The sequence below is a fragment of the Pristiophorus japonicus genome, chromosome 3 (genome assembly GCF_044704955.1).
Source record: "Pristiophorus japonicus isolate sPriJap1 chromosome 3, sPriJap1.hap1, whole genome shotgun sequence".
In the NCBI taxonomy this organism is placed as follows: domain Eukaryota; kingdom Metazoa; phylum Chordata; class Chondrichthyes; family Pristiophoridae; genus Pristiophorus; species Pristiophorus japonicus.
The window spans coordinates 193,307,140-193,420,327 of record NC_091979.1 but is presented as its reverse complement, the minus strand read 5'-3'; the positions used below and the strand labels follow the sequence as shown (position 1 = coordinate 193,420,327).

The 113,188-nt window shown below is 47.3% G+C and overlaps 1 protein-coding gene across 2 annotated transcripts; it reads right to left on the bottom strand.

Annotated features, from left to right (window-relative positions):
• Positions 1 to 29,067: 29,067 nt before the first annotated feature.
• On the bottom strand, positions 29,068 to 91,329 carry parp12a (poly (ADP-ribose) polymerase family, member 12a). Of its 2 annotated transcripts, XM_070876165.1 has the most exons (12): positions 90,920 to 91,329; positions 74,667 to 74,802; positions 67,998 to 68,256; positions 66,553 to 66,654; positions 56,574 to 56,694; positions 53,185 to 53,347; positions 50,600 to 50,720; positions 50,358 to 50,454; positions 47,317 to 47,413; positions 40,161 to 40,291; positions 39,276 to 39,427; positions 29,068 to 30,417 (listed from the first exon to the last, which is right to left on the bottom strand). In XM_070876165.1, the coding sequence occupies exons 1-12, from the start codon at positions 91,255 to 91,257 to the stop codon at positions 30,158 to 30,160; spliced, it is 1,977 nt and encodes a 658-aa protein (XP_070732266.1). In that variant the 5' UTR covers positions 91,258 to 91,329; the 3' UTR covers positions 29,068 to 30,157. The 2 variants fall into 2 exon arrangements, with proteins under 2 accessions (XP_070732266.1, XP_070732267.1); XM_070876166.1 differs by lacking the exon at positions 29,068 to 30,417 and having other exon boundaries at positions 39,310 to 39,427; positions 40,157 to 40,291.
• Positions 91,330 to 113,188: the final 21,859 nt, after the last annotated feature.

Sequence of the window (113,188 nt, the reverse complement as noted above, 5' to 3'; positions counted from 1 at the left end):
GGGAGAGAGAGAGAGAGAGAGAGAGGAGAGGAGGGGGGGTGAGAGAGAGGAGAGGAGAGGGGGAGAGAGAGAGAGAGAGAGAGGCGACGGGGCGGGGGGAGAGAGGGGACGGGGGGGGAGAGAGAGGCGATGGGGCGGGGGGAGAGAGAGGCGACGGGGGTGGGAGTGAGGGCAGGGGAGGGGGCGAGAGAGAGGGCAGGGGAGGGGGGTGCCGTGAGAGGGCAGTGGAGGGGGGGGGAGAGAGAAGGCAGGGGAGTAGGGGGGATAGAGAGGGCAGGGCAGGGGAGGGTGGGGGAGAGAGTGAGAGGGGAGGGGGGGTGGAGAGAGAGGGCAGGGGAGGGGGGGGTGGAGAGAGAGCAGGGGAGGGGGGTGGGGAGAGAGAGCAGGGGAGGGGGGTGGAGAGAGAGGGCAGGGGAGGGAGGGTGGAGAGAGAGGGCAGGTGAGGGGGGGGGGAAGAGAGAGGGCAGGGGGTGGAGGGGGGGGGGGGAGAAAGAGGGCAGGGGGTGGGGGGGGGAGAGATAGAGGGCAGGGGAGGTGAGAGAGGGGAGTGGAGGGAGGGAGGGGAACGAGCAGATGAGCCAGGGGAGGGAGGGAGCATATGAGCCGGTGAGGGGAGGGAGTAGCTGAGCTGGGGGAGGAGAGGGAAGGGAGGGAGCCGGTGAGCCGAGGGAGCAGGTGAGCCAAGCCGGGGGAGGGAGGGAGCAGGTGAGCCAGGTCGGGGGGCGGAAGGGAATCGGTGAGGCGGATCGGCGGGGGAGGGGCACAAGTGAGCGGGGACGGGGGAGAAGGGACGCAGGTGAGCCAGGTCAGGAGAGGAGGGGTACAGGTGAGCCTGGTCTGGGTGGTTTGGGGGCAGATGAGCCGGTTCCGGTGGGAGACGCAGTTGAGCCTGATCCGGGGGTGCGCAGTTGAGCCAGTTCAGGGGGGAGAGGTGCAGGTGAGCCAGGTCTCGGGATGGGGGGGGTGTGCAGCTGAGGCGGGGGACATGGGCACAGGTGAGCCTGGTCGGGGGGGGGCAGGTGAGCCTAGTCGGGGGGGGGGGGAGGGGAGGGTGGGAGGTAGACGAGCCAGGTCGAATGCGGGTGCAGGTGACCCTGGTCGGCGGGGTGCAGGTGAGCCGGATTCGGGGTGGGGGCTTTGGGGAGTCAGGAGATGAGCCACTCACCGCAAAATACACAGCCTCTGACCTGCTCTTGTAGCCACAGTATTTAAGTTTCTGGACAATGATGACTCCCAGGACATGGGGGATTCAACGCTAGTAATGCCGTTGAATGTCAAGGGGTGTTGAGTAGACTTTCTTTTGTTGGAGATAGTCATTACCTGGCACTTGGGGCGTGAATGTAACTTGCCACTTATCAATCCAAGCTGAATGTTGTCCAGGGGTAGCATGTGGGCACGAACTGCTTCATTATCTAAGTAGTTGTGAATGGAAATGAACACTGTGCAATCATCAGCGAACATTTCCATGTCTGACTTTATGATGAAGTAACTAAAGATGGTTGAGCTAGGACACTGCCCTGAGGAACTCCTGCAGCGATGGCCTTGGGCTGACATGATTGACCTCCAACAACCACAACCATCTTTCTTTGTGCTAGATATGATTTGAGTCACTGGAGAGTTTGCCCTCTGATTCCCATTGACTTCAGTTTTACTAGGGCTCCTTGATGCCACACTCGGTCAAATGATGACTTGATATCAAGGGCAGTCACTCTCGCCTCACCTCTGGAATTCAGCTCTTTTGTCCATATTTGGCCCGAGGCTGTAATGAGGTCTGGAGCCGAGTGGTCCTGGCGTAACCCAAACTGAGCATCGGTGAACAAGTTATTGGTGAGTAAGTGTCACTTGATAGCACTGTCAACTACACCTTCCATCATATTGCTGATAATGGAGAGTAGATTGATGGGACGGTAATTGGCCAGATTGGATTTGTCCAGTTTTTTTTGAACAGGATATACCTGCGCAATTTTCCATTTTGTCGGAGTGTTGTAGCTGTACTGGAATAGCTTGGCTAGAAGCACGTCCAGTTCGGGAGCACAAGACTTCAGCACTGTAGCCGGGATGTTGCCGGGCCCATAGCATTTGATGTGTCCAGTGCACTCAGCCATTTCTTGCTATCACGTGGAGTGAATCGAATTGACTGAAGACTGGTTTCTGTGAAGGTGTGGACCTCAAGAGGAAGTCGAGATGGATCATCCACCCGGCTGTTCTGGCTGAAGATGGTTGCAAATACTCCAGCCTTGACTTTTGCACTCACATGCTGGGCTCCACCATCATTGAAGATGAGGATGTTCATGGAGCCTCCTCCCGTTAGTTGTTTAATAGTGCACCACCTATCTTACTAGTCACATTCACCTGCTCTTTCCCATAGCCCTGGAAATTTCTACCCTTCAAGTATATATCCAATTGCCTTTTGAAAGTTACTGTTGAATCTGCTTCCACCATTCTTTCAGGCAGTGTTTTCCAAGCCTTAACATCCTTCCTAAAGTGTGGTGCTCAGAATATGGGCACAATACTCCAGCTGAGGTCTAACCAGTGATTTACAAAGGTTTGCCATCACTTCCTTGCCTTTGTACTATTTATAAAGCCAAGAATCACATAAGCTTTCAACATTATTTGTTTGCAGACAATTTCACAAGGCATTGCAGTTGTGTGGGACAGGCTGGCTGGACCAGTGGGTTGTTTCCTGCCCAGCCAAACATCTTAAAATGAGTTTCGTGGGTGAGTGAAGGGCCAGTGCTACCCTTCGTCGAACGGTCATCGACCTGAAACATTAACTCTGTTTCTCTTTCCACAGATGCTGCCTGACCACCTGAGTATTTCCAGCATTTTCTCTCTTATTTCAGATTCCAGCATCCGCAGTATTTTGCTGTTATATCACTATCACATGGAGTGGTTGTGGCATAGATACATTTAAGGGGAAGCTAGATAAGTACAGAAGGGAGAAAGGAATAGAAGGATATGCTGATATGGTGAGATGAAAAGGGGTGGGAGGAGGCTCGTGTGGAGCATAAACACCGACATCGACCAGTTGGGCCAAATGGCCTGTTTCTGTGCTGTAAACTCTATGTAATCATATACGAGAGAGAAGCTGCCAGTTTGAAACTTTAGGGCAGCTCCCCTACCATGTGCCACGCTTGGTGGTTGGTAGCAATTGGGTTCCCCGTGGTCCGTACCCACAGGACTTTCGACGAGGAGTGTAAAGACAGCAGACTTTAAGCGCATCTGGCAAAGAACAGAATTGTCAGAGGTTACAATTAGCGATTTATTTGTTATTTTTCTACAGCAGTTAAATAGAATAAAGACTAATGGACAAAAGTGCATTATAACATTTTTTCCCCTCACTGATGGTTGAATACATAAAAATCCAGAAAAATAATTGATTTTCATTGAAGCTTTTTACAGTAATCATGTTGATTTTGTTTCTAAAAGATATTTTCTCTCCTGTTTACTCTATAATGATCTCTACGTTCCTCCAATTCTGGCCACTTGTCTAACCCCAAATTCCTTCGCCCCACCATGAGCAGCCGTGCCTTCAGCTGTCTAGGCCCTAAGCTCGGGAATTTCCTCCCTAAACCTTGCCGCCTCTCCTCCTTTAAGACGCTCCTTAAAACCTACCTCTCATCTGTCCTAATATCTCCTTATGTGGCTACTGGATGGGATTGCTCTGTGTACCCTCTCAGATGATGTAAAAGATCCCATTGCACAATTTCAAATAAGAGCAGGGCTGTCCTAGCCATTATTTATCCCTCAACTAACAGCTAAAACACATTATCTGGCCATTATCACATTGCTGTTTGTGAGATCTTGCTATGCAGAAATTGGCTGCCATGTATCCAGCACAGCAGTGACAACTTGTCAAAAAGTACTTCATTGGCTGTAAAACACTTTGGAATGTCCTGAGGTTGTGAAAGGTGCTACAGAAATGGAAGTCTTATCCTGTTACCCATCCCCTGTCTCAGTATGACAACTAGTCTTCTGTATCCATGCTTTTATTACCTCCTGACTCGACTATTACAATGCTCTCCTGACCAGACTTCCACCTTGCACCCCCCTCATAAACTTCACTCATCCAAATTCTTCTGCCCATATCCTAACTCCCATTTACCCTGCCCTCTCTGACCTACATTGTCTCCCAGTCTACCAATGCCTCAAATTTAAAATTTTCATCTTTGTGTTCAAGTCCCTCCATGGTCTTTCTCCTCCCTATCTCTATAACCTCCTCTAGCTCTACAACCCTCTGAGATCTCTGCACTCCTCCAATTCCACCATTCAGTTAGATCATAGCTGATCTGTATCTCAACTCCATTAACCCGCCTTAGTTCTGTATCCCTTCATTACCCTTACCCAACAAAAATCTGTCAATCTCAGTTTTGAAACAACACCCATTTGGGGGAAGAGTTCCAGATTCCCACTACCCTTTGTGTGAAGAAGTGCTTCCTGAATGTCCTAGTTCTAATTTTAAGGTTTTTCCACAGGTCATTGACCTGAAACGTTAACTCTGTTTTTCTCTCTCCACAGATGCTACATGACTTGCTGAGTATTTCCAGCATTTTCTGTTTTTATTTCACATTTCCAGCATCCACAGTATTTTGCCTTTGTATCAAGGTTATGCCCCTTGTTATGGACTCCTACACCAGAGGAAATAGTTTCTCTCCATCTACCCTATCAACTCCTTTAATCATCTTAAACACCTCAATTAGGTCACTCCTTAATTTTCTATACTCCAGGGAATACAAAGTCTGTCCTTATAATAACAAGCAGTGTCTATGCAACCGGTACTCATTGGGCAGTCGGAATTGCTGCTTGTAAGGAGGTAGCGACAGGTACTTCGATGGGCCCTTTGAAGAATGCTGAGAGAGGCACGGAGGAACCTGTGGTCTCATTCAAGGGGAAATTCAAGTCTGGAATGGTGGCAGGAGAGTAGGAAGCCAGAAGAGTAGAGAAGGGGTAGGGATTGTGAGGCAAAGTACTCGAGGCAGGCGAGAAATGAAAGGTGGACGACAGAAAGAGGAGTTGGAGAGACGGCCTCAAGAGGGGTCAAGAGAAGCAAAATAAACAGGTAGAAGTAATGAGCTCAGCTCCAGAGTGGCAGTCGAAATGCACTCATTTCACTTTTTCTTTTTTGATGCCGGACTGTTTGCTATTTTTATTGTCAAAACTTTTCCAACGCGCACACAACTAAATGTATCCAAGAAATGCAGCAACATTGCAATTGTAGTTCCATGTTTCTATTCTGCGTATCAAATTATAGAGAGGTATCATCTATAAGTTTGCTTCAATAACTGATTGTGCCTCTTAACTGCACAGTGATAAATGGGCAGAAATGGACACGGAAGGGTTTCAAAATAGTTTACTATGGCTCCCTCTACTGGCGCTTCATCATATAACGGCTAAGCCTTCTTGGGTGGAATTTCCCTTGTATTGTACCGCGTCGCGTATTCGAGTGTAAGATATCGGGCTCATAATTACGCTATGCCTGAATCTCCTTGCTCTTGTTCGCTCGTCTATCGATCCTTACGCCGGACCCATCTCGGCTCATTATACTGGTCCAGCCCTAGTCTAAAGAGCTGTTCACACGAATTTCCTGCAAATACGTCACTTCAAAACGAGTGCGAAATTACATCCTTAAGTTTAGGTGCAGTCATTTTTCTGCTGTTTGATTGTGAATTTAAAACAATTAAAAAAATGTATTTGTCCTCACTGAGAACTGCCAATTTTTTGAAGAGTAGTCACTGTTATAAGAAACGCGGCAGTCAATTTATGCACAGCAAGATTGATATGTCCTTACTATACAGTATAAATGCACATGAGGCCCATACTTGAGAGAATGTCACTCTGTGATCAGTTACCTTTATTACCAAGACCTCAAGTGATGAAGGTGGGTGGAGCTTCTCCATTTATACCTGAAAGTCCAGGTTAGGAGTGTCTCCCACAAGTTCAACCCTTGTGGTCAATGTTCTCAAGGTGTACAACTTAGGTCAGCTTATACATGGGTTACAATGATAGTTGGATACATGACATCACCTCCCCCCCCGCCAAAGTCTTATTGGGATCACAGGTTAAGTCTCTGGTGGTTTACGCTCCCTTGTAGAACGCCTGAGTTGGGGCTTCGGTTGTTGGGCGCTGGCCTGAGTGTCTGCTGTTTGGGGTGCCTCAGGCCTGTCCGGACTGCCCACAGTGACTGGGCTCTCCTCCACTTGGTTCTGGTTTTCGGTCACCTGTGGTGGAGTAAACTCTATGTCGTGTTCTTCCTCTGCTTCTTCTATGGGGTTGCTGAACCTCCTTTTAGTTTGATCCACGTGTTTGCGGTAGATTTGTCTATTGGTAAGTTTAACTACCAAAATCCTATTCCCCTCTTTGGCAATCACAGTACCTGCAAGCCATTTGGGCCCTGCAGCGTAATTAAGGACAAAAACAGGATCATTGACATCAATACATCACGCCCTCGCATTCCTGTCATGGTAGTCACATTGTGACTGACGCCTGCTCTCAACAATTTCTTTCATAGTAGGGTGTATAAGGGATAACCTGGTTTTGAGCGTCCTTTTCATTAGCAGCTCTGCGAGTGGAACCCCTGTGAGCGAGTGTGGTCGGGATCTATTGGCCAACAGGAGGCGTGATAAGCGGCTTTGTAGGGAACCCTGAGCATTCTGAGCATCCCCTGTTTGATTATCTGCACTGCTCGTTCCGCCTGGCCGTTTGAGGTCGGCTTGATCCGTGCCGTTCTGACATGGTTGATTCCATTGCCTGCCATGAAGTCCTGGAATTCAGTGCTTGTGAAGCACGGGCCATTGTCGCTGACCAAGACATCCGGTCGACCATGGGCGGCGAACATTGCCCGTAGACTTTCTATCGTGGCAGAGGATGTGCTTGAATTTAAAATGGCACACTCAATCCATTTGGAGTAGGCGTCTACTACAACCAAAAACACTTTTCCCATGAAAGGACCTGCATAGTCCACATGGATGCGTGACCATGGCTTGGTGGGCCAGAACCAGAGGTTAAGGGGGGCTTCCCTGGGTGCGTTGCCCAGCTGAGCACACAAAGTTCCAGGTCCGCATCTATCCCTGGCCACCAAACATGTGACCTGGCAATTGCCTTCATCATGACAATGCCCGGGTGCTCATTGTGAAGTTCTCTGATAAACACCTCTCTGCCCATCTGGGGCATGACTACTCGGTTTCCCCACAGTAGGCAATCGGCCTGAATCGAGAGTTCATCCATGCGCCGATGAAACGGTTTAAATTCCTCAGGGCATGCCCCGTACGTGGCTGCCCAGTCCCCATTCAGGACACATTTCTTAACTAAAGACAGTAGCGGGTCTTTATTTGTCTAGACTTTAATCTGACAGGCTGTCACAGGTGAGCCTTCGCTTTCGAAAGCTTCAACAGCCATGACCATCTCAGCATCATGCTCAGTTGTCCCCTCAGTGGTGGCTAGTGGGAGCCTGCTGAGTGCATCAGCGCAGTTTTCAGTGCCCGGTCTGTGCCGAATTGTGTAGTCATAGGCGACTAACGTGAGTGCCCACCTCTGTATGCGGGCCGATGCATTCGCATTTATGGCCTTGTTGTCAGCCAAAAGGGTTGTTAGGGGTTTGTGATCTGTCTCCAGCTTAAATTTCTCCAGGTACTGGTGCATTTTTTTTACTGCATATACACATGCTAGCGCTTCCTTTTCTACCATCCCGTAGCCCCTTTCTGCCTGGGACAGACTTCTGGAGGCATAAGCTACCGGCTGTAACTGACCATTGGTATTCACATGCTGCAACACTCACCCGACCCCATAGGACGACGCATCGCACGTTAGAACAAATTTTTTACACGGATCATGTAACCTTAACAGTTTGTTGGAGCACGCAACTTGTTATGCTCCATCAAAAGCCCTTTCCTGGCTCTCCCCGAGACCCAATCACGACCTTTGCGTAGGAGCACGTGTAGCGGCTCTAACAGCGTGCTCAATTTGGGAAGAAAGTTTCCAAAATATTTCAGGAGCCCAGGAACGAACGCAGCTCCATCGTGTTACGGAGTCTGGCTGCTCTCTGGATCGCTTCCGTTTTGGACGCAGTAGGTCTGATCCCGTCTGCTGCTACCCTCCTCCCTAGGAATTCTACCTCTGGAGCAAAGAAGACGCACTTCGCCTTTTTCAGTCGCAGCCCTACCCAGTCCAGTCTGCATAGCACCTCCTCCAGGTTGTGGAGGTGTTCTTCAGTATCACGATCCGTGATGAGGATGTCGTCTTGAAAAACCACCGTCCTTGGAATCGACTTGAGGAGGCTTTCCATATTTCGCTGAAAGATCATGGCGGCCGAACAAATCCCGAACGGACATCTGTTATTCTCAAACAACCCCTTGTGTGTCGTGATGGTGGTCAGCTTCTTTGACTCACTCGCCAGCTCCTGGGTCATGTAAGCTGAGGTCAGGTCCAATTTTGAAAAAAGTTTGCCACCGGATAGCATCGCAAAGAGGTCCTCCGCTCTCGGTAGTGGGTACTGGTCTTGGAGTGACATCTGATTGATGGTGGCCTTGTAATCACCACATATCCTGACCAACCCATCCGTCTTGAGCACCGGCACAATCAAGCTCACCCAGTCACTGAATTCGACTGGCGAGATGATGCCTTCCCTCAGCAGGCGGTCCAATTCGCATTCTATCTTTTCCCGCATCACGTATGGCACCGCTCTGGCCTTGTGGTGTACTGGTCTGGCGTCCGGGTTTATGTGAATCGCAACCTTGGCCCCCATGAAAGTGCCAATGCCGGGTTGAAATAATGAGTCAAATTTGTCCAGGACCTGTGAGCATGATACTCGCTCCACAGAAAAAATTGCATTGACATCGCCCCATTTCCAGTTCATGACAGCAAGCCAACTCCTCCCCAGTAGTGCGGGATCGTCCCCCGGGACAATCCAGAGTGGCAACCTGTTCTCCGAATCTTTGTGGGTCACGACTACCGTGGCGCTGCCTAGCACTGGAATGATCTCCTTTGTATATGTCCGTAGCTGTGCGTCAATCGGCAATAATTTTGGCCTCCTTGCCTTGGACACCCGCAACCTTTCGAACTGTTTGATACTCATCGGGGACTGGCTGTCCCCCGTGTCTAGCTCCATTAATACTGGGATGCCATTGAGGCGCATTTTCATCATTATCAGTTGTGTCGTGGTATATGAACTGTATATGTGCTCCACATAAACTCGCTGAACTTCAGCTTCCAGCGATTTTTCCCAGTATTCATTTGGCCTCGTAGGGCTTACACCGAGCCCGTCCTCCTCGTACATCAACCTGGCTGCAGGCTTCCTGCACATACGTGCCAAGTGACCACTGACATTGCAGTTTCTGCAGGTATATTGCTGATACCTGCAAGCTCTGGCTGGAGGCCCCGTTGTTGGAAACAAAAGGTCCATTACCAGTCGATCGTCTCTGACTGTCTCTGTAACTGTCCTTAAGCGCACCATTAACAGGTCTTGATGGCCCCATTACTGACCATATTGTCCAGTGCGATGGCATGAATTGCTGTTCAGCTAGCCATTGTCTCTCTTGAATTCTCCCTTTGGGTTCGACTACATGCTGGGGCACGTCCGATTGCCCTTGTCTGCCGAGAGAACTGTGTGCCGCATTAACAATGTTGACTCCCTGGTCGTTTGCCGCATTTGAGCCAAGATTTTTGTCATGCATCATTCTGGTCTTTTCTTCCCCTGAGATAAATGTCTGGGCTATCAGAGCCGCCGCTTCCAAGGTCAAGTCTTTGGTCTCAATCAGTTTCCTGAAAACCCCAGCGTGCCCGATGCCCTCAATAAACATAAATCGAACTCAAAACTGTCTTCCAGTACTCTGGGTCGAGTCGCCGTGTTTGATGTTTGTAGTATTTACAATTCTGATATTGTTCAGTACTCAGCATCTCCGCTCTGCATGCATCTGTGAACTTACATAGGCTCGCCAGTCACCGGAGATCTGCCACGAAGTCAGGAACGCTTTGCCCTTCTCGCCGCCGATGCGTGTAAAACCGGTGTCTCGCCATGTGCATGCTGCTCACCAGTTTAAGGTGTTCCCCGATCAACTTACTGAGCTCTTCGAACGTCTTGTCCGCCGGCTTCTCTGGCGCTAGAAGGTCCTTCATCAGGGAGTACGTTCTGGATCCACAAACCGTCAGGAGATAAGCCCTGCGTTTGTCGGCCGAATCCTGTCCCAACCATTCCTTAGTGACAAAACTTTGCTGTAGTCTCTCAATAAAGTCGTCCCAATCATCACCAACACAGTACCTCTCTTCTGTGCTGCTAGTGGCCATGCTCACGTGGTCTAAATCCCAGTTTCTCGTCACCAATGATATGTCCTTACTATACAGTATAAATGCACACGAGGCCCATACTTGAGAGAAGGTCACTCTGTGATCAGTTACCTTTATTACCAAGACCTCAAGTGATGAAGGTGGGTGGAGCTTCCCCTTTTATACCTGAAAGTCCAGGTTAGGAGTGTCTCCCACAAGTTCACCCCCATATGGTCAATGTTCTCAAGGTGCACAACTTAGGTCAGCTTATACATGGGTTACAATGATAGTTGAATATATGACGAAGGTCCCACAAACATCAACGAGATAAATGATCAGATAATCTGCTTTTTGAGAGGTAAATATTGGCCAGGACACCAGTGAGAACCTCCCCAGCTCTTCTTCGAAATGGAGCTACGGAATCTTTTGCATCCGCCGGAGTGGGCAGTCGGGGCCTCGATTTTAGGATTAATAGTGATTAATTTACCTGCTGAAATATGAATTGCAAAACTTTAGTTAAGCCCATTAAAACCTGGAAACATTGCAGTTGTGGTGTGACATGTGCAGCAACAGTCCACATTTAATGTGGAGAATATGAAGCCAGTGGCCTCGCATCCAGTCAACTGAACAACATTCCAGAGGAGGAGATCCTGAGGATCTAGCTAAAGATGAGCTTTAGCTCCTTTCAGCATTATGTTTCGTTATGTTTTTACTTCATTTATCTGTTCCTTCCAAATTAAAACCTTAATTTATTTTCTTGCTTGAGAAGGGCTGGAAATTCGGTATTGCCGATTTTGAGGCATTAATCCTGTCGGGGCAGTAACTCTAGCGCCCGCGAAAAGTTTGTGCAGCCTACTGCGAAATTAGGTTGAAACGCAGCAAGAGGGAAAGGGAGCACTAATTTCAGGCATTCCACACTTCATTTTTGGTGGCACTGAAAATCGGAGCACTAAATTTGAAGAAGAATTACGCATGTTCCGAAGTTCGCTATACATCCCGGGGAAAGCCGATTCTTAAAGGCATGGTCAGGCAAGTAAACTCATGCACTGTTTCAACTCTTCACTCTTAGCAGAGCGGGAAAATAGAGGAACAGGAAGGTCGCCAGCGTGCACACTGCTTCTCAGCCACGGCCGTTGATGCCTCAATAGAGGCTATTGAGAGGAGGTGGAGTGTGCTGCAGCTTCCTGGTGGAAGGAGGCCTGTTCCATGACTATTCCGAAGACTTTGAAGGAAGGCGGCCCAGCACATTTCTGCGAAGAACACGGTGGCCAGAACAGCGACACAATGTCGCAAGAAGTTCAATGACCTCACTAGGCTCATCAGGGTGAGTACCCTTTCTCTTAACGTTGCAGTGCCATAATGTGAACCTCACTGTCTCACACAATGTAAAGTCTTTCCAGCACCTGCTGCTTCACTATATGTACCAGGCCATGGTCTTCATTGGTGAAACCACCATAAAAGCTTCAGCTCAGTTTATCAGCCATGCCTTATCCATCCAAGCATTGCTCACTGTCTTGTTCCCTACTGAGCCTCACCCCTCCTCACACTACCGTTTCACTCTTGATATGCGTTCATAATACTTCAGCCTCATCACTAGTCTTAGGTGGTTCTTACCTATCCCACCACTCTCACATCCCCTCTGCACAGCCACACAGATTAAAATGGACATCCGCACAGTTGCCGGCACTAGCAGCTATTCAACTATGGAAAGCGCATGTGGCACACGATGAGCTGCACACTCACTCACACCACCTTGTGTTTCTTATTGCAATCGAAACTGGCTCACAACAGGAGAGAGCAGCAGCACACCGGTGGAGGGGAGCTTGACATACAAGACTTCACTGAGGTGAAGGAGCGTGCGTACACCCTTATGGGCACACAGTTGGCGCAGTAGTGGGCGGCGAAGCAGAGCCCCCTATGGACAGTGACAGTAAGTGAATGCCCTTTGCGATTTCTGTGATATTCTTGACCCTTGATAGCAAATGCCGTACCCCCATTATATATAAATGTTCAATGCCACCTTCTTCTTCACTTCCTGCCCCCTCCCCTGCTGCTAACCACAATTCTGTTGCTTTGTGCTTACAGATGAGGAGCCAGAAGTGTGGCAGCCTGCCCGTGAGCCGTCCACTTCGACCGACGGGTAGATGATGAGGAAGGTGACAAAGTGTGGTGACAAAGCAGGACCCTCCATCAGTTGCACCAAGTGTGGCCACCACCTCGGTGGAAGAGCCTGCATTCCTGGGTTTTGTTGAGGCTGAGGCTCCTGGCCCCAGTGGCCTGCAGCAATGCCCAGAGCAAGGGGAAGCTTGGGGTCCATCTGCCCGGAAGGTGAATCGGCCCATGAGTCCTGCTCAGAGACAGTCAAATGTGGACCTGGACTTGAAGGCTATGTCCAGAGAGTCCATGCAAATGCACCGCGAGCTTATGGGTGCATTGGAGAAGGTCCCACAGAGCATGAATGGATGCACTTACTCTGAGGTTGGGGGAGGCCGCCTCAAGCATTGCCCGTGCCTCTCAGCAGTCCAACGAGCCCATCCTTGCCTGCTTACAGAGGGAGATGGACTCAACCAGTGACAGTGGAATGCCAGAGGTGATGGCGTATGCCATGGTTGGCATGGCAGCAGCTATCACAGGACAAGCCCAAGCCACGCAAGGATCTTGTGATGTGATGCTGTCAATGATTGCTGGCATCAATTCTGCGTTTCAGACTCTCTGCTCTGAGTCAGTTGCAGAGTGATGCCATGCACACACTGACTGCTGCCATCTGTGTTCCCCACTGTCCAACGGGGAAGTGACGGTGCCGGCGCAGGCCAGTAATCTGTGCCCCAGGTGAGTGTCAGTGGGCCGCTGGAAATGGAACGTGCTGTCCTTGCTCAAGATGACAGCATTCCGGCTCCCACCACTGCTACTCCGGCTTTGCAACTACCTTAGTCTACACCCGAACCATCCGAGATTGCTGCCACCGATGCTGAGGCGGTGCAGTCCGCAGCTGGGCCTTCCAGACCCAGAGCTGGTCCAGGGCGTTCTACTGGGCCATCTGTACTGTCTCCCTTGCACACACAGCAGCCCTGAAGCAGCCTTGCTGCAAGCACTGAACCCACATTAAGGAGGAGCAGTAGGCATGGGAGAGGGTGGCAAATCCCAGACCAAGTCTGAATAAAGACTTTGCCCACCATGGACAGATGTCCTCATCCTGTAAATATCATTGTAAATATCTCATTGCTGTTGTTTGACGCCTGCTATTGGTGTATGGCACATGGAAGCAGGTGTGGAATTACAAATGGCAGGAGCATTTGTACACGTATTGCAGAAGTTGATTGTGTGTTATGCTGTTTCATGGGGCATTTGTTACATTTTTTATTCATTGCTGGTGAGGGGTTGTTAATGTGATGTTTGAGGCGATACTTTTGATGCCGTTAATAAAATGTTAATTTGAGCAGTCTTATGTATTAATGTGTAATTTCACGGAGCGTAGCACATAGCACGGTCATTATTAGCTGCATCCCACAGCATCCTCCATTCAACAGAACCAATGCATTATGATCTACTGACGTGTGGCCCTTGCACCGGCACCATGGATTCTGATCCTCCTCTACATGTGGCTGGCCATTCGGAGCCTCGCCAGGCTCCTGTTCCTCTTCCTCCTCCTCCTCCTGAGGTGGGGCTGCAATCCCCACTGGCAATGCCTGGCCCCTCATGATGGCCAAGTTGTGCAGCATACAGCACACCACAATGAATAGCAACACCTGTTGAGGGCAGTATTGAAGGCTGCCTCCAGAGCGGGTCAGGCTTCAACACCCCAATTGTCTGCTCGATGATGTTGCGGGTGGCTGCATAGCTGTCATTGTAGCGATGCTCTGCTTGTGCGATGAGATTGCGGAGGGGAGTCATTAGCCAGGTGGCTAAGCCGTATCCTTTGTCCCCGAGCAGCCAGCTGCATCCTTCTTGTGATGGCTGAAATATTCATGGCACAGTGCTCTCCCGCGGGATGAATGCATCATGTGCGCTCCCAGGATAGCGGGCATTCACTGCGGGGATGAACTGCGTGGTCGCACACCAGCTGCACATTCAGGGAGTGGTGTTCCTTTCATCGTCTGAATACCTCGGCGTTCTCGAATGGTGCTCGCAAGGCCATGTGTGTGCAGTCAATGGCTCTTTGAACCCTCGGGAAGCCCCAATCCTGGCAAGCCCACACGTCTGCTTAATTTGTTTCTCCCTGCTCATTGGGAACGTTATGAAGTCCATTGTGTGTGTGTACAGAGCCTGTGTGACGTTGCAGATGCAGCAATGAGCTGCGAATTGAGAGACACTGCATATGTCCCCTGATGCAGCCTGGAAGGAGCCAGAGGCATAGAAGGCCAGGGCCACACCGCGCAGTCCTGATGCTGATGTGAGGCTGCAGGTCTGCCTGTAGCAGATGGCATATCTCTGTCAGCACCTTCTTTCGGAAGCACAGCTATCTCACGCACTGCTCCTCCGACAGGCCGAGATATAAGCGTTGCTGCCGGTCAACCTGTGGGGAGTAATGCCTCCTGTCCCTACGTCTACGGCCTCTCCGACATGGCCAACAGCCCTTCTATCTTGACGACACCTAACAAGAGCATGTAGAAGGCGACGATGGTGAGCTCGTAATCCACCCATTAAATTGTTAAACTCAAGTTGAAATGACCCTGTAATGTCAGATAAATCTGCCTCTCCAAAGTCAGACGTTCACACACCCTGCTCTGTCGAAACCTTGCATTCAATGTGACCTCTGATGAATGTTCTTTCTCCTCCTTTTAAATAGCCTGCAAATATCAACTATGGAAGGTGGGACCGCCTGGTTTCTCTGGCATGATTAGGGGTGGATGCTAAATGAGGCGGCCACGCCTAATTTTGCGAGCGCAGCGCTAGCAGGTTGTTACCCGAGGACTGATGTCATGTGTCCAATATGTCGAGGAACCAATGAGAGAGTAGGCCATCCTAGACTGGGTCTTGTGTAATGAGAGAGGATTAATTAACAATCTTGTTGTGCGAGGCCCCTTGGGGAAGAGTGACCATAATATGGTAGAATTCTTCATTAAGATGGAGAGTGACGCAGTTAATTCAGAGACTAGGGTCCTGAACTTAAAGAAAGATAACTTTGATGGTATGAGACGTGAATTGGCTGGAATAGACTGGAAAATGATACTTAAAGGGTTGATAGTGGATAGGAAATGGCAGACATTTAAAGATCACATGGATGAACTTCAACAATTGTACATCCCTGTCTGGCGTAAAAATAAAACTGGGAAGGTGGCTCAACTGTGGCTAACAAGGGAAATTAGGGCTAGTGTTAAATCCAAGGAAAAGGCATAAAATTGGCCAGAAAAAGCAGCAAACCTGAGGACTAGGAGAAATTTAGAATTTAGCAGAGGAGGACAAAGGGTTTAGTTAAGAGGGGGGAAATAGAGTATGAGAGGAAGCTTGCTGGGAACATAAAAACTGACTGCAAAAGCTTCTATAGATATTTGAAGAGTAAACGAAGACAAATATAGGTCCCTTGCAGTCAGAATCAGGTGAATTTATAATGCGGAACAAAGAAATGGCAGACCAATTGAACAAATACTTTGGTTCTGTCTTCACTAAGGAAGACACAAATAACCTTAGGGAGATAATAGGGGACCGAGGGTTTAGCGAGAAGGAAGAACTGAAGGAAATCCTTATTAGTCAGGAAATTGTTCGGGAAATTGATGGGATTGAAGGCCGATAAATCCCTAGGGCCTGATAGTCTGCATCCCAGAGTACTTAAGGAAGTGGCACTAGAAATAGTGGACACATTGGTGGTCATTTTCCAACATTCTATAGACTCTGGATCAGTTCCTATGGATTGGAGGGTAGCTAATGTAACCTCACTTTTTAAAAAAGGAGGGTGAGAGAAAACGGGGGATTATAGACCGGTTAGCCTGACATCGGTAGTGAGGAAAATGTTGGAATCGATTATTAAGGACTTAATAGCAGCGCATTTGGAAAGTAGTGACAGGATCGGTCCAAGTCAGCATGGATTTATAAAAGGGAAATCATGCTTGACAAATCTTCTAGAAATTTTTGAGGATGTAACTAGTAGAGTGAACAAGGGAGAGCCAGTGGATGTGGTGTATTTGGATTTTCAAAAGGCTTTTGACAAGGTCCCACTCAAGTGATTCGTGTGCAAAATTAAAGCACATGGTATTGGGGGTAATGTATTGACATGGACAGAGAACTGGTTGGCAGACAAGAAGCAAAGATTAGGAATAAACGGGTCCTTTTCAGAATGGCAGGCAGTAACTAGTGGTGTACCACAAAGCTCAGTGCTGGGCTCCCAGCTATTTACAATATACATTAATGATTTGGACGAAGGAATTGAATGTAATATCTTGTAGATGACACTAAGCTGGGTGGCAGTGTGAGCTGTGAAGAGGATGCTAAGAGGCTGCAGGGACTTGGACACTCACTTAGGTGAGTGGGCAAATGCATGGCAAGTGCATAATGTGGATAAATGTGAGGTTATCCATTTTGATGGTGATAACAGGGAGGCAGAATATTATCTGAATGGTGACAGATTAGGAAAAGGGGAGGTGCTACGAGACCTGGGTGTCATGGTACATAAGCCATTGAAAGTTGGCATGCAGGTACAGCAGGCAGTGAAGAAGGCAAATGGCATGTTGGCCTTCATAGCGTGAGGATTTGAATATATAGGAGCAGGGAGGTCTTGCTGCAGTTGTACAGGGCCTTGGTGAGGCCACACATTGAATATTGTGTACAGTTTTGGTCTCCTAATCTGAGGAAGGACATTCTTGCTATTGAGGGAGTGCAGCGAAGGTTCACCAGACTGATTCCCAGGATGGCAGGACTGACATATAAAGAAAGACTAGATCGACTAGGCTGGTATTCACTGGAATTTAGAAGAATGAGAGGGGATCTCATAGAAACATATAAAATTCTGACGGGATTGGACAGGTTAGATGCAGGAAGAATGTTCCCGATGTTGGGGAAGTCCAGAACCAGGCGTCACAGTCTATGGATAAGGGGTAAGCCATTTAGGACCGAGATGAGGAGAAACCTCTTCACTCAGAGAATTATGAACCTCTGGAATTCTCTACCACAAAGTTGTTGAGGCCAGTTCGTTAGATATATTCAAAAGGGAGTTAGATGTGGCCCTTACGGCTAAAGGGATCAAGGGGTATGGAGAGAAAGCAGGAATGGGGTACTGAAGTTGCATGATCAGCCATGATCGTATTCAATGATGGTGCAGGATCGAAGGGCCGAATGGCCTACTCCTACACCTATTTTCTATGTTTCTATGTTTCTATGTTTCTGTGATCTGACTGAAAGTACGCAGTGAGGCGACAGCGTTCTGCACTTCCGGTAAACCGGAATCAAATTTCCCGGCGGGGCACTGCAAACTACGTGGCGGGGTGGTAAGCAATTCGAGACACATTGCCACTCCTCCTGTGCGCTAACTGAGGTGCTATTCAACCTCAATATGTTTTATTTCTCCACCATAGAAAATATAATCATAAAATAATACAGCACAAAACCAGGCCATTTTGTCCATCGTGCCTGTGCTGACTCTTTGAAAGAGATTTCCAATTAAACCCACTCCCCAGCTCTTTTTTTATTCATTCACGGGATGTAGTCATTGCTGACAAAGCAAGTATTTATTGCCCATCCCTATTTGCCCTTGAGAAGGTAGTAGTGAGCCGCATTCTTGAACCATTGCAATCTGTATGGTTAAGGTGCTGTCAAAGAAGCCTTGGCGAGTTGCTGCAGTGCATCTTGTAGATGGTACACACTGCAGCCATGGTTCGCTGGTGGTGGAGGAAGTGAATGTTTAAGGTGGTGGATGGGGTGCCAATAAACTGGGCTGCTTTGTCCTGGATGGTGTCGATCTTCTTGAGTGTTGTTGGAGCTGCACTCATCCAGTCAAGTGGAGAGTATTCCATCACACTCTTGACTTATGCCTTGTAGGCAGTGGAAAGGCTTTGGGGAGTCAGGAGGTGAGCCACTCACCCCATAATACCCAGCCTCTGACCTGCTCTTGTAGGCACAGTATTTATGTGGCTGGTCCAGTTAAGTTTCTGGTCAATGGTGACTCCCAGGACATGGGGGATTCAATGATAGTAATACCATTGAATGTCACGGGGTGGTGGGTAGACTTTCTTTTGTTAGAGATGGCCATTACCTGGCACTTGTGGCAATCCAAGCTGAATGTTGTCCAGGGGTAGCATGTGGGCACGAACTGCTTCATTATCTGAGGAGTTGTGAATGGAACTGGACACTTTGCAATCATCAGCAAACATCCCCACGTCTGATCTTATGATGGAGGGAAGGTCATTAATGAAGTAACTAAAGATGGTTGGGCCTAGAACACTGCCCTGAGGAACTCCTGCAGCGATGGCCTTGGGCTGACATGATTGACCTCCAACAACCACAACCATCTTCCTTTGTGTTAGATATGATTTGAGCCACTGGAGAGTTTGCCCTCATTACCATTGACTTCAGTTCTACTAGGGCTCCTTGATGCCACACTCGGTCAAATGATGACTTGATATCAAGGGCAGTCACTTTCATCTCACCTCTGGAATTCAGCTCTTTTGTCCATGTTTGGCTCAAGGCTGTAATGAGGTCTGGAGCCGAGTGGTCCTGGCGTAACCCAAACTGAGCATCGGTGAGCAAGTTATTGGTGAGTAAGTGTCACTTGATAGCACTGTCAACTACACCTTCCATCATATTGCTGATAATGGAGAGTAGATTGATGGGGCGGTAATTGGCCAGATTGGATTTGTCCAGCTTTTTTTGAACAGGATATACCGGCGTAATTTTCCACTTTGTCGGATAGATGCCAGTGTTGTAGCTGTACTGGAATAACTTGGCTAGAAGCGCGTCCAGTTCGGGAGCACAAGACTTCAGCACTGTAGCCAGGATTTTGCCGGGCCCATAGCCTCTGATGTGTCCCGTGCACTCAGCCATTTCTTGCTATCATGTGGAGTGAATCGAATTGACTGAAGACTAGGTTCTGTGATGCTGTGGACCTCAAGAGGAAGCCGAGATGGATCATCCACTTGGCTGTTCTGGCTGAAGATGGTTGCAAACACTCCAGCCTTGACTTTTGCACTCGCGTGCTGGGCTCCACCATCATTGAAGATGGGGATGTTCAAGGAGCCTCCTCCCGTTAGTTTAATGGTGCACCACCTATTTTACGAGTCACATTCACCTGCTCTTTCCCCATAGCTGTGGAAATTTCTACCCTTCAAGTATATATCCAATTGCCTTTTGAAAGTTACTGTTGAATCTGCTTCCACCACCCTTTCAGGCAATGTTTTCCAGATCAGAACAATTCATTGAGAAAAAATATTGTTCGTCATCTCACTTTTGTAGTCAATTATCTTGTATCTGTGTCCTCTAGTTACCGACCCTCCTGCCAGTGGAAACAGTTTCTCCCTATCTACTCTATCAAAACCCCTCATACTTTTGAACACCTAAATCTCCCCTTAATATTCTCTGCTCCATGGAGAACAATTCCAGTTACTATAGTCTCTCAACATAAGTGAAGTCCCTCATCCCTGGTACTATTCTAGTCGATCTCCTCTGGACCCTCTCCAAGGCCTTAACATCCTTCCTAAAGTGTGGTGCTCAGAATATGGGCACAATACTCCAGCTGAGGTCTAACCAGTGATTTACAAAGGTTTGCCATCACTTCCTTGCCTTTGTACTATTTATAAAGCCAAGAATCATATAAGCTTTTAACGTTATTTGTTTGCAGCTGATTTCACAAGGCATTGCAGTTGTGTGGGACAGGCTGGCTGGACCAGTGGGTCATTTCCTGCCCAGCCAATATGCAAAAAATGGGGTCCGTGGGTGAGTGAAAGGCCAGTGCTGCCCCACGACCCCCCCACCTCCCCCCTCCCCCCCACCCCAATCCCATTAGACAGTTGCCAAAGTGTGCCTGCTGCTGTACACTTCAGAAGGATTGGACAGGCTGGGGCTCTTTTCCGTAGAAATGAGAAGGCTGAGCGGTGACCGAATAGATGTCTTTAAAATTTTGATCATGTAGATGCAGGAATGTTTCCACTTGTGGGAGAGTCCAAAACGATGGGTAATAAATATAAGATAGTCATTAATAAATCCATAAGGAATTCAGGAGAAACTTCTTTACCCAGAGAGTGGTGAGATGTGGTTAATATAATAAACTCACTATCACATGGTCAGGCAACATCTGTGGAGAGAGAAACAGAGTTAACGTTTCAGGTCAATGACCCTTCGTCGAACGGTCATCGACCTGAAACGTTAACTCTGTTTCTCTTTCCACAGATGCTGCCTGACCACCTGAGTATTTCCAGCATTTTCTCTCTTATTTCAGATTTCAGCATCCGCAGTATATTGCTGTTATATCACTATCACATGAAGTGGTTGTGGCGAATAGCATAGATACATTTAAGGGGAAGCTAGATAAGTACAGAAGGGAGAAAGGAATAGAAGGATATGCTGACATGGTGAGATGAAAAGGGGTGGGAAGAGGCTCGTGTGGAGCATAAACACCGACATCGACCAGTTGGGCCAAATGGCCTGTTTCTGTGCTGTAAACTCTATGTAATCATATACGAGAGAGAAGCTGCCAGTTTGAAACTTTAGGGCAGCTCCCCTACCATGTGCCACGCTTGGTGGTTGGTGGCAATTGGGTTCCCCGTGGTCCGTACCCACAGGACTTTCGACGAGGAGTGTAAAGACAGCAGACTTTAAGCTCATCTGGCAAAGAACAGAATTGTCAGAGGTTACAATTAGCGATTTATTTGTTATTTTTCTACAGCAGTTAAATGGAATAAAGACTAATGGACATTTTTTCCCCTCACTGATGGTTAAATACATAAAAATCCAGAAAAATAATTGATTTTCATTGAAGCTTTTTACAGTAATCATGTTGATTTTGTTTCTAAAAGATATTTTCTCTCCTGTTTACTCTATAATGATCTCTACGTTCCTCCAATTCTGGCCACTTGTCTAACCCCAAATTCCTTCGCCCCACCATTAGCAGCCGTGCTTTCAGCTGTCTAGGCCCTAAGCTCGGGAATTTCCTCCCTAAACCTTGCCGTCTCTCCTCCTTTAAGACGCTCCTTAAAACCTACCTCTCATCTGTCCTAATATCTCCTTATGTGGCTACTGGACGGGATTGCTCTGTGTACCCTCTCAGATGATGTAAAAGATCCCATTGCACAATTTCAAAGAAGAGCAGGGCTGTCCTAGCCATTATTTATCCCTCAACTAACAGCTAAAACACATTATCTGGCCATTATCACATTGCTGTTTGTGAGATCTTGCTATGCAGAAATTGGCTGCCATGTATCCAGCACAGCAGTGACAACTTGTCAAAAAGTACTTCATTGGCTGTAAAACACTTTGGAATGTCCTGAGGTTGTGAAAGGTGCTATAGAAATGGAAGTCTTATCCTGTTACCCATCCCCTGTCTCAGTATGACAACTAGTCTTCTGTATCCATGCTTTTATTACCTCCTGACTCGACTATTACAATGCTCTCCTGACCAGACTTCCACCTTGCACCCCCCCCATAAACTTCACTCATCCAAAATTCTTCTGCCCATATCCTAACTCCCATTTACTCTGCCCTCTCTGACCTACATTGTCTCCCAGTCTACCAATGCCTCAAATTTAAAATTCTCATCCTCGTGTTCAAGTCCCTCCATGGTCTTTCTCCTCCCTATCTCTATAACCTCCTCTAGCTCTACAACCCTCTGAGATCTCTGCACTCCTCCAATTCCACCATTCAGTTAGATCATAGCTGATCTGTATCTCAACTCCATTTACCTGCCTTAGTTCTGTATCCCTTCATTACCCTTACCCAACAAAAATCTGTCAATCTCAGTTTTGAAACAACACCCGTTTGGGGGAGAGTTCCAGATTCCCACTACCCTTTGTGTGAAGAAGTGCTTCCTGAATGTCCTAGCTCTAATTTTAATGTTTTTCTCTCTCCACAGATGCTACATGACTTGCTGAGTATTTCTAGCATTTTCTGTTTTTATTTCACATTTCCAGCATCCACAGTATTTTGCTTTTGTATTAAGGTTATGCCCCTAAGCGACACCTTGTGGGCAGGGGAAGGCCAGCTCAAGGAACAAGGTGGAGGTTACACCTTCTTCTGGAAAGGGAAACCAGAGGAAGAACGCCGCCTTCACGAAGTCAGTTTCACCATCAAAAAGGAGCTAGTCGACTGCCTCAAAGACTTCCCCTTAGGGTTAACGAACGCCTCATGACTCTTCGACTCACCCTGTCCCAGAATCAATGCGCCACAGTCATCAGGGCGCACGCCACAACACTCGGTGCAACAGATGAGACCAAAGAGGGTTTTTACTCCAACCTCTCAAAGTCCCCAGTCCCGCGACCCCGCAGGTGACAAACTGATCCTCCTCGGTGACTTCAGCACCAGGGTCGGCAAAGACACAGCCCTCTGGGGAAGCGTGATTGGCAGAGAGGAGGTAGGAAAAGCCAACTCCAGCGGTACCCTACTTCTGATAAAATGTCTAGAACAGGAACTTTTCATCACCAACACTTTGTTCCACCAGAGGGACAAATACAAGACATCGTGGCAACACCCTCGCTCCAAATACTGGCCCCTGCTCGACTATGTCATCGTCCAAGCCAGGGATCGCAAGGATGTGCGCATCACCCGCACCATGACAGGAGCTGACGACTGCTGGACGGACCACCGCCTAATCCGATCCATCATTGACATCAACATAGCCCCAAAGCAGAGGGGGTAGCAGAAGTAGTAGCACAAAAAAGTCAATGCTGTGGCACTTAAAGACCCAGCTAAGAGAGCCCTTATATAGGCCAGCGCCTCACAGCTAACCTGGCATGCCTTGATGATCCCGAGACACAGAATGCCCACAGTGCTTGGTCTGCCCTCCAGGCCTCCATAACCAGTGCCTACAAAGAGACGCTCGGTCACTCAACCAGGAAACACCAGGACTGGTTTGATAAGAATGATCAGGAGATCGAAGAGCTAATAGATCGCAAGCGTAGAGCATTTCTGAGCCTTAAGCAACAATCCAACTCAGGAGTAGCAAAGCAGCATTACAGACGGCTCAAGGCTGAGGTCCAACAAAAAACCTGGGACCTAAAGAACAGGTGGTGGATGGAAAAAGCACAGGAGATACAGCAGCTGGCTGACAGCCATGATGTGCGAGGATTCTTCATCGCACTCAAGGACACCTCTGGTCCAAACTCCCAAGGCCCCACCCCGCTGCTGGCCAAGAACGGGGAAACACTCATCAAGGACACCGAGGCAGTCAGGGCCCGCTGGAAGGAGCACTACCAAGATCTCCTCAATCGAGACTCTGCCTTTGACTCGAGTGTTCTTGACTCCATCCCGCAGCATGCTACCCGCCACCACCTCAGTAAAACCCCTACACTGCACGAGGTAGAAAAAGCCATAAGACAGCTTAAGAACAACAAGGCTGCAGGAGCGGATGGAATCCCTGCTGAGGCACTAAAGTATGGCGGAGAGGCACTGTTGGCGCGAATACTTGACCTCATCTCTCTCATCTGGAGGGAGGAGAGCATGCCGGGAGATCTCAGAGATGCAGTGATCGTGACCATCTTTAAAAAAGAGGACAAGCCCGACTGCAGCAACTACAGAGGAATCTCTCTGCTATCAGCCACTGGGAAAGTTGTCACTAGAGTCCTCCTCATGCGTTTTCTCACAGTGGCTGAGGAGCTCCTCCCGGAGTCACAGTGTGGATTCCGTCCCCTACGGGGCACAATGGACGTGATTTTTGCAGTGCGACAGTTGCAGGAAAAATGCAGGGAACAGCGCAGAGAGTTGTTGATGCTAGTTCATTGGATATATTCAAGAAGGAGTTAGATGTGGCTCTTAATGCTAAAAGGCTCAAGGGGTATGGAGAGAAAGCAGGAAAGGGGTACTGAGGTGAATGATCAGCCATGATCTTGTTGAATGGCGGTGCAGGCTCGAAGGGCCGAAGGGCCTACTCCTGCACCTATTTTCTATGTTTCTATGTTCTACGGCGCGGCCCTGGACCATTTCCCATACCTTGGGAGCCTCTTATCAACAAGAGCAGTCATTGATGATGAGATTCAACACCGCATCCAGTGTCCAGTGCAGCCTTCGACCGCCCGAGGAAAAGAGTGTTTGAAGACCAGGCCCTCAAATCTTCCACCAAGCTCATGGGCTACAGAGCTGTAATAATACCCGCCCTGCTGTATGGCTCAGAGACATGGACCATGTACAGTAGACACCTCAAGTCGCTGGAGAAATACCACCGATGATGTCTCCGCAAGATCCGACAAATCCCCTGGGAGGACAGATGCACGAACATTAGCGTCCTCGACCAGGCCAACATCCCCAGCATTGAAGCACTGACTACACTTGATCAGCTCCGCTGGGCCGGCCACATTGTCCGCATGCCAGACACAAGACTCCCAAAGCAAGCGCTCTACTCGGAACTCCTTCACGGCAAACGAGCCAAAGGTGGGCAGAAAAAACCTTACAAGGACACCCTCAAAACCTCCCTGATAAAGTGCAGCACCCCACTGACACCTGGGAGTCCTTGGCCAAAGACTGCCCTAAGTAGAGGAAGTGCATCCGGGAGGGCTCTGAGCACCTTGTGTCTCATCGCCGAGTGCATGCAGAAAACAAGCGCGGGCAGCGGAACGAGCGTGCGGCAAATCTGTCCCACCCTCCCTTACCCTCACCGACTATTTGTCCCACCTGTGACAGGGACTGTGGCTCTTGTTATCGACTGTTCAGCCACCTAAGGACTCATTTTAAGATTGGAAACAAGTCTTCCTCGATACCGAGGGACTGCCTATGATGATGCTGATGCCCCTTGTTCTGGACTCCTCCACCAGAGGAAATAGTTTCTCTCCATCTACCCTATCAACTCCTTTAATCATCTTAAACACCTCAATTAGGTCACCCCTTAATTTTCTATACTCCAGGGAATACAAGGTCTGTCCTTATAATAACAAGCAGTGTCTATGCAACTGGTACTCATTGGGAAGTTGGAGTTGCTGCTTGTAAGGAGGTAGCGACAGGTACTTCGACGGGCCCTTTGAAGAATGCTGAGAGAGGCACGGAGGGAACCTGTGGTCTCATTCAAGGGGAAATTCAAGTCTGGAACGGTGGCTGGAGAGTAGGAAGACAGAGGAGTAGAGAAGGTTTGGGGTAGGAATTGGGAGGCAAAATACTCAAGGCAGGCGAGAAATGAAAGGTGGACGACAGAAAGAGTAGCAAGCGACATGAAGCAAAGGCGAGTGAATGGAGTTGAGGTACAGATCAGCCATGATCTGAAAGAATAGTGGAACAAGCTCGAGGCCTGAATGGCCTACTCCTGTTTCTGTGTTTCATCATAGATGATCCTTGACCCTGTCCGCACAAATGCACTTCCAGCATTTATGCCATTGCATAAAAATATAGAAAATAGGAGCAGTAGTAGGCAATTCGGCCCTTCGCGTCTGCACCGCCATTCAATATGATTATGGCTGATCCTCTATCTCAACACAATATTCCCGCTTTTTCCCCATACCCCTTAATGCCTTTTGTTACTAGAAATCTATCTATCTCCCTCTTAAATATATTTAGTGACTTGGCCTCCACAGCCTTCTGTGGTAGAGAATTCCACAGGTTCACCACCCTCTGAATGAAAAAATTGCTCCTCATCTCGGTCCTAAATTTCCTATCCCGTATCCTGAGACTGTGACCCTTTGTTCTAGACTTCCCAGCCAAGGGAAACATCCTCCCTACATCCAGTCTATCCAACCCAGTCAGAATTTTATATGTTTCAATAAGATCCCCTCACATTCTTCTAAACTCTAATGAATACAGGCCTAGTCAACCCAATCTCTCCTCATGCAACAGTCCTGCCATCCCAGGAATCAGTCTGGTGAGCCTTCGCTGCACTCCCTCCATGGCTCAAGGGCAGAGGCCAATTGTGAACACTCCGATGACACACATTGTCTTGGCAGAAACCTGGAGTCGAAAATGGAACTATTCCAATGCTTCCGTGGCTGCCTTCTCATCTTCCACCCTTAAACGTAAGCTCATCCAAAACTGCTGCCCATGTCCTAACTCGCACCAAATTCCATTCACCCATCACCCCTGTGCTCGCTGACATACATTGGCTCCTGGTTAAGCAACACCTCAGTTTTAAAATTCTCATCCTTGTGTTCAAATCCCTCCATGGCCTTGCCCCTCCATCTCTGTAATCTTCTCCAGCCCTGCAACCCTTTGTGCTGTCTACGTTCCTGTGAAGCAGCTTGGGATATTTTATTACAATAAAGGAGCTATATAAATCCAAGTTTTTGTTCTTGGAACATCCCTAGTCCGAAAAGCTTAGTCATTTATTGGATACAATCGAAGGAATGCTTTGTAGGAAGAAACGCTAGAAATATCAGCGCCAAATTTCCAATTATGGTTTTCCAGCCAGGAACTTTGCCTATCGGCAACGGCGATCATGCAGGTGAAAGTTTCCCATCCAATTAAATAGCTCTGCATGCTTGGAAAATCAACCATAATATATACACTGGAGTTAAACTTTCTGCTTTTTTAATCCTCTTAGCCAGATTTTCCAAGCTTCCCACCCATCCTCTGCTGTAACCATTCACACCTCCTCTGGGACCCATCTTTTGTTTCTTTACTTGTACTTTTATCACTTCCATTTGTCTTTTGTCAATTAATCACTCCTGCCCTTCGCCCTATCTCAGACCTTTCCCTTATGTTCTTTACCCCCACCCCTTTTCTCTGGCTCTCTATTGATTCAAGGCAGTTTTCTTTAATATCTTCCAGTTCTGATGAAATGTTAACTCTGTTTCTCTCTCCACAGATGCTGCCTGACCTGCTGAATGTTGGGAAGAAATTTCTATTTTGCTTTATTTAATCTGTTTTGTAAAAAGTCTTGAACCTCTCATTAAAAAAAATACATTTTGTTCCCAACTTTAAAACGTTGGACATTTAGCAAAAATGTTCCGTCAAGCACCTGATCTTGGTCAGTTTGTAAAGTTTTAGTCATGGAAGAAGTGGACAGCGAACAAAAAAGACCTGAGTTATTTGTAAACTATAAGCACATTGTTTTGAGTAGATGGGAACATCAGTGACGAATATCGAAACAGAAAGAGGCCATTCAGCTCTTCGAACTTGTTCCACCATTCAATTAGATCATGGCTAATCTGTATCTTAACTCCATTTACGAGCCTTGGTTCCATATCCATTAACAACCTTACCTAACAAAAATCAATCTCAGTTTTGAAAATTTCAATTGATCTCCAGCCTCAACAGCTTTTTGGTTGTAAGTTCTAGGTTTCCACATGTGAAGATGTGCTTCCTGACATCACCCCTGAACAGCCTAGCTCTAATTTTAAGGTTATGCCCCCTTGTAGTAAACTCCCCCACCAGAGAGAATAGTTTCTCTATATCTACCCTATTAAATCCTTTAATCATCTTAAACACCTCGATCAGATCACCCCTTAATACATGGGATTACATAGGATAGGTCTCAGAAACAGGCCATTCAGCCCAACCAGTCTATGCCAGCATTTATGCTCCACTCGAGCCTCCTCCTGTTTTTCCTCATTTAAATCTATCTGCATAACCCTCTATTCCCTTCTCCCTCATATGCTTGTTTAGCATTCACTTAAATACATCTATACTATTCACTTATACCACTCCCTATGGTAGCGAGTTCCACATTCTCACCACGCTTTGGGTAAAGAAGTTTCTTCTGAATTCCCTATTGGATTTCTTGGTGATTATCTCATATTGATGGCCTATAGTTATGCTCTTCCCCACAAGTAGAAACATTCTCTATCCACTATCAAAACCTTTCATAATTTTAAAGACCTTTATTAGGTCACCCCTTCAGCCTTATTTCATGAGAAAAGAGAGCCTTTCCTGATATGTATACCCTCACATTTCTGATATCATCCTTATAGATCTTCTCTGCACCCTCTCCAGTGCCGCTATATCCTTTTTATAATATGGCGACCAACCCTGTACACAGTACTCCAAGTGCAGTCTAACCAAGATCCAATATAGGTTCAGTATTGCTCCCCTCTTTAAGGTCCATTATCGCCTCTAAGATGCGGTAATGGGGCCGTAAGGCCTTTCTGACCAGGGGCAGGTGGATGGTCTAACCCATCCGAAATTGCCCCTGGGTTTCCGCCACGTCCTGTGTGCCCGCCCTGTTGGGCACACGCTAACCCCTGATCGCCCGGCGGTGACCCCTTTACGTCCCGAGAGGGATACTGCCCCACTGGAGCAGAGCCATCGCCGCTCAGTGCCCCTGACAGCTTTTCCTGCCCGGGTGGAAGCTGCCAGTGGCTGGGCGGAGTGTCTGCCCTTAAAGGGGAGGGTGGACTGCTGCGACCGCTATTTTATTTTAATTGTCAGCTGACTCAAAAGTCATCCCAACAATGGCGGCAGCAGGTTCGGCCGGGCCACCAACATGCTGCCCGGCAACCCCTCTTGGGTGCCGGACCACTGGCCTGGCCGAAGCACTCCGTGGTGGCCCAATGGGTGCCACTAAAGTGGCTGCAGACCTCGCAGCGGCTCTCCCCTTTAACTGAAATGGAGGGACATTGCTTCGCGTCGTGCTGACATCTTAAGCGTCGCGCTGACGTGCTCCTTTTAGCCCCGGTATCATTCTGATGAATCTGTCCTGCCAACGCCAATATATCCTTCCTGAGCTGGGGTGCCAATAAATGAATGCAGTACTCTAGAAGATATCTAACCAGAGCTTTATATAACTGTAATACAACGTCAGTAAGGTTTGATATAAAAGCACTGTGACACTTTCAAAAAAAGGGATTTATTAGAAAGTACAGTAAGGTTAATGGACCCATGCAATGACATTATTTGTAAAGAACACACTGTTACTGTAATCCTAGCATAAGATCTGATTGGCTTAAAGCCCCAGTCGATGGTCTTCCGCTTTACTTCACTCGGGTGCTGCAGTGCAGGACAGAAGCTGTGTGTTCCTTACAACTCAGCCATAAGTTCAGTGTTCGATCACTTAAAAAAATCTCTCAGGTCTTCAAGAGACGGAGGAAACGGGAGGAAATTGGAGGCAGAACTCATGGTGGGATACTTTTGGAAACTGAAATTACATCCATAGACCTGGTCACGACACTACTTGCAGGTAAGCCTGGACAATTAAAAAAAATTCATTCATGGGATGTGGGCATTGCTGACAAGGCCAGCGTTTATTGTTCATCCCTATTCGCTCTTGAGAAGGTGGTGGTGAGCTGCCGCCTTGAACCACTGCAATCCGTGAGGAGAAGGTACTCCCACAGTGCTGTTAGGGAGGGAGTTCAAGGATTTTGACCCAGCGACAATCAAGGAATGGCGATATATTTCCAAGTCAGGATGATATGTGATTTGGAGGAGAACTTGGAGGTGGTGCTATTCCCATGCACCTGCTACCCTTATCCTTCTAGTTGGTAGAGGCCGTGGATTTGGGAGGTGCTTTTGGGATGTAATTTCAAAGATGCCTTGGGTCAAGGCATTTTAATAAGCTTTTGAGAAGATCGCAGACTTCCAGCAAAGTGAACTGTCTGAGAAATCTCAGCATCAATGGATTGGATCAGTCAATCCTGGTAATCTATTCCACCAGTCACATTACCAACGCCAACCGTAGGGAGTTATTTGGGCATGGTGAATGTCAATTCGAAGTGGCTGGGCTCCTTTGCCATTACAGGGTGGCAGGGGTCAACGTAGGCGAGTCAGAAAGAAATAATTTTCTAATAGATTACACATTTGTATGTTTTAGTGCTTCCATCAGATGGGGAGACACTACCCATTGAGCTAAGTATGATCAGATTCCTTCGTGTGTAGATGTGGAATCAGCCATATCCTACTTCTAGAGGCATAACTTTGCTTAACTGTTGTATTCTATAATGTATTCGGGGTAGATCTGGTGTTTCTCAAATATAACGAATATAGATGGGTTGGAGACATTGTCAACGCAACTGTCGTAGAAGCTGGTCTTCGTGCCATCTCTTAAAGGTGGTCGGAGATAAGATGAGATTCCTTTCGCGAACTGCCCCACCAAAACCCGAGCAACAAACATGGTCATCGTGATTTGCCCCTGTTTGCAGTAATTATGGGAATAAGACGAATCCCTGGCAAAGTAACTTCCTAAAGAAAGAAAAAAGTTGCATTAATACAGCCAATTCACGACCTAAGGAACATCTCAAAAGTACTTAATTGGCTGTAAAGTGCTTTTTGAAATGTCATCATTGTTGTGATGTAGGAAACGCAGCAGCCAATTTGCACACAGGAAGGTCCCACAAACAGCAACATGATGATGACCAGCAAATCTGTTTCAGTGATGTTGGTTGAGGGATAAATATTGGGCAGAACCCTAGGGAGAATTCCCCTGCTCTTTTTGATCAGGTTCCTTCAAGATCTTCGTGGGAGTTTTTACATCCACCTGAGAGGGCAGAAGGGGCCTCAGTTTAATGTCTCAACCAAAAAATGGCATCTCTGACAGGGCAGCAACTCCCTCAGTACTGCACTAGGAATGTCAGCCAAGATTTTTGTGCATAAGTCTCTGTAACAGGACTTGAACCCACAATCTTCTGACTCTATGGTGAGAGTGCTACCCACTTTTTAAAAAATATTAATATTTATTGAACATTAAGAATATTTACAACATCGTGATCATTCCATTGTATCATACAAATCTATTTCGCCCTTCTGCACAGCCGTTCCTCCAACACGTAGTAACATCAAAACCTGAAGTTTAATTTGTCTCCTGTAACATATAATCTATTGTACTTTACAAATTGATCATAAAATACTATCTTTAAATTCTTTTCTGAATAAAACATCCTCAGAGCCTTATGATGATCTGTTAGTTTATATTTAAAAGACTCGTTTAGGTTTATTCTCCTCCCCTTAAAAAACAGAGCATTCCTTCTTTGCATAACCACAAATCTAGCCAAACTGAACTTTAAATTAATTACCACTACGCTAGACTCTGGCAGACTCTCCTGCAATCCCCATCTCAAAATTGAGTCCCACGGGATTCCCATTCTTGCTCTTTGGACCTCACCCAGCAAGAAAACCTCACACAACTGTCGAACATAGTACTTAAAATCCTTTAACTGCAGACATAACACCAGCAAATGGGACATCTCGTGTCCCACACACTGGGCAAGTTGTCACCTCTACTCGCCCATTCTTACATAAGACTATCATGGTAAAAATCCGATTATGAGCCCATTTGAAATCCAGTTCAATCCACTCTGGACATTTAAAATTTGCCCACACTCCCTGCCAAATCCTGTTAAGTCCAGCTGTGGGTATATATTCTGCCAAAACTCCTGACCAGTAGGTGTTTTAAATTTCCATTCTCTAAATACCCAATAGAAATCTCGACTATTACAGTTGTCAACTTGGAACAACAACTCCCCTTTCTCCAGTAGAAAGCTTGGAAAAGCGGGACGCATTATACCCCCTTTGGAGATTTGCATATTTATTTCTTCCATCTAATCCTGTGGCAATGCCCTCCCAATCTTCTCATACATGATCTTAATTGCTTTTTCCTCTACCACCTGATCCTCCTGCCAAGTCTCCGACCACCTTTAAGAGATGGCACGAAGACCAACTTCTACGACAGTTGCGTTGACAATGTCTCCAACCCATCTATTTCGTGAAATGGCGGACCAATTGAACAAGTACTTTGGTTCGGTATTCATTAAGGACACAAACAACCTTCCGGATATAAAAGGGGTCGGAGGGTCTAGTAAGGAGGAGGAACTGAGGGAAATCCTTATTAGGTCGGGAAATTGTGTTGGGGAAATTGATGGGATTGAAGGCCGATAAATCCCCAGGGCCTGATGGAAGGCATCCCAGAGTACTTAAGAAGGTGGCCTTGGAAATAGTGGATGCATTGACAGTCATTTTCCAACATTCCATTGACTCTGAATCAGTTCCTATGGAGTGGAGGGTAGCCAATGTAACCCCACTTTTTAAAAAAGGAGGGAGAGAGATAACAGGGAATTATAGACCGGTCAGCCTGACATCGGTAGTGGGTAAAATGATGGAATCAATTATTAAGGATGTCATAGCAGCGCATTTGGAAAGAGGTGACATGATAGGTCCAAGTCAGCATGGATTTGTGAAAGGGAAATCATGCTTGACAAATCTTCTGGAATTTTTTGAGGATGTTTCCAATAGAGTGGACAAGGGAGAACCAGTTGATGTGGTATATTTGGACTTTCAGAAGGCTTTCGACAAGGTCCCACACAAGAGATTAATGTGCAAAGTTAAAGCACATGGGATTAGGGTAGTGTGCTGACATGGATTGAGAACTGGTTGTCAGACAGGAAGCAAAGAGTAGGAGTAAATGGGGACTTTTCAGAATGGCAAGCAGTGACTAGTGGGGTACTGCAAGGTTCTGTGCTGGGGCCCCAGCTGTTTACACTGTACATTAATGATTTAGATGAGGGGATTAAATGTAGTATCTCCAAATTTGCGGATGACACTAAGTTGGGTGGCAGTGTGAGCTGCGAGGAGGATGCTATGAGGCTGCAGAGTGACTTGGATAGGTTAGGTGAGTGGGAAAATGCATGGCAGATGAAGTATAATGTGGATAAATGTGAAGTTATCCACTTTGGTGGTAAAAACAGAGAGACAGTCTATTATCTGAATGGTGACAGATTAGGAAAAGGGAAGGTGCAAAGAGACCTGGGTGTCATGGTACATCAGTCATTGAAGGTTGGCATGCAGGTACAGCAGGCGGTTAAGAAAGCAAATGGCATGTTGGCCTTCATAGTGAGGGGATTTGAGTACAGGGGCAGGGAGGTGTTGCTACAGTTGTACAGGGCCTTGGTGAGGCCACACCTGGAGTATTGTGTACAGTTTTGGTCTCCGAACCTGAGGAAGGACATTCTTGCTATTGAGGGAGTGCAGCGAAGGTTCACCAGACTGATTCCCGGGTTGACGGGACTGACCTATCAAGAAAGACTGGATCAACTGGGCTTGTATTCACTGGAGTTCAGAAGAATGAGAGGGGACCTCATAGAAACGTTTAAAATTCTGACGGGGTTAGACAGGTTAGATGCAGGAAGAATGTTCCCAATGTTGGGGAAGTCCAGAACCAGGGGACACAGTCTAAGGATAAGGGGTAAGCCATTTAGGACCGAGATGAGGAGGAATTTCTTCACCCAGAGAGTGGTGAACCTGTGGAATTCTCTACCGCAGAAAGTTGTTGAGGCCAATTCACTAAATATATTCAAAAAGGAGTTAGATGAAGTCCTTACTACTAGGGGGATCAAGGGGTATGGCGAGAAAGCAGGAATGGGGTACTGAAGTTGCATGTTCAGCCATGAACTCATTGAATGGCGGTGCAGGCTAGAAGGGCCGAATGGCCTACTCCTGCACCTATTTTCTATGTTTCTATGTTTCTAAACCATGTCCCTCACAACCGCTTTCGGCAACCAATCTGGAATTACCTCATATAATACATTCTTCACATATATACCAGCTTTTATAAAAGCTTGATTAAATAATACCTCTCCTTCAATGTTGGTCCACCTGTTCAAAAATAAGGGCTGTTCTAAAAATTCCTCGGCACCTTTGGGCATAAACTGCACACTTTAAAAAAAAATTGGGCCCAAGTGTCTACAACCCCCTTATAAAACCGATTTCAAAAACATATTGTTGTACTCCATATAAAATATTCCCTGTCCTCTTATCCCACTTAATTTAAAAAAACTTGTATTTAACTTCTGAATAAATCTCTTTACTCATTTAATTCTAAAGGATTTTTTCTTCAAAGCAATATCTGGGAAATTGAGTCCTCCCTGATTTCGCTGTCCAATGATGGTATTGTAAGCAACCAAGGCTGGTTTCCCTTCCCATAAAAACTTTACACAAGCCTCTTGGATAGACTTTTCCACCCAGTCAGTTATATCCTCCACCGTCAATAAGTACCATAGTTTAGATAGCAGGAGAGTTGACACCACTGTTGCTCTTCCTTGCACTTTCAACGACCTTCTTTCCCACCTTCCCAAAATTTTTTTAATTTTCATAATCTTCGGTTCCCAATTTAGTCGATCCACTTCATCCCTATCCTTCTTGCACCCCATATGCACCCCCAGAACTTCTAAAACCTTCACCACCTTAAAAGGGCTTTCCTCCAACCACTCCCCCCAACTCCTTCCCACAATCAGGCATTGGGACTTACTATAATTTACTCTGGCTCCTGAAGCTCTGCAATATTCCTCCACTACTCGCATAGCTTTCCTCACTGACTTCCCATCTCTCAACATTAAGGTCGTGTCATTTGCATATTGGTGTATCACCGACATCTGCCCGGAATTGGGATATGCAATCCCGACTACGCCTTGTTTCTTTTGCATCATGTAACCTGATGGTTCTGCTACAAATGTGTACAACAGTGGGGACAGTGGACAAACCTGTCTCTCTGTATTGGAAAATACTTGGATAAAAATCCATTACATTTAACACAGTTAAATGTGTTTGAATAAAAAATCCTTATCCACTCAATGAAATTTTTCCCAAACCAAATGCTTCCAAAACCATCAATAAAAACTCATGAGAGACTCTATCAAAGACTTTCTCTTGATCTATCTTTAGCACATAAGCTTCTCTCCCACTCTCTTCCATGAGTTCTATTGCATCTCGGATTGAGACTACAGAGTCAGCGATGTCCCGGCCTATGACTCCATAGAACTGAGAGGGCGAAACTATCTGTGGCATCACCTCCTTCATATGATTTGCCATAACCCTCGCCAAGATCTTATAATCCACATTTAATAACGTGATGGGCCTCCAATTCTTCAGATCCCTTCTATCCCCTTTATTTTTATAAGCTAAACTTATGATACCTCTCTTCATAGATGGGGCCAGACTTCCCTCAGTTTTAATCTCCTTAAAACCCTCTAAGACTAATAGACTTAAAATCTCTAAACATTCTTTATAAAATTCTGCACTTAGTCCATCAGACCCTGGGCTTTTCCCTCCCTTCATTCCACTTATTGCTACTTTTATTTCCACTAATCCTACTTCTTTGTCACACATGCTTCTCTCATCCTCCTTTAAACCCTCTTCAATAATAACACTAACGTTCTCCATTGCCAATTTGAAAATGTATTTTGTATATAATTCTTGACAAAAGCTACTAGCCGCCTCCATAATCTCCCCACTTTCATTAATGATCTTTTCCCCAATCTTCAAATCTCCAATTAATGATAACCTTTGTCGCAACTTCTCTTGCTCTAGAAAATATCTAATGCATCTTTCTCCCTCCAATGCATCTTTAGCCTTTGCGCGGAGAATGGCCCCCTTGCATTTTTCAGCTTGCAATAATTCCCACTCTTCCTTTAAAACCTTCCACTTAGTCTCTGCTCCCTTATCCCCTCCACAACTGGTTTACAGTCTGTAAACCTTCTGTTTATATTCTCTTATTGACTCCCTGCTCTTTCTTTCCCATAACATACCGAAAAAACTTTTACCTTATATTTGAAATTGTCCCACCAAACTCTCTCTTTCTTTCAAGAATAAAGGTTCCTTCCGAGCATTCTTTATTATATTTAAAATCCATTCTTTAAAAGCAATTTATTTCAGGTACTGATTGTTTAAAATCCACATCCCTGGACCGATCTTAACTCTGCTGTTCCTAATTTTAAGAACCAAGGACGAGTGGTCCCTAAAAATTTTTTTTTAATAATATATCTCCATCACCTCAGAATTTAACCCTTCCCGCATTAACACAAAATCTATTCGGCTCTGGTTTAAAACATCACTCACACAACCTCTTCTGGAGAACCCCCTTTTTATGGGGTTCCGATCTCTCCATAAGTCTCTCAAATTTAAATTTGCCATCATTTTTACAATCGTCTCTCTGGAGTTATCATCCTTTAAAGGTCATCTGGGCTGAAATGTGCATCCGAGATAAAAAATACATTAAAATCCCTCACAATACAAGGGTTTTCCACCTCTGCCACTTCTGTGAATAACCACCGAAAAAACTCACAACACTTGCAATGTTCATTCGGCACATAGATATTAAAGAGATCACAATTCAATTCATCCATTTGTACCTTTAGCTGTAAAAATCTCCCCTCAGTGTCCTTGTCCAGCAATGCAACATTCTCTAAAACAACCACTCCTCTACGGTTATTATTTGCACAACTTGCAAACACTTCTCCCTTCCAAACCTTCCAAATTCTTTCTCATCCCAAAAGGTTTCTAGCAGACACAACAGGTCAGTGCCTTTAAAACACTGCAACAACTGCTGCAATTTCTTCTCCCCCCTCAGTCCGTTCACATTAATCGAGACCAATGTAATCATTGCTCCTGATAAAAGAAGTGTGCGTGATAATCCCCCATCATCATCATTTAATCTCTGGCCCTTCCCTCCTCTCATGCTCCTTCCCAACCTTTTGGACAGCTGTTGCTTTCTCCTGCAGCCTCCGGCTCTTTTTCACCTCCTGTTTGAACCTTCCCTGCAGGTTTAGCCTCTTCCTACATTAAATTTAGGCCACGGAACTGCCCCTTCTCCCTCCTTCTGCCGTTCACTAACCTTTCCCTTTCCACATGATGCCCCCATCTCCCAATTCCATGTCTCCATCCTCCGCTGACTCCTCACTCTCGAGCTTTTCTGTAATCTTTTGTAATCTCCCGTCCTTGTTCCCCATCAGATACAGAATCTCCCTTAGATAGTCCTCCTGTTACCATGGTTTCTCCAACAGTGCCACTCCCTTCGGCCTCACCTCCACCGCTGACCCTTGCTCTCTCTGGGACAATGGCGCATCGCCGCCCATCTTGCTCCCTTTTGGCATCTTTGGCTCCCCGCTCCCGTCCTGCTGCCCCTTTAAGGCTCCTGCCTCTTGCACCCTCTCCTGGTCTTGCCTCCTCCTGCTCTCCCAAGATGTACACCTCTCTTTGGAGTATTTACACTTATCCTGCACCCGCCTCTGCTCCCCCTACGGACACCTGAAGGTGAGCCATGTTATGGCTTGACTCTGTCCCTGACCCGTGATGTCCTCCGCTGACTTTGTCCTTTTCCACAATATTTGATGTGTTTTGCACCATCCCCATCCTGTTTTTTGCTCCGCAATTTTCTGCCTCTTCTTGCGCTCTTTCCTCATTCCGTTCAGTGGCTGAGTTCTCTGCCTGCTCCAGTTTTCTGGCCACTCCACTCACACATCCTGCTCCTTCTCCCATCTCCTCGTTGCTCAAGGAGCTTCCTTCTGCCTCACACTCACAGCGGGTGGGGCCTTTGTGACAAACCGCACAGCTCTCTGCCTTGCAGTTCCAAGCGATGTGTCCAGATTTGCCACAGTTGTAACAGTACAGGTCTGGACAACTTCTTACTAAATGGTCGTGTCCAGGACAGTACTAGCAAATCTTCACCTGGTTATCATGCAGAAACCGGACGTACTGCACTCCTTCCATTGTCTCAAATTTCATGTTGTAGGGTAATGACTTCACTCCCTCTGGGAACTGCACTTTTACGTAACAGGTTCCATTGGCTACCATTAATACGTTCCAGCATAGTATCTCCTCTTAATACTGAGCAAAGTTTAATGTCCCACGACTCCAACTTTTTATCAGCACATCGTCCTCAACATAAGAGCAAGTTATTATTTAAATGGAGACAGATTGCAAAGTGCCACAGTACAGTGGGACCTGGGGGTACTTGTGCATGAAACGCAAAAGGATAGTATGCAGGTTCAGCAAGTGATCAGGAAAGCCAATGGTATCTTGGCCTTTATTTCAAAGGGGATTGAGTATAAAAGCAGGGAAGTCTTGCTACAGCTATATAAGGTATTGGTGAGGCCACATCTGGAATACTGCGTGCAGTTTTGGTTTCCATATTTATGAAAGGATATACTTGCTTTGGAGGCAGTTCAGAGAAGGTTCACTAGGTTGATTCTGGGGATGAGGGGGTTGACTTATGAGGAAAGGTTGAGTAGGTTGGGCCTCTACTCATTGGAATTCAGAAGAATGAGAGGTGATCTTATTGAAACATATAAGATTATGAGAGGGCTTGACAAGGTGGATGCAGAGAGGATTTTTCCACTGATGGGGGAGACTGGAACTAGAGGGCATGATCTTAGAATAAGGGGCCGCCCATTTAAAACAGACATGAGGGGAAATTTCTTCTCCGAGGGTTGTAAATCTGTGGAATTCGCTGCCTCAGAGAGCTGTGGAAGCTGGGACATTGAATAAATTTAAGACAGAAATAGACAGTTTCTTAAATGGTAAGGGGTTATGGGGAGCAGGCGGGGAACTAGAGCTGAGTCCATGATCAGATCAGCCATGAGTTTATTGAGGGCTCTAGGGGCTGTATGGTCTACTCCTGTTTCTATTTCTTATGTTCTTATAAACCGACAGGAGGTTTAAGAATGAAACTACCACCACTTCCGAATACAGCAAAGATACATCCAAGTACTTCTCCCCAACCTTCAGGTTCAGTAAAAGTCTTTCCACTTCCTCTCGGCCACTGACCATCACTTCGAATCCAACATTCGTCTTTGGTTGGCAAGCAAAGCAACTTCCCTCACCGCAGTCCTCGTGTACTGCCTGGATAATATCCCAAGCTCACATCTCCTTATCCAGGCAGTGAACCACCACCGTGTTTTCTTTTCCAAAACTCCTGGGGTCCCGGCCCAAATCTTTGGGCCTTTTATTCTCCCTCCTCACGACATTCCCCTGGTTAAATTCATACTGGGAGCATTGTCCTCTGAGCGGTCCAGCACTCCAGGCCCCTCAGCAGCCATCTGGCTGATGTTTATGGGCCAAAGAGGCCCTAACATTTGAGAAAAAAACCAACCCAAAAACCCACCACCAACTTTTTACAAACTCATTCCAACTCCTGCAGTAATCAGCAGCACCTGCTTACTCCTATCCCCTCCCACTTAGAGAGTGTGAGCTACATTTACCTCATTGCAATACAGTTAGATCAAATCTGATTACCACAAGCCATGAAAGCAGCTATTTTGAAAATCCACAGGTACCTTTTCCGTAAGAGGTTCCATGAACACCGCAAATCCTCCAGTCAAAGTTCTGCTGGCAGATGGCGTCAATAATTGAGGCTTTTGTGCCATGGAAAAGCTGCTTCTCATTCACATCCTTGTCATTGTTGTTCTTCTTCATCTGTTCCTTCTGCCTGATTCAGAAATACAAGCACAACAGACGTGACATCAATGCACTGACAGGCAGTCACCGAGAGAAGTCACTGAATCCTACACTCTCACTGCGCTTCACCGATGAACCATTTATAAATGACCACTGAAATCTTTATACTTTGGGGCCTGGGTCATGCAGACCAGGAAGTTCCCAGGTTACTTGTCAGTGTTGAAGGAGGCACTACACTTGCCTCAGAATCTGCTACTTTAGGGAGGAGAAGCAAGGGATTTCTGTTGCTGCCGATTACTGACTAGTAATCCTTGTTGGACCGGGTCAGGTTTGGACAGCGTTGGGGGAACGGGATCGGTTTAGGACGGGGTCGGGGGGACAGGAGGAGACCAATGGAGGGTTGGAAGAAGATGGGGTCGGGGGAGGACGGGTAAGGGGTCGCCGAGGAACAGGGTCGTGGGGAGGATGGGGGACAGGGTCGGGGGAGGACAGTGTCAGATTAGGACAGGGGAGGGGGGGAGGGGGAAGGATAGGGTCAGGATGAGGTCAGTGCCGGGTTAGGACAGGATTGAGCTCGGGTCTCGTGCCCTTCAAATATCCTGCTGACATGCACTGTCGAGATTCACAGGAAGAATGGCAGTTCAGCCAAGTTCTCAGAAGGGAGCCTGTGCACCCAGTAAACTGCACCCCACCAGAATGAATGACCCCTTAAGGACAGATGGGAAGAAAACAGATAATAAAAAAAGAATGTGCAGCTTACAAACCATTGATAGACTTCCCACAGGGCTAGGTTTTGGATTCGTTCAATTTTCTGGATCACACTGTTCCTCATAGTCCGTTGAAAGAGGGACTGCACCTGTTTATATTCCTCCGAAGACTTGGGCACTGGAACAAGCTGCAGAGAGATGGTTATTAGTCAGAGGCACAAAGCAACAGATAATCTAAACACATTCAAATACAACAAGGGTGAAAGCATGCCAAGAATTAACTCCAGCTTGTTTCCATTCAATCTTCTCTGGTGTAAACATTGTAACCTTTCCCTGTGTAATGTCTATTGGGATTGTGCTCTTGTCCTGGTCAATCAGGTGACAATGTTGCAGAATTAATGTGATTCAACACTCCACCTGGATTAAGCAGCCTTCCTTACCCTACATATAGCACATACCAATGATCCTGATTGCTCTGAGACTACATGTCTCTCTTCCTCATGAATCTCTAGTGCTACACAAATCCCAACTTACCCAGAACTCCAGCCCAACAAGCCTCCGAGATCTCTGCGTTCCTCCACTTCTGGCCTCTTGTGCCTCGTCCACTTCTTACAACCAACCATTGGCGACCATGCCTTTAGCCATCAAGGCCCTATGCTCTGGAATTCACTCCCTAAACCACTCTGCCTTGCTCCTTAAAACCTATCTCTTTGACCAAGCTTTTGGTTATCCATCTTAATATCTCCTTATGTGGCTCAGTGTCAAAAATGTGAAGCTCCTTGGGACATCTTACTATGTTAAAGGTGCTGTATGAATGCAAGTTGTTGTTAAACTCCAATGCCTGGATGCTTTCCCATCTCCCCTGTGCTTTCTGACCTCTACTCGCTCCCCCAGCTTTGATTCCAAACTCCGTGCCCTCGTTAACAAACCATTCCAAGGCCTTGCCCAGCCTAGTTCCTCAAAATTTTCCAACTCTACATTGCAGCTTGTACTGTCCACTCTTCCGAGTCCAGATACCTTCAGCCATTATAGCCTCACCCTCGGGAATTCTCTTCCCAAACCAATCTGCCTTGCACCAATTTTTCCACCTTCAAAACCCTCTTCAAAATCTACCTCTGCAATCTATCACCTCCCTTAAACACACCCATTACTCGGAGTTAGAAGGTCATGGGATTGAGATTCCAGAGACTTGAGCACAAAAATCAGAGGTGCTGTCTTTCGGATCTGATGTTTATTTGAGGCCCCGTTTGCTCTCTCAGGTGGATGTAAAAGATTCCATGGCACTATTCGAAGAACAGCAGGGGAAGTCTTCCCGGTGTCTTGGCCAAGTATTTATCCCTCAACCAATGCCACTATTTCAGATTATCTGGTCATCATCACATTGCTGTTTGAGGGAGCATGCTTTGCACAAATTGGCTGCTGTGTTTCCTAGATTACAACAGTGACTACACTTCAAAAGTACTTAGTTGGCTGTAAAGCACTTTGGAACGCCACAAGGTCATAAAAGACGCTATATGAATGCAAGTCTTTCTTTCTTTGGGAGATCACGATCTGAGGGTAAATTGTTCTTGTTGTTGACACAGCAAGACCTGGCCTGACAAATAGTACAACTGCACCCCTGTTTGTCGGCAGTTTCTGCCACCATAAAAGTCACTTGTTGACAAAGCAGCTCATAGTGTTCTGCTTTTGGGACACTATCATATCCAATGAGAAGAGTGATGGCATTTGGGAAGAAATACTAAGAAGTTACAACAGAAACAGGCCATTCGGCCTAAACAGTATCAGTGTCCACGTGAGCATGTAATTCTGATCACATTTACCCACCCTGTTCTCACATCCCTTCTGCTCCTTTTCTTTCATCCATCTATCCAATCCAATTGAGCAGCCAATAGGTAAAAGTATTGAGATTTAAACTGCATTATTTGGTATATGCCAGATACCTTGGGCTGGAGAAGCAATTTGTTGAAAGAGGCCAATGTATTTTGAAAATATAATTTCGGTAATGTGTGAGCAGCATTTCTTAACCTGTAGAACTGCCAGTTTCAGGAATGAGTGAGTAAAATTGAAGGAGTGATGCATGAGTACAATTTTATGTGGTGAATTCAAGAATTTTAAGAAGTAGAATTTAAAGAGAAAGGAATAAATACAACTTAATAGTGAGTGAATTTAACAACATAAGAACATAAGAAATGGGAGCAGGAGTAGGCCATTTGATGCCTCGAGCCTGCTCCGCCACTCAATAAGATCATGGCTCCTCTGATCATGGACTCAGCTTCACTTCCCTGCCCGCTCCCCATAACCCTTTATTCCCTTATCCCTCAAAAATCTGTCTATATTTCCACCTTAAATATATTCAATGACCCAGCCTTCATAGCTCTCTGAAGCAGAGAATGCCATAGATTTACAACCCTCAGCGAAGAAATTCCTCCTCATCTCAGTTTTAAATGGGCGGCCCCTTATTCTGAGACTATATAGATGCAATTTCAGAGACATGGTTGCAGGGTGACTAGAGTTGGGAACTGAATATCCAAGGATATTCGATATTTAGGAAGGACAGGCAAAAAGGAAGAGGGGGTGGTGTGATGTTAATAAAGGATGAAATCAGAGCAATAGTGAGAAAGGATATTGGCTCAGAAAATCAAGATGTAGAATCAGTCTGGGTGGAGCTAAGGAGCACCAAGGGGCAGAAAACATTGGTGGGAGTTGTCCATAGGCCTCCAAACAGTAGTGGTAATGTAGGGGATGGCATCAAACAGGAAATTAGAGATGCATCTAACAAGGGTACTACAATAATCGTGGGTGACTTTAATCTACATACAGACTGGCCAAACCAAATTCATAATAATACTGTGGCAGATGAATTCCTAGACTGTGTACGAGATGGTTTTTTAGACCAGTATGTTGAGGAGCCTACTAGGGAACAGGCTATCCTAGATTGGGTATTGTGTAATGAGAAGGGGTTAATTAACAGTCTTGTTGTGCAGGGTCCTTTCGGGAAGAGTGACCATAACATGATTGAATTCTTTATTGACATAGAAAGTGAAGTAGTCCAATCCGAAACTAGGGTCCTAAATCTAAATAAAGGAAACTACGATGAGGAATAAATTGGCTATGATAGATTGGGAAGATTCATTAAAAGGCATGACGGTGGATAGGCAATGGCTAACATTTAAGGAACGAATGCATGAATTGCAACAGTTATACATTCCTTTCTGGTGTAAAAACACCAAAGGAATAGTGGCCCAACCATGGATAACAAAGAAATTAAGGATATTATTAGATTCAAAGAGAAGTTATACAAAGTTGCCAGAAAAAGTAGCAAGCCTGAGGATTGGGAGCAGTTTAGAATTCAGCAAAAAAGGACCAAGAGATTAAGAGGGGAAAAATTAAGAGTATGAGAGTAAACTTGCAAGGAACATAAAAACCGACTGCAACAGTTTCTACAAGTATATAAAAAGAAAAAGATTAGTGAAGACAAATGTAGGTCCTTTACAGTCAGAAATGGGAGAAATTATAATGGGGAACAAGGAAATGGTAGTACAATTAAATAAATACTTTGGTTCTGTCTTCACGGAAGAGGATACAAATAACGTCCCAGAAATGCTAGGGAATCAAGGGTCTAGTGAGCAAGAGGAATTAAAGGAAATGATTATTCCTAAGAAAATACTGCTGAAGAAACTAAAGGGACTAAAAGCTGATGAATCCCCAGGGCCTGATAATCTGCATCCCAGAGTAAAAGAGGTAGCCATGGAAATAATGGATGCATTGGTTGAAATTTTCCAAAATTCCATAGATTATGAAACAGTTCCTACAGATTGGAGGGTGGCAAATGTAACCCCACTTCACATAAGAGGTTAGTGTGCAAAATTAAAGCACATAGGATTGGGGATAATGTACTGGCACGAATTGAAAATTGATTAACTGACAAGAAACAGAGTAGGAATAAACGGGTCTTTTTCGGGGTGGCGGGCAGTGATTAGTGGGGTACCACAGGGATCAGTGCTGGGGCCCCAGCTATTCACGATATATATATATATATATATATGTATAAATGATTTGGATGAGGGAACCAAATATTTACCAGTTTGCTGACGACACAAAACTAGGTGGGATTGTGAGTTGTGAGGAGGATGCAAAGACGCTGCAAGGCGATTTAGATAGGTTGAGTGAGTGGGCAAACACATGGCAGATGCAGTATAACATGGATAAATGTGAAGTTATCCACTTTGGTAGGAAAAACATAAGGACAAAGTATTATTTAAATGGCGATGGCTTGGGAAGTGTCGATCTACAGAGGGACCTGGGTGTCCTTGTACACCAGTCATTGAAAGCAAATATGCAGGTGCAGCAAGCAGTTAGGAAGGCAAATGGTATATTGTCCTTCATTGCAAGAGTATTTGAGTACAAGAGCAAGGATGTCTTACTACAGTTATACAGGGCCTTGGTGAGACCGCAGTTTTGTGTGCAGTTTTGGTCTCCTTACCTAAGAAAGGATATACTTGCCACAGAGGGAGTGCAGCGAAGGTTCACCAGACTGATTCCTGGGATGGCAGGACTGTCGTATGAGGAGAGATTGGATCGACTAGGCCTGTATTCACTAGAATTTAGAAGAATGAGAGGGGATCTCATTGAAACGTATAAAATTCTGACGAGATTGGATAGACTGGATGCGGGGAGGATGTTTCCCCTGGCTGGGAAATCTAGAAGAAGGGATCACAGTCTCAGGATATGGGATAGGAAATTTAGGACCGAGATGAGGAGAAATGTTTTCACTCAGAAGGTGGAGAACCTGTGGAATTCTCTACCACAGAAGGCTGTGGAGGCCAAGTCACTGAATATATTTAAGAGGGAGATAGATAGATTTCTGGACACAAAATACATCAAGGGGTATGGGGAAAAAGCGGGAATATGGTGTTGAGATAGAGGATCAGCCATGATCATATTGAATGGCGGCGCAGACTCGAAGGGCCGAATGGCCTACTGCTGCTCCTATTTTCTATGTTTCTATGCCCCCTAGTTTTAGCGTCCCTTATGAGTGGAAATATCCTCTCTGCATCCACCATGTCGAGCCCCCTCATTATTTTATGTTTCGATAAGATCACCTCTCATTCTTCTGGCCTAACCTACTCAACCTATCTACATAAGTCAACCCCCTCATCTCTGGAATCAATCTAGTAAACCTTCTCTAAACAGCCTCCAATGCAAGTATATTCAATACCTTCGGCCTCCTGAGGAAATGAGTGTTTGAAGACTAGGCCCTCAAATATGCCACCAAGCTCATGGTCTACAGGGCTGAAGTAATACCCGCACTTCTGTATGGCTCAGAGACTTGGACCACGTACAGTAGACACGTCAAGTTGCTGGAGAGATACCGCCAACGATGTCTCCGCAAGATTCTGCAGATCCCTTGGGAGGACAGACGCACCAACGTTAGCGTCCTCGACCAGGCCAACATCCCCAGTTTTGAAGCACTGACCACACTTGATCAGCTCCGCTGGGCAGGCCATATAGTTCGCATGGCAGACACGAGACTCCCAAAGCAAGCGCTCTACTCAGAACTCCTTCACAGCAAACAAGCCAAAGGTGGGCAGAGGAAACGTTACAAAGACACCCTCAAAGCCTCCCCGATAAAGTGCAACATCCCCACTGACACCTGGGAGTCCCTGGCCAAAAACCGGGAGGGCACTGAGCACCTTGTGTGTCATCGCTGAGAGCATGCAGAAATCAAGCGCACGCAGCGGAAAGAGCGTGCGGCAAACCAGTCCAACCCATCCTTTCCCTCAATGACTATCTGTGACAGGGACTGTGGTTCTCGTATTGGACTGTTCAGCCACCTAAGGACTCAATTTTAGAGTGGAAGCATTTCTTCCTTGATTCCGAGGGACTGCCTATGATGATCCTTCCTTAAATACAGAGACCAAAACTGTACTGTGTGACCTCACCAATACCCTGTACAGTTGTAGCAGGATTTCTCTGCTTTTATACTCCATCCCCCTTGCAATAAAGGCCAACATTCTATTTACTTTCCTGATTACTTGCTGTACCTGCATGCTAACTTTTTGTGTTTCATGCACAAGGACCCCCAGGTCTTTGCAATTTTTCTCCATTTAAATTATAATTTGCTTTTCTATATTTTCTGCCAAAGTGGATAACCTCACATTTTTCCACATTGTACTCCATCTGCCAAATGTTTGCCCACTCACTTAGCCTGTCTATATCCCTTTGCAGATTTTTTTGTGTCCTTCTCACAATTTGCTTTCCCACCCGTCTTTGTATGATTAGCAAACTTGGCCACATTACACTCGGTCCCTTCATCCAAGTCATTAATATTGATTGTAAATAGTTGAGGCCCCAGCACTGATCCCTGCGGCACCCCACTAGTTAATATTTGCCAACCGGAATATGACCAGTTTATCCCGACTCTCTTTTCTGTTAGTTAGCCAATCCTCTATCCGTGCTAATATATTTCCCCCAACCCCGTGAACTTTTATCTTGTGCAGTAACCTTTTACGTGGCACCTTATCAAATGCCTTCTGGAAATCCAAATACTCCACATCCACTGGTTCCCCCTTATCCACCCTGCTCCTTACATCCTCAAAGAACTCCAGCAAATTTGACAAACACAATTTCCCTTTCATAAAACCATGCTGACTCTGCTTGACTGAATTATGCTTTTCCAAATGTCCTGTTACTGCTTCTTTAATAATGGACTCCAGCATTTTCCCAACGACAGATGTTAGGCTAACTGGTCTATCATTTTCTGATTTCTGTCTGCCTCCTTTTTTAAACAGTGGCATTACATTTGCGGATTTCTAATTCGTTGGGAACTCCCCAGAATCCAGGGAATTTAAAAAGTGAATGAATGAATTTTAGGAGTAAATGAGTATAATTTATGGATTAAATAGGTGGACTTTAAGGAGTTAATGAGTAAAATTTAAGAATTGATAGATGAGTAGAATTTAAGGAGTGAATGGGTCAAATTTAATTAATGAATGAATAGATTTCAGCAAATGTGAGTTTTTCAAAGACCATAGGGGAGAAAACTTTGCTGATGATATCGTACGAATGCGAATTACGAATTATATTAAACAAGAAACTCCGCTAAAATAGTTGAGCCAAGAATTTGATACAAACGCACTCGGCATATTGTACAGTAGCTTTGACAACACAAAGTTCACCCCTCTTGACATCACTGCCAGCTGAATGACTCTACCTTATATCCCACGTCTGAATGAGCTGATTTCTCCCAGTGCGCTGGAATGCATTTTCCTTGAGTGAGGCTTGACTGTTCCTGTCCAGGTTTTCCTTGGCTGGAAAAGGAAAGTTTTCAATTGTACATTAGTTAAAAAGGAAAGTATTCTGTTTTGAAAATGATATTCAACTCGCCATCCAACATACTACCGTTCCAGTTGTGCTCAAATGATGTCATGAATATAGACAGCGGATGCAACCAAATGATCAAGTATCACTCCAAAGACTTGAACATGAAATCTAGGCTGACATTGCAGTGCAGTTCCGAGGGAGAGGTGCACTGTTGGAGGTGTCGTCTTTTGGATGTGATGTTAAACCAAGGACCCATCTGCCCTCTCAGGTGGATGCAAAAGATCCCACGGTGTTGTAGGCATTAGGCACCTGCTGAATATATCTAAACTCATATAAGTTTAAAGTGGCCACACATAAAATGGCTGCCCAGGCATGATGGGAAATCAGGTAGTCAAGCTGTGAACTATTGACTGAGGCTGACCGAGCAATAACCCTGTGAGGCCCACTGCCAGGAATGCCTTGGATACAAGATAACTATAACAAACCATTATAACTCCACACAGCAGAGCCCCGAGAAATAGAGATAAGGGGGGCCTACATCACATAACGAGGGCATGAATCAGCCCGAGCTGACAAGAACCGAATATGTAACTCTAATAAGGAGGCTACCAAAGACAGCATCCAAGGACAGTAAGATAAGGGAGGCCCAGGCCATGTTACAAGACACATGAGTCATTCCTAGCAACACACCCCTTAGCAACATATCTCTTGGCAACACATGAGCCACTTTACGTTTAGAGACTAACTCTATCTATTGGTCTAATGTAACTGTAGTAAACTGTTGTATGTAACTGTAGTAAACTGTTGTAAAACATATAAAGATCCCTTTGTTCTGCGGAGTGAAGTGCCTGGATCCAGTCCTGAGGCTTCCTCCCCGCTGGCGTTAATAAGGGCCGCATTGGCGTTGGAACCGACTCTGAGTGTTGAGTGATTCTTCTGAGAAAACATTCACGCTAACACACGGCAATATTGGAAAAGCAGGGGAATTATCTCCTGTGCCCTGGCTAATAGAAACGTTTAAAATTCTGACGGGGTTAGACAGGTTAGATGCAGGAAGAATGTTCCCAATGTTGGGGATGTCCAGAACCAGGGGACACAGTCTAAGGATAAGGGGGAAGCCATTTAGGACCGAGATGAGGAGGAATTTCTTCACCCAGAGAGTGGTGAACCTGTGGAATTCTCTACCACAGAAAGTTGTTGAGGCCAATTCACTAAATATATTCAAAAAGGAGTTAGATGAAGTCCTTACTACTAGGGGAATCAAGGGGTATGGTGAGAAAGCAGGAATGGGGTACTGAAGTTGCATGTTCAGCCATGAACTCATTGAATGGCGGTGCAGGCTAGAAGGGCCGAATGGCCTACTCCTGCACCTATTTTCTATGTTTCTATGTTTCTAATGTTTATCCCTCAACAATATATCACTAAAACAGATTGAACATTATCACATTGCTGTTTGTGAGACCTTGCTGTGCACAAATTGGCCTCCACATTTCCTACATTACAACAGTGACTACACTTCAAAAAGTATTTAATGGGCTGCATCTTGGCCCAGGACATCAGGGAGAAATCCCCTTCTGGGGGTACTTGTTCATGAAACACAAAAGGATAGTATGCAGGTACAGCAAGTGATCAGGAAGGCCAATGGTATCTTGGCCTTTATTGCAAATGGGATGGAGTATAAAAGCGGGGATGTCTTGCTACAGCTATATAAGGTATTGGTGAGGACACACCTGGAATACTGCGTGCAGTTTTGGTTTCCATATTTACGAAAGGATATACTTGCTTTGGAGGCAGTTCAGAGAAGGTTCACTAGGTTGATTTCGGGGATGAGGGGGTTGACTTATGAGGACCCATTGGAATTCAGAATGAGAGGTGATCTTATCGAAACGTAAAAGATTATGAAGGGGCTTGACAAGGTGGATGCAGAGAGGATGTTTCCACTGATAGGGGAGACTAGAACTAGAGGGCATGATCTTAGAATAAGGGGTTGCCCATTTAAAACAGACATGAGGGGAAATTTATTCTCTGAGGGTTGTAAATCTGTGAAATTCGCTGCCTCAGAGAGCTGTGGAAGCTGGGACATTGAATAAATTTAAGACAGAAATAGACAGTTTCTTAAACTATAAGGGATTATGGGGAGCGGGCGGGAAAGTGGAGCTGAGTCCATGATCAGATCAGCCATGATCTTATTGAATGGCGGAGCAGGCTCGAGGGGACGTATGGCCTACTCCTGTTCCTATTTCTTACGTTCTTCGAATATTGCCATCGGATCTTTTACATCCACCTAAGAGGGGGCCTCAGTTTAATGTCTCATCCGAAAGACAGCACCTCAGACAGTGCAGCACTCTCTCAGTACTGCACTGGGCGTGTCAGGCTAGATTTTGAGATCAAGTCTCAGTAGTGGGACTTGAGCCCATGACCTTCTGACTCAGGGCAGGAGTGCTACCCACTGAGCCATGGCTGAAAGAATTTCATTAATCATTTAATTGACTTAGAAGTTTACCTTAACGAGGTGCGGTCTACTCACTGAACACCTGTTTCTGCCCAAAATAACCGGCGCTCTAAACACACTGTAAGGGATGGCATTGTAGTTGACAATAATGGGAATTGGTCAGCACCATTTGCCTGATTTAAACGTGGGCGGTTTAAGTGATAGGGACTATGGGGCCGAAATTGCCCTCGACCAGGTAAGGATGGCAGATTTCCTTCACGAAAGGGTATTAGTGAACCAGATGGATTTTTACGACAATCCGGTAGTTTCTTGGTCACCATTACTGATAGCAGTTTTTTATTCCAGATTTTTTATTTAATTAACTGAATTTAAATTCCCCAGCTGTCATGGTGGGATTTGTCGCTGGATCGTTAGTCCAGGCCTCTGGATTATTATACTCAAAGGCCTCTTTAGGCAGGCCGTTGACAGGTGTTACATACTTTTGTATCTGACTGTCCACATCCTGTTCAGAGATGAACTTCGGTCTCCTCCGGACTTCTCTCTGAGTGCCAATACGTGAGTTTTTCTGACACATTTCTAAATGGGGGTGGGGTGGAGGGGGGAAGGGAGATAGAAATCAGACAAAGATAGCCTTTTACATAGAGGGAAAAAAAACTTGGCATGTAATTTTCAGATTACTTAGGAACGTTTTCTCTACATCAGATAATGAATCAGATAATACCTTTAAAGTTCAGCACATATTGATGTTTTCCTGCACTGAATTCCACTTTCCCGCTGCTGTCTGCCAAATATGCCTTCTCCAGGTCTATGGATGTTGTGCTGGCAGCACTGTGCTGCTCTCCCTGTTGTACAGAATGTAACCTATCAGTCAGGAGTTGCCCATCCAGTGGCTCAGAAATCATAAGGTGAGATCACAGAGCCTGTGGTCGCAGCACAAGCCTCACTACATGGGAGGGCTGGTCAGAGATTAATGCTACACTCTTATAGCATTAATGACACGGTGTAAATCTATGGATAACATGATATTACATAGATATCTATATCTCTGTGTCAAGTTCGCATCTACGGCGCAAATACAGCAATGTCACGCCATTCAATACATTTCAATGGTGAGACAAACAGCGGGATGGCTTTTTAACAAAGCTAATGGTAGGGTGCCGCATCTTGGATAGCAACTTTTGGATTTCCGCGTTTAATTGCACATCTACCCTCGCCTGAATTTGCTGTCGCATTTGCTCAAAAATAACGGTGAGCGCCATTAGCCTCACCGTTACTTTGACAACAAATAATGGGCCAATAATATGACATTATGCAAGTCTTTCGATAATAACATGACACTGTATAGCTCTTCCGATAATAATATTACACTATGTAGATATCTAGATAATAACATGACACTATATAGCTCTTCCGATAATAATATTACACTATGTAGATATCTAGATAATAACATGACACTATGTAGCTCTTCAGATAATAATATTACACTATGTAAGTCTCTGGATAGTAACATGACACAATTCACCCGTCCCATTTTGGTCACCCCTTTTCTGAAGCCACTGATACTTGCTGAGCTTTTGGCTCCACATGCACCACGTGCCTCCTCTATAATTTGTACAAGTGACCACTGTTTATCTGTGAGCTTCAACAGTGTGTGTCGGAAGGCTATCCGATTATGTATGTGTGAGTGGAGAGGGTCCGCTTGTGTATGTGTGAGAGTGGAGAGGGTCCAACTGTGTATGTGTGAGAGTGGAGAGGGTCTGACTGTATGTGTGAGAATGGAGAGAGTCTGACTGTATGTGTGAAAGTGGAGAGGGTCTGACTGTATGTGTGAGAGTGGAGAGAGTCCGACTGTGTATGTGTGAGAGTGGAGAGGGTCTGACTATATGTGTGAAAGTGGAGAGGGTCTGACTGTATGTGTGAAAGTGGAGAGAGTCCGACTGTGAATATGTGAGAGTGGAGAGGGTCTGACTGTATGTGTGAAAGTGGAGAGGGTCTGACTGTATGTGTGAGAATGGAGAGGGTCTGACTGTATGTGTGAAAGTGGAGAGGGTCTGACTGTATGTGTGAAAGTGGAGAGAGTCCGACTGTGAATGTGTGAGAGTGGAGAGGGTCTGACTGTATGTGTGAAAGTGGAGAGGGTCTGACTGTATGTGTGAGAATGGAGAGGGTCTGACTGTATGTGTGAAAGTGGAGAGAGTCCAACTCTGTGTGTGTGTGTGTGTGTGTGTGTGTGAGAGTGGAGAAATGAAAGGAAAACATCAGTGTCAAATCTGAACTTGTCCTCAGCTACTTCACAATTTTAGTACTCCCACTGAATTCTCAGGACAAATTAGAGATCAAACTTGGGATTTTCCTGGCCTGCATGACTTTAGCCCAATGAACCACCATCTGGGAATCTGTTTGAAGTGTTGTGAAACTAGACAACCTCCAGCATTAATTTAAAAAATTAAAATTTCTTCTGCCGGTGCACTTGCTTCCGTTTAGGGAGGAGCCTATTACATTTCATTTTATTTATTTATGGAATGAATTAAATCAAATCTAGGAGAGATGGTAAAGGGATGTTCGGTCCCTCTTTATTTAATTTACATCCAGCATAGCTACCTGTATTTGAATGTACTTCATAAAATTGCTTCACTGGAACTTAGGAACAGGAGGAAGCCATTCAATTAGATCTGTATCTTGGGTCTATTTACCCGCCTTGGTTCCATAACCCTTAATACCCTTACCTAACAAAAATCCAGCAATCTCAGTTTTAACATTTTCAATTGACACCGCCCCTCCCCCGCCGCTCCAGCCTCAACAGCTTTTTTGGGGAGGAGAGTTCCAGATTTCCACTACCCTTTGTGTGAAGAAATGCTTCCTGATATCACCCCTGAATGGCCTAGCTTTTATTTTAAGGTTATGCCCCTTGATCTGGACTCCCCTACCAGAGGAAATAGTTTCTCTCTGTCTACCCTATCATATCCTTTAATCATCTTCAACGCCTCAACTAGATCACCCCTTAAATTTTATATTCAAGGGAATACAAGCCTAGCCTATGCAACCTGTTCTCACAATTTAACCCTTTTAGCCCCGGTGTGGTTCTGGTGAATCTGTGCTGCACCCCCTCCAAGGCCAATCTATCCTTCCTGAGGTGTAAGGCCCAGAACTAAGCACAGTACTCTAAATGGGGTCTAACCAGAGTGTCTTACAACTGTAACATAACTTCCACTCTTTTGTGATCCCTCTGGTCTGGAAGTTCTAATTGAAATGGCAACCTGTGGGGATCCGATGCAAAAGACCACAAGAAGACTAAAGATTCACCTGCTTCCCATATTCAATCCACCTTCCATGCTCGTCCTTCCAGTACCAGAGCCATTCGGTGGTGAGGATGTAGTGTGGAGGTTTTGTAACTGAGGAGGCTGTCGAGAGGCGTCTAACTTGGCTCAAAGCACTTACCATGGTTTTAAAATCAACAAGTGCCGATCTGTGACAAGAGCATAACAAATGTAGCAATCGATTTATGTTTCAACTGGAATAGATTCCATCACAGGCAGACATGTCAAAGAAACCACCACTAAAAGCCAAATGTCAATGGTTAGCTGTACGGAAGCATCACAATCGACAGCTCTATCAAAAATAAGAGAAGCAGGAAAGCCGGTGGAAGAGAGAACCAGAGGGATAAGGGAAAAGCCTCGAGGACACTTAGTCCATGTGTCTCAGCCAGTCAGCTGGCAGGAATACCTCCATTAGCTACACTCAATTATGTCCACCATTATCTACCAGGAGTTTCACAGGGAAAAGCCTTATTGAGATACCACCCATATTATGTTTTTTATATATTTATTGCCGGGATGTGGGCGTCACTGGCAAGGCCACATTTATTGTCCATTCTTAGTTCCTTTAAGAAGGTGGTGGGGGACCTTCTTATTGAACCGTGGTCCTTGTAGTAATGGTGCTCCTACAAAAGTGACAGGTGGGGAGTTCACCCATCACCCCTGTGCTAGCTGACCTGCATTGGCTCCCGGTCCAGCAATGCCTTAAATTTAAAATTCTCATCCTCATATTTAAATCTTTCCATGGCCTTGCCACTCTCAATCTTTGTAACCACCTCTAGCCCCATAACCATATGAGATTTCCGCACTCCTCCAATTCTGGCCTCTTGCGCATCCTCCATTTCCTTCACTTGTGGCGGCCAGGCCTTCAGCTGCCTTGGTCCTAAGCTCTGGAATTTCCTCCCTAAACCTCTCCTCCTATAAAGCGCTCTTTGACTAAGCTTTTGGGCAGCTGTCCTAATATTTCCTTATGTGGCTCAGTGTCAAATTTTGTCTGTGAAGCGGCTGAGAAATTTTACTATGTTAAAGGCACTATATAAATGCAAGTTATTGTTGATGATTACAACCAGACAATAGATGTCTCCGCAAGATCCTACAAATCCCCTGGGAGGACAGACGCACCAACATTAGCGTCCTCGACCAGGCCAACATCCACAGCATTGAAGCAGTGACCACACTTGACCAGCTCCGCTGGGCAGGCCACATTGTCCTCATGCCAAACACGAGACTCGCAAAGAAAGCGCTCTACTCGGAATTCCTTCACGGCAAACGAGCCAAAGGTGGGCAGAGGAAACGTTACAAGGACACCCTCAAAGCCTCCCTGATAAAGAGCAACATCCCCACTGACACCTGGGAGCCCGGGCCAAAGACTGCCATCAGTGGAGGAAGTGCATTCAGGAGGGCGCTGAGCACCTAGAGTCTCATCGGTGAGAGCATGCAGAAATCAAGCACGGGCAGCAGAAAGAGCGCGTGACAAATCTGTTCCACCCTCCCTTACCCTCAACGACTATCTGTCCCACCTGGACACGGACTGTGGCTCTTCTATTGGACTGTTCAGCCACCTAAGACTCATTTTAAGAGTGGAAGTAAGTCTTCCTCGATTCCGAGGAACTGCCTATGATGATGATAAGGGTAAGAAACGGTGGGTTTCCATTGCCACGAAGGTGAGTGATTATCATTCAAAGCTCTCCCATTCTGCTCCCAATCGGTGTGGCTCTGCATTGAAGGGTGAGGGCCAAGCCTTGCAAAAATTTTCCATGATTGTTTCTTTTGTCACTTCTATTGTGTTTGTCTTCATTTCCGTGCCCAGGGAATTTAGTTGTGCCAGAAGTGCAAGACCAGAATTGGGAGACTCTCAGTTGTCTGCCACTTGGCATTAACCACCGTGATATGGGCCCCTCCATTATAAAATAAAAAAGACTTGCATTTCTATAACGCCTTACATGACCTAAGAATGTCCCAAATAACTTTATAGCCAATCTGCACACAGCAAGGTCCCACAAACAGCAATGTGATAATGAACAGACAATCTGTTTTTTAGTGATGTTGGCTGAGGGATAAATATTTGGTAGGACACTGGGCAGAACTCCCCTGCTCTTCTTCAAAATAGGGCCATGAGATTCTTTACATCCACCCCAAAGGGGAGACTTGGCCTCGGTTTAACAGCTCATCTAAAAGCCAAGATCTATGACAGTACAACACTCCCTCAGTACTGCACTGGAGTGTCTGCCTTGATTTTGTACTGAAGTCACTGGAGTGAGACATGAAGCCATGACCTTCTGACTCAGGAGGTGAGAGTGCTACTACTGAGCTATGGCTCAACAATGCAGGTTACGTTGTATTCTGGAGGGTGTAATAAGATGCTGCCATGAGATCAAACTCCTATTCACTGGTCTGCCCCATTCTTCCCATTCAAGGGAGCTTCAAAATAAAAGATCAGATTTTAAAACCTTAATTGAAACCACTTGTCCCATGAAGTAACCACATAAATTTTTTTTGGCTACTTTAGGAACAGGAGGAGGCCATTCTGTCTTCAGCTGTTCCACGATTCAATTAGATCATGGCTGATTTGTATCTTAACGCCATCTACCCACCTTGGTTCCATATCCCTTAATGCCCTTACCCAGCACAAATCTATCGATCTCAGTTTTTAAATTTTCAATTAACCCTCAGCCTCAACAACTTTTTTGGGGAAAGAGTTCCAGATTTCCCCTATTCTTTGTGTGAAGAAGTGCTTTCTGACATCACTCCTGAATGGCCTACCTCTAATTTTAAGGTTATGCCCCCTTATTCTGAACTCCCCCATCAGAGAAAATAAGTTTTTCTCTCTCCACCCTATCAAATCCTTTAATCATCTTCAACACCTCAATTAGATCACCCCTTAATCTTCTATACTCCATGGAATACAAGGTCTGTCCTTACAATTTAACCCTTTCATGTGTGGTGCCCAGAACTGAACACAATATTTCAGGAGGGGTCTAACCAGAACTTTATATAACTGTCACTTAAGTTCCATCCCTTTGTATTCTAGTCTGCTTGAGCTAAATGCCAACATTCCATTAGACTTTCTGATTTTTTTTGTACCAGTGAACTAGCCTTTAATAATAATTTCTGTACCTGGATTAAAGAATGAGTTGCATTTATAAAGAGCCTGATCATGTCCTCACGATATCTCAGAACACTTAAAACCAATGGGTTTCTTTGCTGTGCAGTCACTGTTATTACCTAGTCAAAGTCAGGCATTAATATTAAATGAAACGATCTAAGGGTTTGCTCATGAACTGATGCATCAAATACCCTAGATTTGCATCAAGAATGTAGCCAGGTATTGCTCGAGGATTTAAAGTGCTTACAACATGTTAAAACATCAGAGTGTACCTGGTCTTGCTGGGATCGCAATAATCCTGTTCGATCTGCTCCATGTTTGGGAGATCTTTCCAAGCTTCCTCATAAGTCTGCCATCGATAAGGGAGTCTGGAGTGAACCCGGATACACTGATCTGGGTGCAACATGAGAGGGGATTAGTTTAAGTTAGTCACATTTTATGCTTCAGAGAGTCTCATGATATTGCCAATTTCCTTTCCTATTCTACCACCTCCCCTTCTCTCAAAGACAATGGTTCCTCTGGGGAGAAAGGGACTTAAAATAGTCTTGGACAAAACGGGCGATAGTGGATAGACAGCTCGTTCAACACTGCCTGAAGAATTATGGACTTTTTAAAACCAGTTTTAAGAAAACTAAAAAGAAACCCTGGATTGCTCAAAAAACAGAATTTGGTTCAAAGTATTGACAACGAAGTACAGAGCACAGAATTGTTGACTTAACTGCTTCGAAGGCTAACTGAGACAATGTACTTTTGCAGAGATAAGGGACAAACTTAAAGAAGACAGCTGCCCAGCTAGACCTTGAGAGACTGTGGGAACCTCAAACATTAGAAAATCTGCTTTTGTATCAGAAAGAGGATAGAAAGTTACTGAGAATTTTGTTTCTTGCCAACAGCCAGGATATAAAGGACTGGGAGAAGAGAAAAGGCTGCAGACGGCAGGGAAGGAATCCACCGTCCCGGAAGAAAGACGATGTCAGGAGCATACCCTCACGGACAAGGGTGTGATCAACCCTTTGTTTTGGGCATTTTTACAGACTCTCCATCAGGGTTGTGTTACTGTTAACTGTTTATTGAATAATTGGTAGAAGTAATAAAGCAGTGTTGATTTTACCGACATGTTGACTTATGATGCTGATCTCTCTAGGTTTGACCCTTAAAGCTAGAGACATTTGAGTGAAAATCAGTTCCATTGATTTCAATAGAAGCAAATATCAAGCGGGATGTGTATCAGGCGGCCCAAGATGAATTTCTACACCATGTCTTTCACACCTGCCCTCACGCTTATTTCACCAATCTTTCATTAGGCAGACTGTTGACACTGGAGCTAATCATTAAGCTAATTTATTTCAGGCAATGAGGGTACAAACATAAGAGTGCGCCAGCAAATAGGGTCAGAGTAGGGGAAAAATGGTAAAAGGACAATATTAAAGGCTCTTTATCTGAATGCACGCAGCATTCGTAACAAGATAGATGAATTAATTGCACAATTAGAAATAAATGGCTATGATCTGATAGCCATTACAGAGCAGAGTCATGGTTGCAAGGTGAGAACTAGGAACTAAATATTCAAGGGTACTTGACATTTCGGAAGGATAGGCAGAAAGGAAAAGGTGGTGGGGTGGCTCTGTTAGTAAAGGATGAGATCAGTACAACAGTGAGAAATGATCTTGGCGCAGAAGATCAAGATGGAGAATCAGTTTGGGTGGAGATAAGAAATAGCATGGGAAAGAAGTCACCAGTGGGAGTAAGTCTACAGGCCCCCTAACAGTATCTACGCTGTAGGACAGAATATAAATCATGAAATAATGGGGGCTTGAAAGAGAGGTACTGCAATAATCGTGGGTGACTTTAATCTTCATATAGATTGGACAAATTAAATTGGCAACGGTAGCCTTGAGGGCAAGCTCATAAGAGTGTATTCAGTACAATCTCTTAAAACAATACTTTGTGGAACCAACCAGGGAGCAGGCTATTTTAGATCTGGTAATGTGTAATGAGACAGGATTAATTAATGATCTCTAAGAAAGAATGATCATAACATGATAGAATTTCAAATTATGTTTGAGGGTGAGAAACTTGGGTCTGAAACTAGTGCCTTAAATAAAGACAATTACAAAGCTTTGAAGACAGACTTGGCTAAAGTGGACTGGGAAAGTAGATTAAAAGGTAAGATGGTCATCATCACCATCATCATCATCATAGGCAGTCCCTCGGAATCGAGGAAGACTTGCTTCCACTCCTGAAGTGAGTTATTTGGTGGCTGAACAAAAGCCACAATAAGTGGATAAGCAGTGGCAGACATTTAAGGAGATATTTCATAATTCTCAACAAAGATATATTCCATTAAGAAAGACTCTATGAGAAGGATGAACTAAGGAAATTAAGGACGGTATCAAATTGAAAGAAAAGGCAGGCAATGTTGCAAAGATTAGTGGTAGGCCAGAAGATTGGGAAAATTTTAGAAACCAGCAAAGGATGACTAAAAAATGAGAGAAAAAATAGATTATGAAAGTAAACTAGCAAGAATTATAAAAGACAGTAAGAGCTTCTACAAATATATAAAAAGGAATAGAATGGCTAAAGTAAATGTTGGTCCCTTAGAGGATGAGACTGGGGAATTAATAGTGGGAAACAATGAAATGGCAGAGACTTTGAACTAATATTTTGTATCTGTCTTCACAGTAGAAAACACTTAAAGCTTCCCAATAATAGTAGAAAATCAGGGGGCAAAAGGGAGGGAGGAAATTAAAACAATTATTATCACTAGAGAAAAAGTACTAGACAAACTAATGTGACTAAAGGCTGACAAGTCCCCTGGGCCTGATGGCTTGCATCCTAGAGTCTTAAAAGACATGGCTGCAAAGATAGTGGATGCATTGGTTGTAATCTTCCAAAATTCCCTCGATTCTGGAAAGGTCCCAGCGGAATGGAAAACCGCAAATGTAATTCCCCTATTCAAGAACGGAGGGAGACATAAAGCAGGAAACTATAGGTCAGTTAGCCTAACATCTGTCATTGGGAAAATACTGGAATCCATTATTAAGGAAGGAGTAGCAGGACATTTAGAAAATCATAATACAATCAAGCAGAGTCAGCATGGTTTTATGAAAGGGAAATCGTGTTTGACAAATTTATTGGAGTTCTTTGGGGATGTAACGAGCAGGCTGGATAAAGGGAAAAAGGGAAGCAGTAGTGTATTTGGATTTCCAAAAGGCATTCAATAAAAGGTACTACACAAGATAAGAGCTCTTGGTATTGGGGTTAATATATTCGCATGGACAGAGGATTGGCTAACTAACAGAAAACAGAGAATCGGGATAAATGGGTCATTTTCAGGTTGGCAAACTGTAACAGCAAACTGTGCCACAGGGATCAGTGCTGGGGCCTCAACTATTTACAATCTATATTAATGACTTGGATGAAGGGACCGAGTGTATTGTAGCAAACTTTGCTGATGATACAAAGATAGGCGTGAAAGCAAGTTGTGAGGAGGATACAAAGAGTCTGCAAAGGGATATAGATAGGTTAAGAGAGTGAGGAAAAATTTGGCAAATGGACTATAATGTGGGAAAACATGAGGTTATCCACTTTGGTAAGAAGAATAGAAAAACAAAATATTATTTCAATGGAGAGAGACTACAAAATGCTGTGGTACAGAGGGATCTGGGTGTCCTCATACATGAAATACAAAAAGTTAGCATGCAGGTACTGCAAGTAATTTGGAAAGGTAAATGGAATGTTGGCCTTTATTGCGGGCATTGGTAAGACCACACCTAGAGTACTGCGTACAGTTTTGGTCTCCTTATTTAAGGAGGGATATACTTGCATTGGAGGCAGTTCAGAGACGATGCACTACATTGAATTCTGGGATGAAGGGGTTGTCTTATGAGGAAAGGTTGAGCTGGTTAGGCCTGTACTCACTGCAGTTTAGAAGAATGAGAGGTGATCTTATTGAAACATATAAGATTCTGAGGGGGCTCGATAAGGTAGATACTGAGAGGATATTTCTCCTCGTGGGGGAATCAAGAACTAGTGGGCATTGTTTCAGAATAAGGGGTCACCCATTTAAGATGGAAATGAGGAGGAATTTCTTCTCTCAGAGGGTCATGAATCTTTGAAATCTCTACCCTAGAGAGCTGTGGAGGCTGGGTCATTGAATATGTTCAAGGCTGAGATAGACAGATTCTTGAACTATAGGGGAGTCAAGGGTTATGGGGAACAGGCAGGAAAGTGGAGTTGAGGCCAAGATTAGATGACCATGAGGCCATGACCTTATTGAGTGGTGGAACAGGCTCGAGGGGCCGTATGGCCTACTCCTGCTCTTATTTCTTACGATCAGACTCACTGTGCATCGCGATACAATGCTACACATTCTCCACTTGGTGGGCCACCTGGTTGACTTCAAACACAATGAACTCCCAACTCCCCTCCAGTATCCTTACCTTCAGAGTATGGGCAAGAGCCTGCCTTTGGGGCATTCTGTTTAAAAACCTGACTATCAGTGTGTGTTTCTGGTCCTATTTTATTTCCTCCTACCAATTGCCCAGGACCAGAGACTTCCCCCAAAAAATGTGTGAGGTATTTATCGATTACCAAGACCAGCTAATAAATTGCATACTGTTATCATTTTTGGGGGAAAAAACTGCAATACTTGGCCCATTAGCATTTTAGCCACCTTTGTGCTGCTTTTATTTTTTTTTAAACTTGTGGAGATACACTTCATTTAAAAAAAAAATATTTAAATGTAGCTCTTTCCTAAGTCCTTTCTATGGTAAAATGCTGAACCGTGAGACTAGGGCTTGTGGTGGGACAATCTCCACAAACCCAATGCACTCTTTAGTTCTGGGTTCTAAATAAAAACGCTGTGGGCTAGATTTTCCACTTTTGAGCATATCGCCCAAAAATATGCGTTATTTCCAGGTCGCCGGCTTCTTGCCCATTCTGAAAGCACATAGTCTCCATTTTTGAAAATGGGCGTTACCGCGAGCAATATGAAATGGGCGGTAGCGTTAAATCTTGCTGACCTTCTGCCGTAAAGTGTTGCCGTCCTTAGCAACGGCATGGCAATGCTCGATTCCCGCGATTCAGGAGGTCAGGGGTCATCATGACATGCGCAGAAGAGAAGGAGAGAGGGAGCTCAGAGGGACTGAAGGCATGTCTGGGTGTGGTGTGGCTGCTTTGGGAGGAAGGAGGGCGACTTTGGAGCTTCACAGTAAGTAGGGAAAGAAAAATTAGCTGTTACCAGCCACATATTTGCCCGAATTTGGCCAATAATGGAGGGAGAGGAGGAGGCATCACAGCACACGGTGGCGACTGATGCTGGAGAGAGCAGTGAGCTGGGAGAGGAGCACATTGGAGGGTGCAAAAGAGCCAGGAGGTTCTCGGATGAGGCAAATGCCTCCCTCCTGCAGGAGGTCAAGTTACGCTGGGTGATTTGACACAGGGAGGGCGTGTGAAGTTCACCCCAAAGGCCTGCCAGAAGATATGGACCGAGATAGTTGTGGTGGTCTCGTCGGCGACCAACGAGGATCGTGAGGGCAAACTATGCCGCAAACGATGGAACGACTTTGTGGGATCCGCAAGCGTAAGTATTACATTGATTTACAGGTACTTATGTATTTATATAATTTGATTTGTAACGGTCATGAATGACTATTAGCAGATATGAGGTCTTTTACCGGGAATGTTTTACTCAAAGCCTGTGGTCACGGTGCATGTCTTTAGGTAAAGAAGATAATTTTCATAATAATTATGATTACATCTGTCGGTTATGTGTTGTATCAGTCTCTGTGACAGTACCTAGCAATGATATCATGCAATGATCTCATGCCATGTCGTCCTGTCACCTTTTACAGAAGAAGCTATCGACGATGAGATCCGTGCAGAGGCGAACAGGTGGGGGGGCCACCAGTCCCCATCACTGAGATGGAGGAACTGGTGCTCACACTCGTGGGGAAGCACCCCGGACAGCCACAGATGCATCTGCAGACCCTGAAGTGATGCCACACGAGTAAAGCTTACACCATTGCGTGATGTAAAGTCAATAGATGCCACACCCACTCATATCCGAACAATTATACATGATAGATGATTTCTAAAATTGTCATAGGAATAATGCTGGCCTAATGAAAATCATTGTAATGCAAATGTGTTGATGATCATGAAATGTGATGTCTGTGATGATTTTGAGAGTGGTGGTGCTTTTGTCGTGTATATGCTGTGTAGCGCTGGACTCACCTTGTGACCCCCTTCTCCTCTAATAACCTCATTTGTGTTTTGCAGCTCAGCCAGCAGCACGGCCCCAGGCAAGGCCACAGAGGCCAGAAGGTGGGGGCACAGGGCCCGATTCTCCAGACGAACCTACATCTGATGCTGAGGAGCTCCGATTCTCGCCCGTCAATCCGCTGGGTCTGTTCTTCACGGATGAGAGCGTCGACTTCAAGGAACCTGCATCGCCACGCTCCAGAAGCCATTCCACCCCAAGGCCATCTAGTGCTCCTCCGGTCATTCCCGCCTCCACTCTGGAGGTACCGGCCCCAAGCACCTCGCCACAAAGTACTCCATTTGTCCCCAGGACGGCACCGACCCCACGGAGGCCTCGTGGATGCGGCAGGTCTGTTCCATGAGCGCCACATGAGAGCGGAGAGATAGTACAGTTGTCCAGGAGGACTGTAGACATTGGTGACCAGCTCATCGAAGCATTGGGGGGCATATCCCAACAGCTGGCCATCATGACCGAGTATATGCCGCGGATGGCAGAGGCCTTGGATGCAATAGCCAGGAACACTTCTGCCAGTGGTCCCAGAGCGCGGGCCTGCCAGTGGTCCCAGAGCGCGGCACTCCACCCCTAGGTTCCGCACCACCACTGCGAACGACAGATGAGAACAAGGACCAAGATCCTGCTTCTGTATCAGAGAATGTTGCCCCCTCGGCAACCCTGCTCCCGTACGCAACCACCGCATCTGCCTTCATCCCCCCCCCAATGAGGCACCGCCTGAGGAGCTCCTCGGCCAGGCGCCGTGGAGCGAGGAGGGGAAGGGGTAGAGGTGGGGAGAAGAAGGGGAGGAGGTAAGGAAAGTGAGGTGCATGTCTGCAGGTGATGGCTGTGTTATATCTCCATCTGGGTGTATGCAATTTGTTGTAATGTATGGGGGCTGGGGACCACGCTCCTGCTTTGTCTTTGTATTCTATGTTGCGGGACATGTTGAACATTTGATTGTGGAAAAAGTGGGGTGTGGGCGGGGGTTGGGTGTTATTGCCTGTGATACTTATGATTTCAGATCAATGTTGGTATAACATTGTTTTAAATTGAACATAACCTTGTTGCGCATTGTCTCAGATAGTTGGGCCATTACACACTGGTGATTCCTAAACATGAAAGGATTAAATACAACTTAACTTCAATCAATGTAAACTTTAACTGGCACCAAGTTGATCGGCACCATTGATGTCTCAGCTGCACACACACAGCAGTGTGTCAGCGTTGTCACTCACATCAACGTTCTTTCAGGCAAATCGTTCAGATATCAGCTCCTCACGTAAGAGTCTTGCAGCTATGTAGCCACCATGGGCCCTTTCCTGCGGTCAGGAAGCGGTCGTGGGCATGGTTGCATAGCCAGCCTGGCCCTAAGTCAGCGTCCAGCCCCTCGTCGTCCTCTTCATCCCTCTCCTGAGGTGGAGCATCAGTGCCTTCTGGCAATTCTTGGCCCCTCCTGATAGCCAGGTTGTGCAGCATGGAGCACACAACCACAAATTTACCTACTTGCTCAGGGTTGTATTGTAGCTCCCCTCCTGAGTGGTCCAGGCATCTGAAGCACTGCTTAAGCACAGTTATTGTTTTCTGGACCACATTGCATGTGTCTCTGTGGCTCCGGTTGTATCGCTTCTCGGCCTCAGTGTGGGTGTCACGCAGGGGGGTCATCAGCCAGGTGGCGAGGCCATATCGGTTATCACCAAGCATCCAGCATTGTCCTTGTGGCTGAGTCTTAAAGATGTCAGAGACAGCGCTCTCACGCAGGATGTGAGCCTCATCGAAGGTGCCCGGACATTTGGCATTCACTGCCATTATGATCTGGTTGTGGTTGACAACTAGTTGGACCTTCAGGGAGTGAAATCCTTTTGTGTTACGCAAAAGCTCCGGGTCCTGAGAAGGTGCCCACAAGGCGATGTGAGTGCACTGAATAGCTCCCTGCACCCTGGGGAAGTTAGCAATGCGGTAGAATGTTCCAGCCCTGTCAGTCTGAGCCTCCGTGGTCATGGGGAAGCTGATAAAAGTCCATCCTTCTCACGTACAGGGCCTCAGTGACCTGTCTAATGCAGCGATGGGTTGCATGGTGAGACAGAGGGCCAATCTCGACCCTGGAGGCCCGAAAGGAACTGGGCAGGTAGAAAGACAGTGCCGCGGTGACCTTGACCTCGACTAACACTGATGTCCTGGTGGCAGGTTGCATATGTGGCCTGATGAGCTCACATATTTCATTGATCACCACCTAGCGGAAGCGTAGTCTCCGAAGGCTGATGTGGTCGCAGACGTTGAGGCAAGACCTCTTTTCCCTGCAAGTGCGGGGTCTGTATGGTCTGGTCCTCCTCCTCATTCTTGCACGTCTTAAATTGTGGACATAATGATGTGCATCACACATTGAGCCATCTGCACTCTGCAGCAGCTGCGTATTAATCGATGCAGGCTGAGAAATGGCTGGCCCCATTGCATTGAAAGAATAAGAACATAAGAACATAAGAAAAAGGAACAGGAGTAGGCCATACGGCCCCTCGAGCCATTCAATAAGATCATGGCTGATCTGATCATGGACTCAGCTCCATTTCCCCGCCCGCTCCCCATAACCCCTTATTCCCTTATCATTTAAGAAACTCTCTATTTCTGTCTTAACTTTATTCAATATCCCAGCTTCCACAGCTCTCTGAGGCAGCGAATTCCACAGATTTACACCCCTCAGAGAAGAAATTTCTCCTCATCTCTGTTTTAAATGGGTGGCCCCTTATTCTAAGATTATGTCCTCTAGTTCTAGTCTCCCCCATCAGTGGAAACATCCTCTCTGCATCCACCTTGTCAAGCCCCCTCATAATCTTATATGTTTCGATAAGATCACCCCTCATTTTTCTGAATTCCAATGAGTAGAGGCCCAACCTACTCACCTTTTCTCATAAGTCAACCCCCTCATCCCCGGAATCAACCTAGTGAACCTTCTCTGAACTGCCTCCAAAGCAAGTATATCCTTTCATAAATATGGAAACCAAAAGTGCACGCAGTATTCCAGGTGTGGCCTCACCAATACCTTATATAGCTGTAGAAAGACTTCCCCGCTTTTATACTCCATCCCCTTTGCAATAAAGGCCAAGATACCATTGGCCTTCCTGATCACTTGCTGTACCTGCATACTATCTTTTTGTGTTTCATGCACAAGAACCCCCAGGTCCCGCTGTACTGCGGCACTTTGCAATTTTTCTCCATTTAAATAATAACTTGCTCTTTGATTTTTTCTGCCAAAGTGCATGACCTCACTCTTTCCGACATTATACCCCAAAATATAATAGCGATTGATCAGAAGCAATGATTTCCTCACTAAAATACATCTAGAGTAAACCCCAATAGTCCAGAGTCTGAAAATGTGCCTGTTGAGATATTCACTTCAACTGAAAAGAACTCCAGAGTCAATGCAAACTCCCCCAAAGTTGAAGCAGCCTTTTGAATGAAGCGACCAGCGATTTAAAAAATGGCAGCCATACCGCTGGTGTTAGTTCAGAACAGTTCCATTTTTTCTGGGCGTTTTTTTGGGCGAGCGATATTGTGGGCGATATGTGTGCGAGGTGGTGAAAGTGACTGGGCGATGTCCTGGGCGTTATTTTCGTCAAATGTGCTCTTTACGACAAAATAAAATGGGCAGGCGGTATTATTGAATCTCGGCGTTAATTCCGTACGGAAAGTAATGCTGGGCGATATTATGGGTGTTGATTCCGCGCATTCTGATGATTCCGCCCCAAAAAAGTGGGCAGGCGGTAATATTTTTTCCCGGCGTTAAGCACATGGGGAAAGTAACCCTCGGCGATGTTTCCTAAAAATGCCTGTCAGTTTCCATTTTATGCCAAAATGGGCATTATATGGCCGTTATATGTCATTTCAGCGGTAAAATGGGCGTTAAGTGGGCGTTAAGCATGCAAAACAAGTGGAGGTTCTAGCACTGTGTATTTTATGCAGTGAGGATCATTTCTGGATTGTGCTGGGATTTTCGGTACCTTTAAAGCTGCAGTTCTTCCTGACGAAGTAGAGACAGATCTCCTCACTGTCCAAGTCACCACCGGAGCTGCAAGAAGATTGTCGGGTTCGAGGTGCCCTCTCTGTGGGTGGCAGATCAAAGCACGGGAACAAATTAGGTGTCATTTATTGAGATGAATTGCCCCGACCATCTTGGGCAGTGATTCCAATAACACTCAGAAATCCTTATTAACCCATTCACAAAAATCAATACAGATGAGTTAGACTGTTTCATAGAAGGAGGCCATTTTGTCCATTGTGCCTCTGCCAGCTTGTTGAAAGATTAGTCCCACTCCCCTGCTCTTTCCCCATAGTCCTGCAAAGTATCCTTTTCAAGCATATATCCAATTCCCTTTTGAAAGTCACTATTGAATCTGCTTCCACCAGCCTTTTAGTGAATTCCAGATCATAACATTTTTTTTCATCTTCCCTCTAGTTCTTTTGCCAATTATCTCAAATGTACCAGTGGAAACAGTTTCTCCTTATTTACTCTATCAAAACACCTCTATTAAATCATCCCCTAACCTTTGATACTCCAAGAAGAAGAATCCCAGCTTCCCTAGTCTCTTCGCATAATTACGTCCTCCATCTCTGGTACCAATCTACTCTGCACTCTCCAAAGCATTGACATCCTTCCTAAAGTGTGAATTATAATTTGAATTATCTGATCATTGAATTTTTTTCTGAGCATTTAACTCCCACTTTACTGTGTCAGGAACGTAAGAATGGGAGTGGGCCATTCAGCCCCTCTAGCCATTCCATTAGATCACGGTTGATCTATAACATAACTCCATTTCTCCCCCCTTGGTTCCATATCCATTAACACCCTTGCATAACAAAAATCAATCAATGTCCGTTTTTCAGTTTTCAATTTATTCTCCAGCCTCAACAGTTTTTGGTAGAGTTCCAGATTTCCACTACCCTTTTTGTGAAGAAGTGCTTCATGACATCACCCCTGAATGGGCCAACTCTAATTTTAAAGTTTTGCCCCCTTGTTCTGAACACCCCCACCAGAGGAAATAGTTTCTCTCTATCTACCCTATCAAATCTTTTATCAATCTTAAACACCTCAATTAGATCACCCCTTAATCTTCTATACTCCAGGGAACACAAGCCTACTCTCAGCAACCTGTTCATTTAATTTAACACTTTTGGCCCAGTATAATTCTGGTGAATCGGCACTGCCCAGCTCCAGGGCCAATATATCCTCCCTGAGGTGTAGTGCCCAGAACTGAACGCAGTACTCCAGATGGGATCGGACCACAACTCTGTACAACTGTAACATAACTTCCTCCCCTTTGTATTCCAGTCCCCTTGAGATAAAGGGCAACATTCCATTAGCCTATTTCATTATTTTATGTATCTGTCCACTAGTGATTTACTGTGTTTTCACAGACCTGATTAAACTGCGATTTCTCCCGCTTACCTTCGGCAACACAGGACCTACAGTTTTTGATGCTGTAGAGGTTCTGATATATTTGCTGCAGGTGCTGGATCAGCTCCGTGCTCAGATTCTCCAGGACGGTGGAGCCATTATTATCATGGAAACTATGAGAGCGTTTACACTTTGACCCAAACTTGCAGGTCCCCTGGACAAAGTGGAGGCACATGTGAAGCTTGGTGCAAGCCTGCTTGAAGGTGCAGCCGCCATAGCGACCAGGGCCCTTGTTGTAAAACACACAGATCTGCAGAGACAGGAATTCACGAACGTGAGTCTAAAACACACATGTACGTCCAACCAGAAGACTGTAGATTGGTAACAGCACAAATATACGGCAATGATTTCCCCCATAGTGAAGAGAGGTAGAAATAGTCTGCCCTGGGTATTCTCTTATATATGTGTATGTATCAGCCATGGCTCAGTGGGTAGCACTCTCGCCTCTGCGTCAGAAGGTTGTGGGTTTAAGGCCCACTCCAGAGACCTAAGCACATAAATCAGGCCGTCACTACTGAGGGAGTGCTGCACTGTCGGAGATGTTGTCCTTCGGATAAGACTTTAAATCTCTTAAGTAGATGTAAAAGACCCCACGGCACGAATTGAAGAAGAGCAGGGGTGTTCTCCCTAATGTCCTGCACAAATAGTCACCCCTCTACCAAGATCACTTGCTTGGTTAGTATTTCATTGCTGTTTGTGGGACCTTGCTTTGTGAAAATTGGCTGCTGCTTTTTCTACATTAGAACAGTGACTAAACTGCAAAAATACTTCACTGGTTGTAAAGTGCTTTGGAACATCCTGAGGTTAGGAAAGGTGCAAGTCTTTCTTTCTTACATACGAACTGCTATCAGTGGGAAAACACAAACCAATCGGTGAGCTCAGTTAATCATTTCAGCAGCAATGATTAGGTTTAAGCAAAGTGCAGTGCAGGCAGCATGACTATGGCTTATCACTGGGCAATGGTCAGGAGTAGGAGGCCCCACTTCGGTGAAAGAAAAGACAGAATCTCTGACCATTGCAGTACTGAGGGAGTGCTGCACTAAGTGTCAGCCTGTATTTTGTGCTCAGGTCTCTGGAGTGGAGCTTAAACCCACGACCTTCTGACTCAGAGGCAAGAGTGCTACCACTGAGCCACAGCTAATACCAGATCCGGGACTAAACCTGCCAATGTCTGTTGTGTTCCTAACATAGATGAGGCTGAACACAGGGAGGTTAAAGTAACAGTGACCTCAGTCTTTAATAAGACACTCTAGAGTGAGGAACAGGCCTTAGGGGCTGACTTATATACAGTGCTCCCAAGGGATGCTGGGATTCCTTGGGACTTCAGGGGATGAGCTCCCTGGTGGCGGAACATGGGAGTGCATGCTTTACAGATACACAACATCACTCCCCCCAAAAGCCAAAGTGAAAACTATTTACAAGGTGAGGTGGTCGGGAGCCTTTCTTTCCCTGGTGGACCGCCTCGGTACAAATGTCTGTTCTGGTGTTTTGGCTGTGCCCTCATTGGGCTGGTGTGTTGTTGGCCCTGCAGGGCTGCTAGGTGAGCCTGGCCTTGCTGGGCTGTTGAGAGTGATGGGTTCGATTTCCTGGTCCGGCGTGGTGTCGTTGATCCTTTGGGTGTGTGTTGTGGGCTAGAAAAAGGTGGTGTCTGCTGTGGGTAGTTCAGGGCAGTCTGTGAACCGCAGTCTCGTTTGGTCCAGGTGCTTTCTGCAAATTTGTCTGTTGTCTAGTTTGACTACAAACACCCTATTCCCTTCTTTAGCTATCACTGTGCCCGCGATCCACTTGGGACCATGTCCATAGTTTAGCACATAAACAAGGTCATTCAGATCAATTTCCCGTAACATAGTGGCGCGACTATCGTTTACATTTTGTTGCTGCTGCCTGCTCTCTACCTGATCATGCAGGTTGGGGTGAACCAGCGAGAGTCTGGTTTTAAGTGTCCTTTTCATGAGTAGCTCAGCCAGGGGCACCCCTGTGAGCGAGTGGGGTCTCGTGCGGTAGCTGAGCAGTAATCGGGACAGGCGGGTTTGGAGTGAGCCTTCTGTGACTCATTTAAGGCTCTGTTTGATTGTTTGTGCTGCCCGCTCTGCCTGCCCATTGGAGGCTAGTTTAAATGGGGCCGAGGTGACATGTTTGATCCCATTGCAGGTCATAAATTATTTAAATTCGGCACTGGTGAAACATGGCCCGTTGTCACTGACCAGTATGTCAGGCAGGCCGTGGGTGGCAAACATGGCCCTCAGGCTTTCAATGGTGGTGGTGGTGGTGCTTTCCGACATTATTTCACATTCAATCCACTTTGAAAAAGCATCCATCACCACCAGGAACATTTTACCGAGAAACGGGCCCGCATAGTCGACATGGATCCTCGACCATGGTCTGGAGGGTCAGAACCACAAACTTAGTGGTGCCTCTCAGGGTGCGTTGCTCAACTGAGCACATACGCTGCATTGCTGTACAAAGGACTCTAAGTCAGAGTCGATACCGGGCCACCACACGTGGGATCTGGCTATTGCTTTCATCATTACTGTACCCAGGTGTGTGCTGTGGAGATCCGAGATGAACGTCTCCCTGCCCTTTTTTGGTAGCACTGTGCGGTTACCCCACAACAGGCAGTCTGCCTGAATGGACAGTTCGTCCTTTCGCCGCTGGAACAGCTTGATTGGCTCTTGCATTTCAACGGGGATGCTGGGCCACCTCCCATGCAGTACACAGTTTTTTACTAGGGACAGCCGAGGATCTTGGCTGGTTCAAGTCATAATCTGGTGGGCTGTGATAGGTGACTTATCATTTTCAAACGCTTCCATGACCATCAACAAGTCTGCGGGCTGTGCCACGATCAACAAGTTTGCAGGCTGCGCCATTTCCACCCCCGTGGTGGCCGACTGAGAGCATCCGCACAGTTCTCGGTGCCTGACCTGTGGCGGATGGTATAGTTATACGCTGATAGCGCGAGTGCCCACCTTTGTATGTGGGCTGAGGTATTAGTATTTATCCTCTTGTTTTCAGCGAACAGGGATATGAGGGGCTGGTGATCGGTTTCCAGCTCAAATTTGAGGTCAAACAGACACTGATGCATTTTCTTTACCTCAAACACACACGCTAATGCCTCTTTCTCAATCATGCTGTAGGCCCTCTCGGCCTTAGACAAGCTCCTGGAAGCATAGGCGACAGGTTGCAACTTCCCCACAACGTTAGCCTTTTGTAATACACACCCAATTCCGTATGACGACGCATCACATGCTAGCACAAGTCTTTTACACGGGTTATACAACACAAGCAGCTTGTTGGAGCATAAAATGTTTCTGGCTTTCTCAAAAGCAATTACTTGTTTTTTTCCCCATACCCAGTTCTCACCTTTGCGCAACAACACATGTAGGGGCTCTAAGAGGGTGCTTAACCCCGGTAGGAAGTTACCAAAATAGTTGAGGAGTCCCAGGAACGACCACAGCTCCGTGACGTTCTGTGGCCTGGGCGCGTTCCTGATAGCCTCTGTCTTGGCATCTGTGGGCCGAATGCTGTCCGCCGTGATCTTTCTCCCCAAAAACTCCACTTCTGTTGCCATGAAGACGCATTTCGACCTCCTCAGCCGCAGCCCTACGCGATCCAGTTGCTAGAGAACCTCCTCCAGGTTTTGTAGGTGCTCGGCGGTGTCCCGACCCGTGACCAATATGTCGTCCTGAAAGACCACCATGTGTGGTACCGACTTGAGTAGGCTCTCCATGTTTTTCTGGAAGATTGCTGCAGCCGACCGAATTCTAAATGGGTATCTGTTGTAGATGAACAGTCCTTTGTGCGTGTTGATGCAGGTGAGACCCTTCGAAGACTCTCCAGCTCCTGCGTCATGTAGGCCGAGGTCAGGTCGAGCTTGGTGAACGTCTTGCCTCCTGCCAGCGTCACAAATAAGTCGTCTGCCTTAGGTAGCGGGTATTAGTCCTGTAGCGAGAAACGATTAATAGTTACTTTATAATCGCCGCAAATCCTGACCATGCCATCACTTTTGAGTACTGGAACAATCGGGCTGGCCCACTCACTGAATTCCACTGGGGAGATGATGCCCTCACGTTGCAGCCTGTCAAGCTCAAGTTCTACTCTCTCCCTCATCATGTGAGGTACTGCTCGCGCCTTGTGGTGAATGGGTCGTGCCTCTGGGACCAAGTGGATCCGCACCTTCGCCCTGGAAAAGTTTCCAATGCCTGGCTCAAAAATGGAAGGAAATTTGTTAAGAACCTGGGCATATGAGGCCTCATTGACATGTGATAGCGCTCGGATGCCATCCCAGTTCCAGCGGATGTTGCCCAGCCAGTTCCTTCCAAGCAGTGTGGGGCCATCCAGAGTGGCAGTTTGTGCACCGTGCCCTCGTAGGTGACCTTGATCATGGCGCTGTCCAGGACAGTGATAAGCTGTTTGGTGTACGTTCTCAGTTTCATGTGAATGGGGCTCAGGGCTGGTCTGAATGCCTTGTTGCACCACAGTCTCTCAAACATCTTTTTACTCATGATGGATTGGCTAGCGCCAGTGTCCAGTTCCATCGCTACAGTTAACACATTCAATTTTACATTTAGCATTATAGGTGGTTATTTCGTCGAAAATGTGTGCACCCCGTGTGCTTCAGCATCTGCCTCCTCTCTCTGAGGCTCGAAATTGCTTTAATCCACCATGGACCGATCTTCCTCTGCCTCGTGGTGGTTAGCAGGTTTTGCAGAGCTTGCAGCTCATTTGCAAGCTCATTGGAGGTGCCCCATTGTTCCACAGCTCTTGCAAACATACCCTTTGAAGCGGCATGAATAGGCTGAATGGAAGCCTCCACAACGCCAATAAGGTGTGAATTGCCTTGCATTCATCCTTTGTTGCGGACTCTGAGTAATCTGGGTCACCTGAGGCCTGCTGGCAGTTGCAGACTCGTGGGTTCTGCCTTGTATATTTCTGCTCGCAAACACAGTTCCAGTTAACTTATGAACATTGCTAGCACTTGTGTGCTGGAGATTTGTTTGGTGTTATCACTGGTGGACATAAACGCCTGTGCTATCGCAATGGCCTTACTGAGAGTCGGTGTCTCTACAGTCAAATGTTTTCATAGGATGGTCTCGTGGCCAATGACCGGTACAAAAAAAGTCTCTGAGCATTTGCTCCAGATGGCCATCAAACTCACATTGTCCTGCAAGTCGCCTTAGCTCGGCGACGTAGCTCGCCACTTCCTGACCTTCAGATTGCTGGCACGTGTAGAACCGATACCTCGCCATCAGCATGCTCTCCCTGTGGTTAAGATGCTCCAGAACCAGTGTACACAGCTCCTCATATGACTTATCTGTGGGTTTCACCGGAGCCAGAAGATTCTTCATGAGGCTGTAGGTCGGTGCCCCGCAGACTGTGAGGAGGACCGCTCTCCTTTTTGCAGCGCTTCCTTCTCTGTCCAGCTCGTTGGTTACAAAGTACTGGTCTAGCCGTTCGGACATAGGCTTCCCAGTCCTCACCCTCCGAGAACTTCTCCAGGATACCCACAGTTTGCTGAATCTTTGCGTTGGATTCGTATTGTCGTCGCCAGTTATTGTGTTCCTAACACAGATGAGGCTGCACACAGGGAGTTTAAAGTAACAGTGACCTCAGTCTTTAATAAGACACTCCAGAGTGAGGAACAGGCTTATATACAGTGCTCCCAAGGGATGCTGGGATTCCTTGGGACTTCAGGGGATGAGCTCCCTGGGTGCGGAACATGGGAGTGCATGCTTTACAGATACACAACAATGTCCTGGTTGATATATTGAAGCACAGAACCACGCAGTGTATTGGTAGTTAAAGAACAAAAATTGGGAATAATATTCACGTAATTCAATATGCGTTTCACGAAAATTAACATGAAAATTTAGAAGGAATTAACAAACAGTAGTGACACTCGGTGGCACCTCCATGGCAACCAGGAATGATGAGTGGGCTCGAGTAGGATTAGCTTGTGGAAAGCTGATTCTGCTACACGAATACTGGTTATACATTAACTCTTCCCTCCGTCGATGTCAAAATGCACAGGGAGCTGCATAAAGGCCAGGTCGAAGCCTGAGGGGGAAAAGGCCTGTGTCAGCTGACCAGGCTATTTTCAACAACAACTACTTGTATTTATATAGCACATTTAACGTAGTAAAATGTCCCAAGGTGCTTCATAGACATGTAATGAGACAAAATTTGACACCGAACCACACAAGGAGATATTAGGACAGAATTGGTCAAGGTGATATGTTTTAAGGAGCATCTTAAAGGAGGAGGGAGAAGTTTAGAAAGTTTAGAAAGGGAATTCCTGAGCTTAGGGCCGAGACAGCTGAAGGCACAGCTGCCAATGGTGGGGCGAAGGAAAGCGGAAATATGCAAGAGGCCAGAATTGGAGGAGCGCAGATATCTTGGCCGGGGCGGGTATAGGGTTAGAGGAGGTGACAGAGATAGGGAGGAGTGAGGCCTCGAGAAATTTAAAAACAAGGATGAGAATTTATAGACAAGGGAACTGGGGCTATGTTCGGACCAACCTGAGAGTGTCTATGTTCATCATACCTCACATTGTTATACCTCTTTCCGGCACTCATGCCAGGAGCTGACAGGACAGAGCGTTAGCAATGGCTAAGAGGGAATTGAACCAGCGCAGACTGTGGTTGCTGGGTTCGAAGCTCCTACCTCAGGCAGCAGGGACAAGTCATTCTGGAGCAGAAGGTGACGCAGTTCCCTCTCGTCCAGGAGCTGAAGCCGGTTAGCATGCAGGACAGTGGTGTTGTGGGGAGAATGGATATCGTGCGAGAAGTTGCAGGTAGTCCTGAAAAAGAAATAAATGAATCAGCCTAGACATTTTCAAAAGCAGTACTGAGGGAGTGCTCATCATCATAGGCAGTCCCTCGGAATTGATGAAAATTTGCTTTCCTCCTGAAGTGAGTTCTTTGGTGGCTGAACAGTCCAATACAAGAGCCACAGTCTCTGCCACAGGTGGGACAGACAGTCATTGAGGGAAGGGTGGGTGGGACTGGTTTGCCGTACGCTCTCTCCGCTGCCTGCGCTTGTTTTCTGCATGCTCTCGGCGTTGAGACTCGAGGTGCTCAGCGCCCTCCCGGATGCATTTCCTCCACTTAGGGCGGACTTGGGCCAGGGACTCCCTGGTGTCAGTGGGGGTGTTGCACTTTATCAGGGAGGCTTTGAGGGTGTCCTTGTAATGTTTCTGCTGCCCACCTTTGGCTCGTTTGCCGTGGAGGAGTTACGAGTAGAGCGCTTGCTTTGGGAGTCTCGTGTCTGGCATGTGAGCTATGGGAGGGAGTGCAACAGTGTCGATGGTGCCATCTGTCTTTATTTCTTAAGACGGTCGCCTGGACCTATGTTTCCGCTGAGGCGTGTGTGGCCATGCAGCAATTTGAAAGGTCCTGTGCAGGCCGCTCACTGAATTTTACATTGTAAAAACCGCGCATGCGCAGAAATGTTATGGGACAGCACATTTAAATAACTAGGCCAATGCACAGAACCAAGTGCAGCTTACAGGGAACATTGCCCAGGACTAATGCGGCGAGGGAAAGTCCCTCTTTCTTCTTTCCCAAAGGCAGTACCTCAACCAAGCCCCGCTATTCTTCATGTAAGCGCCCAGATGGTGCATGTTGATAAGATATTCAACCATACAATGCGGCGCACAAGACATCAAAGGATGTGCAGACATTTGGTGGGGGGGACATTCGGTCGTGCCTCTGTTGCGATGTTAATCCAGGCAGAGTGGTACTTTTAGCGCCTTGAAAAAGTTTGGCCTCCCGTCGAGAAATGCAGACTCATTATGATCCCAGAAAAATCTGAGTCTTAAAGGTGCGGCAAGGTAAGTTAGCGCATGAGCAGCTCCACAGTGTCTTCAGAACGCGAAAATGGAGGAGCAAGGAAGATGCCAGCTATCTTCCCGCTTCTCGCCCACCACCCTTAACGCCTTGCTGGAGGCAGTAGAGAGTCGCTGGAATGCCCTCCACCCTGGGAGGAGGACAAAGGCCACCGCCTAGGGTTTTGGCGAGGCTGTGGCGGGAAGTGGCACACCACATTTCAACCTGGAACACGGTGGCCACAACAGCGACACAATAAATTCAACCACCTTACTAGGGTCATCAGGGTGAGTACGCTTTCCATTCACCTTCCAATGCCTTCATGTGAACCTCAATGTCTCACACAATGTAACGACTTTGCAGTGCCTACCAGACCATGCTCCTCTTTGCTGAAACCAGCCCGAGACCTCTCCATCGCCTCATCAGACATGCTCTGCCCATTCATGCCTCTCTCACCTTCTAGCTCCTTACTCAGCCTGAGCCCACCTAGCAGCCTCTTCATCTGCGGTCACAGGCCTAAGCCTCATACTTACTGGCAGTTGCTTGGGCCCCAGACCCACCAATCACACATCCACTGTGCGGTGCCACACAGGATGAAATGTTGATGTGCACACTTCCTCATATTACATGCGAGTACCTTACTGCAGACACATGTGGCACACTAGCACTTACACAGACATTAACAACTTTTTATTTTTGTCATTGTAGGTCAAACTCACGGACAATATGCGCGAGTTGCATCATCGGAGAGTGGGCCAGCCTTACCTCCAGGATCTCAGCGAGCTGGAGGAGCGAGTGTCTGCCCTCATGGGCGCTGCAGTCGTGGCGGTGGAGGGCGGAGAGGCAGAGCCCCCGCTTGACAGTGACGGTATGTGAATGAGATGGGCGTTTTGTGTGAGTCCTCTTTGCCTTGAGGCCACATGCCTTACAACATGTTGCAACCAAAATAACGATGTCCCCCTCCTTCTTGCCTTCCTGCCCCCTCCCCAGCTGATAACCGCACTTCTGTTGCTTTGTGCTTACAGGTGAGGAGTCAGAAGAGCAGTCTGCCCATGAGCAGATATCTGCAGACGATGGGCAAGATGAGGAGGAGGTGGAGAGCAGTGTGCCGGTACAGGACGGGACGTCCTCATTGGGAGTGAGTGAGGAGAGCACCTCGGTGGAAGAAGCCGTCTTCCCGGGGTTGGATGAAGCTGAGGCTTTTGGCCCCAGTAGGCTACAGGAATGGCCAGCACTAGGAAGCGAGGGGTCCAGCTCTCCGGAGGGTAAGTCGGTCCATCAGTCCTGCTCACAGACAGGCAGATGAGCACCGAGACTTGGAGGCTATGTCCAGAGAGTCAATGCAGATGCAGCGCGAGCTAATGGGTGCATTGAGAAGGATCCCGCAGAGCGTGGATGCACTTGCTTTGAGTGTGGTGGAGGCCACCTCAATCTGTGCATTTGCGTCTCAGGAGCCCATCATGCCCATCCTTTGTAGATACCAACAGATGATGGACACCACAAGTGACCATGGGGTCCCAGACATGATGGCGTGGGCCATGGCTGACGTGGCAGTAGCCATTGAACGGCAGGCCGAGACTACGCTACACCTGCATTCTGCCATGTCGTCAGTGCGTGTGGCATCAATGCACTGTGTGCTCTGCTGCAGAGTCAAATTGATGCCACATAAGCACTGACTGCTGCCATCGTGTCTGGGTCCCCAGCAGTCCAACAGGGAGGTAGCGATCCCGAAGTAGGCCAGCAATCTGCGCTCCAACAGATTGCTCCGGATGCTGAGACTCTGTCCTGGGGGAGTGATAGCCAGTCGGTTGAGATGGAATCTGATGTCCTCTCTCAGGAGGACATCATTCCGGTTCCTGCCACCGCAACTCCACCTTTGCACCTGCAGCGGTCTGCACCCCAGCCATCCCACACTGCTGCCGCCCATTCTCAAGCATTGCTGTCAGTAGCCAGGCCTTCCAGGCCCAGAGCTGGTCCAGGGCATCGTGCTAGGCCGTCTGTCCTATCTCCCTCAGACACAGAGCAACCCTCAAACAGCCTTGCTGCAGGCACTGAGGACACATTGAGGAGGAGCAGTAGTCGAGGGAATGGGGTGAGGCAGAGAGGTGGGAATAGCCAGCGGAAGACCCACTGTATAAATGTGTCCCTATGGGACCTATGTAAATATGCTGGGAAGTTTCAGCATCTGTTGTGTTTTTTGAAGGGGCGATGCTCTATTTTGTTTTATTGGAGTGTGTGGGGTTTTGGGGGTTTGTTTGAGGCATGTTTGCAATTAGTTGAACCATTTCCTTCAGCCTCTGGTGTGTGACTGTTCAGTTGTGACAGAGATGTGGCACAATGCACGGTCATTATTAGCTGCATCCCTCAGCTACCTCCACTTAAGCGAAGCGCTCCCTTATGAGCCGCCGCCGAATAACCCTGGCACCGCCAGGATTGCTGGAAAAAAGTTAGGTGGATGTTACTTTACTGATGGTCATGTTTAATTTGGATGTGATAAAAGCGACTGAAATGTGTCTAGGCTGATGGAAACTTTTTTCTTTGACCGTGCTGAAAGACCTTCATTGAGAAGCCCAATGGCGAAGGCAAAATAATTATGAACAAGTGAAATGTCATATTTTGTCCATCCAAGCTGATTAATTAATTCTGTGACACAGTCCTTCAAGAAGTTCTCAGGGAAGCACTACATATCACAGGGTGAGAGAGTTAGGGTTAGAATAATCTATTGTAAGCCTGAGACAGCTGCAGACTTGGACAACATTTGTATGGGAGGAAAAGGGTATAAAGTTACAGCTATTCAACTTTAGAGGCAGCGCGATTATAGATCAAACTGAGGAAGGACTACGGTCAATAGAACACAGCAAGAGACAAGTGCCGCAGTGACTCAGTGGCCTACCGTTGTGGTTTCAACGACTAGACTGTTACTATCGCCTTGTTAATGTGTCTTCCTTTGTACTACAAGGAAACTACTTTATAAAATCTGTTCTGATCCCAGCATGCCTTGTTGTGGTGACGGACATAAGTCTTTTCTGAGAGATATAATTAATCTGACACATCGAATAACCCTCACAGCACATAAAACGTGTTGTGATGGCCTGATGACCGTACTCATTATACAGTGCAGTCATGTGTGGATGGGAAGATATTCCTGATAAAGCAGATGACTTGAGGATGTGATGTGTATTTCTCACAAGGCACCACACATGACGTTAAAATCAGACACTCACCAAGAGAGGGTCAACAATGTGAGTGTATTTACAAGTGCACAACAACAAAGGTTACATAACATTATTACATTTACAAACACACCACCAACACCCACCCTTCTACCCGGCACCACCACCTCGCTTTCCCCCCCTTGAAGCGATGCCCAAGCTCCACTTCCTCGCCCCGCCTAAACCCCGGCGTCCCGCTCCCCTGGCCCTCTCTGCCTCTGGTTGATAAGGTTATGCACAAGGGCTGCGGGATGTCTGCAGACGTTTGCATCTTGGTGAGAAGGCAGGGGGCGCGGCCGAAGGTGTTGGGATCTTCTGCTCCTCCGGACTTTTCTGCCTTAAGGGTGTGGGATTGGGTTGAACTGCGCATCCAGCAGCCATCTCTTGCCTCATCGCCTCAACGGTCTCGATTGTGCGCTCCAACACAGTGATGAGCCGGTCCATCTTGTCGTCATGTTGCTGGGTGAAGGTGGCCATGCTGGCAGCTATCCCAGTCATGGTCTGGAGCATATCGCGACCTATCTGCATGCTTGTCCGTGATAGCTGGACCATCTCCAGAATTGCAGAGAGTCGTGGTGAATCCTCAGGTGGATGCTCGCTCCTGGTGTGTTCTGGCACCTTGCTTGCCTTCGCGCCACGGCCTCTGCGTTTGGTTGAGCTTGAGTTTGCCAGTGTGGAGTCCGTTCCAAACCCCAGGAACTCTGAGGCCGACGCTAAGGTTTTGCTGACACCTGGCTCACATGGCAGGAGGCTGCTGTCATCCTGTTCCTGCTCCTGGAGCTCAAGGGGCTCAAAGACAGGTCCTTCTCCATCCTCTCTCTCCTCTTCTTCATGGCTCAGGGTGGCGGAGGTGAGAGCGGTGGAAATGGGTGATCTGGGCCAGGGTGGGGGGGGGTGGGGTGGGAGGGGGGCTGTGGAGAAGTGATCCGCTGTCTTGGGCTGGGGGTAATGTTGGCATGGGAAACGTTGTGGTCTGACGGCTTCTCTGAAGGCCAGAGGTCGATGGTGTGCCTTGATCCGTGCTGTCTGAGTTATCATCTGCAAGTAGAGGACAACATTTCAGTCTGTGGGGTGCGGGGGAAGGGGCGGGGAGGGTTGGTGCTGGTCAAGCTGAGATGTTAGCCATGCCATCTCACATTCTGCCACCAAGGAGTTCCATCTCTACATGGGCACAGCAATAATGGTCAACAAAGAGTGTGGTAAACCGCGAGTGCATTAACATTGCATGTCCTTTCATGCCATGAGTGTCTAACCTTACCTTGTGGCTGCATGGCGGCAGTTACCCACCAATGCCAATGCACGCTCCTCCAGCCTGCTCAATTCGACCACCTCTGCTGGTCCCCCTCCCGTCGCACGCAGGCTTGCTGCCTTGGATGCTTTTTTCTTCTGCACAAAGAAACGTTGCTGCCTTTAGCCCCTTTGCTGAAGCCCCCCATGCACACACACACACACACACACATCTGGCGCATAACTTTTTTGGCGCTGGACAGGAGAGGACGAATAAATTTGTACTCACTCTTGCTGCCGCCAACAAATTGTTCCAAAGTTTCTGGGACCAGCACATTGGTCCCCATTCCGTTCAACGTTGCCCATTGCGCTCACGATCTCACCGATCTCCCTCCAAATACAATCTGTCTTGGGGTGGTGGAGGCTTGCCACGACCATCCCAGGTGAGGTCTTTGTACCTGCACTCCACCTCCGTCACGAGCTCCTCCAATTCCTGCTCATTAAACCATGGAGCTCGGAGCCTGGTGTTGCCATTCTTCATTGCTGATTTCTGGCCACTCATCGTCAATGATGAAACGAATGGCTGCTCAACAGTTTGTGTGTCTCAATTTCTCCGACTACCCCCTCTGCAACTCAGACTGCCCCCTCTGCAACCTCCAACTCTGTCCTCTCCAGCCTTCAACTCTCTCCTCTCCAACCTCCAACTCTGTCCTCTCCAAGCTCACAGGTGGAATAAAGTGGTGTGCCTTTATGTGCATGTGCAGTACAGCAATCAGCCTCAAACGGCCCAGAAATGACGACATGTCGGAAAACAAAAAATACAATAACAAAAAATTGTGAAGTCTCACGCATGCGTATTGGAGGTTCTCTAAAGATCCCAGAGTGGAGAGGCTTCCAACTGCCACACACTGATGACACTGGCCGTTCACTCCAGCACCCGCCGGCGACTTCTGCTGCCTGCCGCTGACGATGCCGTCCACACAACGCAACCAAAAGTGGCTCCCGACAGGACCCGACGGCATAAAGGTAGGTGCTGCCCAGGGGCCGCCAAGAAATGGACAGCAACCAAATTCGGCCGCTTAGAGATACAACTGTCTATTGCTTCATCCAAGTCATTAATAAATATGGTGCAAAGCTGAGGGACCAACACAGATCCCTGGGGAACACCACTAGTCACTCAGAGTACATTTCCTTTATCACTACTCACTGTCACTTACCTCCCAACCAATTAACAACCATGTCACAAGGTTACCTGCAATTCTGTGCACTTACATTTCTTGCTCATAATCTCTTATGTGAAACCTAATCAAATACTTTCTGGAAGTCCATATAGAGAACATCTATAGTCATAGGGGTACATAGAAACATAGAAATATAGAAAATAGGTGCAGGAGTAGGCCATTCGGCCCTTCAAGTCTGCACCACCATTCAATAAAATCATGGCTGATCAGTCACCTCAGTACCTCTTTCCTGCTTTCTCTCCATACCCCTTGATCCCTTTAGCCGTAAGGGCCATATCTAACTCCCTCTTGAATATATCTAATGAACTGGCATCAACAACTCTTTGCAATAGGGAATTCCACAGGTTCACAATTCTCTGAGTGAAGAAGTTTCTCCTCATCTCAGTCCTAAATGGCTTACCCCTTATCCTTAGACTGTGACCCCTGGTTCTGGAAATTCCCAACATCGGGAACATTCTTCCTGCATCTAACCTGTCCAGTCCCGTCAGAATTTTATATGTTTCTATGAGATCCCCTCTCATTCTTCTAAACTCCAGTGAATACAGGCCCAGTCGATCCAGTCTCTCCTCATATGGCAGTCCTGCCATCCCAGGAATCAGTCTGGTGAACCTTCACTGCACTCCCTCAATAGCAAGAACATCCTTCTTCAGATTAGGAGACCAAAACTGAACACAATATTCCAGGTGAGGCCTCACCAAGGCCCTGTACAACTGCAGTAAGACCTCCCTGTTTCTATACTCAAATCCCCTAGCTATGAAGGTCAACATACCATTTGCCTTCTTCACCGCCTGCTGTACCTGCATGCCAATTTTCAATGACTGATGTACCATGATACCCAGGTCTCGTTGCACCTCCCCTTTCCTGATCTACCGCCATTCAGATAATATTCTGCCTTCATGTTTTTGCCACCAAAGTGGATAACCTCACATTTATCCACATTATACTGAATCTGCCATGCATTTGCCCACTCACCTAACCTGTCCAAGTCACCCTGCAGCCTACGGTAGCATAGGGTTGTCAGTGGACTAGTAATCCAGAAAAATTATTTGGAGGCATGAGTTCAAATCCCATCCATGAAACTATCAGTTTGTTGTAAAAACCCATCTGGTTCACTGATGTCCTTTCTTTAGAGAAGGAAATGTGTCTATATGGTGATTCCAGACCCACAGCAATGTGGTTGACTCTCAACTTCTCTCTGAAATAGCCTAGCAAGCCATTGTATTCATGAAGGCTGCTCCTTCTCCAGGGCAATTAGGGATGGGTAATAAATGTCAGTGATGCCCACATTCTGTGAATGAATAAATTAAAAAACTCCCCTATCCAACCTGACAGTGACAACCTTGAAAAATTCAACTGGATTAGTCACCAATCCATGCTGACTCTCTGATTCATCATCATCATAGGCAGTCCTTCGGAATCGATTAGTTCATACTTGTCCAAGTGCTTAGTCACCCTAACACAGCTACAATTTACTCGCGCATTTCTTTTAATATTCTGGAGTAGAAACCATCGGGTCTTTTATACTTAAGTTCCATTATTTGCTCCATTAGCATTTAAAAAAAAACTTAAATTACATACACTAAGTTCTAACTCAGCACAGGCTGGGAAGTGAACTTGGGACTTTCCTGGTCTGTGTGGCTCAGCCAGTTACATTGTAAACTTGTTATTAAGCCACTTGTTTCTTAAATGTATTATCACACTGTAATCCTTGTTGTATTCTATACACTTAAGAAAGCCTGGAGAAAAACTATCTGTCCCACCATGCCCGCTTCAATCCTGTGTATAAAGAAAGACATACATTTCTATAACACCTTTCACATCCTCAGGATGTTCCAAACCGTTACAGTTAATTAAGTATTTTTTTGAAGTGCAGTCACTGTTACATCATGAAGACACTAAAAACATTCCAATAGTGGATAATCAAGGGGCTATAGGGAGGGAGGAACTTAATGCAATCACTATCACTAAAGAAGTAGTACTCGGTAAAATAATGGGATTAAAAGCAGACAAGTCTCCTGGACCTGATGGCTTGCATCCTAGGTTCTTTGTAGAAGTGGCTGCAGAGATAGTGGATGCATTAGTTGTAATCTACCAAAATGCCCTGGATTCTGGGCGGTCCCAGCAAATTGGAAAACTGCAAATGTAACGCCCCTGTTTAAAAAAGGAGGCAGACAGAAAGCAGGAATGTATCTATTGGGAAAATGCTGGAGTCCATTATTAAGGAAGCAGCAGCAGGACATTTGGAAAAGCATAATTCAATCAAACAGAGTCAGCATGGTTTTATGTAAGGGAAATCATGTTTGACAAATTTGCTGGAGTTCTTCGAGGATGTAATGAGCAGGGTGGATAAGGTGGATAAATGGGTCCTTTTCGGGTTGGAAATCGGTGGTTAGTGGTGTGCCACAGGGATCGGTGCTGGGACCACAACTGTTTACAATTATACATAGATGACCTGGAAGAGGGGACAGAGTGTAGTGTAACAACATTTGCAGACGACACAAAGATGGGTGGGAAAGCAAATTGCGAGAAGGACACAAAAATCTGCAAAGGGATATAGACAGGCTAAGTGAGTGGGCAAACATTTGGCAGATGGAATATAATGTGGGAAAATGTGAGGTTATCCACTTTGGCAGAAAAAAATTGAAAAACAGATTATAATTTAAATGGAGAAAAATTGCAAAGTGTTTCAGTACAGGGGTACCTGGGGGTCCTTGTGCATGAAACACAAAAGGTTAATATGCAGTTACAGCAAGTAATCAGAAAGGCAAATGGAATGTTGGCCTTTATTGCAAGGGGGATAGAGTATAAAACAGAGAAGTCCTGCTACAACTGTACAGGGTATTGGTGAGGCCACACCTGGAGTACTGCGTGCAGTTTTGGTCTTCGTATTTAAGAAAGGATATACTTGCATTGGAGGCTGTTCAGAGAAGGTTCACTAGGTTGATTCCGGAGATGAGCGGCTGACTATGAAGATAGGTGGAGTAGGTTGGGCCTATACTCATTGGAGTTCAGAAGAATGAGAGGTGATCTTATCGAAACATATAAAGATAATGAGAGGGCTGGACAAGATGGATGCAGGGAGTATATTTTCACTCATGGGGGAAACTAAAACTAGGAGGCATAGTCTCAGAATAAGGTGCCGCCCATTTAAAACTGAGATGAGGAGGAGTTTCTTCTCTCAGAGGGTTGTAAATTTGTGGAATTCACTGCCCCAGAAAGCTGTGGAGGCTGGGTCATTGAATATATTTAAGGCAGATATGGACAGATTTTTGAGCGATACGGGAATAAAGAGTTATGGGGAGCGGGCAGGAAAGTGGAACTGAGTCCATGATCAGATCAGCCATGATCTTATTAAATGGCGGAGCAGGCTCGAGAGGATCAAATGGCTTATTCCTGCTCCTATTTCTTGTGTTCTTGTCAACCCACTGGGTCAGGTGGCCAAGCATAAAGGACCATAAAAGAATGTTGAGCTTGCATTATGTCAGATCTAGCGAGGCATGACATCAGAGCTTGGGGGACAGGAAATATCACTTGTGGTGGTGGTGGCATAACTAGGTTCAGGATACAGGCAGCAGATATTTACATACAGCACAGAAAAAAACCATTCAGACCATCCGGTCCATGCCAGCGTTTATGTTCCACTCGAGCCTCCTCCCGTCTTTACTCATCTAAATCTTTCAGCATAACCCTCTATTCCCTTCTCCCTCATCCCTCATATGCTTGTCTAGCCTCCCGAGTTTTGGATGAGGTCAAGTTTATGAGGGTGGAAGATGGGAGGCCGGACCCAGAAAGTAAGTGGTATGATCCTGTAACTTTGTGTTGCAGAGTGCATCCTAACTCACACCAAGTCCCGTTCATCCATGACCCCTGTGCTCGCTGACCCGCACTGGCTCCCGATCCAGCAACACGTCGATTTTAACATTTTCATCCCTTCATGGCCTTGCCCCTCCCCATCTCTGTAACCTCCTCTAGCACTACAAACCTCTGACTTGCATATCCCTGATTTCCTTCGCTCCACTATTACCTTCAACTGCCCGAAGTTTTAGAATTGACTCCCTAAACCACTCCGCCTCTCCAGCTCTCTCCTCCTTTAAGATATGCCTTAAAACCTACTGTAATGGCCCTAAAATTCCAGTTGGAGGCTTCTTTCGGATGAACGCTCCAACCGGAGAATTTTTACGAAATTACCTGGTGGTCCCAAAGGAGCGTGGAATTCCGTTGGGGAAGCTTTCTCTTCCCGCGCTGCAAAGCGCGCTTCCGTCCTCCAGGTTCCCACACACAAGGTGCAGTCACGTGTGACGCTCAACCAATCAGGTACAGTATTCCATAGCTTTCTCATTAATAGCAATGAGAACTCCGTATCTATGTTCTCATTGTTATTAACGAGAAAAAAACCACTAAACGCAATAATAAAAAATAAAAAACACACCTCACATAATTAAAATTAAAGTTAATAAATGCCTTAGAAAAATATATATTTTTCAGATTTTAAAAATTGTAATTAGGATTAAAAATAAACCTACCTTAGTGGGCAGGGTTTTTAAACAATAAAATTTGTTTTTTTAATTTAATTTAATTATATTTTTGTATGTTTTAAAACTCACATGCCTGTAAAAATAGGCTATGTGACTGCTTTTAACAGGCGCAAGAGTTTTGAGGACATTTGCAAATGTCCTCGCTCCAGAGATGCGTGGAATCTTGACAGATCGGAAAAGCCAGTTTTCAGCGCATGCGCATTGTGCGCTGAAAACCGGCTTTTGCGATGCCTTCCCGGGTCTGTAGACACTCCGTACGGACCTGGAGAGGCCGGGATTTCCAGGCCATTGTATTTGCTTCATGGGTTCTTTGCTTAAAAATTCATAGCAACACATTGCTATTAAGAACTATTTGGTTTATAAGCAACATTTTAACAATCACACCACACATTACCAGTTCATCCATCATCATCATCATCGGCAGTCCCTCGTATCGAGGATGACTTGCTTCCACGCCAAAAAGGGATGAGTACACAGGTGTTTCAATGAAGGACCTAATATTCCAGGTCCAGAACTACATCTTGAAGGGTGGAAGATGCCTGTGCGTGGATTTTTTTTAACGTGTGGTGACCGTTGCACACCAGCCACCACACGGGCTTGACAGAGCTAGGTCTTGGTCCAGTGGCAAGGATTAACCAAGACAACTGGAGACCAGCTCCGCTGTATGGGCCTACTGCGCATACAATCGCAGTGTGGGCTGGCCCGTGCTGCCCCTGTGCCCTCGCCTCTTCTGGTCCCAAACTTACGCTTCTCCTGGCCCCTGATAACGTTGCTCCACGATCAATCACTGCTCCTGCACCCCAACCTCGTCGCTCCTGCTGTACCTGCCTATGCTCCAATCACCGACGTGGACCTTGATGACATCCAATCCAGTTGACCTCTACGCTGCCATTGTCCCCCTGCACCAGCTTGTGCTGTATCTTGCAGTGATATGCCACCACGCTGCTCCCAAGCCGCCACTTGCGGCTTCTTTTAAGGCCCCGACCTGCTGCTGATGATCTCTCGCACAACCACCTGCTTCATCATGGATCACCTGAACTCAACTGGCTGGGGTTTTATTGAGTCTTGTGAACATCACGTGACTGGCTAAGCCACTCACAACCCAACAGTTCCACAACTCTTTATGTTGTAAACAAATTAACCAATTAAGTCAAGTGCCCCCGCAACAGCTCTACAATTCTTTTTCGTTGTGAACAAAAATAAACAGTTAGTTCAAGTGCCCCCTGAGTAAAGGAAGGGCACACTCCAAACACTTTTCAAGTGCCCCCTTTTTTTTTTGTGGTTTTTTTGGGGCACTGAGAGGCAAATTATATAAGTGCCCCCTGACTGGGGCGGGGGGGACATTAAAACCCAGCAATAAAACAAATTCAACTTTAAAACATATAAAATCAAATTAAAATTTGGTTGCCGGTGGTGATGATGCATTCCAGTCCCTCCGGCGCCCACCTCTTGGTGGACACCGCGTGCTCCATCTCCAGGGACACCCTGGCCTGGATGTAGGCGCGGAAGAGAGGCAGGCAGTCAGGCTGAAAGATCCCCTCAACCGCCCGCTGCCTGGACCGGCTGATGGCACCCTTGGCTGTGCCCAGAAGCAGTCCTACGAGGAGTCAACAGCTCAACAACTCTTTTGTTGTGAACAAAAATGAACAATTAAATCAAGTGCCCCCTTATTAAAGGGGAGGACACTCGAAACAGTTTAAAAATGCCTTTTTTTTGGTGTTTTTTTTTGTGCTCTTTTTTTTTCAGCATTAAAACCACAAATATATACAAGTGCCCACTATAAAAGGGGAGGGGGACACTAAAACCCAGCAATAAAACAAATTAAACATTAAAACATATAAAATCAAATTAAAATTTCGTTGCCGGGGATGATGATACACTCCAGTGACCTCCGGCGTCCACCTCTCATGGAAGGCCGCGAGCGTACCGGTGGACACTGCGTGCTCCATCTCCAGGGACACCCTGGCTCGGATGTAAGCGCGGAAGAGAGGCAGGCAGTTGGGCTGAACGACCCCCTTGACCGCCCGCTGCCTGGACTGGCTGATGGCACCCTTGGCCGTGCCCAGTAGCAGTCCTTCGAGGAGGCCTTTGGTCCTACCTGCTCCCCTCCGCACAGGGTGCCCAAAGATCAGGAGTGTGGGACTGAAGTGCAACCAGAATTTGAGGAGCAGCCCCTTTAAATAATGGAACAGGGGCTGCAACCTCGCACATTCTATAAAAACATGGAACACGGACTCTTCCAGACCGCAGAAATTGCAGGCGGCCTGGGAGCCCGTGCACAACCCTCCAGGCCAAGTCCCCGATAAATAGTGGGAGGACTCCCACGTAGAGTGCGCTCCATTGGGGACCCCCGCCTCCTCCGGACGGCAAGATGGTGCGCCATGGCGTGTCCAGACGGCAGACCAGGATGGCAAGGTTGAAAGTGTGCAGGAGCAGCCCGTACAGGAAACTCTCCGCGCAGAACTGAAAGGTACTGAGGGGATTTCCCCGAGGCGGCTCAAGTTGTGAGGCGCCGGCTCCCGAGGGAGGTTTCGGGGCTTGGCGCCGATGAGGAATTCCATCCGGACGGGGGTTAGTTTGGATGGGATCTCCCCACGTGCTTGAGCCTCCTCGACACACCTAACGGAGTCAGGGCCCAGCGCTGTTTTTAGCGACTCGATGGCATCGGCCACGTGGCGGACGTCGGCCCAGTTTAGGCGCTGTGCCAGCATGTCTGGCGCCATCCAGCCTGCTCCTCCGCCATCGAACAGGTCCCTGACCCTGGTCACCTCGCCAGCACAGCCCTCTCGTCCGCCTGCCACCTAAAACCGCGGTCGTGGAGGTACGGATTCCTGAGCAGCGGCTCCTGCAGGACAGCCCCCCCCCCCCGCATGGTGGTCCTGACACCCCCCAGGCTCACAAACATGAGCTGCCCGTCGTAGTTGAGGCTGTACTGCTGGCGGAAGAAATACGTCGCCAGCGCACAGCACCTAGGAGGGGGCTCGACGTAAAGGTATCTCTGCAGGGTCTGAAGACGGAAAGTCGCTAGCTGGGTGCCGACGCACACCAACGCCTGACCGCCCTCCCTATCAACAGCTCAACAACTCTTTTGTGGTAAACAAAATTAAACATTAAATCAAGTGCCCCCCGATCTGGGGGACACTCCAAACACTTTTCACATGCCCTTTTTTTTGTTGTTTGTTTTTGGTTTTTTTTGGTGATTTTTGTGGTATTTTTTGTTGTTTTCTTTGGGCAGTAAAACCATAATTTACAAGTGCCCCCTATAAAAGGGGAGGGGGGACACTAAAACCGGCAGTTAAAACAAATTAAACTTTAAAACATATAAAATCAAATTAAAATTTGGTTGCCGGGGGTGATAATACACTCCAGTCCCTCCGGCAGCCACCTCTCGCGGAAGGCCACGAGCGTACTGGTGGACACCGCATGCTCCATCTCCAAGGACACCCTGGCGCGGATGTACGCGCGGAAGAGAGGCAGGCAGTCAGGCTGAACAACCCCCTCGACCGCCCGCTTTCTGGACTGGCTCATGGCACCCTTGGCCGTGCCCAGGAGCAGTCCTACGAGGAGACCCTCGGACCTACCCGCCCCCCTCCGCACAGGGTGCCCAAAGATCAGGAGTGTGGAACTGAAGTGCAGCCAGAAATTGAGAAGCAGCCCCCTTAAATAATAGAACAGGGGCTGCAACCTCGTACATTCAATAAAAACGAGGAACACGGACTCTTCCAGACTGCAGAAATTGCAGGCGGCCTGGGATCCTGTGAACCGACTTAAAAATTTATTGCACGGGACTGCTCCGTGCATCACCCACCAGGCCAAGTCCCCGATAAATAGTGGGAGGACTCCCGCGTAGAGTGCACTCCATCGGGGACCCCCGCCTCCTCCGGACGGCAAGATGGTACACCATGGCGTGTCCGGACGGCAGGCGAGGATGGCAAGGTTGAGAGTGTGCAGGAGCAGCCCATACAGGAAACCCCTCCGCGCAGAACTGAAAGGCACGGAGGGGATTTCCCCGAGGCGCTCAAGTTGTGAGGCGCCGGCTCCCGAGGGAGATTCCGGGGTTTGGCGCCGATGAGGAATTCCGTCCAGACGGGGGTCAGTTCGGACGGGATCTCCCCACGTGCTTGAGCCTCCTCGACACACCTAACGGAGTCAGGACCCAGAGCTGTTTTTAGCAACTCGATGACATCGGCCGCGCGGCGGATGTCGGCCGAATTTAGGCGCCGTGCCAGCATGTCTGGCGCCATCCAGCCCACTCCTCCGTCATTGAGCAGGTCCCTGACCCTGGTCACCTCGCCAGCCACAGCCCTCTCGTCCGACTGCCACCTGAAACCTCGGTCGTGGAGGTACGGATTCCTGAGCAGCAGGACAGACGGTGGAGAGCTGTGCTTGGTGGAGACTTTGTTCTCAACAGTTCAACAACTCTTTTGGGGGGTGGAACAAAATAAACGTTAGATCAAGTGCCCCCCCGATCTGGGGGACACTCCAGACACTTTTAACTGCCCCTTTTATTTTTTTTAATGTTTTTTGTTTTTCAACAGCTCAACATCGAGCATGTGAGCATATTCACAGGTGCATGCATTACACCTACCTCTTTGACCAAGCTTTTGGTCATTTGTCCTAATATCTCCTTATATGGCTCAGTGTCAATTTTTGGTCTGATAACACTTATGGGAAGTGCCTTGGGAAGTTTTACTATATTAAAACGTGCTATATGAATGCCAGTTGTTGTTGTGCTATTCTCCCAAACTTCCTCCTCTTCTGATGCAGAAGGACCTCGAGCAGAATGCATCAATTTGGTGCCCAGTTTCATGACCCCACCCATCACCACCCAATGCGTTGTGGTTAACACAAAGGAAAACAAGAGCGGCCATTTACCTTCCTTTGGAGAACTTGCAGTTGTCGAGCAGGAAGAATTTGCAGAGATGGAGCTGGTCACAGTCGCCGGTGCAATTCTTCTTCAAGAAGTCCTTGCAGAGCCTGGCCGAGGTGATGGCAATGATCAGGGTGTCCACCGTCAACTGCGAGCCCGGCAGCTTGGAGCCCTTGCCCGGCACCAAGGCGAAGCACTGGCCATCGCCCAGCACCAGGCTCAGCTCCGAGTCCAACACCTTGAAATACCTGGTGATCTCCCTCCGCAGGGAGCTGAAGTCCAGCGAGCCCCAGTGGGAGCACAGCATCTTGTTGCTATAAGCGCGGATCCTCTCCAAAGACATCGCCCCTGCCTTCTGTTCTCCCTTCCTAGGCCGGTTCTACCCGAAAATCTTTCTTTCCCCTCTCCTTCCTCTTCTCGATCCAGGAAATGGGAAATGAAACTGAAACTTTGAGCTCAGCCTTGTCTCCTCCCACTGATTGGCTGCTCTCTCTCTATCTCACACACACACAGCAGGCTAGGACAAGCTGATTTGTCTGCGCAATAGACATAAAAGAGGCCCCAACAGCAGAGCTGTATACATCAGCCAACATCACGGAAATAAATTATAGTCCTCAACACTTACACTGTCCAGGGCAGGTGCCTATATCAGGCAAATGGCACTGACCATTTACAATTACCGGTGTGAAACCACCACCGCAGGTTGGGGCTATTAATAGAGCTGGAGCGCCAGGCCCTGGGACATCGTGGCGGGGGTGCGGCGAATGAGGTTACGGGGCCCAGAAGAGCCGAGGGCCCAGGGGCAGCACAGACCTGCCCGCACTGCGATATGTGTGTGCACGAGGTCCGTGCAGCAGAGCAGGTCTCCAGTCGTCCTGGTTAACTTGCCAGTGGATAAAGGCCTAGCTCTGTCAAGTCCGTGTGGTGGCTGATGTGCAACGATCACCATACATTAAAAAAATTAACACACAGGCATCTTCCACCCCCTCAACTGGAGTTCAGGACTGGAACACCGGGCCCTTCATTGAAACATCTGTGAACTCTCGTGGAAACAAGTCATCCTCGTTCGAGGGAGCGCATATGATATGACAGCCGATAGCAAGACTGAGAGGCAGGGAGAGATAGAGAGAGAGAGAGAGAAAAAGAGAGAGGAGAGGCACTTACACAGAGACAGAAAGAGAGGGGAGAGGCACTTACACAGAGACAGAGAGAGAGAGAGGAGAGGCACTTACACAGAGAGAGAGAGGAGAGGCACTGACACAGAGAGAGAGAGAGAGAGAGAGGAGAGGCACTTACACAGAGAGAGAGAGAGAGAGAGAGGAGAGGCACACAGAGAGAGAGAGAGAGAGGAGAGGCACTTACACAGAGAGAGAGAGAGAGGAGAGGTACACAGAGAGAGAGAGAGAGAGAGGAGAGGTACTTACACAGAGAGAGAGAGAGAGAGAGAGGAGAGGTACTTACACAGAGAGAGAGAGAGAGAGAGGAGAGGCACTTACACAGAGAGAGAGAGAGAGGAGAGGTACTTACACAGAGAGAGAGAGAGAGGAGAGGTACTTACACAGAGAGAGAGAGAGAGAGGAGAGGTACTTACACAGAGAGAGAGAGAGAGGACAGGCACTTACACAGAGAGAGAGAGAGAAGAGGCACTTACACAGAGAGAGAGAGAGAGAGAAGAGGCACAGAGAGAGAGAGAGAGGAGAGGCACTTACACAGAGAGAGAGAGAGAGAGAGGAGAGGTACTTACGCAGAGAGAGAGAGAGAGAGAGAGAGGAGAGGCACTTACACAGAGAGAGAGAGAGAGAGAGAGGAGAGGCACTTACACAGAGAGAGAGAGAGAGAGAGGAGAGGTACTTACACAGAGAGAGAGAGAGAGAGAGGAGAGGTACTTACACAGAGAGAGAGAGAGAGAGAGAGGAGAGGCACACAGAGAGAGAGAGAGAGAGGAGAGACACAGAGAGAGAGAGAGAGAGAGAGGAGAGGCACACAGAGAGAGAGAGAGAGAGGAGGCACTTACACAGAGAGAGAGAGAGAGTAGAGAAGCACTTACACAGAGAGAGAGAGAGAGAGAGAGAGGAGAGGCACACAGAGAGAGAGAGAGGAGAGGCACTTACACAGAGAGTGAGAGAGAGAGAGGAGAGGCACACAGAGAGAGAGAGAGAGAGAGAGAGGAGAGGCACTTACACAGAGAGAGAGAGTAGAGAAGCACTTACACAGAGAGAGAGGAGAGGCACACAGAGAGAGAGAGAGAAGAGGCACTTACACAGAGAGAGAGAGAGAGAGAGGAGAGGCACTTACACAGAGAGAGAGAGAGAGAGAGGAGAGGCGCTGACACAGAGAGAGAGAGAGAGGAGAGGCACAGAGAGAGAGAGATGCACTTACACAGAGAGAGAGAGAGAGAGAGAGGAGAGGCACACAGAGAAAGAGAGAGGAGAGGCACACAGAGAGAGAGAGAGAGAGAGGAGAGGCACTGACACAGAGAGAGAGAGAGAGAGGAGAGGTACTTACACAGAGAAAGAGAGAGAGAGATGAGAGGCACTTACACAGAGAGAGGGAAAGAGAGAGAGGAGAGGCACTTACACAGAGACAGAGAGGGAGAGGAGAGGCATTTACACAGAGAGAAGAGAGGAGAGGCATTTACACAGAGAGAGAGAGAGAGAGAGGAGAGGCACTTACACAGAGAGAGAGAGAGAGAGAGAGAGAGAGGAGAGGCACTTACACAGAGAGAGAGAGAGAGAGAGGAGAGGCACTTACACAGAGAGAGAGAGAGAGAGGAGAGGCACAGAGAGAGAGAGAGGCACTTACACAGACAGAGAGAGAGAGAGAGAGGAGAGGCACTTACAGAGAGAGAGAGAGAGAGAGAGGAGAGGCACTTACAGAGAGAGAGAGAGAGAGAGAGAGAGGCACTTACACAGAGAGAGAAAGAGAGAGAAGAGGCACTTACAGAGAGAGAGAGAGAGAGAGAGAGGAGAGGCACTTACAGAGAGAGAGAGAGAGAGAGGAGAGGCACTTACAGAGAGAGAGAGAGAGAGAGGAGAGGCACTTACACAGAGAGAGAGAGAGGTACTTACACAGAGAAAGAGAGAGAGAGAGGAGAGGCACTTACAGAGAGAGAGAGAGAGAGAGAAGAGAAGCACTTACACAGAGAGAGAGAGAGAGGAGAAGCAATTGCACAGAGAGAGAGAGAGAGAGAGGAGAGGCACAGAGAGAGAGAGAGAGAGAGAGGAGAGGCACTTACACAGAGAGAGAGAGAGAGAGAGAGAGGAGAGGCACTTACACAGAGAGAGAGAGAGAGGAGAGGCACTTACACAGAGAGAGAGAGAAGAGAAGCACTTACGCAGAGAGAGAGAGAGAGAGAGGAGAGGCACTAACAGAGAGAGAGAGAGAGAGAGGCACTTACACAGAGAGAGAGAGAGGAGAGGTACTTACACAGAGAGAGAGAGAGAGGCACTTACACAGAGAGAGAGAGTGAGAGAGAGAGGCACTTACACAGAGAGAGAGAGAGGAGAGGTACTTACACAGAGAGAGAGAGAGTGGAGAGGTACTTACACAGAGAGAGAGAGAGACAGGAGAGGCAATTATACAGAGAGAGAGAGAGAGAGGAGAGGCACTTACACACAGAGAGAGAGAGAGGAGAGTGACTTACACAGAGAGAGAGAGAGAGAGAGGAGAGGCACTTACACAGAGAGAGAGAGATAGAGGATGGCAGTTACACAGAGAGAGAGAGAGGAGAGGCACTTACACAGAGAGAGAGAGAGAGGAGAGGCACACAGAGAGAGAGAGAGAGAGAGGAGAGTGACTTACACAGAGAGAGAGAGAGAAGAGAAGCACTTACACAGAGAGAGAGAGAGGAGAGACAATTACAGAGAGAGAGAGAGAGAGAGAGAAGAGGCACAGAGAGAGAGAGAGGAGAGGCACTTACACAGAGAGAGAGAGAGAGAGAGAAGAGAAGCACTTACACAGAGAGAGAGAGAGGAGAGGCACTTACACACAGAGAGAGAGAGAGAGAGAGGAGAGGCACTTACACAGAGAGAGAGAGAGGAGAGGTACTTACAGAGAGAGAGAGAGAGAGAGGAGAGGTACTTACACAGAGAGAGAGAGAGAGAGAGAGGAGAGACAATTACACAGAGAGAGAGAGAGAGAGGAGAGGCACTTACACAGAGAGAGAGAGAGAGAGAGAGGAGAGGTACTTACACAGAGAGAGAGAGGAGAGACAATTACACAGAGAGAGAGAGAGAGAGAGAGGAGAGGTACTTACACAGAGAGAGAGAGAGAGAGAGGAGATGCACTTACACAGAGAGAGAGAGAGGAGAGGTACTTACACAGAGAGAGAGAGAGGAGAGGCACTTACACAGAGAGAGAGAGAGAGAGAGAGAGAAGAGAAGCACTTACACAGAGAGAGAGAGAGGAGAGGCACTTACACAGAGAGAGAGAGAGAGAGAGAGGAGAGGCACTTACACAGAGAGAGAGAGAGAGAGAGGAGAGGTACTTACACAGAGAGAGAGAGAGAGAGGAGAGGTACTTACACAGAGAGAGAGAGAGAGGAGAGGCACTTACACAGAGAGAGAGAGGAGAGGCACTTACACAGAGATAGAGAGGGAGAGGAGAGACACTTACACAGAGAGAGAGAGGAGAGGCACTTACAGAGAGAGAGAGAGAGAGGAGAGGCACTTACACAGAGAGAGAGAGAGAGAGAGAGGAGAGTGACTTACACAGAGAGAGAGAGAGAGAGAGGAGAGTGACTTACACAGAGAGAGAGAGAGAGAGAAGGGAAGCACTTACACAGAGAGAGAAAGAGGAGAGACAATTACAGAGAGAGAGAGAGAGAGAGAGAGAAGAGGCAGAGAGAGAGAGAGAGAGGAGAGGCACTTACACAGAGAGAGAGAGAGAGAAGAGAAGCACTTACACAGAGAGAGAGAGAGGAGAGGCACTTACACAGAGAGAGAGAGAGAGGAGAGGCACATACACAGAGAGAGAGAGAGGAGAGGTACTTACACAGAGAGAGAGAGAGAGAGAGGAGAGGTACTTACACAGAGAGAGAGAGAGAGAGAGAGAGGAGAGACAATTACACAGAGAGAGAGAGAGAGAGGAGAGGCACTTACACAGAGAGAGAGAGAGAGAGGAGAGGTACTTACACAGAGAGAGAGAGGAGAGACAATTACACAGAGAGAGAGAGAGAGAGGAGAGGTACTTACACAGAGAGAGAGAGAGAGAGAGAGGAGATGCACTTACACAGAGAGAGAGAGAGAGAGAGGAGAGGTACTTACACAAAGAGAGAGAGAGGAGAGGCACTTACAGAGAGAGAGAGAGAGAGAGAAGAGAAGCACTTACACAGAGAGAGAGAGAGGAGAGGCACTTACACAGAGAGAGAGAGAGAGAGAGAGAGGAGAGGCACTTACACAGAGAGAGAGAGAGAGGAGAGGTACTTACACAGAGAGAGAGAGAGAGAGGAGAGGTACTTACAGAGAGAGAGAGAGAGAGAGAAGAGAGACAATTACACAGAGAGAGAGAGAGAGAGGAGAGGCACTTACACAGAGAGAGAGAGAGAGAGAGGAGAGGCGCTGACACAGAGAGAGAGAGAGAGGAGAGGCACAGAGAGAGAGAGATGCACTTACACAGAGAGAGAGAGAGAGAGAGGAGAGGCACACAGAGAAAGAGAGAGGAGAGGCACACAGAGAGAGAGAGAGAGAGAGAGAGGAGAGGCACTGACACAGAGAGAGAGAGAGAGAGGAGAGGTACTTACACAGAGAAAGAGAGAGAGAGATGAGAGGCACTTACACAGAGAGAGGGAAAGAGAGAGAGGAGAGGCACTTACACAGAGACAGAGAGGGAGAGGAGAGGCATTTACACAGAGAGAAGAGAGGAGAGGCATTTACACAGAGAGAGAGAGAGAGAGAGGAGAGGTACTTACACAGAGTGAGAGAGAGAGAGGAGAGGTACTTACACAGAGAGAGAGAGAGAGGAGAGGCACTTACACAGAGAGAGAGAGAGAGAGAGGAGAGGCACTTACACAGAGAGAGAGAGAGAGAGAGGAGAGGCACTTACACAGAGAGAGAGAGAGAGAGGAGAGGCACAGAGAGAGAGAGAGGCACTTACACAGACAGAGAGAGAGAGAGAGAGGAGAGGCACTTACAGAGAGAGAGAGAGAGAGAGAGGAGAGGCACTTACAGAGAGAGAGAGAGAGAGAGAGAGAGGCACTTACACAGAGAGAGAAAGAGAGAGAAGAGGCACTTACAGAGAGAGAGAGAGAGAGAGAGGAGAGGCACTTACAGAGAGAGAGAGAGAGAGAGGAGAGGCACTTACAGAGAGAGAGAGAGAGAGAGGAGAGGCACTTACACAGAGAGAGAGAGAGGTACTTACACAGAGAAAGAGAGAGAGAGAGGAGAGGCACTTACAGAGAGAGAGAGAGAGAGAGAAGAGAAGCACTTACACAGAGAGAGAGAGAGAGGAGAAGCAATTGCACAGAGAGAGAGAGAGAGAGAGGAGAGGCACAGAGAGAGAGAGAGAGAGAGGAGAGGCACTTACACAGAGAGAGAGAGAGAGAGAGGAGAGGCACTTACACAGAGAGAGAGAGAGAGGAGAGGCACTTACACAGAGAGAGAGAGAAGAGAAGCACTTACGCAGAGAGAGAGAGAGAGAGAGGAGAGGCACTAACAGAGAGAGAGAGAGAGAGAGGCACTTACACAGAGAGAGGAGAGGTACTTACACAGAGAGAGAGAGAGAGGCACTTACACAGAGAGAGAGAGAGAGGAGAGGCACACAGAGAGAGAGAGAGAGAGAGGAGAGTGACTTACACAGAGAGAGAGAGAGAGAGAAGAGAAGCACTTACACAGAGAGAGAGAGAGGAGAGACAATTACAGAGAGAGAGAGAGAGAGAGAGAGAAGAGGCACAGAGAGAGAGAGAGAGAGGAGAGGCACTTACACAGAGAGAGAGAGAGAGAGAGAGGAGAGGCACTTACACAGAGAGAGAGAGAGGAGAGGTACTTACAGAGAGAGAGAGAGAGAGAGGAGAGGTACTTACACAGAGAGAGAGAGAGAGAGAGAGGAGAGACAATTACACAGAGAGAGAGAGAGAGAGGAGAGGCACTTACACAGAGAGAGAGAGAGAGAGGAGAGGTACTTACACAGAGAGAGAGAGGAGAGACAATTACACAGAGAGAGAGAGAGAGAGAGAGAGGAGAGGTACTTACACAGAGAGAGAGAGAGAGAGAGGAGATGCACTTACACAGAGAGAGAGAGAGGAGAGGTACTTACACAGAGAGAGAGAGAGGAGAGGCACTTACACAGAGAGAGAGAGAGAGAGAGAAGAGAAGCACTTACACAGAGAGAGAGAGAGGAGAGGCACTTACACAGAGAGAGAGAGAGAGAGAGAGAGGAGAGGCACTTACACAGAGAGAGAGAGAGAGGAGAGGTACTTACACAGAGAGAGAGAGAGAGAGGAGAGGTACTTACAGAGAGAGAGAGAGAGAGAGAGAGAGGAGAGACAATTACACAGAGAGAGAGAGAGAGAGGAGAGGCACTTACACAGAGAGAGAGAGGAGAGGCACTTACACAGAGATAGAGAGGGAGAGGAGAGACACTTACACAGAGAGAGAGAGGAGAGGCACTTACACAGAGAGAGAGAGAGAGGAGAGGCACTTACACAGAGAGAGAGAGAGAGAGGAGAGTGACTTACACAGAGAGAGAGAGAGAGAGAGGAGAGTGACTTACACAGAGAGAGAGAGAGAGAGAGAAGGAAAGCACTTACACAGAGAGAGAGAGAGGAGAGACAATTACAGAGAGAGAGAGAGAGAGAGAGAGAAGAGGCAGAGAGAGAGAGAGAGAGGAGCGGCACTTACACAGAGAGAGAGAGAGAGAAGAGAAGCACTTACACAGAGAGAGAGAGAGGAGAGGCACTTACACAGAGAGAGAGAGAGAGAGAGGAGAGGCACTTACACAGAGAGAGAGAGAGGAGAGGTACTTACAGAGAGAGAGAGAGAGAGAGGAGAGGTACTTACACAGAGAGAGAGAGAGAGAGAGGAGAGACAATTACACAGAGAGAGAGAGAGAGAGGAGAGGCACTTACACAGAGAGAGAGAGAGAGAGAGAGGAGAGGTACTTACACAGAGAGAGAGAGGAGAGACAATTACACAGAGAGAGAGAGAGAGAGGAGAGGTACTTACACAGAGAGAGAGAGAGAGAGAGAGAGGAGATGCACTTACACAGAGAGAGAGAGAGAGAGAGGAGAGGTACTTACACAGAGAGAGAGAGAGGAGAGGCACTTACAGAGAGAGAGAGAGAGAAGAGAAGCACTTACACAGAGAGAGAGAGAGGAGAGGCACTTACACAGAGAGAGAGAGAGAGAGGAGAGGCACTTACACAGAGAGAGAGAGAGAGGAGAGGTACTTACACAGAGAGAGAGAGAGAGAGGAGAGGTACTTACAGAGAGAGAGAGAGAGAGAAGAGAGACAATTACACAGAGAGAGAGAGAGAGAGGAGAGGCACTTACACAGAGAGAGAGAGAGAGAGAGGAGAGGCGCTGACACAGAGAGAGAGAGAGAGGAGAGGCACAGAGAGAGAGAGATGCACTTACACAGAGAGAGAGAGAGAGAGAGAGGAGAGGCACACAGAGAAAGAGAGAGGAGAGGCACACAGAGAGAGAGAGAGAGAGAGAGAGAGGAGAGGCACTGACACAGAGAGAGAGAGAGAGAGGAGAGGTACTTACACAGAGAAAGAGAGAGAGAGATGAGAGGCACTTACACAGAGAGAGGGAAAGAGAGAGAGGAGAGGCACTTACACAGAGACAGAGAGGGAGAGGAGAGGCATTTACACAGAGAGAGAGAGAGAGAGAGGAGAGGTACTTACACAGAGAGAGAGAGAGAGAGGAGAGGTACTTACACAGAGAGAGAGAGAGAGGAGAGGCACTTACACAGAGAGAGAGAGAGAGAGAGGAGAGGCACTTACACAGAGAGAGAGAGAGAGAGAGGAGAGGCACTTACACAGAGAGAGAGAGAGAGAGGAGAGGCACAGAGAGAGAGAGAGGCACTCACACAGACAGAGAGAGAGAGAGAGAGAGGAGAGGCACTTACAGAGAGAGAGAGAGAGAGAGAGGAGAGGCACTTACAGAGAGAGAGAGAGAGAGAGAGAGGCACTTACACAGAGAGAGAAAGAGAGAGAAGAGGCACTTACAGAGAGAGAGAGAGAGAGAGAGGAGAGGCACTTACAGAGAGAGAGAGAGAGAGAGGAGAGGCACTTACAGAGAGAGAGAGAGAGAGAGGAGAGGCACTTACACAGAGAGAGAGAGAGGTACTTACACAGAGAAAGAGAGAGAGAGAGGAGAGGCACTTACAGAGAGAGAGAGAGAGAGAGAAGAGAAGCACTTACACAGAGAGAGAGAGAGAGGAGAAGCAATTGCACAGAGAGAGAGAGAGAGAGAGGAGAGGCACAGAGAGAGAGAGAGAGAGGAGAGGCACTTACACAGAGAGAGAGAGAGAGAGAGAGAGAGGAGAGGCACTTACACAGAGAGAGAGAGAGAGGAGAGGCACTTACACAGAGAGAGAGAGAAGAGAAGCACTTACGCAGAGAGAGAGAGAGAGAGAGGAGAGGCACTAACAGAGAGAGAGAGAGAGAGAGAGGCACTTACACAGAGAGAGAGAGAGGAGAGGTACTTACACAGAGAGAGAGAGAGAGGCACTTACACAGAGAGAGAGAGTGAGAGAGAGAGGCACTTACACAGAGAGAGAGAGAGGAGAGGTACTTACACAGAGAGAGAGAGAGTGGAGAGATACTTACACAGAGAGAGAGAGAGACAGGAGAGGCAATTATACAGAGAGAGAGAGAGAGAGGAGAGGCACTTACACACAGAGAGAGAGAGAGAGAGGAGAGTGACTTACACAGAGAGAGAGAGAGAGAGAGGAGAGGCACTTACACAGAGAGAGAGAGATAGAGGATGGCAGTTACACAGAGAGAGAGAGGAGAGGCACTTACACAGAGAGAGAGAGAGAGGAGAGGCACACAGAGAGGGAGAGAGAGAGGAGAGTGACTTACACAGAGAGAGAGAGAGAGAGAAGAGAAGCACTTACACAGAGAGAGAGAGAGGAGAGACAATTACAGAGAGAGAGAGAGAGAGAGAGAAGAGGCACAGAGAGAGAGAGAGAGAGGAGAGGCACTTACACAGAGAGAGAGAGAGAGAAGAGAAGCACTTACACAGAGAGAGAGAGAGGAGAGGCACTTACACAGAGAGAGAGAGAGAGAGAGAGGAGAGGCACTTACACAGAGAGAGAGAGAGGAGAGGCACAGAGAGAGAGAGATGCACTTACACAGAGAGAGAGAGAGAGAGAGGAGAGGCACACAGAGAAAGAGAGAGGAGAGGCACACAGAGAGAGAGAGAGAGAGAGAGAGAGAGGAGAGGCACTGACACAGAGAGAGAGAGAGAGAGAGAGGAGAGGTACTTACACAGAGAAAGAGAGAGAGAGATGAGAGGCACTTACACAGAGAGAGGGAAAGAGAGAGAGGAGAGGCACTTACACAGAGACAGAGAGGGAGAGGAGAGGCATTTACACAAAGAGAAGAGAGGAGAGGCATTTACACAGAGAGAGAGAGAGAGAGGAGAGGTACTTACACAGAGAGAGAGAGAGAGAGGAGAGGTACTTACACAGAGAGAGAGAGAGAGGAGAGGCACTTACACAGAGAGAGAGAGAGAGAGAGGAGAGGCACTTACACAGAGAGAGAGAGAGAGAGAGGAGAGGCACTTACACAGAGAGAGAGAGAGAGAGGAGAGGCACAGAGAGAGAGAGAGGCACTTACACAGACAGAGAGAGAGAGAGAGAGGAGAGGCACTTACAGAGAGAGAGAGAGAGAGAGAGGAGAGGCACTTACAGAGAGAGAGAGAGAGAGAGAGAGAGGCACTTACACAGAGAGAGAAAGAGAGGGAAGAGGCACTTACAGAGAGAGAGAGAGAGAGAGAGGAGAGGCACTTACAGAGAGAGAGAGAGAGAGAGGAGAGGCACTTACAGAGAGAAAGAGAGAGAGAGGAGAGGCACTTACACAGAGAGAGAGAGAGGTACTTACACAGAGAAAGAGAGAGAGAGAGGAGAGGCACTTACAGAGAGAGAGAGAGAGAGAAGAGAAGCACTTACACAGAGAGAGAGAGAGAGGAGAAGCAATTGCACAGAGAGAGAGAGAGAGAGAGGAGAGGCACAGAGAGAGAGAGAGAGAGAGAGAGAGGAGAGGCACTTACACAGAGAGAGAGAGAGAGAGAGGAGAGGCACTTACACAGAGAGAGAGAGAGAGGAGAGGCACTTACACAGAGAGAGAGAGAAGAGAAGCACTTACGCAGAGAGAGAGAGAGAGAGAGGAGAGGCACTAACAGAGAGAGAGAGAGAGAGAGGCACTTACACAGAGAGAGAGAGAGGAGAGGTACTTACACAGAGAGAGAGAGAGAGAGGCACTTACACAGAGAGAGAGAGAGAGGAGAGGCACAGAGAGAGAGAGAGAGAGAGAGGAGAGTGACTTACACAGAGAGAGAGAGAGAGAGAAGAGAAGCACTTACACAGAGAGAGAGAGAGGAGAGACAATTACAGAGAGAGAGAGAGAGAGAGAGAAGAGGCACAGAGAGAGAGAGAGAGAGGAGAGGCACTTACACAGAGAGAGAGAGAGAGAGAGAAGAGAAGCACTTACACAGAGAGAGAGAGAGGAGAGGCACTTACACAGAGAGAGAGAGAGAGAGAGAGGAGAGGCACTTACACAGAGAGAGAGAGAGGAGAGGTACTTACAGAGAGAGAGAGAGAGAGAGAGAGGTACTTACACAGAGAGAGAGAGAGAGAGAGAGGAGAGACAATTACACAGAGAGAGAGAGAGGAGAGGCACTTACACAGAGAGAGAGAGAGAGAGAGAGGAGAGGTACTTACACAGAGAGAGAGAGGAGAGACAATTACACAGAGAGAGAGAGAGAGAGAGAGAGGAGAGGTACTTACACAGAGAGAGAGAGAGAGAGAGGAGATGCACTTACACAGAGAGAGAGAGAGGAGAGGTACTTACACAGAGAGAGAGAGAGGAGAGGCACTTACACAGAGAGAGAGAGAGAGAGAGAAGAGAAGCACTTACACAGAGAGAGAGAGAGAGGAGAGGCACTTACACAGAGAGAGAGAGAGAGAGAGAGGAGAGGCACTTACACAGAGAGAGAGAGAGAGGAGAGGTACTTACACAGAGAGAGAGAGAGAGAGGAGAGGTACTTACAGAGAGAGAGAGAGAGAGAGAGAGGAGAGACAATTACACAGAGAGAGAGAGAGAGAGGAGAGGCACTTACACAGAGAGAGAGAGAGAGAGAGGAGAGGTACTTACACAGAGAGAGAGAGAGAGGAGAGGCACTTACACAGAGAGAGAGAGGAGAGGCACTTACACAGAGATAGAGAGGGAGAGGAGAGACACTTACACAGAGAGAGAGAGGAGAGGCACTTACACAGAGAGAGAGAGAGAGGAGAGGCACTTACACAGAGAGAGAGAGAGAGAGAGAGGAGAGTGACTTACACAGAGAGAGAGAGAGAGAGAGGAGAGTGACTTACACAGAGAGAGAGAGAGAGAGAGAAGGGAAGCACTTACACAGAGAGAGAGAGAGGAGAGACAATTACAGAGAGAGAGAGAGAGAGAGAGAGAAGAGGCAGAGAGAGAGAGAGAGAGGAGCGGCACTTACACAGAGAGAGAGAGAGAGAAGAGAAGCACTTACACAGAGAGAGAGAGAGGAGAGGCACTTACACAGAGAGAGAGAGAGAGAGAGGAGAGGCACTTACACAGAGAGAGAGAGAGGAGAGGTACTTACACAGAGAGAGAGAGAGAGAGAGGAGAGGTACTTACACAGAGAGAGAGAGAGAGAGAGAGAGGAGAGACAATTACACAGAGAGAGAGAGAGAGAGGAGAGGCACTTACACAGAGAGAGAGAGAGAGAGAGAGGAGAGGTACTTACACAGAGAGAGAGAGGAGAGACAATTACACAGAGAGAGAGAGAGAGAGAGAGGAGAGGTACTTACACAGAGAGAGAGAGAGAGAGAGAGGAGATGCACTTACACAGAGAGAGAGAGAGAGAGAGGAGAGGTACTTACACAGAGAGAGAGAGAGGAGAGGCACTTACAGAGAGAGAGAGAGAGAAGAGAAGCACTTACACAGAGAGAGAGAGAGGAGAGGCACTTACACAGAGAGAGAGAGAGAGAGAGAGGAGAGGCACTTACACAGAGAGAGAGAGAGAGGAGAGGTACTTACACAGAGAGAGAGAGAGAGAGGAGAGGTACTTACAGAGAGAGAGAGAGAGAGAAGAGAGACAATTACACAGAGAGAGAGAGAGAGAGGAGAGGCACTTACACAGAGAGAGAGAGAGAGAGAGGAGAGGCGCTGACACAGAGAGAGAGAGAGAGGAGAGGCACAGAGAGAGAGATGCACTTACACAGAGAGAGAGAGAGAGAGAGAGGAGAGGCACACAGAGAAAGAGAGAGGAGAGGCACACAGAGAGAGAGAGAGAGAGAGAGAGGAGAGGCACTGACACAGAGAGAGAGAGAGAGAGGAGAGGCACTTACACAGAGAAAGAGAGAGAGAGATGAGAGGCACTTACACAGAGAGAGGGGAAAGAGAGAGAGGAGAGGCACTTACACAGAGACAGAGAGGGAGAGGAGAGGCATTTACACAGAGAGAAGAGAGGAGAGGCATTTACACAGAGAGAGAGAGAGAGAGAGGAGAGGTACTTACACAGAGAGAGAGAGAGAGAGGAGAGGTACTTACACAGAGAGAGAGAGAGAGGAGAGGCACTTACACAGAGAGAGAGAGAGAGAGAGGAGAGGCACTTACACAGAGAGAGAGAGAGAGAGAGGAGAGGCACTTACACAGAGAGAGAGAGAGAGAGGAGAGGCACAGAGAGAGAGAGAGGCACTCACACAGACAGAGAGAGAGAGAGAGAGGAGAGGCACTTACAGAGAGAGAGATAGAGAGAGAGGAGAGGCACTTACAGAGAGAGAGAGAGAGAGAGAGAGAGGCACTTACAGAGAGAGAGAGAGAGAGAGGAGAGGCACTTACACAGAGAGAGAGAGAGGTACTTACACAGAGAAAGAGAGAGAGAGAGGAGAGGCACTTACAGAGAGAGAGAGAGAGAGAGAAGAGAAGCACTTACACAGAGAGAGAGAGAGAGGAGAAGCAATTGCACAGAGAGAGAGAGAGAGAGGAGAGGCACAGAGAGAGAGAGAGAGAGGAGAGGCACTTACACAGAGAGAGAGAGAGAGAGAGAGAGGAGAGGCACTTACACAGAGAGAGAGAGAGAGGAGAGGCACTTACACAGAGAGAGAGAGAAGAGAAGCACTTACGCAGAGAGAGAGAGAGAGAGAGGAGAGGCACTAACAGAGAGAGAGAGAGAGAGAGGCACTTACACAGAGAGAGAGAGAGGAGAGGTACTTACACAGAGAGAGAGAGAGAGGCACTTACACAGAGAGAGAGAGTGAGAGAGAGAGGCACTTACACAGAGAGAGAGAGAGGAGAGGTACTTACACAGAGAGAGAGAGAGTGGAGAGGTACTTACACAGAGAGAGAGAGAGACAGGAGAGGCAATTATACAGAGAGAGAGAGAGGAGAGGCACTTACACAGAGAGAGAGAGAGAGAGAGGAGAGTGACTTACACAGAGAGAGAGAGAGAGAGAGAGAGGCACTTACACAGAGAGAGAGAGATAGAGGATGGCAGTTACACAGAGAGAGAGAGGAGAGGCACTTACACAGAGAGAGAGAGAGAGGAGAGGCACACAGAGAGAGAGAGAGAGAGAGGAGAGTGACTTACACAGAGAGAGAGAGAGAGAGAAGAGAAGCACTTACACAGAGAGAGAGAGAGGAGAGACAATTACAGAGAGAGAGAGAGAGAGAGAGAAGAGGCACAGAGAGAGAGAGAGAGAGGAGAGGCACTTACACAGAGAGAGAGAGAGAGAGAAGAGAAGCACTTACACAGAGAGAGAGAGAGGAGAGGCACTTACACAGAGAGAGAGAGAGAGAGAGGAGAGGCACTTACACAGAGAGAGAGAGAGGAGAGGTACTTACAGAGAGAGAGAGAGAGAGAGGAGAGGTACTTACACAGAGAGAGAGAGAGAGAGAGAGGAGAGACAATTACACAGAGAGAGAGAGAGAGAGGAGAGGCACTTACACAGAGAGAGAGAGAGAGAGAGAGGAGAGGTACTTACACAGAGAGAGAGAGGAGAGACAATTACACAGAGAGAGAGAGAGAGAGAGAGGAGAGGTACTTACAGAGAGAGAGAGAGAGAGAGAGGAGATGCACTTACACAGAGAGAGAGAGAGGAGAGGTACTTACACAGAGAGAGAGAGAGGAGAGGCACTTACACAGAGAGAGAGAGAGAGAGAGAAGAGAAGCACTTACACAGAGAGAGAGAGAGGAGAGGCACTTACACAGAGAGAGAGAGAGAGAGAGAGGAGAGGCACTTACACAGAGAGAGAGAGAGAGGAGAGGTACTTACACAGAGAGAGAGAGAGAGAGGTGAGGTACTTACAGAGAGAGAGAGAGAGAGAGAGAGGAGAGACAATTACACAGAGAGAGAGAGCGAGAGGAGAGGCACTTACACAGAGAGAGAGAGAGAGAGAGGAGAGGTACTTACACAGAGAGAGAGAGAGAGGAGAGGCACTTACACAGAGAGAGAGAGGAGAGGCACTTACACAGAGATAGAGAGGGAAAGGAGAGACACTTACACAGAGAGAGAGAGGAGAGGCACTTACACAGAGAGAGAGAGAGAGAGAGAGGAGAGTGACTTACACAGAGAGAGAGAGAGAGAGAGGAGAGTGACTTACACAGAGAGAGAGAGAGAGAGAGAGAAGGGAAGCACTTACACAGAGAGAGAGAGAGGAGAGACAATTACAGAGAGAGAGAGAGAGAGAGAGAGAGAAGAGGCAGAGAGAGAGAGAGAGAGGAGAGGCACTTACACAGAGAGAGAGAGAGAGAAGAGAAGCACTTACACAGAGAGAGAGAGAGGAGAGGCACTTACACAGAGAGAGAGAGAGAGAGAGGAGAGGCACTTACACAGAGAGAGAGAGAGGAGAGGTACTTACACAGAGAGAGAGAGAGAGAGGAGAGGTACTTACACAGAGAGAGAGAGAGAGAGAGGAGAGACAATTACACAGAGAGAGAGAGAGAGAGGAGAGGCACTTACACAGAGAGAGAGAGAGAGAGGAGAGGTACTTACACAGAGAGAGAGAGAGGAGAGACAATTACACAGAGAGAGAGAGAGAGAGGAGAGGTACTTACACAGAGAGAGAGAGAGAGAGAGAGGAGATGCACTTACACAGAGGAGAGAGAGAGAGAGGAGAGGTACTTACACAGAGAGAGAGAGAGGAGAGGCACTTACAGAGAGAGAGAGAGAGAGAGAAGAGAAGCACTTACACAGAGAGAGAGAGAGGAGAGGCACTTACACAGAGAGAGAGAGAGAGAGAGAGGAGAGGCACTTACACAGAGAGAGAGAGAGAGGAGAGGTACTTACACAGAGAGAGAGAGAGAGAGGAGAGGTACTTACAGAGAGAGAGAGAGAGAGAGAAGAGAGACAATTACACAGAGAGAGAGAGAGAGAGGAGAGGCACTTACACAGAGAGAGAGAGAGGAGAGGTACTTACACAGAGAGAGAGAGAGGAGAGGCACTTACACAGAGAGAGAGAGGAGGAGGCACTTACACAGAGATAGAGAGGAGAGAGGAGAGACACTTACACAGAGAGAGAGAGGAGAGGCACTTACACAGAGAGAGAGAGAGAGGAGAGTCAATTACACAGAGAGAGAGAGAGACAGAAGAGGCACAGAGAGAGAGAGAGAGAGGAGAGGCACTTACACAGAGAGAGAGAGAGAGAGAGAGGAGAGGCACTTACACAGAGAGAGAGAGAGAGAGAGGAGAGGTACTTACACAGAGAGAGAGAGAGAGAGGAGAGGCACTTACAGAGAGAGAGAGAGAGAGGCACAGAGATAGAGAGAGAGAGAGAGAGAGGAGAGGCACTTACACAGAGAGAGAGGGAGAGCAGAGAGGTACACAGAGAGTGAGAGAGAGAGGAGAGGCACTTACACAGAGAGAGAGAGAGAGAGGTACTTGCACAGAGAAAGAGAGAGAGAGAGGAGAGGCACTTACACAGAGAGAGAGAGAGAGAGAGAGGAGAGGTACTTACACACAGAGAGAGAGAGGAGAGGCACTTACACAGAGAGAGAGAAAGAGAAGCAATTACACAGAGAGAGAGAGAGAGGAGAGGCACTTACACAGAGAGAGAGAGAGAGAGGAGAGGCACTTACACAGAGAGAGAGAGAGAGAGAGAGGAGAGGCACTTACACAGAGAGAGAGAGAGAGAGGAGAGGCACTTCCATCGAGAGAGAGAGAGAGAGAGGAGAGGTACTTACACAGAGAGAGAGAGAGAGAGAGTGGGAGAGGTACTTACACAGAGAGAGAGAGAGGAGAGGCACTTACACAGAGAGAGAGAGAGAGAGAGAGGAGAGGCACACAGAGAGAGAGAGAGAGAGAGGAGAGGTACTTACACAGAGAGAGAGAGGAGAGACAATTACACAGAGAGAGAGAGAGAGAGAGGAGAGGTACTTACACAGAGAGAGAGAGAGAAGAGGAGATGCACTTACACAGAGAGAGAGAGAGAGAGAGAGAGGCACTTACACAGAGAGAGAGAGAGAGAGGAGAGGCACTTACACAGAGAGAGAGAGAGAGAGGAGAGGTACTTACACAGAGAGAGAGAGAGAGGAGAGGCACTTACACAGAGAGAGAGAGAGAGAGAGGAAAGGTACATTACAGAGAGAGAGAGAGAGAGAGAGAGGAGAGGTACTTACAGAGAGAGAGAGAGAGGAGAGGCACTTACACAGAGAGAGAGAGAGAGAGAGGAGAGGTACAGAGAGAGAGAGAGAGAGAGGAGAGTGACTTACACAGAGAGAGAGAGAGAGAGAGAGGAGAGGCACTTACACAGAGAGAGAGAGAGAGAGAGAGAGGAGAGGCACATACACAGAGAGAGAGAGAGAGAGAGGAGAGGCACTTACACAGAGAGAGAGAGAGAGAGGAGAGGCACAGAGAGAGAGAGAGAGAGAGAGAGAGAGGGGTACTTACACAGAGAGAGAGAGAGAGAAGAGGAGAGGTACTTACACAGAGAGAGAGAGAGAGAGAGAGAGAGGCACTTACACAGAGAGAGAGAGAGAGAGAGAGAGTGACTTACACAGAGAGAGAGAGAGAGAGAGGAGGGGTACTTACACAGAGAGAGGAGAGTGACTTACACAGAGAGAGAGAGAGAGGAGAGGCACTTACACAGAGAGAGAGAGAGAGAGGAGAGTGACTTACAGAGAGAGAGAGAGAGAGAGAGAGGAGAGGCACTTACACAGAGAGAGAGAGAGAGAGAGGAGAGTGACTTACACAGAGAGAGAGAGAGAGAGAGAGAGGAGGGGTACTTACACAGAGAGAGAGAGAGAGAGGAGAGGCACTTACACAGAGAGAGAGAGAGAGAGAGGAGAGGCACTTACACAGAGAGAGAGAGAGAGAGAGAGAGGAGAGTGACTTACAGAGAGAGAGAGAGAGAGAGAGAGGAGAGGCACTTACACAGAGAGAGAGAGAGAGAGAGTAGAGGCACTTACACAGAGAGAGAGAGAGAGAAGAGGCAGAGAGAGAGAGAGAGGAGAGGCACTTACACAGAGAGAGAGAGAGAGAGAGGAGAGGCACTTACACAGAGAGAGTGAGAGAGAGAGAGAGGCACTTACACAGAGAGAGAGAGAGAGGAGAGGCACTTACAAAGAGTGTGAGAGAGAGAGAGAGGAGAGGCACAGAGAGAGAGAGAGAGAAGAGAAGCACTTACACAGAGAGAGAGAGAGAGGAGAAGCAATTACACAGAGAGAGAGAGAGAGAGAGGAGAGGCACTTCCACAGAGAGAGAGAGAGAGAGAGAGAGAGAGAGAAGCAATTACACAGAGAGAGAGAGAGAGAGGAGAGGCACTTACACAGAGAGAGAGAGGAGAAGCAATTTCACAGAGAGAGAGAGAGAGAGAGGAGAGGCACTTACACAGAGAGAGAGAGAGAGAGGAGAGGCACTTACACAGAGAGAGAGAGAGAGAGAGGAGAGGCACTTACACAGAAGAGAGAGAGAGAGGAGAGGCACTTACACAGAGAGAGAGAGAGAGGAGCGGTACTTACACAGAGAGAGAGAGAGAGGCACTTACTCAAGAGAGAGAGAGAGAGAGAGAGAGGCACTTACACAGAGAGAGAGAGAGGAGAGGTACTTACACAGAGAGAGAGAGAGAGGCACTTACTCAGAGAGAGAGAGAGAGAGAGAGAGGCACTTAGAGAGAGAGAGAGAGAGAGAGAGGCATTTACACAGAGAGAGAGGAGAGGCACTTACACAGAGAGAGAGAGAGGCACTTACACAGAGAGAGAGAGAGAGAGAGAGGCACTTACACAGAGAGAGAGAGAGGAGAGGTACTTACCCAGAGAGAGAGAGAGAGGAGAGGCACTTACACAGAGAGAGAGAGAGAGAGAGGAGACGTACTTACACAGAGAGAGAGAGAGAGGAGAGGTACTTACACAGCGAGAGAGAGAGAGAGAGAGAGGAGATCTACTTACAGAGAGAGAGAGAAAGAGAGGAGAGGCACTTACACAGAGAGAGAGAGATAGAGTTAGGAGAGGCACTTACACAGAGAGAGAGAGAGAGAGAGGAGAGGTACTTACACACAGAGAGAGAGAGGAGAGGCACTTACACAGAGAGAGAGAGAGAAGAGAAGCAATTACACAGAGAGAGAGAGAGAGAGGAGAGGCACTTACAGAGAGAGAGAGAGAGAGAGGAGAGGCACTTACACAGAGAGAGAGAGAGAGAGGAGAGGCACTTACACAGAGAGCGAGAGAGAGGAGAGGCACTTACATAGAGAGAGAGAGAGAGAGAGGAGAGGTACTTACACACAGAGAGAGAGAGAGAGAGGAGAGGTACTTACACAGAGAGAGGAGAGAGGAGAGGCACTTACACAGAGAGAGAGAGAGAGAGAGAGGAGAGGCACACAGAGAGAGAGAGAGAGAGAGAGGAGAGTCACTTATACAGAGAGAGAGAGAGAGAGGAGAGGCACTTACACACAGAGAGAGAGAGAAGAGAAGCACTTACACAGAGAGAGAGAAAGAGAGGAGAGGCACACAGAGAGAGAGAGAGAGAGGAGAGGCACTTACACAGAGAGAGAGAGAGGAGTGACAATTACACAGAGAGAGAGAGAGAGAGAGAAGAGGCACAGAGAGAGAGAGAGAGAGGAGAGACAATTACACAGAGAGAGAGAGAGAGAGAGAGAGCACAGGAGAGAGAGAGAGAGGAGAGAGAACTTACACAGAGAGAGAGAGAGGAGAGACAATTACACAGAGAGAGAGAGAGAGAGAGAGGAAGAGGCACAGAGAGAGAGAGAGAGAGGAGAGACACTTACACAGAGAGAGAGAGAGAGAGAGAGAGGAGAGGCACACAGAGAGAGAGAGAGAGAGAGGAGAGTCACTTATACAGAGAGAGAGAGAGAGGAGAGGCACTTACACAGAGAGAGAGGAGAGAAGAGAAGCACTTACACAGAGAGAGAGAGAGGAGAGGCACGAGGCACACAGAGAGAGAGAGAGAGAGGAGAGGCACTTACACAGAGAGAGAGAGAGGAGAGACAATTACACAGAGAGAGAGAGAGAAGAGGCACAGAGAGAGAGAGAGAGGAGAGGCACTTACACAGAGAGAGAGAGAGAGAGGAGAGGCACACAGAGAGAGAGAGAGAGAGAGGAGAGGCACTTACACAGAGAGAGAGAGAGAGAGAGAGAGAGGAGAGGCACACAGAGAGAGAGAGAGAGAGAGGAGAGGCACTTACAGAGAGAGAGAGAGAAAGAGAGGAGAGGCACTTACACAGAGAGAGAGAGAGGAGAGTCACTTACACAGAGAGAGAGAGAGAGAGAGAGGAGAGGCACTTACACAGAGAGAGAGAGAGAGAAGAGGCACTTACACAGAGAGAGAGGAGAGGCACAGAGAGAGAGAGAGAGAGGAGAGACAATTACACAGAGAGAGAGAGAGAAGAGGCACAGAGAGAGAGAGAGAGAGAGAGAGGAGAGACAATTACAGAGAGAGAGAGAGAGAGAAGAGGCACAGAGAGAGAGAGAGAGAGAGAGGAGAGGCACAGAGAGAGAGAGAGAGAGGAGAGGCACTTACACAGAGAGAGAGAGAGAGAGAGAGAGAGAGGTACTTACACAGAGAGAGAGAGAGAGGAGAGGCACTTACACAGAGATAGAGAGAGAGGAGAGGCACTTACACAGAGAGAGAGAGAGAGGTACTTACACAGAGAGAGAGGGAGGGGAGAGGCACTTACAGAGAGAGAGAGAGAGAGAGAGGAGAGGCACTTACACAGAGAGAGAAGAGAGAGAGAGAGAGAGGCACTTACACAGAGAGAGAGAGAGAGAGGGAGAGGTACTTATCACAGAGAGAGAGAGAGAGAGGAGAGGTACTTACACAGAGAGAGAGAGAGAGGTACTTACACAGAGAGAGAGAGAGAGAGGTACTTACACAGAGAGAGAGAGAGAGGAGAGGCACTTACACAGAGAGAGAGAGAGAGGAGAGGCACTTACACAGAGAGAGATAGAGAGAGAGAGGTACTTACACAGAGAGAGAGAGAGAGAGAGGTACTTACACAGAGAGAGAGAGAGAGAGGAGAGGCACACACAGAGAGAGAGAGAGAGAGAGGTACTTACACAGCGAGAGAGAGAGAGAGAGGCACTTACACAGAGAGAGAGAGAGAGAGAAGAGACAATTACAGAGAGAGAGAGAAGAGAAGCACTTACACAGAGAGAGAGAGAGAGAGGAGAGGCACTTACACAGAGAGAGAGAGAGAGAGAGAGAAGAGACAATTACAGAGAGAAGAGAGAGAGAGAAGAGGCACAGAGAAGAGAGAGAGAGAGAGGAGAGGCAATTACACAGAGAGAGAGAGAGAGGAGAGGCACTTACACAGAGAGAGAGAGAGAGAGGAGAGGTACTTACACAGAGAGAGAGAGAGAGAGGAGAGACAATTACACAGAGAGAGAGAGAGAGAGAGGAGAGGCACTTACAGAGAGAGAGAGAGAGAGGAGAGGCACTTACAGAGAGAGAGAGAGAGAGAGAGAGGAGAGGCACACAGAGGAGAGAGAGAGAGGAGAGGCACACAGAGAGAGAGAGAGAGAGAGGGGGGGGGGGGGGAGAGGCACTTACACAGAGAGAGAGAGAGAGAGGAGAGGCACAGAGAGAGAGAGAGAGAGGAGAGGTACTTACAGAGAGAGAGAGAGAGAGAGG

Coding starts and splice junctions, on each gene's coding strand:
- parp12a (XM_070876165.1), bottom strand. CDS start 91,257: ATGTCTTTGGAGAGGATCCGCGCTTATAGCAACAAGATGCTGTGCTCC. Junction 50,455..50,599: donor ATATGTGCTGAACTTTAAAG/GTATTATCTGAT, acceptor ACCCCCATTTAG/AAATGTGTCAGAAAAACTCA. Junction 47,414..50,357: donor GTGGACAGTCAGATACAAAA/GTATGTAACACC, acceptor TTCCTTTTCCAG/CCAAGGAAAACCTGGACAGG.